Consider the following 140,320-nt stretch of genomic DNA (forward strand, 5'->3'; position numbering starts at 1 on the left):
GGTCGTCCTCGGCTACATGTGGATTTGAAGCCATCTTGGACTCTCTGAGACCCGTTTTTAATTAAACAAGCAAACAAATGTCCCCGCTTTGAGGGAACATTCTCCCTCATCCTAACCTGAGAACATTTGCGTGTGGAGGGGAGGCCCGTATGTGCAGCCAGAGGATAACTGGCCAGAATCGGTTCTCTCCTACCAGGTCGGGACCCCGAAGACGGAGCTCAGGTCTTCAGGCTTGGCACCTATACCCACTGAGCTGTTTTGTGGGCCCTGCCCTCTCTTGAGTCCCAGGATGGAAATGCACGCAAGCAGGCGGAATGTGGAAATGGCCTCCCGAGAACCTAGAACCGACGGTGGCTGCTTCTCAGTGCTGAGGTGGAATGGATACACCCGAGTTGCTGGGAGGAGCTGGAATGTAGCAAAGCACAACTTGGTTAATCCCCGGCCTCTGGCAAGAGCAGATGTGGTTTGTGAGGAGACTACATACCGAGACAGAGTCGCAGAATCCCAAACTTTCCAGAGGCCTCGAATTCCAGATCTTCCTGCCTCCACCTCCAATTCTGGGATTACAGGCATGCATCGCTACGTTAGATTTGTGCATTGTCGAGACTTGAACCCAGGACCTCCTGCATGCTTAGCCAATGAAACTATATCCCCAGTTCCCAAGAACAGATTAATCTGCCGATTCTATCAGGAAGATCAGGAAATGCACACGATAATGTATCGTGCTCTAGATCAGTGGTTCTCAACCATCCCAGTGCTGTGACCCTTTAATAGTAATTTGCTACTGTTATGAATCACAATGCAAATAAGTTTTCTGATAGTCTTACGTGACCCCTGTGAAAAGGCTGTTTGACCTCGCCCCCAATGGGTCGTGACCCACATGTTGAGGAACACTGCTCTAGTTAGTAACTCCAACGTTCCTTAAGTACAGCTAAATTTTCATTAGGTTAATATAGGCAGGTGGCCAGCTTCCAGATGGTGGCCGCTATCCTGGAGCTGTGCTTGAGCTCGTAGCTAAGAGGCACGAAGAACTGGCCTTGGCCAGCTTTCAGCATTTGGAGCCCTAGGCTGGCGCGTGTCCTGCTTTTCCCCAGCAGACACTCTTTTCGTCGCCTCACGAGGTAGCTCCTGGTCTAGCATTGTTCTATGCTGCCAATTTAACCTGCTGGATAGAGTGTGGTGTGAGCAGGGCTACACCAGTTCCAAAGGCGACCTGCAGCGCCCCCTGGCGGTGCCTGTTGCTGGCCCGCAACACCGCGAGCGCCTTCGGAGTTGCCGCTAGGGAGGTGCCTGTTAGGTGCCAGAGCTATAAAACCCTTCCTTGATATCTCGCATTTCTACAAGGTTTTTCACTGCGTTTCAGCCTCATGCGGAGGAGTAGGTGGCATCGAAGATGGGTCTGATAGGATTGTATAGAGAGCCAGGATGCTCTCCTTGGGACCTCGACTGTGGATCTGGAGTCATACGGTTCCGTCTGTCTCCTCTGTATTCCCCAACCTCTTCTCCATCACACTTCCTTTCTCTCCTGGACATTGAAGAAAGACTGACAGTGATCCCAGAAGCTCGAGACATCCAGAATAGAGGGAGTAGCATCTCTACCACAGGAACTGTGCTTAGGAGAGATCCCAGCCTCAGCCTTTACATACAAGGTAAAAATCTGGAGTGGAGTCGGGCAGTGGTGGCGCACGCCTTTAATGCCAGCACTTGGGAGGCAGAGGCAAGCGGATCCCCGTGAATTCGAGGCCAGCCTGGTCTACATAGCGAGTTCCAGACAGGCTCCAAAACTACAGAGAAACCCAGTCTCGGAGGGGAAAAATCTGGAGTGGTCAGTGACAATTTCTACCCTCGCCACACAGGACACAGACTCAAATATGATCACGGATGAGTTGCTGGCCTTCTCTGGTTGTCCCACATCAATCTGAACCTTCTGGGAAGATTCAGGTTCAAACCAGAGTGGGTAAACTGTTGAAGACTAGGAATGTGAAGGGCTCGAGGGTCAGTGTGGATGCATACTGGATTCTCAGCAATGGGCTGCTGACGGAAGCAAAGAGAGACAGCCAAAGGGCCCTTTCCCTATAGCGCCTGGGCCTGGACGGCGTTACCGCAGTCAGGCGATACCTGAGGAGTCTTGCTCGCCTCCCACACTTCCTACTGAGGCCGATGCAGAGTTGTACTCTACTGTTTTGAGCTTTGGCCCCAAGACTTGGCAGCCTGTGCTCACAGATTCCGTAGGAGAAATCCGGGAGATTACAGTCCTTCCAAATATCATAGAAACAACCTGTTTGCCAGCTGCAGATTACAAAGCCCTTTTATATATGCTTTCATTTTGTCTTTTGCTAGCTCAAGAATTTAGGCCTGGGCATCCCCTCTAGCTGGTGAAAGGTCTGAGAGGCTGCCACCAAGCCCTCCAAGACACACACTCAGGGGGCGGGAGTCAGGACTCAGGCATCACCTAGGTTGTAGCGATCATCTCTACAGGCTCAGATAATCATATGCACCATTATTTAAAAGAACCCAAAGGTCCTGAGTTCAATTCCCAGCAACCACATGGTGGCTCACAACCATCTGTAATGAGGTCTGGTGCCCCCTTCTGGCCTTCAAGCATACACACAGACAGAATATTTTTTTTTTTTTTTTGGTTTTTCGAGACAGAGTTTCGCTGTGGCTTTGGAGCCTGTCCTGGAACTAGCTATGTAGACCAGGCTGGTCTCGAACTCACAGAGATCCGCCTGCCTCTGCCTCCCAAGTGCTGGGATTAAAGGCGTGCGCCACCACCGCCCGGCTACAGACAGAATATTGTACACATAATAAATAAATAAATATTTAAGAACCCTAGAAGCTGGGCGGTGGTGTCTACAAAGAGAGTTCCAGGACAGCCAGGACTACACAGAGAAACCCTGTCTCAAAAAACAAAACAAAGAAAAGGACCTTAGAGACTGGACAACATAGAAGAGAAGGCATTTGGGATGAGCATGATTTAAGGTCCTGGGGGCAGAGGTTACGCTGGGTCAAACTCAGAGCTTCAAAGAGCAAGGTTCTTATAAAACAGGACTCTGAGCCGGGCGGTGGTGGCGCACGCCTTTAATCGGGAGGCAGAGGCAGGTGGATCTCTGTGAGTTCGAGACCAGCCTGGTCTACAAGAGCTAGTTCCAGGACAGGCTCCAAAAACCACAGAGAAACCCTGTCTCAAAAAAAAAAAAACAAAAAACAAAAAAAACCCCAGGACTCTGAGCAAGGTGTAGTGATGTACGCCTTTAATCACAGAGACTGATAGATCTCTCTGAGTTTAAGGCTAGGGAAGCAGAGTCGGAAGACTTGTGGTTCTATGGCTAGATCTAGTAAGAGAAAGCCGTCCGCAGCTGCCTAGCTAGGTATCGAATGTATCGGCTCTCTTCTGATGAGGCCTGGGAGAGAGAACAGGATCAAGCCACTGCTTTAGGCTGCCAATAAGTGCGGAGCGCTGTGATTGGTCCTTGTGTAGGTAAAAGAGAGAGCCCGGGTTGCTGCGTGGGGGCTTGGGGAACGTCATGGCGTCTCTCAACAGTAAAACTGCGGTCTGCGTGGTCTGTTTGGAGAAGCCGAAATACCGCTGCCCGGCTTGCCGCGTGCCCTAGTGAGTCGGGGCTTGTGGGGATTGGGGAGAGCGAGCACCGGGCCGGGAGGGAAGCCGGGCCGCGGGCGGGGGCTGCGGGCAAGGGGCGCGTGCTGCGGCTGTCCGGGCTGACGGGGCCTCCTGTCTTTCTTGTTACAGCTGCTCGGTCGCTTGTTTCCAGAAGCACAAAGGTAAGACCCTGGACCACTGTCGCAGCCCTTGGCCCTACTTTGCCTTCCCGTGCCCGGTAATCCAGCACACAGTAGCTCGAAGCAGGATTCCCACGAGTTCAAGGCCAGACTGAGATCTTGTCTCAAACCGAAGCACGTCAACTACTTTATTGGAAAAAGTCAGTCCTAGCTGTTTGTTCGACTTAGCATTCTAGTGTAGCCCCTGACAGAGGTGAATGAGCCAGCAGTGTTTCTGCCTTTAAAGTAATGGTTGTTTATTGTTTACAATAGAAAGAAGATTTTCAGCTGGGCGGTGGTGGCGCACGCCTTTAATCCCAGCGCCCGGGAGGCAGAGGCAGGTGGATCTCAGTGAGTTTGAGGCCAGGCTAGGCTCCAAAGCTACAGAGAAACCCTGTCTCAGGGGGAAAAAAAAGAAAGAAATTAATAAAAAGTTTTTCTGTGTGTGGTATTTTCAGACAGGTTCTTTTTTATATAGTCCAGTCTGCCCTCAAACTTCTCATATCCTGCTTTCTCCACCCCAAGTGCTGGGATTATATAAAGGAGTAGAGATCTATGCCATCAGGTCTGGCTAAGACAAGTTACTGACCCTTCGAGAGAAAAGCTGGAGATGGAGAAATGGCTCTGCCGTTAAGAGCCTCTTGTTGCTTTCCCGGAAGATCTGAATTTGGTTCCCAGCACCCACCTACTGTAGGCAGCCTGCAGGTCCATTACCAGGGGATCGACGCCCTTGTCTGACCTCCACAGGCACCTGAATACTATGGCGTACACACAAGTAAAAACAAAACCTTTAAAACAGCAGTGGTGGTGGTGGGGCATTTGGGAGTGATGGTGCCAACTTCAGCATTGGGGAGGTTGAGGCAGGAGGATCCCTACAAGTTTCAGGTCAGTTTGACATTATATTGAGACTGTTGAGAAAGTTTGAATCATCTGGTAGGTTATGTGTATAATGTGAACACTCTTTCTTTCTTCTTTTTTTTTTTTTTTTTTTTTTTTTGGTTTTCCGAGCTAGGGTTTGTTTCTCTGTGTAGCTTTGGAGCCTTCCTGAAACTGTAGCCAAGTCTGGTCTCCACCTCAGAGAATTACCTGCCTCTGCCTCCTGAATGCTGGGTTTAAAGGTGTGCAGCACCACTGCCCAACATGAGCACACTTTCTATACAGTAAAAGTATTTACTTGTGCATATACATCCACAAATACATTGGTCATGAGTGCAAATAGGTCCGTAAGTATGTACCTTTAAGGTTAGTCATTATGTGTCGTTTGTGACTTTAGAAAGTTTATAGCTTTTCAAACAAGATTTATTTATTATGTATACATTGTTCTGTCTGCAGGTATGCCTGCAGGCCAGACGAGGGCACCACATCTCATTACATAATGCATTTGAATTCAGTTTGCTGGGAATTGAACTCAGGGCCTCTGGAAGAGCAGTCAGTGCTCTTAACCTCTGAGCCATCTCTTTAGCCCTATTAATTACAGCTTTTTAGTTACTTTTTATTTGGGTTTGGTAATGAGGTCTTAGGTATGTCAGGCTGGCCTAGGACTTACTTAATTCTCTATTCTCCTGCTGTATATTGCTACAGTGTTGGCTTTACGGGTGTGTCAATCCCCCTGGTTCAGATTTTTTCCTTTCCTTTTTTTTTTAAATTTATTTAACTTTATTTTATGTGCATTGGTGTGAAGCTGTCCTGTCCCCTGGAACTGGAGCTATAGACAGCTGTGAGCTGCCGTGTGGGTGCTGAGAATTGAATGTAGGTCCTCTTGAACAGCAGCTAGTTCCCTTAACCACTGAGCCATCTCTCAGCCCCCTAAATTTTTCCATTTTTAATATCAGCATTCAGGAAGCAGAGATAGTTGGACCTCTGAGTTTGAGGACAGCTTGGTTCCAGGAGAGCCAGGACTACACAGAGAAATCTTATCTTAAAAACCAACAAAAGCCAGGTGGTGGTAGGCAGTGGTGGCACAGACCTTTAATCTCAGCACTCAGGAGGCAGAGATAGGTGGATCTCTGTGAGTTCGAGGCCAACCTAGTCTACAAGAGCTAGTTCCAGGACAGGCCTTTAAAGCTACAAAGAAACCCTGTCTTGAAAAACCAAAAAAAAAAAAAAAAAAAAAAAAAACCAAAACAAAACCCAAACAAACAAAAAACCAAACCCCCCTGACTCTCCCCCAGAAAAATTAACTGGAAATTTTGATCAACAGTAGCATTTGTCTAGCATGCATTAGGCTCTAAGTCTCATTGGCAGCATATGAGTGCTTTTTTTGCCCCAGTGGCCTCTTTTTTTGGGGGGGTTTTCAAGATAGGGTTTTTCTGTGTAGCCCTGGCTGTCCTGGAACTAACTCTGTAGACCAGGCTGGCCTCAAAGTCACAGAGATCCACCTGTCTCTGCCTTCTGAGTGCTGGGATTAAAGGCCACTACCACCCAGTGACCTCAATTTTTTTTTAATATTTATTTATTTATTATGTATACAATATTCTGTCTGTGTGTATGCCTGAAGGCCAGAAGAGGGCGCCAGACTTCTTGTGAGCCACCATGTGGTTGCTGGGAATTGAACTCAGGACCTGTGGAAGAGCAGGCAATGCTCTTAACTGTAGTAATATGGAGCGGCGGCGGGGCTGCGTCCCCAACACCCCAGCCGCCTGCCCGGCTAGTTTATGCCCCGAAATAATTACACAGACACTGTATTCATTTAAACACTGCTCTGGCCCATTCCTATCTAGCCTCTTCTAGGCTAATTCTCACATCCCGATCAACCCATCTCTAATAATCTGTGAGCACCGGTCTTACCGGGAAGATTCTAGCCTAAGTCCATCCTGAGTCGGAGCTGGGGCATGGCGTCTCTCTGAAGCCTCTGCTCCGGAGAGGAGAGCTGCAGAGTCTGACTTCACTTCCTCTTCCTCCCAGCGTTTTGTTCTGTTTACTCCTCCCACCTATCTCCTAACCAATGAGATGGGCCAGGGCAGTTCCTTTATTAGCCAATGACCTTCCTCCATCACTTAACCACTGAGCCATCTCTCCAGCTCCCCTCAATTTTTTCTAACAAGAATTTAACAATTTGTTTTTGAAGACAGGGTTTCTGTGTTCTCCTGGCTGTCCTGTAACCTCTCACCCCCATCCCACTAAGACAGGGTTTCTCCGTAGCTTTGGAGCCTTTTCTGGAACTTGCTCTGTAGACCAGGCTAGCCTTGAACTCACAGAGATCCACCTGCCTCTGCCTCCTGAGTGTGGGATTAAAGGTGGGTGCCACCACTGCCCAGCTGTCCTGTAACTTTTTTTTTTTAATTTTTTAAAAAGATTTTTATTTATTAATTACGTATACAGCATTTTTCCTACATATATGCTGCAGACCAGAAGAGGGCACCAGATCTCATTACAGATGGTTGTGAGCCACCATGTGGTTGCTGGGAATTGAACGCAGGACCTCTGGAAGAGCAGTCAGTGCTCTTAACCTCTGAGCTATCTCTCCAGCCCTCTTTTTTTTTTTCTTTTGGTTTATTTTGTTTGCAATAAAAAAGAAGTTCAAGGACTGGACTGGAGGGATGGTTGAACAGTTAAGTGTGCTTGGTGCTCTTCCAGACTACCTGCGTTTGGTTCCCAACCCCTGTAACTCCACTTCAGGGGCTCTGACTTCCTCTTCTGGTCTCCACAGTCGCTGTCACACGTCTCTCTCGCTCCTGTTTTCTCCCATCCCAGACCTCTCTGCCTGCCAAAGCTTCTGGGCTTCCTTGGTAGACTCAGACCAGACCTTCTCACCTTATTCATCTCTGTTGTGTGTTCTATGGCCAAACTCCCCCAGCGTGGAGAGTTGACTCCCATGTCTATGTTCCTAGTTGTGTATGGTACATTCATGTGGTATCTGAAACTGCTGGGAAAACGTGATGCTTGTAGAAGTCCCTGCCATTAGTCCTGGTGAAAGCCCTGTGAAATTGGCTTTGGGGCACACGGCCACCTGCGCTAACCCTTCTGCCACAGTCAGAATTACTCATGGTTTTCTTTGGCCTGTTGTTCCATTTGACCTCCCCGCCCCCTTGTCCCTACGCAGTACACATGCTTCCCCCTGGCTTGGTGGGGAGGTTGTGTTTGCGTAGCCTGAAATGTGCGTCTCTCTCAGAGCAGTGCAGTCCGGAAACCCGTCCTGTTGAGAACAGAAGAACGGCGGCTCCTGTGACAACAAGGTCGGAGGAAGACAAAGGTGAGGTGGGCGGTTTTGACCAGGTAACTTCTACAGGATTTCAAAGATGAGAAGTGGGCAGGATGCAGAAGGACTTGAGTAGCATCTCCAGTCTCAGGGGGGTCACAGGTTGTCACAGGTGGAGTTTCCAGCATCCTGGGGTGTGGTTCCGGGAAGGGGGAAGGGAGCAGGGGGCTGGGGGTTTGTGTTGCGCCCTGGTAGGTCCACGTGGGAGGCCTGCTCTGAACTGCTGGAGTCTCCCTAGAGTTCAGAGCAGTAATGGGCTGTCACTGCACTCATGTTTCATGCTGTCCATGTGTTCGTCTAGCCATAAAGCCTCCTGAGTGTCATGGCTCTGCAGGCAGCAACTCTTATGCCACAAAGAGGTCCTTAAGATTCACAGAAAGGAGAGGGGCTTTTTCTTCTTGGAGAACCTTCTCATGTGGCTCGGGCATATCTGCCCTTTTCTGAGATCACAGGGTTATGTTTGCTAGGATTGTACAGGGCCTCGTTCATTGGCCCAGCACAGGCTTGGAGTCATGACAGAGGCAGGTAGGGCGTTCAGAAGCACAAAACAGGGCTGGAGAGATGACTCAGGTTAAAAGCACTGGCTGCTCTTCCAGAGGTCCTGAGTTCAAATCCCAGCAGCCACTGGTGGCTCACAACCATCTATAATGAGAGCTGGTGCCCCCCTGTGGCGTGCCGGCAGAACGCTATATAACAATCAAATAATTTTTATAATAAATACATCTTAGAAAAAACTACCTGCAGAGCCAGACCTTTTGCCAGCAGACCACAGGAAGCGTGAACCATCATGCACTGGTTAGGCACAGTCACCAGTCCACCACCTTCTCTTTCCTGCATGAGGGGATGTTTAATTTTGAAGTACAAGAAGCAAGCTGTTGGGCTGGAGAGATGGCTCAGTGGTTAAGAGCATTGCCTGCTCTTCCAAAGGTCCTGAGTTCAATTCCCAGCAACCACATGGTGGCTCACAACCATCTGTAAAGAGGTCTGGCACCCTGTTATGGCCTTCAGGCATACAGACAGAATATTGTATACATAATAAATAAATAAATTAAAAAAAAAAGAAGCAAGCTGTTTATGGTTTTGACTGACTCCTGCTGTACCCTCACCATCGCACACATGCACATACATTGTAACCATGGCTGTCCTGGCTTTCTGCTCCCCTCAGACGATGACTCCTCTGTGGCTGATTTCCTCAACAGTGATGAGGAAGAAGACAGGGTGTCTCTGCAGAAGTTAAGGAATTTAGGTAAGTCTTTGCTGGGCTTGGTTTTTGTTAATTTATGTTGTTTATTGCTGTACAGGCAGTGAAACCTGGGAGAATGGAGCCTAAACGTGAGATAGACCACAGTCTCATGCAATAGCCAGCTTTATTCAGAGCACCAGACAGTTTATACCCTGAGGGTTAAGACTGTCACCTGAGCAAAGTGTCCAATCACAAGGACAAGTGCGGGAGGCAGCTTTTCCATAGAGGCATATAAAGAAATAACACTAGCTAGATACAATGAGTAATCCGAAGTCACTCCTCTGCGCCACGCATGGGAGGGACAGGAAAGCACATTCTAAGAACAGTTCCAGATTCTTGAAGAAGCTGAGGTCACGTGACTCTTGTTTTCTTGGTGCACGCAGAGTTCCCTTTGCAGGACTATTCCAGCACTGTTTCCTTTGTGTGGAATGTGGGTGGGTCTCTGAGTTATATTGGTGGGAGGCTGGGATAGCTCAGAATTTCCTGCATTTTCTTTTCTGTCTTCTTTTCTTAGATGAGACAGTTTTACTGTATGGTCCCGACTGGCCTAGAAGTCAGTTGGCTTCAGCCTTGTTGCCACCCTCCTCTCTGCCTCCTGATGCTGTATTTCCCTACTCAGAGTTGCTGTTATTGTTGTGTATGAAGTGGGTGTGGGCTTGAGTACAGTTCCAAGGACAACTTTTCAGGAGTCTCTTGTCTCCTTTGTGAGTTCTGGGGATCAAACTCAGGCCACTAGGCTTGCACGGCAGGTACTTCTGCCTGCTGAGCCACCTTACTTGCCCCTCTTTATCTTTAAATTGTGTATATCTCTGTGCACCTGAGTACAGTGGCTGGTGGAGGCCAGAAGAGGGCGGTGGATCCCCTGGAGCTGAAGTTATAGGTGGTTGTGAGCCACTTCACGTAGGTGTGGGAACTGAACACAGGTTCTTTACAAGTGCAGCAAGTGCATGAAACTGCTGAGTCATCTCTCCCCTCATTGCACCCCTCTACCCTTCCTCCAGGCACACACAGAAGTCAGAGGACAATTGTAAATGGAGGTTTCTCTCTTGCCCACCCGGTCCAAATAAACACTCTGAGGCTTAGTATTAATTACAAACTGTTTGGCCAATGGCTCAGGCTTATTACTAACTAGCTTTTACATCTTAAATTAACCCATTTCTATTAATCCATGTATTGCCACATGACCATGGCATTACCTCACATCTTGTTTCTCTGGGGGCTGCTAGCCTCTTTCAGAATCCGCCTTCCTTTCTCTTTAACTTTTCTTGGATTTCCCATCTGACTCTATTCTGTCTGGCTATTGGCCAGATCAACTTTAGTAACCAATAGTAATAAAGTATTCACAGCATACATAGGGCACCTCACATCAGACAACTTTTGTCTCAAGTATTGAACTCAGGTCATCAGGCCTGGCGGTAAGCATCTTTACCTGCTGAACCATTTTGCCAGCTCTTTTTAAGATGGGATTTGGGCTGGGCTGTGGTGGCACACGCCTTTAATCCCAGCACTTGGGAGGCAGAGGCAGGTGGATCTCTGTAAATTCTAGGCTAGCCTGGTCTATAGAAGACAGGCTCCAAAGCTACACAGAGAAACTCCACCTCGAAAAATCAAACAAACAAACACACCAGGATGGTATTTGGGGGAGGAGCTGGAGAGATGACTTAATTAACTACTTACTGTGTAAGATTTATGATTTGACTTTAATACCCAACATCTATTTAAAACAAGCAAGCTGGGTTCTATAACCCTAGCACTAGGGAGGTAGAGGCAGGAGGATCCCAGTGTTTTGTTGGCCAGCCTATCATGTGAATTGGTAAGGGCCGTGTTGGAAGTGACGGCATGGATCTTTGACCCTAGCACTTCCAGACAGGGCTGCACAGTGAGAGACCTGTCTTGGGGATAAAAATGGAGAACAATTTCAATTGAGGAAGATACCCAGTGGGGAACTTTGACCTCCATGTGTATAAAATGGGATTTATTTGAGACGATCTCATCTAGTTCTTGTTGGCTTGACATTTGCCTGTAGACCAAGCTGGCTTCAGACTCAGATCTACCTGCCTCTGCCTCTCTTGTTCCTAAGATTACTATGTAATGTGATGTGCGGGGTCTCTCCTGTCCAGCCCCAGGATTCTGTCAGCATAATGGTTTCAAATCTCCCATCTTGCACGTGCCAGGTGTAACATTGGAATCCTACAGATTTTGTAGGTTGGTATAATTGTGCTTTAAAAGTATAGTTGGTTTTCTTTGCGTACCTAAGCCTTTCTCAACCTTCAGGCTCAGGTTAGGCACTTTTCTAGCTTCCCTTAGTGCCTTGGACTTACTAGTAATTTACTACTATAGCCACATTGGTGGTAGAGATTTGTGCCTTTTACAGCAGCCTGTGGGGCAGAGACCTGTATTACCTGTCTTCAGTACCCAGCGTACAGTGCAGTCATAGACTGGACAATCACCAGGGAGAGGACGGTGTTCACCACATTTGAATTATGTGCATGTGTCTGTAGGTATATGCACATGAGTCCAGAGGAGTCAGTCTCCTGGAGCTGGAGCACAGGTATAGGTTACCTAACTTGGGTGCTAGGAATTGAACTTGGGTCCTCTTAAAGAGCAATATGTGTTCTTAACCACTGAGCCATCTCTAACTCGGTCACACATTTTTGTAGCACCACTTCTTTGGTGCTTGTAAGAATTCTGTTATTGGTCTTAATTGCATTTGTGTGTGTGTATATGCACACAGGCTCCAGGAGGCGTTGAGAATTGCCGTCATTCTCTACCTCATTCCTTTGAGACGGTGTCTCTCATTGAGCCTGGAGCACACACCTTGGCTAGGCTCAGTGATCCACCTGTCTCTGCCTTGCACGTGTTCGGGTTACAGGCGTGCATAGGACCATGCTTGCCTTTAAGTGGGTGTTGAGATAGTAACACTGGGCCTGTGCTTTGCAGAGCAAACACTCTCTCCAGCTCAGGTCTTTGTTCACATGTATATTGAAAGTTAATTTGTGGGTACAGTCATCTGATGTTCAAGGCAGCTTGGTTCCAGGACCTGTTTCTCAGCAACGGTCAAGTTTCTTTTATAAAATAGTACTGTAGTACTACCACTTGGGAGGCAGAGGTAGGTGGTGAGTTTGAGGCCAGCCTGGTCTACATAGTGAGTTCCAGGACAGGCAGAGCTACACAGAGGAACTCTGTCTCAAGAAAAAAAGGGGGGGGGAGGGTTCTGTAAAACGTGTAACTGATGCACTTGAAGTCATCTAACCTAACTTGAGGCAAACACTTAATGTGTAGTTATAAGGAAAAAAAAATTCACATTTGGTACAGGTGGTAAAAGGTTTGTTTTTTTGAGACAAGGTTTCTGTGTAGCCCTGTAGACCAGGCTGGCCTTGAACTCACAGAGATCTGTGCTGGGGAGTAAAGGTGTTTTTTTTTTGTTGTTTTTTTTTTATTTAACATTTATTTATGTTCATTGGTGTGAAGGTGTCAGATCTCATGGAACTGCATTTTCAGACAGTTGTGAGCTGCCATGTGGGTGCTGGGAATCGAACCCGGGTCCTCTGGAAGAGCAGTCAGTGCTCTTAACCGCTGAGCCATCTATCTCTCCAGCCCGTAAAGGTGTTTGTTGAATGTTTAGATGTGTGGTTGGTTGTACAACCTAATGACATGGGTTGGCAACATGGTGGCTAAGGAGATACAAGCCCTTCATAGTTGATTACACTGGAAACACTTAGCTTTTAGCCCCTGCCATGGGTTCCACTTGAACTTATAAGCTGGCATTGATTTTTAAGGTGAATCTGCAGCTTTAAGAAGCTTACTGCTCAACCCACACCTGAGACAGCTGATGGTTAACCTCGACCAGGGCGACAACAAAGCAAAACTGATGAAAGCCTGCATGCAGGAGCCCTTGTTTGTGGAGTTCGCAGACTGCTGTTTAAAAATCGTGGAGCCACCCCAGAAGAACAGGGATTCTTAAACCTGGGTGTGCTCTTCGCTCAAGCTGCCCACTGCTCCTCTTAGGAGGAGGTTGTTTCCAAGGCTGGAGGACATGTAGGTCTTCATCAGACAAGTGGGGATACTCAAGATGCAGGTCCTTTATGAAGAGGAAACTTGCAGCTGGATGGATGGCTCAGCTCTTCCAGAGGACCAGTCTTCAGCATGACTGCCAACAGTTGTAATTACAGTTCCGGGGCTCTGACACCCTCTCCTGGCCTCTGAAGGTACTGTAAGCATCATACACAGCTGTACCTGCAGGCAAAACTCAAACATACATTCTTTTTAAAATAGGGAAAAGGCTATTTATATTTACATGGTGGTTTTAAATTTATTTCTGGTACAGTTCAGAGTTACACCATAAATACCAGGTTTATCCAGGTTTAGTTTTTGAATTAAAAACTGATTGATAGTGTTACTGAATAAATTTAAGATGTGGTTCTGTGTACATTGCATTGCTCATTGTTCTTGGTGTCATTAAATAAATCAGTTTATTAAATAGCATTGTTCCTTAATGAACTATATGTAAATTTTCCCCAGCCAAAATTTTAGAGCCAATTTTAGGGTGATTTGGCCATTTTAAAGTGCTTGTATGTGGCCCAGTATCTATCCTGCTGTAGTGACATTCTGGACGGACAGTCACATCTGCTGAACCTGAGCCTGCAGGGGGACAGTAAGCTGGGATGTGGTCCTAATCTTGGCTTGGTAACTAGCACCCCCAGATCCTGCCAGTGCCGAGGCCATAGTCCTAGCTGGCTGGTGTTCTGACCACGAAGCCCTGGCTCACAGACAGAAGCTGTTGCTTGCACACGCAGTTGGAGTCGCTGTGGGAATAGCTTGGCAGTTGTGTGTTGATCAGATGTCTTTGGCAAGGCAGCTGGCAGGAAACGGCCTTCTGGAAACAAAGGCACTAAAGATCACGTAGGCAGGTGGGGTAGAAGAGTCACACTTGGACTGGCCTGTGTCTTTCTAGCAGAATCTGATTAAAGCCAGTAACACTGGAGGCTGGAGGTTCAGGGCAGATGTCAGCATACTGAAGTGGAGACTTCCTGCAGTGAAACTTTATCGAGCCCTGGGGAGAAAGAGAACCAATCTATGAGTGGCAGGGCCCAACAACACCTCAAAGAGAGAAATCCATTCAGGGTGACAGACTCCTAGTATTTCCTATTACTCTAAGGGTACTGGCTGTCATCCCACCTACTGACAGCTGGAAGATCAGAATACTTGTTTACCCCTTGTCAGTTTCAGGGAGACTTTGTACAGATTATATGGCATCTTGTTGACTTCATTTCTTTCCTCTGGTCCCTTGTACCAGGCGGGGTATTAACCCGGTTTTACAGAGGAGAAAATGGAGGTTCCGAGATGACATGCCATTACCAGGGTTATCCAGGGAAGGGGCTGAGCTGGGACCAGGCTGGGAGGCCTGCTTTCAGGTCAAACAGGTGGCACAACACACAGGACCCGGCCACACATTCACTATTTCCAGTTGAGAAGGTGACAGCCAAGTAACCAAGTGGTAGAATGTCATCTGAGGAGACAGACTATGGCCACACTCGTTTCTCAGAAGTGGAACTAATGTCCTAGAGTCAACTGTGCTAATCTTTAATTCCTTACAGCAACCCTGTAGGGAGTTTCCTGTGTCCATCTGGTAGAGGATACAGGGCTGAGGCACTTGCCTAACTGAGGATCTCACATTGCAGAGGAAGAGCCAAACACTCAGAGATAAAATGCTTATAAGCAGTTTTTGAAGGGCTCTGAACAATCTGGTTTTTGTTTGGAACAATGGCAGCAAGGAACACCTATAGATTTGGCTTATTCCATAGGGCTAGGGAGTTTTGTGCTATTCCCTCCCTTCTCCGCCCCCCCCCCCCCCCACGACAGGCAGCTTTGTTCACTGCCTTCCCCAGTGAACAACCTGGAGCTGTGGGAAGGACAGCCATGGCATCTCAGGAGAACATACCTGAGGCAGCGCTCTGATGGATGTAATGCCAGCCTGATCTTGTTGTGGTGTCTGGACGTTGTTGCTGGGGTTGCCCGTGGGAAGCCGGAGGCAGGCATGGGCCACCAATTTACTTTGAAAGCCGCGCACACCCACAGCTGAGTTGGCTAGCACCAGTCCCATGGGCCAGAGGTGGATTATTGCCTCTAGTAGTTTAGTGTGTGCTGGGGACAGCGAGGAGCTCAGGGAACTGGGAGCTTGAGGCATGGGTTTATCCTCCATACCATCCAGTTCTTTAGAAGCAAGATAGGCCATTCTGATCTTAAAGAGAAAACATTCCTTTATAATGTTAGGTTTGCCTAACCTTTCTAAAAGGACTTACTTTTGCGTTCATTTACTTGACACAGAAGTAGTATGCTATAGTGGACATGCTGAAGTCAGAGGACGGCTTATGAATTGGGGCTTGATCTTGGGTAGTCAAGATCTAGCCCTCTTTAAAAAGATAAAATAGTTAAGTGGTGGGGGTGCACCCTTTTAATCCCAGCAATTGGGAAGCAGAGACAGGTGGATCTCTGAGTTCAAGGCTAGCTTGATCTATAGAGTGAGTTCCAAGACAGCTAGGAGAGAAACCTTGCCCTGAAAAACCAAATAAATCAATAAAAATTAAAAAAAAAAAACCTCTTTGTGTGTATGCATGTATGCTCATGTGGGCATGAGCATGCCACGGTCACCTATGGAGGTCAGAGAGAGCTTTTGAGAGTTTGTTCCTAGCATGAGGGTCCCTGGGCTCAAACTCAGTTGGTCCACTTGCTGAGTCATCTTACTAGCTCTTTTCCAGCATTCTGACTGGAAAACAATCAGCTTGACAAGGTAAACTCAAGAGCTTTGGCTGTGATGCCCTGGACTAGACTGGCTTCATGGGGCAGAATGTCAAGAAACTGCAGTTTTATTGGCAGTTTGAGCCTAGGGTTGCTTATGCCACTCTGTACAGGAGCTATCTGTACCCTTTCTATACACGGGACACCAGGCTTAGAGGCTGGTGCCACACCCCAGCGGCAGAGACATCCCTCTGTCTTGGGCCTGTCTGAAGCCCACCCCTGGCCTTCAGCCACACTCACTCTCCACTTTCGCCAAGTGCGCTTGATGACCGTGGCAGCGCTGTGTAACCTTCTGATGTGTTTCCGCGTTAACCAGGACCGGATAGCTAAAGAAACAGCAGAGACATAAAAACCATCATTAGAGCTGTTAGCCATGTGGCCAATATGGGTTGATGTGAAAATATGAAGTCCGTTTTCCCAGTGATGTCAATATATAAGGCAAAATGGGGCTTAAGAGTCGCTCCTGGAAAGATGGCTCAGTGGTTAAGAGCCCCCTGCTCTTGCAGGGCACCAGATTGGTTACCACCACCCATATGGTGATTCGCAACCTCTTCTGACTCTAGTTCTGGCCTCCAAGGCACCTGAACGCATATGGTACACACACTCTTGTGTTATACTGCCCACAAGCTTACAGATAGCTGTGCACACACCAGTCTTACATTATACACTTACACACACACACAGTCTTACGTTATACTGCCCATTACAGATAGCTGCACATTGAAGGGCCACCTGGGAGCTGTAAGGACCCAGGCTGCCACTGACCTCAGACTCAGTCCTCATCAGTTCCCAAGGAACAGGAGGGGTCTGGGTGGCCTGTGCTTGTGTGGAAATGTAGCTCCATGTTATAGCACTTGCCTAGCATGAGTGAAGCCCTGGGTTTGATTCATGGCACTACAGAAGGACAAATGATTTTCACTTTTCAAAATCAGCCTGTCAGGACTGTGTTAGTCAGACCCATCATATGGAATCAGCCCCACCTACCTGCCTGAATGAGCACAGCAGCCCGCCTCTGTTTCTCCTGCTTTTGGAGACGATGTCGCCTCCAGCCACACTGGATGCAGCGGGCACACTGCTCCAGCATCTGGGCACGTCCACATTCCAGAAGCTCTAGCTGAGAGAAGAGGAGTCCATTGAGGTGTTTGGCCTCTCCTCCCTACCCTGAGAACGGCCTACACTTGCTGCTGGCACTCGTAATCTCATTCCCCAGTCAGTTTACCATGGAGTCAGTCATGAAAATCTTTGTCCTGCCACAGTACAGTGGGACTTGTGTGGTCTCAGCTGGGTCACTGGGAGGGGTCGCTGTCTGAATTAAAGCTGGCAGAGCATGGAGAATGTCCTGTAGTAGAGGCTGCAGTGTGGCCTCCTTGGCACATAGAGGCTGCTCTGGAGGTGGGAGAAAGGCTTCATCAGTGCCCGCTCATTCCCACGGGCTTCTGGAGTCTGAAGAGCTTGGCTCTCTAAGCCTCTTATTGTTGTTCTGAATCTAGTCATTTCTTCTTCCCCCTTTCATCCCTCACAGTCCTGGCTGTTTGGGACTGAAGTCACCACTGCCCCATGTCTCCTTGGACAGGCTGCAAGGTCTGTAAGCCTGGAGAGGAAATCCCAGACTGCTTGGCTACTCCCTTGGTCCCACCCCTTACCAGGTACAGTCAAGTGAAGAAAAGGAAGACCATACCCAACTGTGGGAAAGCCCTCCCAAGCGTGCCTCCTGTTTGGGAAGATTTACCTGAGGGCTCTGACTGTTAGCAGCCCAGAGCCTCTTTGGAGACAGAGGACATCAAAGCAGATGCAGGAGACGAGAGATGAGAGACATCCAGAAAATGGACCAGGGCCCAGAGAGGCTTGTTGGTAAGAGAGACAGGAGAGCGAACCGTGGAGAGAGGAGAAAGGGGAGGGCGAAGGAGAGTGACACATTCCCAAGAGAAAACTACTGGTGGGGCCCAGAAGGGCTGAGAGGTTGGGGAGCAGCTGTGGCTGGGCTGAGGTTTGTCCTAGTCCTTGTGTCTGTCCCTCTGCCTCTAACATTCCCACATTAGTTATGAACAGCTACACTGCGTCACAGGCTAGGCTTTCACCCTAGTGCTTTGTACACTTCTCCCCCTTGGATGTCTCCCGGACCCTGGAGCTCAAGCTGGCCACGCAGGGCTGGTCCAGATTCCTCAGATTTCCCTTTTGCCTACTCTTCTCACTGGCAAGGCTAAGTTCACCGTCCATTTCTGTCTACCTCTGTATCTGTACAGAGCCATGCCTACCAACACTGACCAGTATGCCCATAGCTGCACACAGCTCTGGCTTCTCCGTGGGTGGCTCACAGCCTCACCCTCAAGACCCCCCATAAGGTCCCTAGAGTGAAGAGCATGAGGTGGATGGAGCACTGGCTCTCTCCTTTGAAGCAGCCACCTCATCTACCCAGGAATAAAGTTCACCTGGCACTCTAGCCTTCCCTGCCACACCTACGGCTCTGTCTCTCGCCTGGGAGCTTTTGTTCAGATGTCACATGCAGTGGGCGTCGCCTAGCTAATCCGGTTATCGCCACCTCCTCTAAATGCTTTCCCCTCCACATCTCCCTGGCACCAGAGTAAGCTCTCTGCCTGCCTTTTCTTTCTTTCTTCCTTCCTTCCCCCTTTTTTTTTTTTTTTTTTTTTTGAGAGAGAGTTTCCTCTGTGTAACAGCCATAGTTGTCCTGGAACTCACTCTGTAGAGCAGGCTGGCCTTGAACTCACAGAGACCCACCTGCCTCTGCCTCCTGAGTACTGGGATTAAAGATGTGCACCACCACTGACCTTTCTACACCATTGTCAGCTGGGATTTGTTCCCCACATTGTGCAAACAACCATCAGTCTTTGGACCCTCATCTCTGAGAAGGTACAGCTCAGTCCTCAGTAACCTACGGTTGAACAAATGACAAAAAAAAATGGGCTCCACTCACCAGAGGGCCCTTTGGCAGAACACAAGCCCCAGAGACCAGAGGATGTGCGAAGTCGGAGCCGTCTCAGTAATTTATATCGTTCCACGAAGTTCTGGTGAGAGACCCTGGAAGCCAAAGAAGACAAAAAGAACAAGACTGTGAGCCAGGTGCCTAGCTGGGGCTCAAAGTCAGTGCTGCCTGACCATCCCAACTGAATGGAGGAGGGTGTATCCTAGAGATGCCAAGGGCCACTCAGTGGGAAGCCCGTAGACAACATTTCCATCCTCAAGACCCATATGGTGGGAGGGCAGAACTGACTTGCCAAGTCGTCCTCTGACTTCATGTGGTATGGCATATCTCCTTGTGGTAGTGGGGTGCTCAAACCCAGTGAGGATGGACAACATGTACCTGCACAGTTCTTAAGACTCTGAGGCTTGTCTCTGAACTTCTCAAATCAGACAAAGCCACAGGAGAATTCCTGATTCTCATTTCCCTTTTCCTTCACATTCCAACTCTGGCCTTCCCCAGACTAGCCCATTTTGGTAAACTGTCCTGATTCAACCATCTGCCCCAGAAGACAGCAGTTGTTTCTACAGTCTGGACACAGACTACTCCCTTTTTTAAGAAAGGGCCAGACCCTTTCTTAAAAAAAAAAAAAAAAAAAAGTTTTTTGTTTGTTTTTCCCCCGAGACAGGGTTTCTCTGTAGTTTTGGAGCCTGTCCTGGAACTAGCTCTTGTAGCTTAGGCTGGCCTTAGATGTGTGTTGATCTTCGTGTTTTAGTATCTCAAGTGCTGGAGTGTGCTACTGTGTCTGGCCCATACTTAATTTTCTTGTTTCCACAGAATGTAGGCCCTCCAAGGGCAGAGAAATACACAATGAGTGAGTGACTAGATGTACAGGTGCCATCCCTTTGCCACAGACCTGCCATTCTCATCCCTTCCTCCCTCTGTCTGGCCCAAGCTCTGAGCGCCACCAGGCCTTGGCCCTACAGCACCGTGGCTCACTTACCGGATGGGAAAGCCAGCAGCACTGATGTGGATGGTCTCCACAAGACCACAGGCCTCCAACTGGCTCAGCACCTGCAAGGGTGGGGAGACAGGGCAAGCACCTACAGGTCAGAAATACCATCTCTTTTGCATATCTCTGGTCCTGACCTTCAATGATAGGCACAATTAGCTGACAGAGATGTCAGTCTCCATGGGACCAAAAGAAACCAAGAGGTCCTGATGATCTCCCTGCTGGAAGGGAGGACCTGAAAGGCCCTGTCTGATGCTGGCTCCTGATGTAGCTAAGGTCTGCAGTGGTCCTGGCTGTCTCTCACCTCTCCCAGGCTGATACCACTTCACAATACAGAATTGCTTTATTCTCTTCCGGCATCAGAGCTGCTCAAGCACGGAAGGTTAGACTGCGAAGATTCTTACTTGATTTGAACCCATAACTTTACCACACAGCCAAGTTATCTTGGCGGTACGCCACATTTACCAGGTGACTGTTGGCCATTCTTCAGTGCCGTCCAGCACTCACACATCTCTGTACCCCTCAGAACCTGAAACCCTGAGGAGTGCTTTTGTGTAAACTAGAAATGAGATTAACAGTCCAGAGATAGCCGTACTTCATGGACTGCACAGACGCTCAACAAATCGTAAACAGCCATTGCCCCAAGCAGATTCAGTCTCTTGTCAGAGATAGGCTAGGTGAGCAGGGAGCAAGGTGTTCTACTAGAGTCCCCATGTGCCACGCTGGCTAGGCTTGGTGCAGTGTACAGACATACAACCACACACGACTGTCCTGCCAGAGCAGGGAGGCCCAGCCTGAGAGATTGTATGTGATCACATCTGGAGATGCTTTCCTTTGGTTTTCTAGGCCCTGCCAGATGGGGTTTGATACTAGGCAGCTGTAGCTGAGGGTTAGTTACCTCTTCCTGGAGGAAGGTCTGTGGCTGACTCTGGCTGTTGGGCTTGATACAGCGAATGTAGTGGGGTGTTGTGCTATGTAGGACCTGCAGGAGCTGTTCCAGCGAGGCCTGCAGACAGAGAAACCTGGGTGAGGCAGGATTGGGGCTGCGCAGGGTCATAAGCTGGATTCTGGTTAGTGGGAATGTTTTGTCCTTAGTGGCCCTCTCAGTCTTGACATCAACACCCATATATCCCCCGGGAACTACTGGAAATCCCTGCTCCCTCTGAAACAGAGTTTCTCTGTATAACCACCCTGGCTGTCTAGAACTTGTACTGTAGATCAGGCTGGTCTCAAACTCACAGAGATCCGCCTGCTTCTGCCTCCCGAGTACTGGGTTTAAAGGTGTGTGCTATCCCACGTGACTTGGAAGTTCTTAAAGAACGTGTGCAAGGCAGTTTAATCACTCATCACTTGTCACCTTTATCCAGGGATGCTCTGACCAGTGGCTCTCACTGATCCTCTGGTATAGAGCTTGTCCCTCTCCTTTCCTCCTCACTTCACTCCTACAGGAGAACAGCTTCACATCACCCCTGCTGTTATACTATGTGCCAGAGGGACGTGACTCCGACAGTCTACTATGTCACAGGTCAGCCTAATAACACACAATCTGTGCAGTACTGTCAGTAGTGTCTGACGCTGTGGCTGTAGCACACTCCTCAGACAGTAAACTCGAGTTTCCCAGGGTGCCCTCAAGGTGACGGCAAAGTAGGGGTTAACATATAAACAGGAACAAATAAAAAAAGTGGCAGGGTGGGTGAACAAGATGTGGAAGGGCAGTGGTCAAGAGGTCCCAGGAGTGGGAGCAACCCATGCAAGTTTCACACAAAGGAAGCAGAGAACACCAGGAGAAGTGGTATTCTGGCCTAGCCAAGCACAGGGTTTGAACAGGGCAGTCACAGCTCCATATAAAGTGTACTCTTCTCTGACTACCCCATGAGCAGAGGGTGAGAGCCCCTATTCCTGTCACATTCTTATATCCCATGCTGTCTCTTGCCTGTTTCCTATGGGCCCTTTACACTTGAAGAGACCTGTGTCATTTCTGCATGGCACATTACTGCTCCCTAGCAGACAGCCCCGATCCTGAGGGGTGCTCAACAGACAATTATGAGAGTGAACACAGCACTTCATGTCATCACCACCAGACCTACCTTGAACTTGGATACCACAGTCAATGCAGGAGCCCTGCTCTGGCCAGGCAGCTCCTCCTGGGTCTTCTCTTCAGGGTTAGTAGGAAATAGCATCATGAGCAGAGGGTCTTGGGATTGCTGCAGGAGCCCAGTCAGCTCAGGGGGAACAGGGTCCTATTTGGAAAGAACAAAGGTGGCAGGTAGGTGAGCTGCTTCCTAGTGCTAGTTGCTGCTCTAGCACCTCTACCCGAGCTCGGGACTTCATAGAAGGGCAGGCTGGAGTCCCACGTAGAGTGTGTCTGCTGGCCAAGAAGAGACATGGGCTGTTTCCAGGCAGGTCAGGATGGACTAGCCAGCATCTTGGTTAGGGCTCAAGAAGGTGAGCCTAGATTTTTTTTAGGAGACTCAGGAGGAAGAGGATGCCAGTTAGGAACTACTTTGTGCAGGGATTCAGCGCCCACCTTGTTCTTCTCCACCAGGCCTTCTGTGTGGTACCGCACGGGTCCTGCGAAATGCACAACCACAAAGCTGGGCTCCCGACTGAGCTTATTAGGGCCCAGGCAGGGCTTGCCTGCCAGAGCACTCTCGATGCGTGTCTGGAGTTGGGCTGCACTGCTCGGCCGATTAAGGCGGCATTCCTGTAGGGTGGGAGCGGGTGGTCATCATCGAGGTCTTACCACATCTTCACCTTCCTCAGTGTCTGGCCCCCACTGCAGTAGAGTTGTAACACAGGCACTATATCAACTCCAGCATGTGTGTGCGTGTGTGTGTGGGAGGAGCACAGGGATTAGCACACTTATTTGCAGATGCGGGAGAGAGACAGACAAAAGAGCACATAAAACAGTCACCAAGGCCCCAAAAAGTGCTGCTTGGCTCACTGGCTGAACCTCCCTACCTCATTTATGAGGGAACAGATGCTGATGGGGCTCCCCTCGAGGAGATCCAAACAGGTCTGGTTGTCCTGGTAGTTGACAAATGACCACTCCAGGCCCTCAAGTGCATATTCCTCCTGGGCAGGGGTGCAGTGGGAGAAAGTTCCACAACAGCATTAAGGAAGGAACAAAAATATATTAAAACACTCTCTTACATCGTTATTAGTTATCAATTAATAAGACAGGAACAAAGGTGTCTAGTCATGACTGGGCTGGGGGGCAGGAAGAGGCAGAGGATCCAGAAGGATGACCTGCCTTGCTCCACACCTCACCTGCTGGGCCTTGAGGTAGTGAGCCACAAAGTGCTGCTGTAGCTTCTCATTGGCATAGTTGATGCACAGCTGTTCCAGACTGTTGTCAGGGAATGACTCAAACCCATACACATCTAGCAGACCTTTGGAGACAGGAGAGAACCATGGGGCTACCACGGGGGGGAAAGAGGACAACTATAGGACCAAATGGCTGGACCCTTGCTGAGGTCTCATACTTAGAAGCTTTGGGATAAGGCTGAGTGATCGCTGTCTCCTGTTCCCACCACCCACCCAGGTAGGACCCAGGACCTCTTCCCCTGCCCCATACTAAGTCAGAGCAGGCAGAAAGCCAAAAATCTGAATGAAGGGCAGCCCAGGCGCCAGCATACTTTTGAGTCTGTATCATCTGGCCCCAATAGGCTCCTCCTTGAGGATATCAGGTCCCATTTTTTTGTGTGATAGCAGGAAATGATCTCTGAAACAACCGAGTTCAGAGGACCTCGATTTCACCAGCCTAGCTGATGCGTCTCTTTAAGCAAATTGTGTCAGCACCCCTAGGTTTTACTTCCTTCCCCTATTCGACTCACCTAACCCAAGAGTACAACACCGATCTCAACTGTGTCTCCCACTCTAGCTCTGACTACTCTTCTGGGGTTGGAGCTAAGTCTCTAGGATAAAAGGACCATTAGGGACAATGCATAAACTGGTCTGTCTGGAGAGCCATGGACATGTCATTTGTGGGCAATCAAATGTAGAAATATCACCAAAATCCTGGATGGATGGATGAGGACACTGGCTGAGAGGAGAAAGGAGCTGCTTAGAGGCACACAGGTGACCCAAAGACCCTCCCTCCACCCAGGGTTCAGCTGCTTTTCAGGAGGGCCCGTGGCAGGGTGAGCCTTGCTACCTATGAAGGCAGTCCAGGAGTTGGAGTCTGCACAGATGCTGCTGTTGATCACTGATACCAGCCAGTCGAACAGCCTGTTGATGGGAAAGAGTGGGACTGTGGTGAAACTGCTCTCCCAGGAAGGGTGCTACAAGCTAGAAGGCCCTGTGTTCTGAACCTACTGGGCCAAAGGCTAAATCCTCTTGTTTCTGGCTTATGCAGTCTTGACCTACTGCAGAGGCAGGCTCTAGACATATACATTTCCAGGTATACAAAAGCCTGAGCTGTCCTCATAGCATGACAGCACAGGATAGCACAGGCTCCTGGGTCTGCATTAGTCATGAAGCCCATCACAGCTGATGCTGTGACTAGAAGAGGCTACTGGCAGGTCCTAGTCGGGTTAGCAAGGAGCTGACTGCATTAAATTCCTCTGAAAAACGCTTAAGGAGCTGCCACATCCTACTCAGTCCCAAACAAGTGGCCCCAAGTCACAAGAATAATGGCATTCTCTACTCTGGAACTGTCACTAGCCCACAGAACATGAAATTTCTGGGAGCTGGAGAGATGGTTCAGTGGTTAACAGCACTGGCTGCTCTTCCAGAAGACCCAGGTTCAATTCCTAGCACCCACATGACAGTTCACAACTGTCTGTATCTCCAACTCCAGGGGATCTGACACCTTCACATAGACATAAACGCAGGCAAAAAAAAACCAATCCACATAAAATAAAAATAAATAAGCTCATTTAAAAAAAAAAGAAAATGAAATTTCGATACAAGCTGGCAACAAGCATTACACGGTTCAGGGACTTCTTTCCTACACATTGCCTTCTCCTACATCAGTAGGAAACAGAGCCTATATACAGACTCTGGAATGGAACCAGCAACCCCTGCTAAATATCTTTATTTAGTAAGTAGTAACACAAACTTTTAATCACAGCACTGATAGTGAGTTCCAGGTCAGCCAGAGCTACATGGTGAGACCCTGTCTCAAAATAACCCTCCAAAAACAAAAGTCCCCCAACTTTTGACCTAAACCCTGCTTTGAGGCAGCAGTACCTGTCTATAGTTGCCATGGGCTTAGGAAGACTTCAGATTCTTGGCTCTGAAAAGGGTTGTCCAAGATCTCACATGCGCACACATATAGTGGTCATGGATAATCTCGGTACTCTGACCCCGACAGCCTTTACAAGGCACTCTGAAGGTTCTCAGAACTCAAGATGAGGTAATCCTTGACCATATGGTCCAGAGGATGGAGATGCCTATGTCATGTCCCCAGAAAGGAAGGCCAGAACCCACTTTCCCTGCTGTACTGCTCCTGCCTGCTGCGTCTTTTGTTGGCCCTGACTCTGAGCTGAGCTCTGGCTCCGCTGCTGTCTCTCCTACTCCCCAGGTGAATAACCTTAGGAACCAGGGTGCAGGAGACAGAGGAGCCTATCTACCACTCAACAGTCTGAACCTGTGCTTTATGTTAAGGAGGAGATCACCTTTGGGGGGCTTGCTTTGCCGAATGGGAGCTGAGCAGGCTTTCCTCACCTAGGCTAAGGTCAAAGCAGGCTCTTGTACTTGAACGATGAGCTGAATCTAGGTCAGGAATGTGGCAACTTCACCATTCAAAACAAGCACAGAGGCCAAAGGCAGTGTTTAGGGCAAACCTGGGAACTATGCCCTGCCATCTCCTGGAGGCCCAGCAACTGGTCTGCTTTATTCAGAACCCTCTATCTTGGGCCTCCACCCATTGCCTGACAGTGTTTAGTCCAACCTCAGACAGTCTAAGAACCCATGGGAAGTAAAGGCCCAGGGTAAACTGCTCACCGTGCATAGATCAGTTTGGCCAGACAGTCTCTGCGGGTGTCACACTCAGCTCGGGAGCACGGCTTCCGGAACACTTGCTGCTGCTTGCCTGCCTTGATGGTTCGAATCTGCACAGTCTCCAGCAGCATGTTCTCTGAGAGCTGCAGCAGTGAGCCTGATGTCCTGACAGAGGCTGGGAGGAGAGTCCTCCTTAAGCAAACACCCTCCACTGGAACTGAGTGGATGGAGGAGGCCTAGGTTCTGAGAGGCTTGCCACAGGCCTCCTTACATGGCAGAGACAGGACCTGAAGCCACAGTATTACAACTGGACAAATAATTTCTAAAGCACCTGACCGATTTTCTCATTGTGAGACGGAGAAAACAGTGCTGGCTTCACCAAAGGCTGAGGAGTAATTATCCATGGCAGGCCCGTCAGCAGCTGGCTAATCAAGGCTGCCAGACTGAAAGTTCAGCTTTCAATTTCCCACCGCACCTCAGTAACGGTAGTCACTCTCCTGTCAGGTGCAGCCCACCATACCATCCCTGTCTCTCACCTTTGGAACCATCCATCAGTTGGCAGGGCTGGGCTTCATCATCTGAGTCAGCAAAATGGACATTGCCAAGGTGCAGCAGTCCAGCAAGGACCTGAAGGCAGAAGGGGTGGTCAGGAAGCAGGGGCGTGAAAAAGCTGATGTCGCAACAACAGAGGAGGAGGGGAGCTCCTGACCACTGTCCCACTGTCTACCTCTGTCAGACAAGATTTCATGTTAGAGCATCCCAAGACAATCTCTTCCACATCCTATGAGGTACATGTCACAAAGATGCCCGCAACAGAGATGGGAGAGGTTAATGTCGAGCCTAGGCCAAGATTAAGAGTCTAGGCAGTGAGACTTCAGACGCCTCCTAGAGCAGCCAGTAGGCCCTGCCTCCATCCATTCTCTGTCCCACTTCCTCTCTCTTCATGAACAGTCCATGTGGGGGTACTATTCCCTTAGTTATGGGCCAGTGTCATTTCTGCCTAATGGGGCTTGGTCATGGCTTCCTGGGACCCTTTCTCAGCATTACTGGGCTGTGATAGTAGGTGCTACCCTTCTGCCTTTGCTTTCAATGGTTTACAGAAGTAATTTCCAGAAGTTATGATGACAAGGAGAACACTTGGTAATAAGTTTGGAAACCCTTGGATCTCATAGAGAGAGCAGAGCCTTTCCTGCCACTGTTGTCTGGCCCCAGACAGATAATTTCCATAGGCTATTAGTCTTCTGGCTCCAAACTACCCTGGGAGAGGGCAGCTGTGCCCACTGGGCAGCATGGCTATGGTATATGGTACAGGGTCATAACATTTTCAGTGGAATGGATGAGCCTTGCCCTGGGAAAACCACCTTCCTGACCGTGGTGTCTTTCCAGCCAAATAAGAATGTCTTAACACCCTCAAACAGCACTCATGCCCAGACAGACTCCTACTGCTCTCCACTCCCTCTAGCCTAGCTCCATGTACTATCCTTCTGCACAAACTCCTACCTAGCAGTGTCCATACTGGGTCAGATAGCTCAGCTTCCAGAGGCCACTAATATCCCCATCTTCCTTCAGTGGCTTCCCTGTCTGTCCTCGGCCCACCCTATACACTGCATCTGGTAGCTGTAGGAGTTGAGGAAGTAAGGGAAGCAATTGGTCTTCAGCAAAGGTAGAAAGGCAGTGAGGAGGAGAAGGCTAGCTCACTGGGCTCCCAGAGGGAGAGGCAGAGGACAGTGGAGGAAGAGGCGGGCACTGGAATGAAAATGCCTGGAACTAACTTTATCACTTAGTTGTGTCTTGGGTAGGTTTCTTTTCTTTTTCTTTCCTTTTATTTGCTTGTTTTACAAGACAGGGCTTCTCTGTGTAGCTTTGGAGCCTGTCCTGGAACTCGCTCTGTAGACCAGGCTGGCCTCAAACTCACAGAGATCTGCCTGCCTCTGCCTCCCGAGTGCTGAGATTAAAGGCATGCACCACCACTGCCTGGCTCAGGTAGGTTTCTTTACCTCTGATTTTCTCAAGTATAAAATGGAAATAATCTCCACGCACAAAAGATTATTGATAAAATCAAGTGAGCTAAGAGGTGTGAACATAACTTCTAAGCTTTAAAGTGTTAGACAAACAAGGAAATCTCTCTATTCTTGTTACTGTAATAAAACCTGCCCTAAAGTCTTGTGCTCTGGGAGTGTGAGTCACTGTGCCATGTTCATTACTAAGTACTATATGGTGTGTCACTAACCCTATGGCCCAGCTCCTTAGATATGGTCCTGTGAAGCCTGAAGTCCTAGACACTTGTGGAGAGAGTCCCAAGTCCAGGGACAATCCATGATAAGGGCTACCATCACCTCTAAGTGTAAGTAGCATGGCTTTTCTTCTGACCTTAAAGATGTTGTTCTGGGTGGGGGTGTCGATGCCCAAATGGAGCATGGCCTCTCTGGTCAACTCGAAACAATCCTCTGAAAAGAATCCATGTCACAGCCCAGTGGTCAGCAGGGTCAGTGCGGGAGGGAAGACAGGCCCTGGGCAGAATAGGTGGGGCTTTGGGGGCAGTCTAGGGTACCAAGGATGCTCCTCCTACCTTCCAAACTATTTTCTGGATTGGGTAGCCAGGAGAAGGTAGCTCCCTCAGGGAGGTACCACTGGAGTCTTTCATCCTGGGTGGCTCCTTTACAAATCTGTGGAGTGAGAGGACATTCAGGCCTGGGGTTAAAATGAGGAGCAAGAAATGGCAGCAACATTGCCAGGCTAAGAGTGCCCCAAAGTAAGCGTGGGGCATAGGGTGGGATGTCTCATCCTGATGGACAAAAGCTGTCTTCCTGGAAAGCTGGCACTCTGATGCAGAATGCATGACTCTTGCTGGGGTACATCTCCTTACCTAAAGAAGCTCCTAGTCTGGGTGCAAGGAGCCCCACCAATGCCTTGGAGAAGCCCAGTCCAGGAAGGAATACAATCCCAGAACAGCCCTCAAACTGTTGTGGGAAACTGTTTCCATCCTAGAAAGGCCCTCAGTCTAAGGCAGGTGATATGGCTTTCATTTAGAAGACAGAGTCCCTGCCTAGAGGGCCTTCTGATTTGAAAGAGGCAGAAAAACATACCTCTAGGCCCAAACTTGCCTGGTGAGCAGCTCTGCTTGAGAGCAAGTGAGGGGCCAGGTGTGGAGCATGCTGGGGTGGAGGGATGAGCCACCCAGTCCTGCTTGTGGCAGAGTGTACTCCACCTGGCACAGACCTGGTAGAAGATGTGGAAGTTCCTCTCACTGGAGGCCTGACAAGCCACACGCGTTTTCTCCAGGAGGTAGGTCTGGACCGCAGCTCCCGTCATCTGCTGGGCTCTGGCACACAGAGGCAGAGCGCGTCATTATCCCTTCATCCCACTGCCACCTAGCAAATCCCTTCCAAGCTCTTCTTGGGTTGGGAACATCCCAAATGTCCTTGGGAAACCAGGTACAGTAGCCAGGAGAAGCATGAGTTCAAGTTAACTTGGGTTCTGTGAGACTTTGCCTCAAGCAACAAACTCAAAATGTCTTTGAATGTTCTGGGGTATTCTCTTGCATGGAGCTCAGGTAGGCATGGCAAACACCTCTGTATTATCACTTTGACCCATCTCAAGGTAGGAGCTAATGCCCTAGCACAGGGTTATATCAAAGAGGCATTTTGACAAGGAATTTCTGAGCAAGAGAAGCCAGCATGAGCACACAGGCCGTAAGAGCACTAAGGTCACAGAAGCTGTGGTTTTCTAGGTTAAAAAAGGACACCTCAAGAGTTCACTGTGCTCAAGAAACCCATACACACAACGTACAAACTACAAGTAGAGTTTTTCTCATGGGGATGACCTAGGCTGGTGGCTGCCCCAGGTGCTTCCACTCCCCGTCTCTGCTGTCCCATGAGCTGGATGGCAGTAGCTATTACCTGTTCAGCTGGAGCTGGATGAACTTCCCAAAGCGACTGCTGTTGTTATTCCTCAGTGTGCACGCGTTCCCTAGAGATCACATCTGTGTTTATACCCACTCCCCCAGGATTGCAGAATTCTCATGAGCTGCTGTGGCTGTTCCTATCTCTAGTCACCTAAAAGCCACTTGGTTAATTTCCATATCATGGCAGTCAGGATTGAGGAATGGGCACTAAGGTTTTGGTAAATGGGGTTCAAGATAAATATCAAGAAGTATTTCCCAACTAGGAACAGGAATGAGTAGGCCTAGACACAGTGGGGCTGTTTTTTATGTGTATGAGTGTTCTATCTGCATTCATGTGTATGTACCACGTGTATGCCTGGTGCCTGCAAAAGGTCAGAAGAGGTGGTTGAACTGGTTATAGGATGGTTGCGAGTCACCATGTGGGTACTGGGAACTGAACTCAGGTCCTGTGCAAGAGCAACAAATGGAACTTGCCCTGTAGACGAAGCTGGCCTTGAACTCACAGAGATCTACCTGCCTCTGTCTCCCGAGTGCTGTGATTAAAGTCGTGCACCACCACTGCCTGGCCTGGAACAAATGCTATTCACTACTGAGCCATCTTTCCAGTCCCAGTCAAGGACTTTCTGCTTTGACAGGAAGAGGTGAAAGCAAGTTGTCACTATTGGTTTAAGACACAAGTACGACATGTGGACTCGAGACCCAACATGGACACTATGGTTATGCCAGGGAGAGTGGTGCGCATCTTTAATCGGAGGTAGAGGCTGGCAGATATCCAGGACAGCCAGGGCTACATAGCACGACCCCTGTCTCAAAACCAAACCAAACCAAACAAAATAAATAAATCAAACCAAAACATTCCCCCGTCAAAATAAAGCTATGCCACCTTTGACAAATTTCCTTTTTGGAACATTAGAAAACTGAATGAAGAGATAAGATTGGAACCAGATGAGCCAAGACACTCTGTCTGACTGCTTTATATAAGCCAAATGGCAACACTTGTTGTAGATGCTAGGCTTTACCAATGAGTTATATCCCCATATGACAGCACCTCTAATATAAGGAAGCTGAGGAAATCTGGAAAGGGGTTGGGACTTAGGTAGTGAAGGACAGTCATTCTCCAGCCCAGAGAGAGCAGAGAGAGGTCCTTTTTTTTTCTTTCTTTCTTTTTTTGTGGTTTTTTGAGACAAAAAAACAGTCCTGATTGTCTTGAAACTCTGTAGACCAGGCTAGCCTTGAACTCACAGAGATCCACTTGCCTCTGCCTCCTGAGTACTGGGATTAAAAGTGTTCACCACCAGCGCCTGGCCAGAGAGAGGTCTTAAAGCACTACCTGTTTCCTAGAGGTGGCGAATCCCAGAGGAAATAGAACTGGAATACAGTGCAGAGGACACCAAGCTCACCAAAAGCTTCCATAACAGGGTTGGAGTTCAGGATCCGCTGCTCTATCCTCTCTGCGATCTTGTGATTCTCACAGGAAGTAGGGGAGGCGGCCACCACAGCATAGAACTTCATCAGGCAGCGGGATGTCCATGTCTGTAGCAAAAACAGCCACGTGGACAGTGTGCTCACCCTCACTCCCTCCCACTACAGAACCCGAGAGGTGCGCACTAGAGTGCTTTCCTTCATCATGTGTTGCTGCCTGCCCAAATTTGTGAAGAACGCTGTGTTTAGCTGTGGCCTTGGGCAAGGCATTTCCCATCTGTAAAGTGGGGGTGCACACCTCTGTGCCTCTCAGCTCAGAAGATGCACTAAGGAAAGAGGCTGGAGTACAAGAGAAACACCCACCCCACACCCCAAGCTCAGATTTGACAGGCTACTCCCCATCTCTGAGGCCTAACAGCTGTAATCCTACAGTAGACTTTCTGTATATTTTCTTACAAAGCCCTGGAGATGCAGGGTTTATATCTGTTTTTTATTTATCATATCTGGTTTATATATTTATTTATTGGTTTCTCTGAGTAGCTTTAGAGCCTGTCCAATAAATTACTCTATAGATCAGGTTGGCCTTGAACTCAGAGATCCGCTTGCTTCTGCCTCCCAAGTTCTGGCATCAAAGATGTGCACCACCATTGTCCAGTTCTCTCTCTCTCTTTCTCCCTCCCTCCCTTTCTTTCTTTCGTTTTTCAAGACAGGGTTTCTCTGTAGCTTTGGAGCCTATCCTGGAACTCACAGAGATCTGCCTGCCTCTGCCTCCCAAGTGCTGGGATTAAAGGTGTGCGCCACCACTGTCTTTATTTATTTTTGAGATAGCATCTCACTACCTAGTCCTTGCTAGCCTGGAACTTTCTTTGTAGACCAGGCTGGCCTTGAGCTTAGAGAAGTTTTCCTGTTTCTCATTTCCCAGTGGACTTATATTATCCTAGCCCGACAATGGTGGTGCACACCTTTAATCCCAACCTGGTCTACAGAACAAGTTCCAGGACAGTCAAAGCTACTACACAGAGAAACCTTGTCTTGAAAAAAAAGACATTACTGTCCAGCTAATCTGTCTCCACCCCCAACACAAGGTTTCTCTGTGTAGCCCTGGCTGTCAGGGAACTCACTCTGTGGTTCAGGCTGGCCTTGAACTTACAGTGCGTGGGGAGGAAAACCTTGAATTCTGCTCTCCCTGCTCCCACCTCCCCAGGGCTAGGATTATAGGTGTGGACCACAGTTCATTTACACCTCCTGCACGTTAGGTAATCACTATATAGCTCAGCTGTATTCCAAATACTCGCCCCACCCCTTCCTAACAAATCCATTAGGTTGGAGGCGCTCACTCATTTCTGTTTTCTGTAGACTTAGAGAATTTATAACATTGCTGCTGCTGCTGCTGCTTCTTCTTCTTCTTCTTGGTTTTTTTGAGACAGGGTTTCTCTGTGTAACACTCCTGGCTGTCTTGGAACTCACTTTGTAGACCAGGCCAGCCTCGATCTCACTGAGATCCATCTGCCTCTCCAAAGTGCTGGGATTAAAGGTGCAGGCCACCACTGCCAGGCTTTTGCTTTTAATGTCTGGTAGAATTTATAAGTGAAGCTGTCTAGGTCTGGTGCTTTCTTGGCAAGAATATTACCAAATTTAATCTTTTTTTTTAAAGATTAGTTTATCTAATTTTATGTGTATAAACATATGTATGTGCACCATGTGGGTATAGATTTTAACCACTTTTCAAAAGTAGTTTGCTGGGAATGCGGCTCAGTGGTAGAATATGTGCCTTGTATATATAGGATCTGAAGCTCAATCCCCACACCTCAAAAACAAAAAAGTCCTTGGAATTCACTCATTTTTTTTCTATTATTCTGTTTTCTATTTTATTATTTTTCACTATTGACTTGGGGTTTGATTAGTTATTTAACTTTGGTGGTGCTAAGAATTGAACTCAGGGCTTTGTGAATGCCAGGCAAGCAGTCTATCACTCAGACATACGCTCAGTCCAATATGCAAAGAAGTTGAGTTTCCAGTGTTGGGACTGAACCCAGGCAACTTAGTTTTCCTTTTTGTTTGAGGTGTATTGTGGATGGAAATATGTCACCCAATTAATATGGGGGCAAAAGAAATGGCCCTCCTCCTGACTATACCTGGAAGTAGGCTTCCCCCTCACTAAATAAACAAACAAACAAATTAATAAATTTTATATCCTGTCCACAGAGAAGTAGGTACTTTTTAAAGTTTATTTTATTTTAATATGTGTATGTCTATTGCCCATGGAAGCCAGAAGAGGGCTGAACTATGTAAGTGAGTTCAAAGCCATTCCGGTCAACTTACCAAGACCTTGCCTCAAAATTAAAAAATAAAATGAGAACTGGGGATGTAATAGAATTCATTGGTAGCAAGCCTGCACAGCACATTCAGGGCTCTGGGTTTAATTCCTCATACAGAAAAAATACAAACAAAACAAAAGGCCAACAAGATGCTCAACAGGTAAAGGCTCTCACTGCCAAACCTGATGATCTGAGTTCTACCTCTAGGATTCACATGGTGGAAGAGAGAACTGGTTCCCAAGGGTTGTCCTCTGACCTCTACATGTGTATTGTATAGTGCTGCTCCACCCACAACTAACTAATTAAATGTTAAAGAAAAAATAAAACCAAAAGGCAGGCCTAGTCAATGGCCATAACGGCTACTCGGTGAAATGTTATTGAGCTGTTTGCATCAACCTTTTTTTTTTTTGAGACAGGATTTCCTGTAGCTTTGGAGCCTGTCCTGGTACTGACTCTGCAGACCAGGCTGGCCTCGAACTCACAGAGATCCACCTGTCTCTGCCTCCTGAGTGCTGGGACTAAGGCACATGTGTTGATCTTAAGTCAGGTTCTCAGTCCCTAGTACTCTTGTGAATAATTCTTTGTCCAGGAGCTGAGTTTTCAGGTACTTTGCTGAGCTATGGCCTCTCTAACTGTCTTCCTTTGTTTAGAGACTAAGGTCAAAATGTGTACTGCATTTCTCACCATGCTCCTTCCCATAGCATCTATGCCTAGTCTGCCGCCTAGAGACCAGGGTGTGCTTAATGTTCAGTAACTCTTTGATAGGTGAATGTAGGCAAAGGGGCTTACAGTCCAAAGAATCCCTCAGACAGTTCTGTGGAAAGGGAGAGGTAGCTGGGGAGTGATGGAAATCTTTGTTTATGTAATACCTGTCTCATCTGCTGGGGTCTTGCTATCTGTAAGGCCTTCTGGCTATATCTGGAGCTTCTCATACACTACCTTTGCTATCACTGACAACTTCAATAGGGATTTAGCTATTTTCAAGATTTATTATTATTTTTTATTTCATGTGTATGGGTGTATGCCTGAGTGTATGTCTGCATCACATGGGTGTAGAGTTCATAGAGGTCAGAAGAGGGCTTCGGATCTTCTGTAACAGTTTCAGATGATTATTAACCATCGCATGGCTGCTGGAATTGAACTTGACCCTCTGTCAGTATAAGAAGTGCTTTTTTTTTTTTTTTTTTTGGTTTTTCGAGACAGGGTTTTTCTGTAGCTTTGGGGCCTCGAACTCATAGAAATCCGCCTACCTCTGCCTCTCGAGTGCTGAGATTAAAGGCGTGCACCATCACTGCCCGGCTGCAACAGTGCCCTTAAACAGCTGAGCTGTTTCTCCAGCTTCAACTCCAGTAGGCTTTGGTCTCTTCTAATCTTTTTCCCACAGTAAAACCAGCTACTTTTTTTTTTTTAAGCCAAAAGCAAGAGGGCTTATTTGGCTGATATGTTCTCATCACAGTCCATAATAAAAAGAAATCAGGGCAAGAACCTGAAAAACCAGCTACTTTTGGATGAGCGCTACCATGTGCCAAACATGCCACCAAATGCCTTATGTGTACTGGCTCCTATTTTGTATTATGTTTACTTCATTTATTTATAGATAAGAGTTTCACTATGTAGTCCAGGCTGGCTTGTGATCCTCCTACATCGCCTTTGCCTTCTAAATCCTGGGATTACAGATGTGTGTCATCATGTCAAACAACACAGGCTCCTTTACGTTCACAAACAAGTCCCATGCAGGTGCTGGCCCTCTATTACCTTCCATTTCAGAAGTGAAATGACTGATGCCTGTAATGTTAGTAGTCTTTCAGAGATAATCTACCTGATGTACCTCATGCTAGGTTCCCCAACATCTGACTGCTGTTTCTAGGGACCCCCCAGAAGCACCTCCAATGAGAAAATAAAGGTGCAAGGGGAGGAGTGTCTCCCCAGGGTGGCGGCAGAGCCAGCAGTGGAAGCTGCTTCTGACGTCTGGTGTGGTGCTGGTTGACCTGGTTCCGGCAGCCTGCCTGTGACAGCCACTGATGACACAGACAATGGTCCTCACCTTTGCGCTCACCTGGCCAGGTATAAGGGACAGGATAAGAAACTTCTACCTTTCCAGCTCCACTCTCTCCACTGACCACGATGGACTGGTTGATTGGCTCAATCAGGCTCTTGACATTCCTGTAGGTCTGCTCACCCACTGTGAAGATGTGGGGTTTCAATTTCTGAAATATCAAAGAGTGGATGGTCATGTGAGCCATGTTTTCAAGACTGGCTGATCCAATGACAAATTACACCAGGAAGCTACCAGGAGCAATGCTAGCATGTTTCCTCCAAAACACCCAAAACCCTGTGGTTGATTCATCCAACGGGCATCTCAGCACGGATGCAGCTACCTTCCAGCACTCTATGACCTTAATACTTTATGCTCTCATCTGATTTCATTTTTTTAAGTTAAAAAAATTATCTTATGTAGATGGGTGTTTTGCTTGCATGCATGTCTGTGCGAGGTGTGTAGTGCCCTTGGAGGCCAGAATAGGGCATCAGATTCCCTGGGACTGGAGTTAAAGATGGCTCTGGGCCAACACGTTGGTGCTAGGAATTGTTTCCTGGTTTTCTGGAAGAACAGAAAGTGCTCTTTACCACTGAACTATTTCTTTAGCCTCCTTCAAGGCTCTTATCTCCCCTGCCCCCACCAGGCTTTCCCACAGCCCAGGCTGGTTTAGAACTTGCTATGGATAGCTGAGGATAATGAACTTCTGTTCCTTCTATCCCAAGTTCCACTACACCTGGCTTATGCAGTTCTGGGGCTGGAACTCATATCTATGTGTATTACATGAGCACTTGACCGACTGAGCTGCCTCTACATTTTCTTTAATAGTCTGAATCTGCTGCTTCTTTTATGTACTTTGTAATTTGGAGGAAAATTTCTTCTTAAGTTACTGCTTATATTAGTTAAGGTTTCTATTGCTGTGACAAAACACAACGACAAAAAATAACTTGGGGAGGAAAGGGTTTACTTGCTTCCTTCTACATCACAGTTCATCACAGAGGGCAGTCAGAATAGGAACTTAAGGAGGGCAAGAACCCCAAGGCAGAAGCTGATGCAGAGGTCCTTGAGGAGTGCTACTTACTAGCTTGCTCACGCTGCTTTTTTATAGCAACGAGGATCACCCACAATGTTTTAGTCTCGCCCACATCAATCACTAGTTAAGAAAATTGAACTCAGGATCTCTGGAAAAACAGACAGCACTCTTAACCTCTGAGCCATCTCCCCAACCCATGGAGGGATTTTCTTTTTCTTCTTGTTTCGTTTTTGGTTTTTTGAAACAGGGTTTCTTTGTATAACAGTTCTGGCTGTCCTGGAACTCACTTTGTAGACCAGGCTGACCTTGAATTCACTGAGATCCACCTGTCTCTGCCTCCCAAGTACTGGGACTAAAGGTGTGTGCCACCACTGACCTGTTGAAGGCATTTTCTTAATGGAGTTTCCTACCTCTAAATCTTTCTCATAACAACAACAACAATACCTTTGTTTTATGTTTCTATTTTAGGTTTCAATCTCAGTTTAGTATTTATCATCCACATTGTACCTTAGTTAAGTGTTCAGTTTCTGAGAGTTCCTGCTGGGCAGGGACACGGCACCAGTAGGCAGGCGTCTTACCTGAGGCTGAGATGCAGCATGGTACTCTAGCATCAGCTCTGGTGCGTAGAGTTCAGGGATGGGCTTGAAGGGGTTCAGAGCTACCAGGGTGCAGCCAGCATTGGTATAGAATATGTCTTCTGTATACCGGGCCTGCAGGCACCTCAGGACTGAGGAAAAGATGCTGTAAGCAAAGTCTGACTCAAATGCAGACAGAACGCCAGACACACATCTGCGAAGCAGCCCTCCCTCTGTAATTAGCTAAGTGCCATTAGAACCCTGTAGCTCCCTGATGAATAGATATAAGATCTAATTAAGACGAGTCCCAAACCTAGAGCAAAGCCTGCCCTGGGGAGCCCAGGTGCAGTGCCAGGTTCCCTGGGGCAGGGGCCAGGTCAGGAGTATCAGTGCTTGGTGTGAGCTGGGGAACAGTGCTGCAGACCCTCGCTACATCCCTGTTCTTTGGAGCAGCAGTCTGGAGGAGGAAGGCCCATACCTGTTTCCAGTGTCACAGGATTCACCTTGGTGAGGTCATCCAGCTGATGGAGTGGGGCCTCCCTACCCAGGAACTCCTGGAGATCTCCCTTGAGGGATGCCCTACCTTGGGCATCAGAGTCTGAGCTGTGACCATTCACCTGGGAACAACACAAGAGCCATGAGACCTGGGTCCCAGACCAGTTGACAGCTAATAAGGGCGAAGCCCGCACAGGAGAAAGAACAGGTTTCTACAAGATCCAGGTGGCTCATGTTTCAGCTCTGCTACTTATTAGCGTGAAAGTCTCGGTCATTCACCTCTATGAGCCATGGTTTTTTATTTTGTTTTGTTTTGTTTTGTTTTTTGGGGGGGTGATGATAAACAACTCCCAGGTTAAGGGGAAAAAGAAACACAGAGCACTTAGTCAAGGCCTTGACAGTACATAGTAATAATCAATGCTGTGAGCTCCAGTTAAGGCAACTTTTAGGCTGCAGGCTACGGGCCTTACAGAGCTGCGGCTGTCTGTAAAGCACAGGAAGGAGAGGGAAGAGAAGAAAGGCGCCTGGTTGGAAGCTTAGAAGTCTTGGTATGGCTGTGTTTCTAATGAGATTAGTGAACCCTCAATGCTCACACCCCTCAGGAACAAGCTAAGGTAGCAGCATAGTAATGAGTTTCTCTTAAAGACTGAGTCTTAGGCTCATCATAATGTACACAGAAGGCTCTTGTTCTTGAGGGCAATTGCTACAGCCTATAGCTGAATCTATGGAAGAACAAGGATTGAGGGAAAAAGAAAGGAAAGAGAAGGGAAAGGGGGGAGGAGGAGGAGAAAGGAAAGGAAAGGACTACTTACAAAACCAGCTGCAATTCAGGAACAGTTTTTTTTTTTTAAATATGTTTTTATTTATTATGTATACAATATTCTGTCTGTGTGTATGCCTGCAGACCAGAAGAGGGCACCAGACCTCATTACAGATGGTTGTGAGCCACCATGTGGTTGCTGGGAATTGAACTCAGGACCTCTGGAAGACCAGGCAGTGCTCTTAACCTCTGAGCCATCTCTCCAGCCCCCTCAGGAACAGTTTTGATTTAACCGGGAGTTGAGTATAGTACCAAGAGCTTGGATTAGAAAGCTAGATTATGCTGGGTGGTGGTGGTGCACGACTTTAATCCCAACACTCAGGCAGAGGCAGGTGAATCTCTGTGAGTTCAAGACTAGCCTGGTCTACAGAGTTAGTTCCAGGACAACCAGGGCTATACAGAGAAACCCTGTCTTGAAAAGCAAACAAAACAACAACAAAGAAAGCTAGATTGTACTGAGCCTGGTAGAAGGACTCTTTCCTGAGGCAGGAGGATTGTTAGGTGCAAGGCCAGCCTCGCCAATTTAAGACTCTGCTCTCAAAATAAAAAGTAAAGGGTAGGAGATACGGTTTAGTGGGTGTTTACCTAGTGGGTGAGACCCCAGTTCAATAGAGTGGAAATGGAGTCTAGGCTACCCAGGTCTGGATCCTGACTCCACCATTATTCTTGTACAATCTTATTTAAGTTTTTAAATCTCTTTTTATTTCAATTTTCCTAATACTAAAATGGGAATAGTGATTGTGCCTACCTCTTAGGTATTCATACATACATACATACATTCATCAGGGTTTAGGAAGGCATGTAAAATATCCTCCCAAAAAAGTAGTTATTGCTGGGTATGGTGGTACTTATCTGTAATCCCAACACTCTGGAGGAGAAGTGGGGAACTTCCATGAATTCAAGCCTCGCCTGGGCTACTCAGAAAGACCTCAACAAACAAACAAACAAACAAACAAACAAACAAACAAGCTGGGCGTTGGTGGCGCACACCTTTAATCCCAGCAGCAGGGAGGCAGAGGCAGGCGGATCTCTGTGAGTTAGAGACCAGCCCGGTCTACAGAGCTAGATCCAGGACAGGCTCCAAAGCCACAGAGAAACCCTGTCTCCAAAAAACAAAAAACCAAGAGCTAGGGTGTGATAATGTGTGCCTTTAATCCCAGCACTCAGGAGGCAGAGGCAGGTGAGTCTGTATTTGGGGCCAGCCTGGTCTACAGAGCTAGTTTCAGGACAGCCAGAGCTACACAGAGAAACCCTGTCTTGAAAAAACAAAAAAGAGAAAAGAATAGAAAAAAAATTAAGGCAGAAAAGTCTAGACATTTTTTAAAATGGTGTGTTCAGATAGTAGTACTAGATAACCTTAATATCACTTTTGATTGCCTTTCTTTATTTTTCCAAATTCCTGATAATGTATGTGACCTTGAGTCAGCCATTTAACTTGTCTGAGTTTGATCTCCAGTGTGGGCACAGAACAGCACTGTATAGTACACACTAGTATATTTTTTTTTCACTGCACTGTGAAGATGAAACAAAATATTCAAGTATAGTGCCTACTATATAACAAGGACTAGAAGGAAGAAAGGAAGGAAGGAAGGAAATACAACAACCCAGAGCAGACAATTGTCCTGCCTGTTTTTCTGTAGCCTTCAAGTCCATTTCCTAGAAAATAGCAGGATGGTCTAGTTGCATCTGTCATGGCTTTCTTCAGTCCTACCTTGGTTATCCTGGCTAGAGCACAAACTCCCTGAGCCCTTATAGTGGGACAGAATTTAGGAAAATCAAATTCCAGCAAATTTTTGCTCTCTGTATCTGAGCTACTTATAAAGGATGCTATGTGTATGAGGAAGAGATCCACAGTGAAGAGTGGTCCCTACCTTGCAGGCCAAGGATACTAGCCTTTTCAGAGGTAGAATGCTGGACTCCCACGTAAACTGCCTTCCCTTGTATTTCTGCACAGGCAACGACTTTTGTCGGGACTGCTAATGTTCCTCCTCCACTTGGCTCTTTTGTTTGTTTGTTTTTTGTTTTGTTTTGAGACACGGTTTCTCTCTTGCTACAGCCCCAGCGGTCCTAGAACTCAGTGGGCAAACCAGGCTGGCCTTGAACTCAATCGATTTGCCCTCCCAACTGCTAGGACTAAAGGTGTGGGCCACCACGCCCAGCTAACTTGGCTAATTGTTTATTATTCTTAAAGGCTTAGCTTCAATGAACCTCCTTGGAAGCCCCAAATTTCCACTGTGATTCAATAAAACACCCTGGCAAGGACTTCTACCAGGATAAGTCCCACTTAAGGTCATCAAAGTGACCTGAATTCCTTTACCTAGCCTACCTTCTGCACTCCAAGGAAAAGAACACAAAGCCACAAAAAGAGAGACACTCATGTCAGGTGTGTCAGGAAGAGTGCTGGAATGACTATCTGAAGAAGGGGTCTTTCCTGTCCTTCCAGCCACGAACACTGCAATCTTTCATGCAAATAGGCACACAGGAAAGTGTCTCTGCTGCTTGATGGCAACAGTTGAGGGTTTACCTGCCGGAACATCGTGCTTTAGTGTGGGCAGCCAGAGTTGTGTCACAGACACAAGCAGTACTGTCTATCAACCTGGTCATGAGGTCATCATTCCAGCAGACTCAGGTGTGTCCGAATCTCAGCCAAGTCTTCTTGGAACCTGTAGCGTGAGACGGAAGACAAGGGCCACACAGGTGATGGCTTCTCTGGGGTGACTCACTCCTACTCCTCCCACCAAGCAGGAGGCGCCCAAATGAGAATCGGGCAGGCCTGGGCAGAGAGTGAGAGTCTGTGCTTTCCCTTGCTAATCAAGAAGTTAGGAAACTTTGATGAGAGCCTCCAGAGATGACCTGGGATGCCTTCTGGCGTTTCCCTTACAGAAAAAGGCCAGGGGCAGTTTTAAGGTAAGTAAGTGATGGGCTAGTGTTGCAAAATCTTCCGGTTTGGTACGTCGTGAAGAATGAAGACACTGGGGAGAAATAACCTTGGCTCTATCATCACCACTAGACAGAAATACCCTATGTAAACATGTAAACGTATTCATCAGCTGGTGGAGAATGTGCCTGGAGTCAACTCTATGCTCCTGGGGAAGCTCTTGTATGAGAAGGGAATCATAGTTCAGTCACTGGATGAGTATGTGACCCCAGGGCAACCCTATCACCCCAAATCCTCACCTTGAAAATAGGGAGTTAATCTACCTTACTTCGAAAGTTTGTGAAGGTCAATGAGGTCAAGGTTTGAAAGCACAGTACAAATCTGATTATCACTGAGTATGAATATTAGCATTACCTATAGAGTTGATAACCCATTTGGGGCCACTGATCAGGCATGGAAGGTCCACTGCCCAAAAGCTGTGATTGAGATTGGGAACACTCAGGAGGCTGAGGCAGGAAGATCTCAGTTTGAGGCCTGTCTGGGCTACACTGTAAGACCTTGTCTCAAACAATCGAGGTGAGAGCAGGAGAGAAGAACCCACCTGAAAGGAGGAGCAGCCTGAGGGCAGGATCTGAAAAATGGCAAGCCTCACGCAGACTTGGAGGTTCCCAGACCTCAATCCCTGCCTAGCAAAGAGGGTTGAGGATGAGGGACATCGAATATGGGTTGATGGATTAACCCTGCTACAGACGTTTTGAGGCTCTGACCACACCTAGCCTTTAAAGAATCAGGTCCAGGGACTTCCATTGGAAACAGGGAGAGGAAACTTCAAACAGAAAAGGGTATCAGGACTGGGCTAGACACCGTCACTCTGTACACTGTACTCCATCACCCGAGGGTCTCTGGAGACTCAGCTGGAAGGCCAACCAGGAGACCACAACAGCGTCGATAGAATCCAAAGCTCACAACCCTCCTAGAACACGGCGCAGGAACTCTCTAACTCTCGTTTTCACACAATTGCCAATGGTATACTACCATACCACAGAGTGTAAAATTATGGCCCGTGTTGTTAAGTACCTGTGAGAGCTTAGGAAAGGCTGCTTATTACGGTGCAGCGTCAGCTCCCGGCTGAAGCCAAGTCAGACCAGAGCAGTTTCCTCCAGTTCTCCCGGCTCTCTCTTCTCTCGCGGTTACCACCAAGAATTTCTGGGAAGGGCGTGAGCACAGTAGACAGAAGGGAGTAATGAATAGGTAAAAGACTAGTCCAAGTCCAAGCAAGTGGCAACCCGATCACAACCCCGTCCTCCTCCGCCCCTGCTTCAGTTAGTTTCTCTTCGGGCAGGAAGGACAGTCGGAAGACTATGAGGGAAATAGATGGGTTAGGATCTTGGGGGTCCTTCCCTCTTTGCTCCAGATTCCTGGCGGGAATCAGCACTTAAAGCATTGGCAACGCGCCAGCGGTGCCCAGGGCTGGGATGCCACTCGAAGCACCTGGCACTGTGAGAATACGTCCTTCCGGGAAGGTGGATGTGACCCTTGTCAAGGGCGCACTTTCCTTACGCCTCTCACTCTGTCCCTGGGTAAGACAAGGAAAGGGACAGAAGTCCAGTCTCGATTAGCCAGAAACAACCCCCTGTGGCCCCCTGCTGGCAAGCTGGAAAGTGACCGTGAAGGTCCTTGTCTAGGGCAAAAGCTGTGCTACCTCCTCCTGAGGTCCCAAGAGGGTAAAAAGAGAAATAATGTATTAGAAGGTGCGGTGCCTCCTTCACACGTTAGCTCTGAGAGGCACACCCTGGCCTCCCTAACCCCTCGGGCCGTGAGGGGCTTCGGATCTAGGCGGGGAGTGGCACTCACCGGTCCCACGGTCTGGGCGCCCAGCGTGTAGTCCCAACCGGGAAGGTGGGCAGGGTGAGGCGGTGGGAAGAGCCCGGGGAGGGAAGAAAGCAGAAAGAGCGGGAGCGCCAAGGAAAGAAAGCCCGCAACTCCGGCTCGCCCGCCCGCGGCCCGCAGCAGCCCCGGCTAAGTGGCCCGGAGCCCGGCGGCTCCTCCCCGGGGCGGGGCGTGCACACGCGGCGCCGGGCGCACGTGGTCCGTTTCGGACCGCAGGCTCTGGCCGGCGGGCTGCGGGTGAGGTGAGGTCTTTTCAGACCCTGGGGTAAGGTGTGGCGTTTCTGTGGCCTCCCTAGTTCGGTGTGGGTGAGCGTGGCTTCCGGAGGCCCGGGAGCCGGTCTAGGGCAGGTCGCCGTGGCCGAGTCTGACGCGGCCTTCTCGGACCGCCACACGGCTGGGTCTCGAGAGGATCGGAACGAATCCAGCCCAACACACCGAAGGGCGTGGGGAGCCGGCGGGGCGGGGACCGTCGCCATCCCGGGCGGGGGCGCGCGGAATCTGCGGGCCCGGAAGAACAGGCTGCGCCGCACGGAGCCGGAAGCGTTGCCCGCGAGGCGGAAGCGGAGGGAGCGGGCTGGTGCGGTGGTAGCCAGTTCTGTCAACGCCGAAGACCCTCGGTCCCGGACGGGGCGTGGCTGTGACGAGATCCGTCTGGGAAAGGCCAAAAGAGCAGGGCCACTTACGGTGAGATGCCGATGCCGGGCTCAAGTAGACTCGCGTGGACCACCTCAGGGGCAGTGCACACTGTGCTTTGTATCTGACCGACGGGTGTGTGCCCTCACAGTGTGCAACTTTTCAGTATGTGACAGAGGAGAGTTTAGGCTGCGGAAAAAGAAACCACGAGCTCTGGCATGTACATTGCATCCCATCCATTCTGTCCACCTGCCCCTTAATCTGAAAATATGGCCGTGTGTATACGAGGAAAAGAATGTGGCTCTCATGCGTTCACCTCTAGGTGCCAGGACCCTGACTCTAAAATACAATGAACAGTTTTTCTCTCTCTTCCTTCCTGAAGTTTAAAGTCCATAGCAATGCATATGCAGCTTTCTTGAAGGTTTTCATAACATATCAGTATATATCACGATGTGCATATAATTATAGCTAAAATTACTTTATATGTAAACATATATGTATGTATGTGGATATATATATATGGAGAGAGAATGTTATGCTTTGCAATTGGCTCAGAGATTCAGAGCACTGGCTGTTCTTTCCAGAGGTCCTGAGTTCAATTCCCAGCAACCACATAGTCACTCACAATTATCTACAATGAGATCTGGTGCCCTCTTCTGGCCTTCAGGGATACGTGCAGGCAGAACACTGTAAACAATCTCTTTTTAAAAAAAGAAATTTCTGACTTTGCTTTCTCTCTCTCTCTCTCTCTCTCTCTCCTCTCTCTCTCCTCTCTCCTCTCTCTTTCTCTCTTTCTCTCTCTCTCTCTTTCTTTCTTTCTTTCTTGACAGGGTTTCTCTGTATCTCCAAAGCCTGTCCTGGAACTAGCTCTTGTAGACCAGGCTAGGCTGGCTTCGAACTCACAGAGATCTGCCTCCCGAGTGCTGGGATTAAAGGCGTGCACCACTGCCACCCGGCCAGATTTACTTTCTTAAGGACCAGGTCTGGCTGAGTGTGTGTAGCACACACCTTTTAGCATTTGTGAGGGGGTGGGGCAGAGGTAGGTGGACCTCTTGAGTTCTAGGCTACACAGTGAGACCTTGTTTTAGGAAAAGACAGGGTTTCAGGTAGCCAAGTTGGCTGGGAACTCAGGATGTAAGCAAGAACCATCTTGTGTCTTTAAGTGATGCTTCACCACACCCAGTTTCCAAATGGACTTTCGTTTTTTTTTTAAGATTTGTTTATTATGTATACAACTTTCTGCCTCCACACGCCAGAGGATGGCGCCAGATCTCTTTACAGATGGTTTGGAGCCACCATGTGGTTGCTGGGAATTGAACTCAGGACCTCTGGAAGAGCAGACAGTGCTCTTAACCACTGAGCCATCTCTCCAGCCCTGGACTTTCGTTTTGAGTTTGCCTTATAGTGAAGATACAATTTTGTACCAGAGATTTTATACTCTTCTTTCTTTTTTGTTTTATTTTTCGAGACCGGGTTTCTCTGTAGCTTTGGAGCCTATCCTGAAACTAGCTCTTGTAGACCAGGCTGGCCCCAAACTCACAGAGATCCACCTGCCTCTGCCTCCTGAGTGCTGGGATTAAAGGTGGGCCATCATCACCTGGTGGGCGTAAACTTCTGTTCTGCCCACATGTATGTACGTGTGAGGGTGTCAGATCTCCTGGAAATAGAGTTACAGACAGTTGTGAGCTGCCATGTGTGTGCTGGGAATTGAACCTGGAACCTCTAGAATAGCAGCCAATTACCTGTTGAGCCATCTCTCCATCCCCTAAACTTATGTTCTGAAGCCAAGAAATATTTACTGACTTTACAGCAATATTGTTTCCCTCAAATCCATTCTTTTGTATCATTTTCACAGGAAGAAACAAAATGTCTCAAAAGCAGATGAAGGAAGCTTTTGTCAGTAACCTCAACGGGACCAGCGTGCTGGAAGTAACCCAGGGCTTGTGCTTCCCTGCATTCTGTATCCTGTGTCGGGGCCTTTTGATCATTTTCTCACAGCATGTGTGTTCTTTCTCACACAGCTGGAGCACACGCTTCTTCATGGACTTTGTTGTCCTTGTAGTCCCCTTGGTGATCACTTTGACTCTGCTGTCTCCATTTATCCTACTTGAGAATCTCACTGCAATTGCCTGTGGGGCATGGCTGTTGTATCAGATATACCAGAGGAGGACTTGCCACGCCAAAGTGCCTGCTCAGAAAGTCTTTGCAAACTTCTTGCAAATCAGCCTAGAATCAGAGTACAGTCCAGCCGTCACTTATTACCGGGTCATTAATAGTGTGTTTACTGCTATTGCCATTTTGGCTGTGGATTTCCCACTGTTCCCTAGAAGATTTGCCAAAACTGAGCTTTATGGGACAGGGGCAATGGATTATGGAGTAGGTGGCTTTATTTTTGGGGCTGCAATGGTTTGTCCAGAGGTTAGAGGGAAACATGTAGAAGGGTCCAGATTTAATTATCTTAGAAAATCTCTGTATTCTGTCTGGCCCTTAGTTGTCTTAGGAATGGGACGGTTAGTCATTATAAAATCCATAGGCTATCAGGAACATTTAACTGAGTATGGTGTTCACTGGAATTTTTTCTTTACTATCGTAGTTGTGAAATTAGTAACATCACTTCTTTTGATTATTTTTCCTTTAAATAAGTCCTGGATTGTGGCTGTTAGCATTACTGTGTTATACCAGCTAGCTCTTGACTTTACTCCACTCAAGAGGATAATTTTGTATGGCACTGATGGTAGTGGCACGAGAGTTGGTTTACTAAATGCCAACCGGGAAGGCATAATTTCCTCTCTGGGGTATGTGACAATATATATGGCTGGCGTGCAAACAGGGTTGTGTGTGCTTAAGAATAGAACACACATCAGAGACTGGATAAAAGTGACTTGTTGTATTCTCTTAGTGGCTGTTAGCTTTTTCATTTCTCTTTATATAGTTCAAGTGAATGTAGAAGCCGTATCTCGTAGAATGGCCAATTTAGCCTTTTGTGTGTGGGTGGTTGCTTCTAGCCTGATGCTTCTTAGCTGTCTGTTACTGAGTGATATAATTTTGAGTTTTGCCAAATTTCTAATTAAAGGGGCTCACGTACCATGTTCTTGGAAACTTATACAGTTGCCTGCTACAAATAAAAAACATTCCAAACCTCTAATCCTAGAAGCTGGGAAAAAAGAGCCCAGTCTTTGTTTAATCACAGCTCTGAACAGAAACCAGCTGTTTTTTTTCTTACTGTCAAATGTAACAACTGGTCTCATTAACCTGACAGTGGATACACTGCACAGTGGTGCCTCCTGGACTTTAGTTGTGCTTGGTATTTATATGTTTACCAACTGCTTAGTTATCTATCTACTTGATTTACAAGGTAAAAGCACAAAGTTTTGGTGATGAATTTGTAGGCTATATATTTGAACAGCATTATTTTAGTGGAGGAGAATAAATGTGAAGGAAATGTGCTCTCAGCAATCCAGTCTTTTTTTTTTTTTTTTTTGAAGCAGATCCCATCTCTTTAAAAATTGCCCATGGGGAAGACCACACGGGCACTGGGGGATAGGACACTAGCTGGAAGCATGGCCTGGCCTGCAAGGGTGATGGGGGGCGTGGATCTGGCCTCACTGTGGCCACTGGTGAAGATGGAGATGAGCTGGTCAGCCTCAGCAAAGACTGGGAGCAGTGGGAAAGACGTGCGGTGGATGTGAAGCACCGTCCCTGAGGCAGGCTCACAGAAGACCAACTCTCCTGCTTGGAGGTCCGGCAGCACGCCCAGTTGTGCTGGGTACCGAAACAACACCAGAGGCTCATGCTGCCCATTGTGTGAGAAATGGAACTCTTGATCATAACGGGAGAAGACCCAGGAGAAGGCATTGTGGTCCAGGCAGCAGTTCCTACCAGAACCCTTTCGAGGCTGCTGGGCTGAGGCTACACCCACTTTATATGCACAACTGTGCTGAACATTCAGTATCCAGACATGGAGACCGGCCGGAAGGTGGTAGCAGCCAAGGCATTAGGCCAGAGGTCAAAGAGCTCTGGGTCATCTGAGCAGGCATTGGACCTCTTGGCACTGAAGGTCAGGGTCCTTCGATCTTCAGACAAATGCAACAAGGGGTTGACAGTCCTTTCATTGACATGCACCTCCTCCATGCCTGAGAGAGACCCGATGTTGCCCAGAGCTGAGTCAGTAGTGGGCTCTAAGCACTCTTCTCGTTAAAGCTTAATTTGTCCGACTCCTGGGGATCCAAAATGCCCTCTGCTTCCTCAGCTCTCTCAACAATCTCGTGTACCTTCTGAATACGCTGGAGGTCATCCAGATGGGTGAGCATGCCCACCAGGCTGGTACGGAGGGTGTCCAGCTTTTTCAGTGCCTCAGTCCAATGTGCCCGCGGAGTCAGGATACTCTGGTGAGCCCGCTCCTCTTCCCTGAGCACTTGCTCCAGCAATCACTGTTCCTCAGGCTCACACAGGTTCCTCACCAGGCTCAACCTCTGGATAACCAGCTCCCTCGCTGCACTAACCATGCTCACTGTTTCTGGTTCTTCCCTTGCAGGACCTCCACCACATTCTTGGTGATGCCAGCGCTCTGTAACTGCGGCCTCTAACATTGGTCCACAATCTTGTTTCGCAGCTCCTCGGCGGTTGCGGTGCCCATCACAGCAGCTGCCCAACCTGACGCAGGCGGCGCATACCGCATACCAGCCATCTCTTGAAGAGGCAGAACCCGCTCAGAGGCTCTCTGTGCTCGGAACAGAACTGGTCCAGCTCTGATTCCAGCCGGATCCCAGCCGGGGTTCCTGCCCCAGCCCTTGCCGGGACTCTGGCTCCGAGGTGGAGGCGTCCACGGACCTGGCTGAGAGCTAGACACTGTGCGCTCCACTTGTCTCGCAGGTGCTGGGGACGTGGTTTCTTTTTTCAGTAATCCAGTCTTAATCATATTTTATTATAAAGTTTCAATCCTCTATGAGAGAAATTAAAGTTTATTTTTTTTCTTTTGAGGAAGATTCTTGCTACTGTACCTGGATGTGTAATACATTCGGACATTATGTAAAACAAACCAACAGAAGTGGTGAAAGGCTTTAATCACAGAGCATGGGAGGCTGAGACAGGCAGATCTCTGGATCTCTGTGAGTTCCAGGCCAGCCTGATATGCATGTTGAGTTTCAGGACAGCAAGGGCTATGTCGAGAGACCCTCAAGAAAAAAAAAAGTGAAACAAAGTCTTGTGACTTACTGGAACTTATGTCAGTATTTTAAAGACCTTGTTCACAGGATTTCATTTTGTCTGGAGCTCACTGTGGTACTTGTACCTCAGCCTCAGCACTGGGATTTCAGGCATGAGCCACCACACCCAACCTGTCGGTAGTTTTGACACTGGAAAATGGAGGGTGGAATTTTTTACTTTCTATATATCATTCCATTGTATTTGTGATTGTTTGTATGAATATATAATTGTAAAATTATTTTTGTGTTACATGTTTACATTAAGATATTTATGAATTGTCATTTAAAAATTTTGTATGTGTGTATATTTTGCCTACATGTATGTACATCACAGGTGTGCATAGCTCACAGAGGCCAGAAAAGGGGGTTAGATACCTTGGGACTGGAGTTACAAATAGTTGTGAGCTGCCATATATGAGTGCTAGGAATTGAACCTGGGACCTCTGGAAGAGAAGCAAGTGCTCTGAATCACTAAGCCATTTTTTATTCCACTTCCTTTATTTCATTTAATTGGGAATCTCACTATGTGTGCTGATCTGGAACTCAATCTGTAGACCAGGCTGTCCTCAAATTCATAGAGATCCGCCATCCTTTGCTTCCTGAGAGTTCGAATCAAAAGTATGTACCACCATGACTAGAAAGTACAGATTTTCAATATATCTTTTTTAAGTTTTCTTTTTATTAAATTTATTCCTTTCTAACTTATGTGTGTTTTGCCTGTATGCACGTATCTTTTGCCTGTATGTGTACCACAAGCATGTTTAGTGCCTGAATGGATTAGAAGAACATTTGCTCTCCTGGCACTGAGTCATGGATGTTTATAAATGACTATGTGGGTATTGGGAATCGAACCTGGGTCCTCTGCAGGACTAACAAGTACTCTTCACCATTCGAGCCATTCCTCCTGCTCCTTCAATATATATATATATATATATAGCAAGTTTTTTCAGGTACCTGATACATTTTACTTTTTTCCCCTCAAAGACAAAGTTTTGATACAGGATCTTAACTATGTAGTTCACACTAGCTTTGAACTCTCCCTGTAGCTCAGACTGTGTGTTGTCGTGGTTTCTGTCCTGCCCAGTTCCTGCAGTAGTTAAGTCCCAAAGAAATCACACAGAGTTGTACATTAGTTATAAACTGATTAGCTCATTAGCTCAGCTTCTTATTCATCTTACAACTTATATTAGCCCATTATTCTTATCTATGTTAGCCACATGGCTCTGTACCTTTTTCAGCGAGGCAGTCACATCTTGCTTTTCCTGTGGCAGGGCAGGACTGCAGAGGAATGGGTTTTCCTCTTCCCAGAATTCTCCTGTTCTCATTGACCCGCCTCTACTTCCTGTCTGGCTACTGGCCAATCAGTGTTTATTTAAATATAATTGACGGAATACAGACCATTTTCCCACACCAACTGCGTGGCATTTATGATCATGATCATCCATCCTCAGTTTCTCAAGTGCTATTCAAGTGTTAAGACTGAGTCGTTGTAGCCTACCCTGTGTTAGGAATGCAGTAATAAAGCACAACTAAGGTATGCATCCTGTAATCAGAGCAGTCAGGCTGTGGCACGAGCTAGAGTTCAAAGCTAGCCTGGAGTTACAAATGGTTGTAAACTGCCATATATGGAGCAGGTCATAGAGATCTGCCATCAAAAGATAAAACAAATTTCTAATATCTTGAAGCTTTCAGTCTAGTTAAGGAAAGCACATTAAACGAATATAAATATTGAGTCATAGGAAAAAGAAACACCTATGGACTGTTACAAGTGTCAAACCAAGACCAATCTAGGAAGGAATCAAGTTTTTTTCCATAGATGGATATTTTTGAGGCAATGCCAATGAATGATACACATATTTGGATAAAAGGGTAGACAGCAGGGAATATTCTATGCATAATGTATCTGTCAGCAAGCTGTAAGTTGGGAGGTAACCTATGCAACTCAGAAAAAGGGAGTGTGGGGGGCTGGAGAGATGGCTCAGTGGTTAAGAGCACTGACTGATCTTCCAGAGGCCCTGGGTTCAAGTCCTAGCACTCACATGGCAGCTTACAACTGTCTATAATGCCAAGATTGGACATACATGTAGCAAAACATATATATATATACACATATACATATGTATGTAGTCTGGGATGTAAACTGGAGAAACAGGAAGGTACCAGAGAAGGCAGCCACAACTATGGGAAAGAGAATCAAAATCTGTGAGTGCCGGGCGGTGGTGGCGCATGCCTTTAATCCCAGCACCTGGGAGGCAGAGGCAGGCGGATCTCTGTGAGTTCGAGACCAGCCTGGTCTACAAGAGCTAGTTCCGGGACAGGCTCCAAAACGACAGAGAAACCCTGTCTCGAAAAAAAAAAAATCTGTGAGAAATGAAATCTTCAAACATAAAATCTAATAAAAATATGGTTACATTAAGGCTTAGTAGTCTGCTGAGAACTGGAATGGTTTGAAATTTTCAAGCAGATCATTCAGTTGTTAAGTCTAAAGGTTTAAAAATCACAGGATCTTTGGTTTCCAGTTCTGATGTCCAATGTGTATATTATTTCTTTTGGTTTCTTGAGATAGTCTATGTAGCCTTGGCTGGTCTGGAACTGTGTAGGCCAGTCTGGACTCAAACTAATGGAGATCCATCTGCTCTGAAGTGCTGGAATTAATGGTGGGTGCCACCATACTTGGCCAATGTATATATATATATATATATATTTTTTTTTTTTAAATATTTATTTATTTATTTATTATGTATACAATATTCTGTCCATGTATATGTCTGCAGGCCAGAAGAGGGCACCAGACCTCATTACAGATGGTTGTGAGCCACCATGTGGTTGCTGGGAATTGAACTCAGGACCTTTGGAAGAGCAGGCAATGCTCTTAACCACTGAACCATCTCTCCAGCCCCCAATGTATATATTTTAAGGCAGGTATAATACTGGCCAGCTGTGGTAACATAAACCTGTAATCCTAGGACTTGGAAGATCGAGATCAGAGGATCAGGAGTTAGTTAAAGGCCAGTCTCAGCTCCATAGCTGGTTTCAAAGACATCAGAAATGACTGCTGGCCGGTGTGTTTAATTTGGTATTTAATGTAAATACACTAATTGTTAAATGTGTTTTGTTTACTTCAACTTTTTGATGGCTAATTTTGTGTTAAGATGACTTTGTATTTGGTGACTACAATTACATTAGATTATATTTCAATGAAAAAGTATGACTTTTGAAATTTAACCAATAAGAGTAAAGTATGTAAATTAACATGACTAGGAAAGTGGATTGATTTTTCTGCTGTGTCACAGTACCAATAACCACAGTTTTATCTGTTGGGGCAGCCAGAAGGCAGAGTAGCTCAACTGCTACATTTGTTTAGAGAAAGTAGTTATCCTATGACTTTTCTTTTGTCTTTTTGAGATGGTTTTTCTCTGTAGCTTTTTGTCCTGGAACTTTCTCTCTACACTACAGAGCTAAACCTGCCTCTGCCTCCCATGTGCTGGGATTAAAGGTGTGTGCCACTACTACCTGGCATATTCTATGACGTAATGAACATGTGTCATGTGGATGTGGTCGGTTGCTTTTTTTTTTTAAAGACAGGGTGTCACTGTATAGGACCAGCTTAGAACTCACTGAGATCTGATCTACCTGCCTCTGCCTCTGGAATGCTGGGATGTGCCTCCACAATTGGCACTTTTCTTATTTATTTTGTCCTACTTATTTTTATGGTATTTATGTACTTATTTTTGTGGTACTAGAGACCGAACCTTGGGCGTTGAGCCTGCTAGGCAAGTGTTCTACCATTATATTCTCAGCCCTCCATACTTTTCTAGTCTCACTAAGTTAATATTTTTGACAACTAATTACAGGTATTAACTAAAAAGGACAAAGTCTACATTGTTTTTCCCATCTTCTAATTCCCAAGGTCCTAAAGGAAGGCTAATGAATTCATAAAATCAGAATTAGTTGGCAAGACTCCCTCTGATTTATTGTTTTTCAGCGGAGAAAGATCATCCAACAATGATTTACTGAGCTCTAATGTGTCAGGTACAGGTGCCGGGAATACAAACAGACAAAGTCTCCGCCTTTGAGGAACTTACATTTATTTTTTAAAATTATCTAATATATTTGTTTACTTTATTATTATTTTGAGATAGGGCCTGTGCAATCCAAGCTGGCTTCAAATTTATGGTAAACTCCCTGCCTTGGCCTCTCAGGTGCTGGAATTGCAGGTATGTACTACCACACTGGGCTTGTGTTTTTATTTTTAATTGCTAAAACAGAACTTCCTACTGTCAGATCATGAAAAGAAAAATACAACTTAGATTCTCAGACATACTAATTTAAATAACAGTCTGCCACTGATTCTACTGCCGTATCAAATAATATAGCCTATAATTACAGCGAAAACAGAAGGTATTCTAGCTACACAACTGCTATTTTCTTCATAGCTTGTTCTTTGCTAGTACCTGGTCTGTATTTAGTAGTGAAAATTAAAGCTAGCGGCTATAAATGTATTGGCTCAATATTGGTTACCAAGCATAACCTAAAATTCAAATGATCTAAGACAGGCACATGGATTATAATAGTTGTAGATATAAACACAAGATTCTCTGAAAATATTCATATTTTTACTGTGTACTTGAACCTGTGAGGTGCATGCAACTGCAAAGCCATATGCTTACTGGAGTTAAGCTATGGCTCACACTTCTGCTTTTAGTATGGCCCAAAGACATATTTACTAGATAATCACACCTTTGGGAACACAATGGTTCTTCCAGTTTATTATGTCACCTACCCTAACAGTGACCACATAATGTCATAAGTCAACATGGCTAAGGATGCACTATGGGTTTTTTTTTTTTTTGTTGTGACTTTCAAAGACTTCATGTGATGATCAAAATACCTTTTAAAGGTCAGTAACAATAGCGTTAGCCTATTTACCAGGAAATATTAGATCTTTCCTCTAGATCAGGCAATTATACGAGCAGCGATTGGATTTATCGTTAAAACAATCAAGACGAAACAATTCCCATCGTTCAGGCTTTACAACGGACCTCCTCAGAGTAGGACCTGAGAACGCGGCAGCGGGCCTAGAGTGCAGAGGAATTGTCTTTACAACAAACAGCTTTGGTTCTCGGAAGATGGTCAGACGGAAGGGCCTTTGGCCGCTACCAGTACTTTGCCCAAGGGAGTCCCTAAGTTAATATTAACTCAAGAGTTCCTCTGGTCAGAACGTACACATAGACTACCGTTCAACTTTGTCTCTATTTGTAACAGCAAATTCTGCACGTATCCATCTTCTCGGAGATCTTCCCGTAAGGCAGCCGGCTCCGGGTCAATCAGGGTAGCAGAGCCTGTTCCTCCAATCTTCCAGGGGTGAAAGTCCGACTGTGTCAAATCCTGGAAACCATGGCCAGATGTCTTTCCACTGCCTGTTCTCATTGACCTCGACAGCCTCAGCTCCTCACCACTGACCTAAGTCCCATCTGGGCCCGGACCCATGCTGTCCACTCAGACTGGGCGCTTTTCACCCTTCCGCCCTCGGGAGAACAGATCCTAGTTCGGCACGGACAGACACCAGGCTACCCTGCTCGGCCTGCCTACTGGCTCGATTTCGTGCTCATTTTGATAAATCCGGGGCACCGCGCCGATCAGCCCGAGCGATGGCACAGGGAGTTCCCCCCACCACGACACGCAGATTTCGAAAGTCGGGACCCGAGAGAGGCGGCTGCGGTCTCGCGAGAAGAGGCAGGCCCCGCCCGGAGTTCGCGGCCCCTCCCGGCCCCACCCTCCCCACGTCCCCCGCCCTCCCTCCCACACTCCCCGTGGCGCGAGCGGCTGACTGAGCCTGGAGAGGAAACGGCATTCGCAGCCGCGCTCCCGCCCAGGCCGGCCCTGACGCGGGCCTCGTCAGCCGGTAACGGGGAGCAGAGGTGGGGGTCAGGGAGGCGTCCACGAAGTCAGTGAAGGTCAGAACCAAGAGCCCTCCTCCGACCCGGGTGAGGAACCGGTCTGAGCTTGCCCCCTCCCCCGAACTCTGCAGAGCCGAGGCGGGGTCGACCCCTCCCAGGGGCGGGGTGGCGCCGGGCAACTGCAGCCCAGGGTCCCCCGCCTGGGCGGGGCGCTCCGAGCGGGGGAAGGGGTCAGCGGCTGGGTGCGGGCATGGGCTGTGGAGCTGAGGCGGGAATGAGCTCCTGGAACCCCGACTTCCGAGCTGGGCGGGGACGTCCCGGGGCCAGCAGGTCCTTTCCGCCTCTCCTTTGGACCCTGACTGGAGGCCAGCAGGCGGGCGGAGGGGTGGGTGGGGGAGGGCAGGCGGCGCGAGGGGGCGGGTCCCGGTGCTGCGGGCCACTGATTGGCCGAGCGCGTGTGGAATCGGGTGATGGGAAACGCAGCGCGGCTCTCCCGTCCTCTCTTGCTCCGTTCCCCCCCCTTTTCCCCCGTGGCGAATGTGCTGCGAGGTGGCGGGTGCTTACGCTCGCGGGGTTTGGCTGTTGCAGGCAGGAGCTGGGAGGAGGCGGCAGCGGCAGGAGCAGCGGCGGCGGCAGCGGCAGCTGGGAGGAGGTGGTGACGGTGGCAACGGCAGCGTCGGGGACGATGGCGCGACTGGTGGCAGTGTGCAGGGACGGGGAGGAGGAGTTCCCCTTCGAGAGGAGGCAGATTCCCCTCTACATAGACGACACCCTCACGGTGAGCGGGCCGGGCCGGGCTGGGCCCGCTGCTGCCCTGGCAGCTGTTTCCCCTCCTCCCCCTCCCCCAGGCCGAGCGCTGCGCACTGGAGAAAGAGTGTGTTGCAACTCCTAGGCGAGGCCGCCTTCTCTCCGACAGGCCCCACAAACTCGCCTTTGCAGGGAGCCCCTCGGTCCCCTTGGCGGGCCCCGAGCCCAGCGCCCCGGACGCACTTTGACGTCCTCGCCCCAGGTCTTCCTCCCTTTCAGAACCCTGGACCTTTACTCCTTCCTTGGAGACGCTGCTTTGCCGAAGCACGCGACCGGGAGAAGGGTTGAAGGAGCTGGGCGTTTAGGGCCTACCCCCTACAGAAACCACGTACCCTCCGGGAGGCCTAATTATCTGGAAATGTCGCAGCTGCACTGCTACCGGTGTATTTTCTATTTTAACACTGTAGCTATCACGACAGGGCAGAGGGACATTCTCTTGCACACTGAAGATTCCACTAAAATGATTTGATTTCCTTATACGTATCGGATTGCCTCGTATATTATAGTTGTGGAAATGATTGTGTTAAGCCGTGACTCTTCAAAATAGGCCTTTCTTGGCTTTTATTTAGATCACAAGTAACCTTTTTTTAAAAAGACCAAATTATTGAATGTGTAAACGTAGTATGGGTGTAGAGACAAACGTGGGCGGCTCGTTGTTTGAAGACTTGGTGTTAGTATACCATTGCCGATCCTCTCCACCCTGTGTTACAGTACTATTTCCTCTAAAAGGAAATGGCAGAAATTTTGAGTTGATTCTGAGCAGGAAATGAGTGCAGTTGGTTGCCACGGTTTAAGAAATGAAATGAACCCTTTCTGAACAAGTTTTGAAATCTGCATTTTGTTGCTGACACTCTTGGATTATACACTCACCGGTTGATCTGATGTGTATGTCTCTCCATTTTCTAACCTTTGGCTTTTTTGCCTTTCAAGGGCAGATCCCTATCTTCCTGAAAAAATTTTTTTGCAGGTCTCTAGAAGGTTTTAACATTTTATATAAAATGCAAGTCATTGTAGAGATGTCAGTGTGTGCCTTTCTTTTTGCCAGTCTCAGTTAAGAGCTGCAGCATTTTTAAAGGATTAGCAGAGCTATTGACTGCTTCACTTCTACGGAACTTTGCAAGGGAAAGCATGTTTTTTTTTTTTCCTTTTTACTTCTAATGAGACTTGGTAGAATGATTTGACTTGACATAAAGTAGAATTTATGTTGTATGTACTGTTTGTGGTTTCTTATTTTCTTGCATTATAACTATAATGGGTTTGTATTTAAAATAGTTAAAAAAAAACCAAACTAGAACACTGACCAATGAAATGATTTCTTTCTCAGTGAGACAACATTTGATCGTAGCTCGTCTGTTATCACCTTCTGCCCCCTTCAGCGTATAACCTTCTAAAACACTGTTTGATATCAACCTTTTGTGTGCACGTGCATTTTTTCTTAATCCCGAGGTTCGAATATTACTTTTGAATAATGGTATGAAAAACGGAACACCAATGTAAATTTGTGTATTACAAATTTTAAGGCAACTCACTTTCACATAACCACCTTTAATGTGAATGCAGTAATTAATCGACACATTATAAATTTATAAAGCACTTAAAACGGACAGTATGTGCTGCATTCTTAGTGAACACCTTCTGTTATTTAAAGTATTTCATAGATAAACTATTGTGTTTTAGTGTCACACTGCTTTTGCCTTGTACTGGGTGTCTTGAATTTTGCTTATTGTATTATAGACTTGTTACAAAGACATAATTGAAGCTTAAATATCTCAAAATAATAGGTATACATTTTCCTTGCTTAGGAATGGATTTTTGTCATTAAGAAATGAATTTTGTTAGTTTGTGTTGGAAACTTGTGCACCATCATTGAATGCTGTTAATAAATTAATGTTAGTGAAAATTGACTTAAAGCTATGCCATATTTAGGGACTCAGACTTCTTTCCAAGATCATTCTCAATCCTAGTTAAAGGGATAATGCAGAACAAAACACCTGTTGGGAGGGAAGTGGGAAGAGGAAGCAGAGGTACGTGTTCTGTGTTGGTTCATTGATATTGGATGGCAGTATGTGCCCTGAAGGTTAACTTGGTTTGATCTTTGTTCCTAGGAACCCAAAGGGGGAACCTTGTGATCTTTGAGTAAATGGTTTTAGGAATCTTGTTTGCAGATAGAGGTTAGTCTAGTTACAATGCTTGAAATTTACATCATTTTTAGCAGAAATAGTAAAAATTTTATTCTTAGTTAAAACTGGTGATTTTAACTGGGCGGTGGTGGCGCATGCTTTAATCCCAGCACCAGGGAGGCAGAGGCAGACAGATCTCTATGAGTTCGAGGCCAGCCTGGTCTACAAAGCAAGTCCCAGGACATCCAGGGCTGTTCATACAGAGAAACCCTGTCTTGAAAAACCAAAAAATAAATAATAAAACTGGTGGTTTTTAACTTAGGTTAATAAAGTAAAATTAAGGTATTTGTATGTGAACAAGCCTTTTTTTTCTTTTTTGGCTGTCCTGGAACTTGCTCTGTGGACAAGGAGAACTCAGATACTCGCCTGCCTCTGCTTCCTGAGTATTAGGTCTAAAGGTGTGAGCCACCACAGCCCATTTTAGAAGCTTCTTTTGTTACATGCTGTATTCAACATTTAAAGGGTTCCTGTGGTACTTCAGTGGTTTTGAACTATACAGGTGTAGAAGAGATTAGTCCTAAGTAACTAAGTAAACTTATCAATTGATACACTATTTAGGAAAGTATCAGGTTGTGTAGCTATAGTATTTTAGAAGTATAAAATAGTTGACAGAAAGAATGCAGGTTTTATTTTAGACAGTATCTTTGTAGAATTAGTTTCTTTCAACGAGAATAAAAATATTTTTATTTTATGTGTATGTGTGTGTGCCTGAGTGTATGTATATGCACCATGTGTGGGCAGGAGCCTGAGGGGGTCAGCAGAGGCATTAGATCCCCCAGGAACTACAGTCCTCTGCAAGAGCAGTGTACACTCTTAACTGTTGAGCTATCTCTCCTTCTTCCTCGTCAGCAAGATTTGAAAAAGGGGTAAATAGAATTAAAAGATGCAGTTCTTATCAAATCTTAACAGATAACCACAAAACAAATTACTCTGTCTCAGAGAGAAGCAGCATTAGAGTTCATTCTAGTTATCACTGCACACAGGCAAAGTTGAGCTACACTGTCCGGAACATTTTATACTCTCCTTTTTAAAAAATCTATGTATACGTTTGTTTATTGTTTGTAGATGTGTATGCCATAGTACATTTGTGGGAGTCAGAGGACAGTTTTCTTCCACTGTGGAGGTTTGGGGATGGAAGGCAGGTTGTCAGGCTTGACAGCAAGCACTTTTACCTACTAAGCCATTTTGATGGCCCACTCATATCTCAGCCTCTCAACTGGTATGACTGAAGATGTGTACCACTGCTTTTGTTGTGTTTTTAATGGTTGTATAAGTTGTATGATACTCCATAATGTCCTTCTATGAAGTCTGGCTGGTAATTTTTGCTATGAATAATGCTGTAGGAATATGGACAATGCATTGAGCCATTAATTTTCCTCCCCTTGGGCTTTTGGAAATATATTTCCTGAAGGATTAGAATGTTTTACAAGTTTCTTGATTCATACTGTCAAATTACTACAACATTTCTAGAAGCCAACCCTTTTAATTCAAATTGATCCAAACAAACTGTAAACTGGGGTGACAGAATGGCTTAGTGGATAAAGGTGGTTGCTGCCACATGATGTGAGTTCCATTCTTGGGACATACGTGGTAGGAGGGAACAGCTGACTTCTGCAAGTTGTCCTGACTTCCAAACGAGCATCTCTGGCATGCATATATGCCCCCCCATACAAAGTAATAAATGGACTAGAAATTGGTAGCAGTTTTCAACTGAGCCTAAAAGGAAGAAAATGTTAACACTGGGGAATTAATAGTTTATCATTTGCTACAAGTATTAAGTGTTTTCTTTCAGCTCACTAATATTTAACTTTCCTGGGGGTGATGCATGTTAAAAATAGTTTTATGAGTAGTGACACGAGAGCAAAACAAAAATAACATTAATTTTGATAAATACAAACTTAATTTCATTGGTTAGAGCTCGTGAGAATAGTCTGAAACCATTTTTTTTTTTGTGGTCAGGTAAAACTGGGACAGATGCTTAAGAGTGAAAGTCACTAATGGATGCAATAAACTTTACAAAGCAGTAATTGCTGCGCAATGACTTGTTCTATTTTTGGATGGCTCTGGATAGGTATCCTCATCATGCAGCTGAACACTTAATGATTCCTCTGTGAAACCGCACCTCAAGTACTTTACAGGGCTGTCTTCCTTAGGTAACCTAGAATCTAAGATTAAGTCAAGGAAGTGGTTTGAAAGAATGGAGAAAATAGTGCTAGTGGCCTCTTTGCCTTCTACTTTTCTTACTGTTCTCTTAAGAAATTGTCATATACTAGTTGACCAAAAAAACAATACAAATAAAAGCTGTTACCCTAAATGTTTGAAAGGTGAGGTTGAGGTAGTTATTTATTTAGGACAGAATCTTTGGCTCAAATGGATGTTCAAGAGAATAGAAAGTATCCAGTTCAGGAAGGGCTCTGTGATGGATTTGATTTTTGACATTTATGCTGCTTGGTAAGAGACTTGACACCTGTATATTCGTTATTTTTTTCTTTTCCTTGGTATGTGTAGCATACGTGTGTGTGTGTTTTACTGGTGTTTGAACCCAGTGTCTCCCATATGCTGTGCAAATGCTCTCTCTACTCCTGGAGCAAACACCCCCATCCCTTTAACGAAGTTTTTATTTTTATGTATGTTGTTGTTTTGCCTACATGTATATCTATGAACCATGTGTATGTCTGGTGCTTTTGTCAGTCAGAAGAGGAGGTCTGATCACTTAAAACTGGAGTTACAGATAATTAATTGTGAGCCCACTGTGTGAATGTTGGGAATCAAAACTGCTCTTCTGGAAAGAGCAGCTCCTAACTCCTGAGCCATCTCTCAATTGCCAACACCATCTTCCCCTTTAAATTTTGAGTTGTGGTTTCAATAAGATGGCCAGGCTGTCCCAAACCTTTTTTAAAAACTGTGTTTATTTATACATGTGTTTATGTGTATAAGCATGTGTATCTCACCCCATGCCCATGTAAGTGGAGGTCAGAGGACAACTTGGAGTTGTTTGTCTCCTAACGTGGGTCCTAGGGATTGAACTTGGGTCATCAGTCTTTGCAGCAATGCTTTATTTAACATGCTGAGCCATCTTGATCTTGATGGCCCTGGCTGAACTATTGATCCTTTTTCTTTAGCCTCATAAGCCACTGAATGATTGTAATTTTTAAAAGGTTGGTTGATAGGTCTTAATGTTTGGCTCTCTGCCTTCCACCTAGTTTTATTTTTTGTTGTATTCTGGAGCCTAAACCCAGGACTGCTCATATTAAACAAGTGCTACACTCCAGATCATAAGTCTTGCTTGACAGCTAAATTTCTTATATTTAAACCCTGTGAGGTGATTCTAAAAGAATGTAGGTTAATTGAACTGTTTTCAGTGCTGGAGCCAATCCTAGGGCCTTGTTCATGGTAGGCAAGGAGCCACATTCCTTGCCTGTTAACTATTTTCAGTTTAGTTTTCAGGACCATAATTTCTTAGTGATGATGGTCATGAAGTAGGGGATAAGGTAGGTTTTTCTGTGTAGCCCAGGCTGGCCTCAAACCCATGATTTTCCTGCCTTAGTCTCTGTGTGCTGGGATTATAAGTGTGCCATCATGTCTAGCTTGGACCAGGGTTTTTAATACCAGGATTATTACTTTAAAACTGGAGTAAATTTGATTACATTAAGTATAGTGGACAACATACATTGTTAGATATTTTGCTTGTTAATTAAAGTGATTCTCACCGGGCGATGGTGGCGCACGCTTTAATCCCAGCACTCGGGAGGCAGAGGCAGGCGGATCTCTGTGAGTTCAAGACCAGCCTGGTCTACAAGAGCTAGTTCCAGGACAGGCTCCAAAGCCACAGAGAAACCGTGTCTCGAAAAACCAACCCCCCCCCCCCCCAAAAAAAAAATTAAAGTGATTCTCAAGAGATTATTTAGGGCTTCAGCATTAGCTCAGTGATTTCAGTTTTACTTAGTAGTGTTAGTAAAGGTGATATCATAGTGCTTAGAACACACCTAATAAGTATTGAAGCTGCAGGGTCATTACCACCATGAATTGGGGCTAGTAAAGAGATGGCTGAAAAGATAAAGGAGAAACAAGGTATTGCAATGGATAAACTTAAAAATTGGGTAATTGAGTCTTGAAACAGTGAGGTTTGGACATTTTCTATATGCTTATGGAAGAAGAAACTTTGTAAACTAAAAACTATTGAGATGGTGCAGTCTTGCAAGGTGATAAAATTACTGTAGAATTAGAAGCAGGAAACAGTGACTTTCCCTTGTTAATAAGTCATATATATATACTGCTTGCAAAGGAACCCTCACAGTGTCTCATGACTGTAATCTCGGCATGTGGGAGGTGGAGGTAGAAGGATCAGGAGTTTAAGACCAGCTTTGGTAGCATCAGACCCTATCTTAACTGAAACAAATACAGAAGAAATATGTTTGGAAAAGATATGAACATGTAAGAAAAAATGTCATATGTTATCCGCACAGCAACTTTTTTTCTTGTAAGATAAAGCTATATGCATGCTAAGTTGTCTATGCAGTTTTGAATATGTGAAACTGAAATCCTCTGGATGTTTAATTTGCTCTAATACCCATTTCTTTTGCTTCATACAACAGTATTCTTTTATCAAATTCAGAAAAAAAATAAAACAACTGCGTGTATTTTCTCTGTTGAAGCCTTCATTATTGTTAGAGCGACCATGTTTTTAATCATTCTTAATATGAAGAGAAGAAAATAATAGTCATCTCTGTTAAAGAAGCAGATCCTCATGGTGCTAGTTGGAGGAGAGGGTTTTTTTCTTTTTCTTTTTCTTTTTGACAGTGACTCAAGTAGCCTATCTCCACTGAGCCAAAGATGACCTTGAACTTCTAACCTTCCTGCTTTTCCTTAAGTTCTGGAATTATATGCCACACATGAAGATGTGTGCAGTGCTAGGGTTTGAGTCCAGGGCTCTGTACGTGTTAGGCAAGCACATATCTAATGTATACCCCCATCCTTCCAGATCTTTTTAAGGCAACATTCACCAAAGTTTGCTGTTGTTTTTGCCTTAAACGATGCTCTTTATCTTGACTTGATTTTTTTGGGTATATAGGAATCTGAGGCCCTTGTTATCTGGAGTTTGTCCTTGTGTAGTGTTTGATATCTTTTACATTGTTTCAGTTAAGATAGGTATAAAATATATAGTATATGAATGTTTTGCTCACATGTATCTGTGTACCACTTGTGTGCCCGGTCCCCTCAGATGTTAGGGTGTTGGATCCCCCGAGATTGGAGTTATAGACAGTTGTGAGCCATCATAATGGGTGCTGGAATGGAATTCAGGTCCTTTGTAAGAACAAATTTGCATTATTATCTGCCTAGCTGTGTTTCTAGTCCTGTACATGTTTTTGAAGATGTACATTGTCACATTTCTGATACATCTTACAGTTAAACTCTTTCCTTGGTCATATATAATTTTATGTACATACTTAGACGTGTGTATGTGTGTTGTGTGTGAGTATGTGTACATGATGAATATTATACCATCAGAATAAGAGGCACTGGATCCCCTGGGAACTGGAGTTGTAGGCATTTGAGTTGCTTGATGTTAGTGCTGGGAATGTAAAGGTCCCCTGGAAGGGCAGTTTGTGCTCCTACCAACTAAGTCATCTCTCCAGTCCTCCCTCCGCTTAATGGATTTTAAAATCTGTAATGTCATTGATCAGTGAAATCACTAATCCCTGTCATCACACAGTAAGCTTCCTAAAATTCTTCAGGGCATCCATTTTCATCATAGGTAGAACAGACCTTTACTAAATGCTCGATACTATGTTCTATGTTACATAGATTTTGTTTTTGAGGGAATTAAACTCAGAGCCTTCAGTAGGTTCTGTAGTACTAGCTAGGCTAGTACTCTACTACTAAGTTAATATCTCAACTCAAAATATGTTTTAGTTTGGTATTTCCCCCCAAAATTTTTACGTTTATTTGTGAGGGTAGAGGATGGGGCAGATATGCCACAGTGAACATGTAGAGGTTAAAAGACAATTTGTAGAGGTTTATTCTCTTCCTTTCAACCTTTGGGTTCCAAGGCTCAAACTCAGATGATCAGGCTTGTGGCAAGCACCTTTACCCATGTGAGCCAGGTCACTGACCCTCATATGTATTTTAACAAACATGAGTCTTTAGAGTCCATAGTTACAGGACACTAACTATATTGGTTTACCTACTAAATATTCACGATTGCCACTTTAGAAAATACAACTTAATTCTTTTTTTTTTGTTTTTTTTTTTTTTTGTTTTTCGAGACAGGGTTTCTCTGTGGTTTTGGAGCCTGTCCTGGAACTAGCTCTTGTAGACCAGGCTGGTCTTGAACTCACAGAGATCCGCCTGCCTCTGCCTCCCAAGTGCTTGGATTAAAGGCGTGCGCCACCACAGCCCTGCTACAACTTAATTCTTACAACTGCCTTGTTAAGTAGGTATTAAAGTTATTACTTAATCTTATTTTACAATTAAGGAAATAGACAGGTTAAATAACTTGAGAGTCTTAGCATAGATACTAAGTGACAGAGCCTGGATTCCAACTGTGTGTTTGAGTTCAGTGTCTTTGTTTCCTATTGGCCATATTGTGTCTGACTTTAGGCCAGCAAGGTAGCTCAGTGGGTAAAGGTACTGTCTACCAAGACTGGAAAATTGAGTTTGATCCCCAAGGTCCATTTGGTAGAATTAAAGTTGATTCCTGCAAAGTATCTTACCGAATGCATGTGTGTGCATTCATACACATATACTAAATTTATTTTTTTTAATATTTATTTATTTATTTATTATGTATACAATATTCTGTCTGTGTGAATGCCTGAAGGCCAGAAGAGGGCACCAGACCCCATTACAGATGGTTGTGAACCACCATGTGGTTGCTGGGAATTGAACTCAGGACCTTTGGAAGAGCAGGCAATGCTCTTAACCTCTGAGCCATCTCTCCAGCCCACATACACTAAATTTAAAAATAGAAAAGCTTGTACACTGATTAAGACTCTCTTTTGTAGGAGATGGTCTGACTTTATAGATGTTTTTACCTAATCGTTTTTATAAAGTATGCTGTTGAATCTGTCTAAAGGATCATATGAGCCGTTTCTGTTCTGTTTGCCTTTTAAGATGGTGATGGAATTTCCTGACAATGTTTTAAATCTCGATGGACATCAGAATAATGGTGCACAATTAAAGCAGTTTATTCAGGTAAAGTTTTAAAATCATTGTTTTTTAAATCGTGTATAGTGTATGTTTTAAACCATTTAATATTTAACTGTAACTTCTAATTTCTTTTTCTGTTGTTTGTGTTTTTGAGACCAGCTCTCACTGTTTAGTGGAACTCAGAATAGAATAGGCTGACCTTGAACTCAAAGAGATTTCTTGCTTCTTCCCTGCATGTGCTGAGAGTAAAGGCTTTTCCCACCACACAGTAGCTTCTGATTTGTTTTACCTAGGCTTCTCATTAGGTATTAGTAGTACACTGAAGTTGATTTCATTTTTTACTGTTGTAGTAAATGTAGTTACCTAGATTTACAGATCATGTGAAAGAATTGGGTTTTGTTCACATTTTATAGGTTCAAAAAGTTTAACAGGTTATCTTTCCTAGTTTTTACAAGATAGGATTTGCAACATTTTATCAACTTGTTGGGCCAGGGCTGTGACTTGGTGCTAAAATGTTTATCCATTTGGTCCCTAGTAACACACACACACACACATTTTTTTTTATTTTTTATTTTTTGGTTTTTCGAGACAGGGTTTCTCTGTGGCTTTGGAGCCTGTCCTGGAACTAGCTCTGTAGACCAGGCTGGTCTCGAACTCACATATTTCTTTTTTAAAAGTTAATCCTATAATGTAAATTTTCTAATTTTTTTATTTGTTTATTTAGGAAAATGATACTTCTCAAATACTCAAAAATATATTACTCAGCCAAGCAGTGGTGGTACGTGCCATTAATCCTAGCACTTGGGAGGCAGAGGCAGGCAGATCTTTGTGAGTTTGAGGCCAGCTTGATCTACAAATTGAGTTCCAGTACAGCCAGAGCTGTGTTACACAGATAAACATGGAAAACAAAACAAACAACAGCAAAAAAAAATTATATATATATATACTTAAGAACCCCCCTTTTTTATTTATTTTATTTTGATTTTTTAATTTATTATTTATTTATTTATTTATTTTTGTTTCTCGAGACTGGGTTTCTCTTTAGTTTGAGGCCTGTCTTGAAACTTGCTCTGTAGACTAGGCTGTCCTTGAACTCACAGAAATCCACCTGCCTCTACTTCCTGATTGCTGGGATTAAGGGGGTACACTTAGCGTGAAAAATTAATAGTAAAAATGAAGAAATATTTGAATATTCTTTTCTTACCTATTTTTCTGGGAGTGTTAATTATAACATAATTGTTAACTCCCTTAAGTAGAAATTACCAATGTTTTCCCATTTCTTTATTGTTGTGGTTCCTATTCATTTTTCTTCCTTGTCACACTCAGCAGATGATATTCATGTACACTAGCATTGTAGGCTCCTACATTGGTAAGATAGGCCTTTTTTTATCCAAGTATAGAAGCCAAACAGTAATGAAAAAGTAATTTTATGTTTTAAGAAGTATTCATCTTTCTTTTTACTTTCAGCGACATAGTATGCTTAAGCAACAAGATCTAAGTATTGCCATGGTGGTAACATCCCGGGAAGTCTTGAGTGCACTTTCTCAGCTTGTTCCATGTGTTGGTTGTCGGCGCAGTGTGGAACGCCTGTTTTCTCAGCTTGTAGATTCTGGAAATCCTGCCCTTGAACCTCTGACAGTAGGGCCCAAGGGAGTACTATCTCTGACTCGAAGCTGCATGACTGATGCAAAGAAACTTTATACATTATTTTATGTACATGGGTAAGTATGGTTAATTAAGAAACAACTTATTAATAAAATAGTTAATTTTAAACAACTTGATAAGAGTGGGTCCTTTCCCCTAAATTTCTCTAGGGTAAAGATTGAACTTAACAGTTTTATTGAGTAGCTTCTAATTTCTGCTGTAGTGTGGAGAGAGGTATATAGTAAGCAAATAAATGGTTGAGTGTACGTCACAAAGAAAACACTAAGATGGGCCGAAGTAAGAAAACGAGTGGATCAAACTGTGAAGCGTGTGGTCTGGGAACGCCCTTCTGATAATAGATCTGTCTGGATGAAGGTACAAAAGGAAGAACAAGCATAAAGGGCCAGAGGTTAGCGTTTACTTGACTTGTCTGAAGAACAGCAAGGAGACCATGTTGGCTGGAGCCTGATGATAACAGTAATAAAAGGTCAGATCAGAAGAGTAATAAAGGTTCAGTCATGGCAGTGCCTTATAGTCATGCTGAGGTGGTTACTCTGAGTAGACGGGAAGCTTTGCAGAGTTCTGACCAGATGAGCAGACAATCTGACTTGAAATTTGGCCTCCAGTGACCTTTGTGTTCAGAATAAAGTGAAAAGGGGGTGCAAAGTATAAACATGTGGAGAAATAGGTTGTTTAATGATAAATGGGGAAAGTGACTTGGGTTACTGGTGATAAAGACACTAAGAAATGATAGGATCCTGAAATATTTTGGGGATTTTGTATAGATTAATAAGGGGAGGGATAGCTTCTGTATCTTAGGTTTGTGGTATAATGTATAAGCAGACCAAGATACTTCTTGTCAAGACTAATGGCTTACCAGGACCCACACAGTTCAAGGAAAGAACCAACTCCCAAAAGTTGCCCCCTGAGCTTAACTTGTGATTGAACTCACCCTGTTGCATACTTTCATACATACATACATATATAAATGTAATTAAAATAGTTCAGGTCTTTAAATTTTATTATTTATTTTTATTTTTGATTTTTCACAACAGGATTTCTCCGTGTAGCTTTGGAGCCTGTCCTGGAACTCACTCTGTAGTACAGGCTGGCCTCAAACTCACAGAGATCCGTCTGCCTCTACCTCCTAAGTGCTGGGAGTAAAGGCATGTGACACCACTGCCGGCTAACAGGTTTTTTTTTTTTGTTTGTTTGTTTTTAAAGTATAACAGATGATTTCCTTTTACTGAGATGGCAAGACTAGGCAGAAGTTTTTCAGTGTTCTTTTGTATATGCTAAGTTAGAGATTTTAATTGTTTATCAACAGTATTTTCTTGTGTCGTTTACTAAGTATCAGTAAGAAAAGGTATTAAAAGACCAAACTCGGAGGCTCTTCAGTTTGGAGGTGATGGTAGAGACTTCTGATTTATTTTTATTCATTTTTGAAGTTCAGTGGATTGATCCCAGGACCTCATGCTTATTAGGCAAGTACTCTACTTCTGAGCTATAGCTCTGACAGGGCTTTGGATTTTAACTGCTTGGGGAAAATAAAAAAAAAAAAAAGAAACTTCAGAGGAATAACATAATTTGATATTATGATTTAACAGGATTACTCTTGCTACGGAGTGAATTCTAATGTAAAAGGCAATGGTGGCCCTATGGAACCATTTGGGAAATTGTAATTGATTAACTAGAGATTGGTGGGTTCAACAAGGGAGATAAGTGATAGGATTGTAGATATGTATGAAAATTAATAAAAGTTAATTGACAGGCTTTGCTAATTGGTTGGATGTATATGGTATGTAGTAGTATTGCACATTACATATATTTATTCTGTATATATACATTACTATATGTTTTTTTTTTAATATTTTTTATTGTTTATTGGTGTGAAGGTGTCAGATCCCCTGCAACTGGATCTTCAGACAGTTGTGAGCTGCCATGTGGGTGCTGGGAATTGAACCCGGGTCCTCTGTAAGAGCAGTCAGTACTCTTAACCACTGAGCCATCTCTCCAGCCCCCATTACTATATGTTTTACATTTATTTGTGTGCGCTCCCATGCAATAGCTTGTGTGAAGGTCAGTGGACAACTTTAGGGAGTCAGTTCTCCTACCATGTGAGTCCCAAATCATCAGGCTTGGCAGCCAGTTCCCATTACCCACGAGCCATCTTGCCAGCCCAACATTGTATAGTCATACAAAATTTTTGTGGTTGACCTCACAAAGATAGCATGTATTTGTATAACATTTGAGTAAAGGAAGCTGGGTGAAAGTCATGTAAGCAGTCTCTAAAATGTCAGGGTGTCAGATACATGGTAGGTACCAGGATAAGAGTGAGAGTCTAGGGAAAGAAGGCAGTGCTTGAAGTAGGTTTCTTTCAGCTGAACTGGCTAGAAATGGGGAGGGAAAGGTTAGTGTAGACAGCTTTGCATAAGAGTTTATTGAAGACATCTTCAGGATAGGTAATGTCTCTGTAATACTGTTAAATATACTTCTCACAAAAAGGCATCTAATAGAGATTTTCAAAATTTGAAAGAGAAATAACAAACCTTTAATGGTTTATTTTTCACTAGGTCCAAACTAAATGATATGATAGATGCTATTCCAAAAAGTAAGAAGAACAAGCGATGTCAGTTGCACTCTTTAGATACACACAAGCCTAAACCTTTGGGGTAAGTAGAAGTAAATACCAAAATGCTTCATTGATGTTTAAGTATATAAATGTTGGTCATATTCAGCAAAAATGATAATATATTGCTAGTTGTGTTAACTGGATTACATTCTGACATACGTCAAAATAAATATGTTCTTGGTTTCTATTGGCTTTTCTGCATTGAAACTGTAAGGTTACTGACTTTTAAGTTTTTTCTTTAAGTGTGTTTTACAAGGAATTTTTTGAGAAATTTATGTCACTGATTTTAAAGTTTTCAAAGTAGTAATATTTTTTGATCTGTACTATCATGTTTAAATTATTTTTGTCTTATTTCTAGGTTTTCCTAATTTATTAAGGATTTTAAAAAGCCTTAATAAGTTATGGTAGTGTGTGTTTGTATAATTAATTTTCAGTTTTCTTGGTTGAGTGTATAATACTGGTTTGCCCCTATTTCCTGGCATAGTGCCTCAGTTGTTTGCTGGTTTGCCTTTAATAACTACTTGGGGAAATATAATTTAAAGGGAATTTTAAAGAAAATTTTGTTTGGAGGAGAATAAGGTGAAATAAAAGTGTTCTAAGTTTACTTAAATATATCAATGTCGTTGGAACCATTTTATAGACATTTTCCTTAACATAAAGACCTAGATACCCAGGTCTTCCTATGCCCAGGAAAAATAATGTTTTAAAAATTTTTATCAAGCCGGGCAGTGGTGGCGCACGCCTTTAATCCCAGCACTCGGGAGGCAGAGGCAGGTGGATCTTTGTGAGTTCGAGGCCAGCCTGGTCTACAAGAGCTAGTTCCAGGACAGGAACCAAAAGCTGTGGAGAAATCCTGTCTCGAAAAATCAAAAAAAAAAAAAATTATCAGCCCGGTGCTGGTAGTGCATGCCTTTAATCCCAGCACTCAGGTGGCAGAGACAGGTGGATCTCTGTGAGTTTGAGGCCAGCCTGGTCTACAGAGCAAGTTCCAGAGCTACAGTTCTCCTGTCTCGAAAAACAAAAAAAAAAAAAAACAAAAAAATTATCAGGGCCCAGTGTGTGGCACAACACTTGGAAACGGATGCAGGTGAATCCCTTTGAGTTTGAAGCTAGGCTGGTCTACATAACAAGTTCTAGCCGAGCGGTGGTGGCGCATGCCTTTAATCCCAGCACTGGGGAGGCAGAGGCAGGCGGAGCTCTGTGAGTTCGAGGCCAGCCTGGTCTACAAGAGCTAGTTCCAGGACAGGAACCAAAAAGCTACAGAGAAACCCTGTCTCGAAAAATCAAAAAAAAAAAAAACAAAACCAAAAACCAAGTTCTAGGCTAGTCAAGGCTACGTAGTGAAACCCTGACTCTCAAAAATAAACAAGACAAAAAAAAAAAATCAAGACAGCTGTTAAATATAGAGAAGTAGAAAGACCGTGAAGTAGAGACTTAATATTTGAGACAGCATCTCAGTATGTTGCCTTAAGCTAGTCAGGATCAAGTGATCCCCAACCTCAGCCTTCTGAGCACAAATGGAGACTGTAGACACTCCTCCCATCCTGTGTGCTGTGCTCAGATTTAGTGCTTACCAAACTTTGAAACATTTGTGTCACTCATCTATCTGCCTTTTTCTTTGCTGAAGTATTTTAAGGAGAGTTCAAGGCACCTGCTGTTCTCTGTTCGCATACATCTTTAAAACAGATGAACATTTTCATGCCCACAATGGGCATTAACTATATTAACAGCAGAGTTAACTATAATTATCTAATACTCAGTTGATACTCAAGATTTCCTTATTGTGCCTAACAGTATCTTTTTGCATTGGTTTGTTGAGGTAGAATCTAAACAAGAGCCATATATTCCAGAGAATCTAAATACACAGGGTATTATGAAACCAACAAAGGTCTTTATAGTCTAGAGTAGCTCCTAAGTAAGTTATTTTGCATTCTTGTGGGATTTTGTTGTTACTTGAAAATGGTCTCGTGCAGCCCTGGCTGGCCTTGAACATTCTGTATAGTTTGTACGGTAGAAGTTTATCTTGCACTCCTGATCTTGTCAGTACCTCCCTAGTACTGAGATAGTGGGCATGGACTGGCTTCTACATCTGTCTTAAGTATGTGTTTTTATCAGTATCGTTCCATAGAGGACTCCTCTCTAAAAGCTGCTCATTTCAGTCTCAATTGTCCCATTAGAAAATGAGCTAAACAGTATGGTATAGTTAAAAAAAAAAAAAAAAAAAGGCCTGCCTTCTGGCTTTGTTTTCTTCTCTTCTTCCTCGTCCTTCTCTTCGGTTTTGTTGTTTGTCTTTTTTTTTTTTTTTTTTTTTTTTTTTTTTTGTGGTTCTGAGGGTTGAACCCAGGGCTTCACACATGAGTACTAATCAGGTATTCTACCACTAAGTTACACTTTAGCCTCTTTATGCATGTACTTTATTGAGGACTAATAAAAAGCAATAGATAGCCCAGCATCTTATATACCTGTTCTCTGTGCTATTTTATGTGAAGATCAGTTCTTCCTGTTTTGTTCCAACTTCTACTCTGCTTTGCCAGATATCTCCTTCTATTTAATGGATAAGTAGCTACATCTTCCAATCTTGTAGCTTTCAAGTGAAAAAATAAATCTCTGTAACCTTCATGTTCCCTTTCAGGTACAACTTCTCTACATGGAAAGTCAATTTTTTGAAGATTGTTTATTGAATGTGAAGTGAATATGGAGCTAGTTGATCTTAAGGAGTGTGACTTTGCTAAGATAGCTTTGGTTATTCTTCAGTGTATGTAGATAGTCTGATTATAGTCTGTTTAGTCAGGATGCCTTGAAAGGCTTCCACAGTTGTTTGCTTTTGGAAGTCCTCATTTTATGTTCTTTCCTCAGGTTTTTGTTAAATTTTCACACTTTTTTTTCCAAGGAATGCATACTTGCTGGGTTTCAGCTTAATAAAGGGCAGTGATTCAGTCATCTTTACTGAGTGTTCTTTTAGCTGTGCAAGTAAATCCTAGTTATTTTCTGTCTGGAAGTTTGGTATCTGAAAGAAAGATCCAGGCCAAACTTATAGGCGAGTAGTTAGTGATTAAGGGTAAGGTAATATGAGAAAACGGTATGTAAAATTATTTAGCAAGAGCAGAGAGAGTGCTGGGAGATTCTGGTTAATGATGCAACAGAAGCTGCTGATCAGAAAATTGAGTATGGCCAATTGGGTAGAAGGAAGCTGGTCTGGTTAGTTGTATTGAATGTTCCTGAGTCACTGAGGACCCCGTCGTAAACACTGGTTTAACAGCTCTGATGAAGAGCACAGCTGGTGGTTGAGTGGAAGCAGAGTCTAGATTGGAGTGGACCAAAGATGAATACAAGATTGTAGTGGGTTAGATCAAATGGAAAGTACAGGAGGAGGAGGAGGAAGTGACTTTGACAGAGTACTCTTCAGGAAGCAGGTCTTGAATCACCTAAGGTATAAGGCCTAGATCTGATCTCAGTGGGAGGTCACTTAAACCTGACTGTCAAAGAGGAATAGAAAATTGAGAGAGGGGATTTAACATGCAAGATAGATCAGGAGCTGACATTTTGCTGTCAGAGTAGGTAGACCTGAACCTTGGTTTGGCCCTTCCCCCTTATTGGGGTTAAAGTGCTAGATTGTATAATGACATGATGTTAAGCCAGGAGTTGAGAAATACTTATTTAGCTATGAAAAGACTCAGGTTATTCCATCTTAAGCAAGTGTGACATTTAATTTCTAGGATTGTAATGAGACCTGCAGAAGATCAGGCAGGATCCAGTTTAGGATTAGCAAAAAAATCTAGAAGACTATTCTTGACTGGAATCTAGACATTTCTGTAGGAATGCACAACTGCCACACAGCAAAATGCACGACCAATACCACACTGAAACTAGTTGGGGAGGAGGGACTGGGAAAATTCTCAGTAAGTTTAAAGAAATTATGTGTGTAGTACTTCCTATTAGCATAGGCGGTATAGTGTGTGCCTCTTAGCCTGCTATTTTTATTAAGTATAAACTTAACATATTTTTGTTAGATTAATATATGACTTTCATGGCTACTTGGAAATATGAAGGTAAATAAGTTTTGTTGCCATTGGCTAACTGTAAAAGTGCCTTAAACAATAATCATTTAATGATCACATTAAATAGAGAATTTTCAATTGTTTAAAGATCGATACATGTTTAGTAGGTGAAAAGACTGTATAACTTTTTAAGTACCATTTGGCTTTAGAACATTTCAAGTGTATTTGCTTGTAAAATACTCAACATATAAACCAGTTTCTAATTTTATAATTGTAAATAATGTGAAATAATATTGAGTAACTTGATAGTCAAGTATTTGAAATAAACATATGAAACACATTAAATAACAATGTATTAAGATTAAATATGTAATCTGTTATTCAAATTTGCAGTTATCTTACTAATTTCTTAATATGTTAAAGAATTTATGATTTTAACATAGACCTTAGAAATGATTTCTTCAGGTTATCTCAGTGTCACTAAGCTTTGTACCATACTGTACTGCAGTGAAGGGAGCAGTAGCAGTGTCAGTTCAGAGAAGTTAAGTACAGATAAGAGAAGTAGTGAAGACCACAGGAAGGACAGCAAGTGTAGGATCATTTTCCATTATGGACCTTTCCAGGGAACAGCCAGGTAAAACAAAGCACTCCTTTATTCTGCCTTTTTAAATCTTTTACCTCATATATGCCTCCTTGTCACTAATACTTAACTCTTCTTACAGAGGATGTTGGATGGATGTATGGGAACTAATGTCCCAGGAATGCAGGGATGAAGTAGTTTTAATTGACTCCAGTTGTCTCTTAGAAACACTAGAAACATATCTGCGAAAGCACAGGTAAGTGGAAAGTTCATTATTATATAGTGGGGAGGGTATCTTAGGTGTCAGTCATTCAGAGTAGCCTATCACTGGCTTCCTTTGTATAAAAGTATTCCAGTATTCTTCCTGTTATTATCTGGCAATAGGGGTCAGGGTAGTTAATTTCTCAGTGAGGTGCTTTTGAGTGTTAGCCTTCTTATCTCTTCTTTTTAAAGATTTGTTATTATCATTATGCATTTTTTTTGAGACAGGGTAGCCCTGGAGTGCTGGGACTACATGGCCCACCACACCCAGTATTTATTATTTTTAAGTGTGCGTGAAGCTTGTAGAGACCAGAGTTCCTGGGACTCTTAGAACTGGAGTTATAGGCAGTTGTGGGCTGCTTGACATAGTTGCTGGGAATCAAAATTCCGTCTTACAAGAGTAGTGCTTGTTCTTAACCATGGATACCATCTCTCCTGTTTCTCTTGTCTTCTTTTTTTTTTTTTTTGTAATTTTTATTGGTTATTCTAGATTGGTGTCTTTCATGAAATATGGGTGGATTGAATATATTAAAGGTATAGTTAATCACTTTGGTAAGAATATATTATTAATCATATTTGATGTGTTTTCAAAATTAAATTAGCAACGTTTTTTGGCCTAGAGTTGTAGCATGTATGAGCTCTGGGTTAGATCCTCAACCCAGCGTAAACTCATCATGGTTGAACAAGATTCTAATCCCAGCACTTGGGAGGTAGAGACTAGATGGTCATGAGTTCAAGGCAGCCTGGGATACAAGCCACCTGGCTTTCACCTAAAAAGCTTTTCATTTCCTAATTTGAAATATTTCCTCTGTTTGTCAGAGCCTTTAAATAGAGTTACAATGTATTTGTTTCATGTAACCTCAAATTTTTCTTTTTAGAGTAGTGTTACAAAGGAATTTTAAAAGTGCTATTAGCATTTGGAATCCTTTAGGAAAGAAAAGAAACTGGTAAAGGAATCCTCTAGTGATTGCATTATTATTGGGGCCAGTTCTGTTATTACAAATTTGCTACATTTGACTTGGGAATAGTGACTGCCTTCACTTTAAAAAACAAGAATTATAAAAACAGGTGTTAACAAAATTAGTGTTTAAATGGCAACAAACTAATGAACTGCATACTCAGTTCCTTTTTTTTTTTACTTACAAACTTTCTCATTTTTGTCTTTTTGGTTGGTTATCAAAAAGTAGACAGTGTACTTGATTATTTGGATTTGGGAGAGGAGACAAAATACAAAATGTTTGTCCTATGTCTATTAAGTATGAATCGGTTTACCCAAAAGGTATCTTTGGGATCGTAAAGCAAACTAATGTTCTGAAGTTTCTTGTGTTTTAGTTTTGTTTTATTTTATTTATTTTTTTAAATTGATTTTTATTGAGCTCTACATTTTTCTCTGCTCCCCTCCCTGCCTCTCCCCTTCCACCTTCAACCCTCCCCCAAACATCTTGTCTTTCTACTTTCTACTTCCCATGTAGATTAGGTCTATGTAAGTCTCTCTTAGTGTCCACATTGTTGTCTAAGTTTTCTGGGATTGTGGTTTGTAGGCTGGCTTTCTTTGCTTTATGTTTAAAAACCACCTATGGGTGAGTACATGTGATAATTGTCTTTCTGTGTCTGGGTTACCTCACTCAAAATGATGTTTTCTAGTTCCATCCATTTTTCTGCAAAATTCAAGCTGTCGTTATTTTTTTCTGCTGTGTAGTACTTCATTGTGTAAATGTACCACATTTTCCTTATCTATTCCTTCGGTCGAGGGGCATTTAGGTTGTTTCCAGGTTCTGGCTATAACAAATAAAGCTGTTACGAACATAGTTGAGCACATGTCCTTGTGGCACGATTGAGCATCCTTTGGATATATACCCAAAAGTGGCATTACTGGGTTTTGAGGAAGGTTGTTTCCTAATTTTCTGAGAAATCGCCACACTGACATCCAAAGGAGTTATACTAGCTTGCATTCCCACCAGCAATGCGAAAGTGTTCCCTTTTTCCCACATCCTCTCCAGCATAAGTTGTCATCAGTGTTTTTGATCTTGGCCATTCTTACAGGTGTAAGGTGGAATCTCAGAGTTGTTTTGATTTGCATTTCTCTGATGACTAAGGAAGGATGTTGAACATTTCCTTAAGTGTCTTTCAGCCATTTTAGATTCCTCTTTTGAGAGTTCTCTGTTAGGTCTCAAAACCTAAAAAAAAAAAAAAAACCTCTGTCTGATGTGGGGTTATTGAAGATCTTTTCCCATTCTGTAGGCTGTCGTTTTGTCTTGTTGACCGTGTCCTTTGCTTTACAGAAGCTTTTCAGTTTCAGGAGGTCCCATTTATTATTTCTCTCAGTGTCTATGCTGCTGGGGTTATATTTAGGAAATGGTTCCCTGTGCCAATGCGTTCAAGTGTATTTCTCACTTTCTCTTCTATAAGGTTCAGTGTGGCTGGCTTTATGTTCAGGTCTTTGATCTATTTGGATTTGAGTTTTGTGCATGGTGCTAGATAGGGGTCTATTTTCATTCTTTTACATGTTGATATCCAGTTATGCCAGCACCACTTGTTAAATATGCTTTTTTTTTCCATTTGATATTTTTTGCTTCTTTGTCAAATATTAGGTGTTCGAAGATGTGTGGATTGATCTCTGGGTCTTCTATTCGATTCCATTGGTCCTCCTGTCTGTTCTTATGCCAATACCAGGCTGTTTTCAATACTGTAGCTTTGTAGTAGAGTTTGTAGTCAGGGATTGTAATGCGTCCAGAAGTTCTTTTTATTTCATTTATTTATTTATTGGTTTTTGTTTTGTTTTGTTTTTTTGTTTTTTGAGACAGGGTTTCTCTGTGGTTTTGGAGCCTGTCCTGGAACTAGCTCTTGTAGACCAGGCTGGTCTCGAACTCAAAGAGATCTGCCTGCCTCTGCCTCCCAAGTGCTGGGATTAAAGGCGTCCGCCACCACCGCCCGGCTTATTTATTTATTATACAATATTCTGTCTGTGTGTCTGCCTGCAGGCCAGAAGAGGGCATCAAATCTCATTTCAGATGGTTGTGAGCCACCATGTGGTTGTTGGGAATTGAACTCAGGACCTTTGGAAGAGCAGGCAATGCTCTTAACCACTGAGCCATCTCTCCAGCCCCCCCAGAAGTTCTTTTATTGTACAGGATTATTTTGACTATCCTGGGTGTTTTGCTTTTCCATATGAAGTTGAATACTGTTCTTTCGAGGTCTGTGAAGAATTTTTCTGGGATTTTAATGGATATTGCGTTGAATCTGTGGTTTTATTTTAATAAGGAGATACCGAGTATTTTATAAATATCTTAAGAAAATTTGATTAGAAAAATTTTATATGTAAAAAAGATAAATTGAGTTTGTATAGTATTTGTTCTATCCATTAAAACTTTGTAACAATTTTTTTGTTTTGTGTGTATATACTAATACTTGTGCATGGATGCACAGTTCCACAGCTCCTGTGATGGTCGGAGGACAACTTGGACTCACTTTTTTCTTTACATCTTTACATGGGTTTGGGAGTTTGAAGTCAAGGTACTAGGACTTCAGGGCAAGCACTTTTACAACGGAGTCACCTCAGGTTTTTTATTTTATATATATTTGTGTGAATTTGAATGTATGTTTGTAAACCACATGTGTGTAGGTGCTTATTGAAGCCAGAAGGGGGCATTGAATTCCTTGGTATTGGAGTTACAAACAGCTATTAGTCACCTGATATGGGTGCTGAGGACCAAACCTGTGTCCTCTGCACTAGCAAAAAGTTTTCTTAACTCCCAAGCCATCTTTCCAGGCTCCCTCTGCCTCAGTTTTTAAGACAAAAATAATTACAGGATATATACAGGGTTCACTATGGGATTAGGTTAAATTGTGAGGACTGACGACATAATAAAGTTCACTTCGGATGCTTTGACAGTGTAATACGTGTCATTGTTTGCAGATCCTTATCACTGCTCAGCTCTCAGCTCTTACAGCTTCCTTTCAGGGTTTTTTTTGTTTTGTTTTGTTTTTCAAAACGGGGTTTTTCTGTGGCTTTGGAGCCTGTCCTGGAACTAGCTCGTGTAGACCAGGCTGGTCTCGAACTCACAGAGATCCGCCTGCCTCTGCCTCCTGAGTGCTGGGATTAAAGGCCAGCGCCACCACCGCCTGGCCCTTTCAGTTTTTGAGGTGTAATCTGTTTCATTTGGTTTCTAAATGGCCTTATTATATACTACTCCCTCCTTCTTTCCTGTCTCTCTCTTCTGTTTCTGTCTGTTTGTCATCAGGCCTGATAACCCAGAACCTTCACAGAGGAAGGAGAGAGATTTGACTCCAGGAAATTTTATTCTGACCTCTACACATAGGCTGTGACGCTTGCCCAGCCATTTTGCAAACCCTCTCCTTCTTTCGTTCCATCCTTCTGACCTTCCATGCTTCCATCCTTTCGTCCTTCTGTCCTTCCTTGGAATAAAGTCTTGCTGTGTTGCTCAGGCTGGCATCAAACAGTGTTCCTCCTGTTTCAGTTTCTCAAGTAATGAGGGTCACATACCACCATATACCCAGATGCCCTCCTTTTAAAAGTCTGAATAATGTCCAAATATAGAACACATTTCCTTTATTCATCCATTGATGAACGTCTAGATCATTTACAATCTTGGCTGTTGTGAATATTGCTATTGTGAATGTGGTCTGCCAAATATACGTAGTTTATTCCTAGAAGTGTGACTTCTTAATCATAGAGTAGTTTTTTAAAATTTTGTTTGTACTGGTATGATATAAGCATGCTACATGTAGGCAGAGGTCAGAGGATAGCTTCCAGAAGTTAGTTCCCTTCTACTATGTGGGTCATAAAAGTTAAACTCAGATCTCCAGGCTTGGCAGTAGTCAGCACATTTACTCACCAAGAAGCCATCTCACCTGCCTCTGCAGTTTTTATTTTGAGGAACCTCCATCCAGGCTTCCATAGTGTTCTGTCTTTTTAATTTTTTTTTTAACTTTTTTTTTCTTTCAATAGGCTCTCACTAAACTGACTGGCCTGAAACTCGTTCTGTAGACTGGGCTGTCCTTGAACTTAGAGTATCCACCTGCCTCTGCCGCCTGAGTATTTAGGATTAAAGGCTTGCACCATTGATCGCAGTGTGTTTTTTTTATGTTCCTACCCACAGCATGCAGCAGTAATTTCTTTACGTTCCTACTACCACTGGTTTTTCATCTGGGTTTTTGTTTCATTTGTGGTTTATTGATAATAATTATCTTAGTAGGAGTGAGGGCACTAATTATGGTTTTGACTCTGCATTGGTGATGCTGAGGATTTTCTTACATGCTTACTGGCCATGTGTGTATCATCTCTGAGAATATGTAACCCAGGGACCATGTGAGCTTCCACAGACCTGCTCATTTTTTAAATTGGGTTTCTTTTTGGACCTGGCATGGTAGTTCATGTCTGTAATCCCAGCACTTGGGTTATAGAAGCAGCTAGATCTCTGTTCTGCATGTTTGATCCCATCTTGCTCTCTAAATAGTGAGTCCCATACTAGCCAGGGCTACATAGTGATATCCTGTTTCAAATGTTGGGGAGTATGTAGGTGATTTTTTTGTTTGTTTTATTTTTGAGATTGAATCTCACTGTGTACCTCTGGCTGTTCGGAACTCAGAGATCTGCCTGCCTCTGCCTTCTAAGCACTGGGCCTAAAGGTGTGCGCCACTATGTCTAGCTAAGAGGTGGGATTCTTTTGAGATTTTTTTTTTCTTATATATAAGCATAGTGTAGCTTGTTTGGGTTGGCTTAGAACTTGAGTTGTAGACCAGGCTGGCCTTGAATTTGGAATAATCCTTCTGTTTCTGACTTTAATGCTAGGGCTTAGGCATGCACGACTATGTCTGGTTTAAGAAACATACCTGCCTATATATGTAGCTATTTTATATCTCTCTATATAAATGTGTTTGTGTGTGCATGTGTGTATTATTGATCCAGCATCTATGTTAGGCTTGGCTTCCTCTGTGTTGGGATTACAGGTGTAAATCACTATATTTAACTTACAGGAATTTTTTATATTCTGGATATTAATCCCTATTCAGATGTTTTCCCTGATTCTGTGGTTGCTTGTCCACTGTTTACTCTTTTTGTTTCTTTGGTTTTTAGAGACAGGGTTTCTCTCTGTAGCTCTGGCTGTCCTAGAACTCATTCTGTAGGCCAGGCTGACCTCAAATTCAGATAACTCTTTGCTTCTGCCTCCGCAGTGCTGGGTTTAAAAGTGTGTGCTATCACCTCCTGGCTTCCTCATTTTTTTTTTTTTTTAGTATTTGTTTATTTTAGTAGATTGTTCTTATTATGTGTATGCAGGAGCCTCATGGAAGTTAGAAGAGGCGTCAGATCCCTTGGAATTAGAGCCAGACAGCTGTGAGCTACTGTGGGTGCTGGAACTGAACTCCAGTTCTGGGAGTAGCAAGTACTCTTAATTGCTGAGCCATTTCTCCAGCTTTGCTTTGCTACTTGAAGCTTTTTTTTATGATTTATTTTTTTATTTTATGTGTATTGGTGCTTTGCTTCCATGTATGTCTGTGTGAGGGTGTTGAATCCCCTAGAACTGGAGTTACAGACAGTTGTGAGCAGCTGAGCCATCTCTCTAGTCCAGCTTAGAAGTTTTTAAGTTTAATGAAGTATATTTTGCTTTTGTTGTGTTTTGATATCATATCCAAGAAATTGTTGTCTAGTCTAATGCTGTGATATTTTCCACCTGTATTCCAAGAGATTTATGTCTTTAGGTTTTAATATCGGTGTCTTCAATCTATTTTGAGTTAATTTTTAAATTTCCCCATGATCATTTTCAAAGTATTAGTGAAGTAGAGTGATTTAATGTGAGTCTTGTCAGTCTTACTGCCTGCTAACCTCGAAGGCTTAAATATCCTCTAATTTAACATGTATTTATTTCCTTAAAGAAAGATAATTAGTTATCTTTTATGGGGACAGAAAGACCTGAAGGCAGTAAAAATAATACATGATAGTTGCAAGAATAAATAAAATAGTAAGAAGCTTAAGGCAGAAATAATAGGCAGGTTGGTGTGTGCCTGCAGGTTGGTGTGTGCCTGTAGCCATTGCTACTTCCACTTTCTGGGGAGGCAGAGGCAAGAAGATTTTTACAAGCCCAAGGTTTCAGGAATGGCCTAAGGAGTGTAATGAGCCTCCTCCACCCTAGTGTGTGTGCATGTGTGTACAAATGCACTTGTTCATGAGAACACCTTTATAGATGAGAGGTTGATACCAAGTTTCTTCCTCTGAAGCAGGTCTCTCACTGAACCTAAACTTGGAGCTTGCCATTTTGCTAGACTGACTAGCAAGTAAGCCTCAGATCTCTCTCTCTTGCCCTCCAGCTCTAGGCTACACGTGCATGCTGTCAAACTCATCTTTTTATGTGGGTCCTCATGCATACATAACAAGCTCTTTACTCACTGATTCATTTCCTAGTTCCCCCTTGTTCTCTTTTTAAGATATATTTTTGTTTTAGTTGTGTGTATGTCTGTGATTATGTGCACATGAGTGCAGGTGCCTACAGAGGCCAGAAGAAAACATTGGATCTCCTAGAGCTGGAGTTACAGGCATTTGTAAACTACCCAATGTACATGCTGGTTCTGAATTCGGGTCCTTAGATCATGAAGCACTTAACCCTAGAGCCATCTTTTTTGTTGTTAAAATGTTTCTTCTCTCTTCTATGCTATACTTGAAATAAAAATACTAGCCGGGCGATGGTGGCGCACGCCTTTAATCCCAGCACTCGGGAGGCAGAGGTAGGCGGATCTCTGTGAGTTCGAGACCAGCCTGGGCTACAGAGCTAGTTCCAGGACAGGCTCCAAAGCCACAGAGAAACCCTGTCTCGAAAAACCAAAAAAAAAAAAAAAAAAAAAAATACTAATAAGAATTCAGGCAGCTTAAACCAGGGGAGAGTACACTGAAATGAAATGACAGTGAAAGTCAGCTATACTAGCTGGTTCCATATTTAATAGCAGGAACTAGGAAGAAGTTGGAACTAAGAAAATGGTGTTGCCTTGGAACACTGAGTTTAAGGAGCTGCCTACTAGGAGTCTCACAGCGTCTCACATGGTTTTACATTATGGGTATAGTCTTCAGGCAAGAATAGAGTCTTGATCAGAGATCTTGGTCATGAATCATCTTCATAAACTGAACCATGGATGTGTACACATGGGTGCAGGTGATTACAGAATTTATTTGAGAAATGAATTTAAGTCAGACTCAGAATTTCTTGTATATCACAGCGAGACTCTGCTGAGAGTCTATCCTGGTTCTTTCTTGTTTTACGATTCAAAACTAGAGAAACCAGATTTTGTGGATCATGGTGATTGTGAAGGCAGGAGGATCACATGTATGTCATGAAGCATGCATATATCTGCCTTACTCGTGGCCCATGTCCTTCTTCAGTTTAAAATCATTTCCAGTTGACAATGCTGCATTCCATGGAATCCTTAAATTTGCATTTAACATGTATGTTTTTATTTTTTTTTTATTACTTTTGAAACTTTATAGTTATGGCTGGTTTTGAATTCACAAAAGATCCACCTGCTTCTGGAGTCTTACCTCACTGTTAATTTCAGAGTTTCTTTGTTTTTGTTTTTTTAACAGGTTTTGCACTGATTGCAAAAATAAAGTTCTCCGAGCATACAATATCCTCATTGGTGAACTTGACTGCAGCAAAGAGAAGGGCTACTGTGCTGCACTGTATGAAGGCTTGCGGTGCTGTCCACATGAGCGACACATACATGTTTGCTGTGAAACAGATTTCATTGCACATCTCTTGGGTCGTGCTGAGCCAGAGTTCGCAGGAGGGTATGAGTATGTAGTTTGCTAGAATGGGCTATCTAGCGCTTTGCTTCATTTTATTACTCAAAGTTTGTTTCTATCACCTCTGCCTCACTACATAAGATATATGTACAGATTAAGGTGTCCTGTAAAGATTGATTTCTTAATTGAATGAAACTATGGGCAAAGTATTTTGGTGTTTGGTTTATTCCTCTGCTCCTCATTTCTGGAAAAGAGGTAGGCTTTTATTATAGATTATCATTTTTGCTTGAAAATGATTGAAAAGAATGCTTCTTCATGCATCCTGCTTTATCATGTTTAGATTTTATTCTCAATGATGGTTTTGCATAGAAATTAGGTTTTTGCAACAAGGAGTTAAGAAGTGCTTTTTTGAATGTAATTCATGGACTGTGTATATTATTATTCCATTATTAAATGGTAGAACAGCCTAAATTAATATCTCTGGCTTTGTAATGAGAATAAAACTGGAATTAAATTATTCATAGTTATACATCAAACCCATTTTCCCTTTGGGTTTTATGTCAACTCTCTTTTGAGTACTGGTTTTCATCTGGAAGTTGTTAAATTCAGAAGCTCACTATAGTACTGTGAATACTTCTGCTAGACTGGCACTATAGAGGCCTTGTCTTGATTGAATCACTTTGGAATTGCCTCCCCCCGATTCATTGTCAAACCAACTTACCAAAAAATGGTTAAATTTTACTATAACTGGAAGTTGAAAGGAGTCTACCATGTCTACTGTGAGATACACACTTCCATGACTTCTCTAGGCTCCAAAACCATGTCCTTAGAGCCAGTTCCTGAATTACCTTACTTTACCAATATTAGAATTCAGTTATTGAATGTACATTTCTCAATGGTTAAAAGTGTGTGTGTGGTGTGTGTGTGTGTGTGTGTGTGTGAGAGAGAGAGAGAGAGAGAGAGAGAGAGAGTGGGGGGGGGACACGGACAGACAGGGGGGAGAGAGAGAGAGAGAGAGAGAGAGAGAGAGAGAGAGAGAGTGGGGGGGGGACACGGACAGACAGGGGGGGGGAGAGAGAGAGAGAGAGAGAGAGAGAGAGAGAGAGAGAGAGAGAGAGAGAGAGAGAGAGAGAGAGAGAGAGAGAGGCAGGCTGGCTGGCTGTGTTTAAAGTCTGGATTTTCAAGTTTTACTGTTTCGGTTAAGGAATTAGAAATTAATGTTGAATTGTACTGAATAGGCGAAGAGAAAGGCATGCTAAGACAATAGATATAGCTCAAGAAGAAGTTCTGACCTGCTTGGGAATTCATCTTTATGAACGACTGCATCGGATCTGGCAAAAACTCCGGGCTGAAGAACAAACATGGCAGATGCTCTTCTATCTTGGTGTTGATGCTTTACGTAAGAGCTTTGAGGTGAGAACAGTGAATTCTGACTGGGATTTATTAGTCATGGCCTAATCTTTTTTCTTTTCTTTTTTTTCCCTTGGTTTTTCAAGACAGGGTTTCTCTGTAACTCTGACTGTCTAGCAGTCCTAGAACTAGCTCTGTAGACAAGGCTGGCCTCAAACTCATAGAGATCCACCTGTCTTTGCCTCCTGATTGCTGGGATTAAAGGTGTGTGCCACCACCTGGCTTTTTATTTATTATTATTATTTTTTTTTATATTTTTATTTTTATTTTATTTTTTTTAAGAGGGTCTTTCTGTGTGGTCTTGCTCTGGCCTCAGACCTGCAGTGATGTTCCTTTCTGGTTGTAGAAGGCTAGAATTCTAGGCATGATCTGCCATCCCTGATTAAAAGGTTGGACTGGGCCACAGTGCCTCAGAAAGCTGATGTTCACTGATATACGACTTTGTCTGAGGGAAGGGGAATTTAGACGTTAGTGGGGTTTTCTTTCCTTTTTAGTCCTGTTTTTCCTTTTTTGCAGTATTGGTTTTCATTGGAAAACCGAAGTTAAAAAGATGTTGCTAAGGAGCAGGGAGCTGGCTCAGCAGCTAAAGACAATTGCTGCCAAGACTGACAACAACCTAAGTTTGCTATCTGGGGCTCATATGGTAGAAGGAGAGAATCGCTTCTTACAAATTGAGAATTATGAATTCAAGGCTGGTCTCGGTTACATAGTGAGACTCTGCTTACGGGAAAAAAAAAACGAAGAAAAATGCTGCTGCTCTGAAGTAGAGCTAATGGAAAGGCAGCCAGGGAACAGAGTTAGAAAATTTTCACAAGTCTTAGTTTGTCTCATGACAAATAAGCAAATATAATATACATGACATGATAGTAAAGATACTTTTAGAGCAGCGGTTCTCAACCTTCCTCATGCTGCGACCTTTTAATACAGTTCCTCATGTTGTGGCAACTCCGACCATAAAATTATTTTTGTTGCTACTTCAGAACTGTAATTTTGCTACTGTTATGATGTAAATATCTATGTTTTCTGATGGTCTTAAGTGATCCCCCCAGGTTGAGAGCCCCTATTTAGGGGCTCATGCCGTGACTCAGTACTAGAATGCTTGCCTAGTGTTCAGGAGGACCTGAGTTCACTTCACACACACACACAAAAGGAGCTGCTTTTAAAGAACATTGGAAGCTTGTATTTGTAATGCTGCTATTATGTATAGTGCCTTTGATTTGGTTATCTTTCAGTTATATTCATAGAACATGTGTATTTGGTTAATGACTGTTTTGTATATTAGGTATATAAATTGATGGTTGTAAGCCTTTGAGTTGCTTGTCCTTTTGAAAATAGGATGAAACCATTTACTCATCCATAAAAATCATAAGTATTCTGAAGAGTCTGAGTAAATTTATATTGACTTTTGGTTTTTAATGTTTTTAATGTTTGTATCATCGAGATCAGATAATCTAGTTTGGTTATATAGTCTTTTAATATAGAATAAATGGAAAAGCTGAGTTTGGTGGTGCACACCTTCAGTCTCAGCATTGTGTGTTCAAGAATTGCCTGGTCTACATAGCAAGTTCCTTGATTTTAAGGATTACATAAACTTTTTCAAATAATGATGATAATAGTAAATAAATATATAATAAATGGGGTATTGGAGAGGTGGATCAGTAGTTAAAGAGCACTTGCTGCTCTTCTAAAGGATCTGGTTCAATTCCTAGTATCCACATGGAGTTACCTTCTGTAACTCCAGTGTCCCAGGGAATCTGATACTCTTCTGGAGATCATGGTACCAGGTGGTACACAGACATACATGCAGACAAAAAAAAAAAAAAAGTAGACTAATGAATGGGGCTAGAGAGATGGTTATGCAGTTAAAAGAGCTTACTATTTCAGAGGACCCAGGTTCAGTTTTAATACTCATGTGGTGACTCATAACCACCTGTAACTCTAGTTCCAGGGAATCCATTCTCTAATGAAAGCCACAATTTAAAAAAAAAAAGGCTAGGGATAGATCATAGTGTTTCTGGGTTCAGTCCTCCATAATAAGGAGATGGGGTATGTGTATATAATGTGGATAAGTAAAACTAGAATATTGCTGACTTGAATAGCAGTGCGGTTTTTTCTTATAATGTACAACTGTTCATTAACTTCTTGAGTCAATTTTTAAGACATTATCATTTAAAATATTAAAACACATGGACATCTCAGTTTGATCTTCAGCACTACAAAAAAATTAAAATTGAAATTTGTTTTTGCTGCCCATGGTGGCTCATGTATAGTTCCTGCACTTGAAGACTGTTGCAGAAGTGCCCTATGTTCAAGGCCAGTTTGAGCTACAGAGTGAGACTGCCTCAGAAAACAAGCAAAACTTGAAGATTTGTATGGAGACTGTCTGAATTTACTGCATATAAAATACTAGTTGTGTGTGTGTGATATTTAAAAGTGAGAATTCCCTTGAAAAGATGAAGGAAGTTATGACTGATGTTCACACTCACCTTTGTTTTATAGATGACTGTGGAGAAAGTACAGGGTATTAGCCGCCTGGAACAACTTTGTGAGGAATTTTCAGAGGAAGAACGAGTTAGAGAACTCAAGCAAGAAAAGAAACGCCAGAGACGGAAGAACAGACGAAAAAATAAGTGTGTGTGTGATATTCCTACTTCCTTACACACAACAGATGAAAAGGCAGTAAGCCAGGAGAAGGTGTGTGTGCTGCTTTGGGTAGAAGAAAGACTTTGTAGATTTGGGTATTTTACTCTGCTTTTCTAGATAAGTTCCTGTAATTTGTGTATTGACTTTTCCCCATAATCATGTGGGAGCCACAATATTTAATGCATGCATTTGTTTTATAAAGGCAGTGTGTTGGATAGTTATCTCTCTACAGCAAAGTCAAAATAATGGAATATTAGCTTTGTGAATGACCTAGACCAGTTCTCAACTTCAGAATCTCCTATCTCTTAAAGTACACAAACTTATTGTGGGTTCTACTTAATCAGTGTTTACTGTAATAAATATTAAATTGGAGGAATCATAGATAATTTAAATCGTAAGCCTACTTTATAGTAATTAAATAAGATTTAAAAAATACCATGTGCACATAATGAGACTTCATCTCAGAAAAAAAGTAAGTTTTCAACATTCTGGCTATTGTTTCAAAATGTAAGGGTTTTTTCTCCCCTTTTAATTATGGATGACAAATCCTGTCTTTTTTTTAAGTGATAAATTGACTTTATTCATTTTTAAGGAATTAACCTGCTAAATACACAAATTTGAATAAGCTTGTCTCAATCATTCTTTGAAGTGAAATTACTGTTTTTAATTCAGCTTGCAGCTCAAATAGGATAGATTTTCTTGAGAGAGTTCTTGTAGCTTGGGTATGTGTCAGAAGATTTTTGCTTACTGTTTAACAAGGAAAGGATACAGTGACTTCTGTATATTTCCCTTGTGCTGCTCATGACTTACTAAGGCACTATCGCTGTTAGATTAGCAGTAAAAGGAACGTAGCAACATCGTAGTAACTCCTTTGGGGTAAGAAGACAAAGAGCATTGATAACCTAATTTGCTTGATACTGGTAACTTTTTTTTAAGGTATTATTTATTTATTTGCTTTGGTTCCCCCGCCCCCTTTTTGATAACTCTTGTTTTCTGATGGTTTACAGTAAAGTAGCTTAGTACATTTTCTTTCTCATTTTTCTTTCTGGGACAGGGTTTTTCTGTGTAGCCCTAGTTGTTCCAGAACTCGGCTCTGTTTACCAGATGGTGTGTGTCACCACTACCTGGCCCTCCTTTTTTGTTTTTGTTAATTTTTTTTTTTTTTATTTTGAGATAGGATGTCACTCTGTTGCCTAGGCTAATCTGGAATTCACTATGCAGCTCAGATTGGCTTTAAACTTGCAGCAGTAGCCTGGCATGGTAGTGTATACCTTTAATCCCAGCACTTAGGAGGCAGAGACAGATGGAACTCTGTGAGTTCCAGGCCAGCCTCATTTATATAGTGAGTTCTAGACCAGCTAGGGTTATATAAGGAAACCATTTCTCAAAAACTTGGGACAGTCCTCCTGTCTCAAATGCTGGGATTACAGAAATGAGCTTCTGGCTAGTTGCAGTGATGTTTTTTTTCCCCATATGGATACTCTTCATTTTTTAATCTTAGAACTGCTTTTTAATTAATTAGAAATTAAAATTTAGCCCTTATGGAAGTAAATCTTTGTATTGTCTCTTAATGTCCATCCTCAAAGGAAACAGACTTCATTGAAAATAGCTGCAAAGCCTGTGGCAGCACTGAAGATGGTAATAGTTGTGTAGAAGTAACTGTTACCAACGAAAATACATCGTGTACCTGTCCTAGCAGTGGCAATCTCTTGGGGTCCCCTAAAATAAAGAAAGGTGAGTAAATAAATCTTTTTAAAAATAACTCTTGCTGGACCCTGTATGGGTCTGAGCTAGGTCCTCTGCATATACGTTATGGTTGCGTAGCTTGGTGTTCTTGTGGGACTCCTAAGAGTGGGAGTGGAGGGTGCCTCTGACTCTTTGCCTTTGCTTGAACAGTACTGTAGACTAGCCTACTGGTTGCCTCGTCCAACCTTGATAGGAAGGTGTGTATCTAGTTTTATTGTAATTTGTTATGCTGTGTTGTCTTGCTATCCCTGAGGGGCCCACATCATCATCATCATTACTATTTACTTTTTTTTGAAGGGAAACAGGAGGAGTGGATCTGGGGCGGGGGACTGGGAGGAGAGGAGGTAGGGGAAACTGCTCGGTTTTATAAAGAACAAAAGTTAAAAAAGATAATTCAAAAGGAAAACACTCCTTTTGTTGGACATAGTGGTACATAATTTTAATCCCAGAACCAGGAGGTCAAAACTATTTTTTTAATGATTTTTTATTTTTATGTGTGTTGGTGTTTTGCCTCCATATAAGTCTGTGTGAGGGTGTCAGAGCCCCTAGAACTGGAGTTATAGATAGTTGTGAACTGCCATGTTAATTCTGGGAATAGAACCCAGTAGTTTTTTTGGAATTAGAATTTGATTTTGTTTTTTGAGACAGGATTTCTTAGTGGTCCTGACTGTCCTGGAACTCGCTGTGTAGATCAGGCTGACCTCAAATTCAGAGATATGCCTGTCTCTGCCTCCCAAGTGCTGGGATTAAAGATGCATACTGCCACCACGTTGCTGGAATTAGAATTATAAAGTTGCTTTATCACCTCAAAAACTACCGTACAGGGGCTGGAGAGATGGCTCAGCGGTTAAGAGCACTGGCTGTTCTTCCAGAGGTCCTGAGTTCAATTCCCAGCAACCACATGATGGCTCACAACCATCTGTAATGAGATCTGGTGCCCTCTTCTGGCCTGCAGATGCACATGCAGTCAGAACACTGTATACATAATAAATGAATAAATAAATATTTAAAAAAACCCAAAACTACCGTACAATTTAGTCTGATATTTAATATTTCTTACAAAAAACAAAATATGGAAATATTTTCATTACTTATTTTCTGTAGGCAATAAGTTTGATATTTTTCTCTGGACTCTGAATTTTTATTTTTCCTTGCTCTATTTTCAGGCGTATCTCCACACTGTAATGGTAGTGATTGTGGATATTCATCTAGCATGGAAGGAAGTGAAACAGGTTCTCGAGAAGGTTCAGATGTTGCCTGCACTGAGGGAATTTGTAACCATGATGAACATGGTATGCTCGGGTTTAAGATTTCTAATTAATATCTACTACATGGCTGATAGAATATCATAAATAGGAAGGGTTATTAATTTTTGCAGGTGAAGATTCCTGTGTTCATCACTGTGAAGACAAAGAAGATGATGGTGATAGTTGTGTTGAATGTTGGGCAAATTCTGAAGAAAATAATACAAAAGGAAAAAATAAAAAGAAGAAAAAGAAAAGCAAGATGTTGAAATGCGATGAACATGTAAGTGTGGTGATTTGTAATTAGTAATTTTTATAGTTGAAAACAACCTATTTTCCTTGAATTAGTGGTGGTGTAGGCAGGCCTTTAATCCTAGCACTCGGGAGGCAGAGGCAGGCAGATCTCTTGAGTTTGAGATCAGCCTGGTCCACAGAGTGAGTTCCAGGACAGCCAGAGAAACCCTGTCTTTTAAAAAAACATGTTTTATATAAATTCATTGATTGTTCATCTTGTGGATGTGGATATGGGGGAGGAAGTGTTTATTTGTCCAGAAGATCATGTGAGTCACAAGTCACAGATCTGGTTAATACTTTTTTTTTACTTCATAATTTATAAAAAATTTCCTTTAGATATATTTATTTTACATGTATGAATGTTTTACCTTCATGTATGTCTGAGTACCTCGTGCTGCAGAGGATAGAAGAGAATGCAGGGGGTTCCTTGGGAATTGGAGTTTGGATGAGTGGGTGTCACCATGTGGGTGCTGGGAATCGAACCTGGATCCTCTGTTAGGTACTCTAAACTCCTGAGCCATCTCTCTAGAATCTATCATTTTAATTAGCTATATAATCTTGAAAACTAATAAATTTAGTTTTTCTGTTTGCAAAAATGAGGATAATAGACTTGTTTTAGGTTCTGTGAAGATGAAGTAAGATCATACATACAACAGTTAGCATATCATCTGGAATGGGGTAAGGGTCTTATAAATCAGCTGCAGCTGTTATTTAGTATTACTTCTTAAGGCTTGAAACTTGACTGCAGATCTTTTGTTTTACTGTTCGCTGTCTTGTCTGGAAGCATAGGCTAACCTGCAGCTCACTAGCCACCTGGAAATTTTTGGTTTTCCTTGAATAATAACTGCTACTGTTTTTGCCCCCTTTTTCCTTGGGAAATTTTTTGCCCTGGTTTCAGATCCAAAAACTTGGAAGCTGTATTACAGATCCAGGTAATCGAGAGACCTCAGGAAACACCATGCACACAGTGTTTCACCGTGACAAGACCAAAGATGCACATCCTGAGAATTGTTGCAGCGCTGAGAAGGGTGGGCAACCATTGCCTTGGTTTGACCATAGGAAAAACGTACCACAGTTCACAGAACCTACAGAAATGTCATTTGTTCCTGACTCTGGAAAAGGTGCCAAGAGCTTAGTTGAACTTCTTGTAAGTAGTTCATGATACCTTAATATGAATTGGGGGAGATATTAGAAGCTTTTAGGTAGGGAACAGAGAGAGGTTAAGAAACGAAAGGTGTTGATTCCATCGTTCTTTGGGGACTTAATTTCTCTTCTTCCACTTATGGCTTTTGTAATGTTCTGGAGCACATGTCTTGTTGTTTGTCTTAAAGTAGACCAGTTGGGAGAGTAACAAGTGGCAGTATAGTACTCACCCTTCTATACCCGAAAAGAATAATTAGTATAATCTCAGCACACCAGAGGAAGAGGCAGAAAAGTCAGGAGTTTGACTCATGCTCAGCCACAGAGAGAAGACATCCTGGGATAAGACTGTTTTAAGTCCTCCATATCACACACACACACACAAACACATGCATGCACGCACACACGTGCGTGCAAAAAAAACCCCTAAAATAATAAAGAACCTGAACTAAAGCTTTTATTTCAAGTTAATTCCTTCAGGTGGCATATAGGAAAGTATGATTGGTCTTGGGAGAGTTGTAAAATTGATATCACCTCCTGAAACTTCAGTTGAACTCTACCAGATGTCAGTCAGTGTCCCAGTGTGTAATGTGTGCTGATGCATGAAAAGAAAGACAGTTGCTATCCCTTCCATTATTAAGTCCTGGTGGAACTGTCATTTGGAATATTAAGGATTCTATTGTTGCTTGTTTTATTTTTGTATATGTTGTAAAGTTTAGTGGTGATTCTATATAACATACTTTTTAAGTAAAAAAAAAAAGTTATCTTAATTTGTAGAGATAAAAATCTTTTACTTAGGCCTGGCAGTGGTGGCACATGCCTTTCATCCCAGTACTTGGGAGGCAGAGGCAGGTGGATTTCTGTGAGTTTGAGGCCAGCCCAGTTTACAAAGCAAGTTCTAGGACAGGTTCCAAAGCTACAGAGAAACCCTGTCTCAAAAAACCAAAAAAAGAAAAAAGAAAATCTTTTACTTAATGTATAGAGATAAAAGTTTCAGCATAGGATCAGCTAGAGATAAGTCTGGTTATTTAAATATTGGTTAAATTATTTGCATCCATCTCTTTCTATCTAGTTGTTTTTAAAGGCAGAAGGTATGGTGATAGTCAAGTAGGCTCATAGGTATATAAGGGGTAATTGTAGATACAGTGTTTCAAACCAAGCTGAATTTCAAAGATGGGATGCCATGATGCTTATTTTGTAAGCATGCCAATCAGAGATCATGTGACTGGGTTGGGACTAATTTGTAGTTGCCCCACCAAGTACAGCATTTTGCATTTTTTGTCATGGTCTTAACTGCTGCTTTAATTTGCAGGATGAGTCTGAATGTACTTCAGATGAGGAAATCTTTATCTCACAAGATGAAATACAGTCATTTATGGCTAATAACCAGTCTTTCTACAGCAATAGAGAACAATACCGACAGCATCTGAAGGAGAAATTTAATAAATACTGCCGCTTAAATGACCACAAGAGGCCCATTTGTAGTGGCTGGTTGACAACGGCTGGAGCAAATTAAATAAATAAAATAGCTCTGTCTTTCAATGAAACACACAAGATGACTACTGCGCCTTCTCTTTTAAAAAAAACTCTTAATTTAGTGACTTCTGGCAAAATTTTATCTTAAATCAATGTGATTCCTTGTTTTGGGAGACGGTGGAGGTAACCTCATTCATTTGTTCTTTCTTCAGGCTTGTGTCTTTAGTTGCGTGGCTGCGCAGGCCTGCTTATGATTTAAGCCATCTCTTCATTAAACGTTTCTCTTCCTGTGAGACTTACTAAAGCAACTTAGTGGCAAAAGTAATGTTGTACTTACACCTCTGTACAGAATGACAGTGAGCTGGATATATGGTTTACAGTAGTCATCCACTTGCAAAGTGTCTGGACGCAATGTTAAAGGCAATGTGCAAAATTTAAAATAAAGAGTATTTATTAATACGCATAGTAGAATGTGGTGTACATGTTTCTACTCAGTGTGGTGGTGCTTTAGTATTTGCCACTTGTGAACTTTGTACTTGGCCTGTATTGATGGAGAAGATCATGAAGAGCAAATGAAGATAGAGATGCAGACTGTTCAAGACAGAATTCTTCCTCTGGTGAAACTTGACAACTGAGTAAAGCAGTTTCTCGTCTTGTTCTTAAAGAATAAATGGCTTAAATACTGGCTAGCATCTTCCTTTCTCATGAAACTTGAATTGCTACACTAAAGTTCCCAAAGAGGTAACAGAAACACTTTAAATTCAGAGGCTCATATTGCCCTAAAAGAATGAAAACAAAATGTTGGTAACTATTCATCCTCTAAGACTGACCAGGGAAGGATTCATGAGAGCTGACCACATTGGTTTTTGTACTCGGCCTTACTGGTTTTCCACCCATGAACTCGGTATGGCTTTAAAGTTCATTGCTGTCACAAGCTGACTACTGATAGGGAAAGATTTTCAGGAGTAGCATTTTGCAGCCATGATAGGTCAAATTGGTGATGGGGAGATGACAGTAAGATGCTTCTAAGAACCTAAGTTCCAGCAGGGAGGTGGTGGCACATGCTTTTAATCCTAGCACTGGGGAGGCAGATGGAGGCAGATCCCTTGAGTTTGAGGCCAGCCTTGTCTAAAGAGTGAGTTTCAGGACAGCCACGGATATACAGAGAAACTGTATCAACACCCCCCCCCAAATAAAACCACTTTTATCCCCAGAACACTAAAAAGAGGAGAGACTGTAAATGATGAAACTGGGTAAATGGGCAAAGAGAAAAGGACTAAATTTGTTATATACTGTATGAGACTGTCAAAGAATAAGAAGTAAATTGGATTTAACAAAAGGAAAAAAAAAACAGTGCTGGGCATTAGAGACCTATCCCTGAATATCTCTTACTGGCTTGCTGGCCAACTGGACTCGTGCTCCAGGCCAATGAGAGACCCTGTCTCATAGGAGGTGGGGTCAGTAAGGTGATGGCAGTGGGAAGAAGGTGCTTGCCACCAGGTCTCAGAACCTGAGTCTGATTCCTGGGACCCTCACAAGTTGTCCTCTCTGACCACATGTGGTATGCATGTCCCCCACCAATAAGTGTAAATCTACTGGTTTTTGTTTTGAGACTTGCCATGTAGAGCAGATAGGTCTCAAACTCATAGAGATCTGTCTGCATCTGTCTGTCTGTCTCTCAAATTCTGGGAGGAGTGTGTGCCACCACACCTGTCATAAATGTACTTAGAAAAGTGGACAGTGGGGGCTGAAGAGATGGCTCATAGGGTAAGAGCACTGGCTGCTCTTCCAGAGGTCCTGAGTTCAATTCCCACCAACCACATGGTGGCTCACAACCATCTATAATGGGATCTCGTGCCTCTGCTGCCAGAACACTGCATACTCAATACATAAAATCTTTTTTTAAAAAAAAGTGTACAGTGTTACTGAGGAATTATACCAATTTCCTCTGCCCTCTACACACACGTCTGGCACTTGCATATAAATGCAGTTGGCACACAACAAACAAAAGGTTGAATAGCACCACAAATGCATAATTAGGGTTTTGTGCTTATGTGTTGATAATACTTGGTGGCCCCCAGACAAAAGTAGTAGGACATCACATCCGAGTAGTGGGGCCGGAGTGAATCTTGGGGGCTTCCTACCATTGAATTAGATTTCAAGGGCAAAACAGTCATGCTCGGTGTAGTTTTCATTGTAGGCATCTTTTGTTTGGGCCTCATTATGCAGCTCAGGCTGGCCTTGAACTAGAGATGATTCTCTTAACCTTAGCTGCCTCCATGGTATATCCTGGGTCGTTGATGGCATTTCTTTGGTCAACCTTCTGAGTTGTCTTTAAAATTGGTTGTATGTAGCTGAGCAACATACCCAAACAACTCTGGGAAGATACTCTTAGCTAAGCTATTTTTTTTTTTTACTAGACATTCATTGCCAACTGAGTTACACCCCTGGTTACATGAAATTCCCAAAAGCAACAGTTTTGCCCTTGTGACCATATAAAGAATAGTAGCCAAATGGGTGCTTGTCCAGTGAAATTGTATTTTTTTTTAAAGTGCATTGGTGTTTTCACTTGCATGTATGGTTGTGTGAAGATGTTAGATCCCCTGGAGCTAGAGTTACAGTTGTGAGCTGCCATATGGATGCTGGGAATTGAATCAGTGCTTTTCTGAGCTATCTCTCCATCCCTAAGTGAATTTAAAAAAAAATCAAATCGGGGTGTTACTAGCCCAGAATGTGATTTATAATCATGCCTCAGCCTCCTGGTGCTGGTATTACAGGAGTGCAAAGGCATGGTTGGTGTCTATCTGGACTATAGGTCCAACTCCTGCAACCATAAAGAATGACTATATGAAGAAGGTAGATGGACAGGTTTTTGTTTTTTGAAGACAGTTTCTCTGCGTGTAGGCCTGGCTGTACTGGAACTTACTCTGTAGATCAGGCTGGCCTTGAACTCGGATTTCTATCTACCTCTGCCTCCTGGTGCAGGGATTAAAGGCGCCACCACCACTGGGGGCGGCAACATCAGGCAGTTTTACTGAATAGCTAGAGAATAAAGTGAACCCTACTCTGAACAAAACTGACAACCCGATAATGGAGAATGAAGTAAAGACAGTTGGGCACATTCCTGGCCTAGGACTGGGCTGCAGGTCACACCATCACACCGCTATGTGCCAGTACAGTCATTGTTTTGCTTTTTGTTAAAAGGTCTCATGTTCCAGCTGGCCTGGAGCTCCCTGTAAAAGACGGCCTTGAATTGATTCACCTGCCTTCCATAGCGCTGGCTTATGCTACCAGGCCTTGTGGTAGGGTCGATGCCCCCTACAACAAGTGTGAAGCCCTGTGTTGAGTCGCCTGCACGAAGAAAAAACAAAATCTTATAGGGTATATTGTACATGTCGTTTAAAGTTTGTAAATTTGCTTGCTACATGGTGTTCAAATTGTTAGTTTTTGCCAGTGATCACTGAAGTACATCGTTTAACATTGCCTCCAAGTAGGACTGGGGAGGGTGCTGTCAAGGGCAGATGGAGAACATGGGGCCTGTTAGGAGCAGAACCCAACATACTTAGGTATTTTAACCAAATTAGTTCTTGGTTAGTAAGGCCAAAAGACAGGACCACCGGGTACTGTGCCTAAAAGCCCTTCCTCAGGTCACCTGGTCTTAATGGCGGAAACACAAGCTTTTCTGAACTGAATCCTTGCTATCAAGTCACTCGGGTTTGGAAGGGCACTGGAGTAACCTTTAGGTCCCTCACCCTGGCCTCAGGCCTCTGGAAGTGGAGCTGACTGAGCAAAGGAAGCCTTGCATGCATGCATCCTCTTTCTCCTTCCACCACAAAAGGAGGCGCTCACCAAGAAAGCAAGACCGGAGACTGTCAAGAACCCCTCTCGCGCCGGTGGGCCCCCACCTGAAACGCTGCGGTTTCCGTAGGCCACGGGAGGGGCGGACTCGCGCTGGGGCGTGGCCGGAAGGGGCGGCCCCGCGGCCGCTCAAGAGACACGGCGGCCAGGCCGCGGCGGTCCTCGGGCGCGTGTGGCCGGGTGCCGAGGTCCCGAGGGCGGAGCCCCGGCCGGAGGCCGGCTGCATGGGGGTGGGACTAGACGCTGCTCCGACGTTTGCAGGTTGCCCGCGCCCGCCCCAGCAGTGACCAGGGAGCGGCCGAGCTCAGTGATCTCAGTGCCTGGCTCACCGAACGGGGTGGGCGGACGGCTCGGGACCATGGCCAGAGCCGGCATGGAGCGGTGGCGCGACCGGCTGGCACTGGTGACGGGAGCCTCGGGGGGCATAGGCGCGGCCGTGGCCCGGGCATTAGTCCAGCAGGGACTGAAGGTGGTGGGTTGTGCCCGCACCGTTGGCAACATCGAGGTAAGGCCCCGCTGAACAGCGGGGAAGCTCTGAGGGACGTCGTTTCCACGGGGTAGGGCTCCGAGTGGGGGAGGGGAGTGGCCGGAGCCAGGTTGTGACCCCGCTCTCACCAGCCTGCTACCCCAGGGCCATTTGCAACGGCCTTGAGGGCAGGAGTGATGAATATTTAGTTGCGAGAGGACGTACTTTCTCCCTTAGACCTATTTTGTTTTCTTATTTTTTTTCTTTTCTTCTTTCTTCTTTCTTTTTCTTTTCTTTTCTTTTTTTTAATAAAAAGCCATTCGCTCCTGGTAGCCTGTGCAGCACGGTACCAAGTCCCTGACCCTTGGCATTCTCTCCCTTACCCTGCCATCGTCCGCCCCTACACTGGCAGGTGGAAAGGGGAAGCCAGAGGTCAGGGCCCAACTAGTCAGCCGGGGAGAAGGAAAGAAAGCTGGCTAGCTTTAGTGGTTACGTTAGTTTCCTCTTGTCCCCAGACCTCACACAGTCACACCAGGTAAAGTGCTAGCCAACCAATGAGCAAGAAGCTAAAGGTCTTGAGTGTTTGACCCGCGGGTAAGGGTGGGAGCTAGCTTGTTCGTTCAATTCATATCTGAGGCTCCACTCTTATGCCGTGAGCCTAAGTGGTGACTGCATATTTACTTAGAGATTCTTCTTTTTCTGAGCCTTTTTCCCGAGGTGGGACTGAATAGGTGAAATAGGGCACTGGATATGTAAATCTTGATGGATCCAGAACTCCCTAGTTTTTCTCTTAACATGCTTTTGGGGGTTCTCAGACTTATGAGCAGTATCAACTTTGAAAAGATGAGGAGGAGATGGCCATGTGGGAAAAGACAAGAGAAATTCCCATTATTTGCCCTGGCAGGACCACCACCAGCTCTGTGGGCTAGTCCTTCACTGCAGGGCTCTGTCCTCACTGTGGCTCAAAGTCCGCTCGTAGAAAAGGGACAAGGAGGCCTTGGGTGGAGGCAAAGGGAGAAGGTGTGCAGGAAGAACTGTCCACTCCCCAGTTACTGACTAAAGGTACACTTTATAGCCTCCCAGATAATCCCAAGGTCACCTGGCTCCTCCGTTGCCCCACTTTGCCCCTCCCTTTCCCTGGAGAAGCATAGGACCCAGCCCCCCTCCACCGCACCCGCTTTGAAGCCTAAGGGATTAAGGCCAGGGGATTGGACAACTGGATCCCCTGGTTTGTTGGTTTGTTTGTTTTGTTTTTAGTTTTTTTTTTAATTTTTATTTTATGTGCTTTGGTATTTTGCCTTCAGATGTGTCTGTGTGAGGGTGTTGAACCCCTTGGAACTGGAATTACAGACAGTTGTGAGCTGCCATGTGGGTGCTGGGAATTGAACCCTAGTCCTGTGGAAGAGCTGCCAGTGCTTTTAACTACTGAGCCATCTCTCTAGCCTCCTGTTTTTAGTTTTGATTCCCTAATTCTGAAGCCACTTTTGTCTTCTTTTCCACTTGTCTACCCTAAGCTAGCCAGAAAAGGGAGGCCGTGAATCCCAGGGGAATCTCCAGGCAGATTATTCAGCCTTAGGATGATTCCATGTCATTAAGGGAGAAGTTCTTTGCTGTGTGGGTCTGTCCTTATTTCGGGTCATTTTGGAGAGTAGGTGGAGATGGCAGAGGTGACACACGGAGGGGCGATGACGGGGAGAAGAATATCAAACACACTCAGAGAGCTTTTCTCCCGGGGACTTTGAGTCTGGAGGGGGGATTTCCTGAGTTTCTTGCTCACTATCTCTTTTGTTGATTGATTGTTTTGATGATATTAAAACTAAGAGTTTGGGTTCTGGCATTCTACTGGGAGAAATCCTATTCCCTGAGTAGTTATGCATAGCAAAATCAGGTGGAAGGGGGCTTCTGAGTCCCAGAGGGATACAACTTTTGAATTCACAGAAAGTTAAAGCAGGAAGACCCTGACCTAGAACTTGGGAAGAAGAGGCAGGTGGAGCTCTGTGAGTTGGAGGCCGGCCTGATCTACAGAGCAAGTTCCAGGACAGCCAGGGCTACACAGAGAAACCCTGTCTCAAAACAAAAAACAAAAACAAAAACAAAACAACTAAAAACAAACAAAAAGGCAGAAAATAATTTATTTGGGCACCTGATCAAGCCTTTTATTCCTAGCTTCACTTGCAAGGAGGAAGGGGCTCCCGGCCAGGGCAGATGGCCAAATTGGCTTTCCTCTAGGGCAGCCTGCACCCCCCCCCCCCACTTACACAGTCACCTTCACAAGGCTCAAGTGCCAGCCACTCACTGGCCTCCCACAGCCTGCTTTCTTCCAGCTCCTAAATGTCAGCTCCTGCCGCACGCAGTGGCTCTGCTTTTTCCAGGCTCTGCAGTGTGCTGAGGAACTTGGATATGCACAGGGAGTGTCTAGTGGCAGGTGACCAACTAAGGTGGGGAAAATTGGGGATGAGGGGGTACCTGGGGTTAGACATTCTGACCACATGTAAGGAGAAAGAGGGACTTGATTGAGTTCCACTGAAAGGTGTATACACGACTCACCTTTAAGTTCTGTGTGCCTTTTGTGAAAGGGAGGTGGCAGTTCAGAGCTGAGCCCTTCTGGAGGGACTGGCTGGCTCTAAAGAGAGGTAGAGAATTGGGTCTCTGGGGTAACCAGCTCAGGGCCTCATGGTCCTAATGGAAGAATGATATGGTACTGGGGAGAGAGAAGATAAATCTCCCTTTGTTCCCCGGATCCCTGTCCCCTTCTCTCTCCTTAGCACTGAAGACTTGAGTGTATATGTGAGATTCCTCCTTGATCTGTCTACTGTTCCTCTCCTTCTCTGAGGGAGTGTCTACAACCTATTAGACTTTGACCAAACAGACCAAGCTTTGGGGATGGGCAGACCTAACCTCTCTCATGCAGCCAAAAGGCTGCTGCCACTACAGAGTTCCAATCTGTGCCCTGGGAGGGAAGGCTGACCCTGGGGGAGGAGGTGTGGGAGTGAGCGGCTCACCCCAGTTAGACCCCTGTTGGGTTTCATAGGAGCTGGCTGCCGAATGTAAGAGTGCAGGCTACCCCGGGACTTTGATCCCCTACAGATGTGACCTGTCAAATGAGGAGGACATCCTCTCCATGTTCTCGGCTGTGCGCTCTCAGCACCATGGTGTGGATATCTGCATCAACAATGCGGGCATGGCCCGGCCCGACACCCTGCTCTCGGGCAGCACCAGCGGATGGAAGGACATGTTCAATGTAAGGCTTGTAGAATTGGGGTGGGAGGCTGGGGGGCAGGGGTCAGAGGAGAGTGGGCACCAGGGGCCTAGAAGGCAGAGGGCTCCCGGAGACAGGACTCCAGTAAAAGGGAGCTTCAGTTTCCCACGGAGACATTTTGATTTTCCACTCGCTACTAGTATCACAAGGATAGTAACTGGATAAACACCCTCTCAGCCCCAGATAGTTCTTACACTCTACACTGGTTGTGATGGGATTTGAAGAGATTGCAGGGCAGAGAACTGTAGTTTGAGGAATGTGCCTGCCTGTGCTGGGCACGTGGTCGTAGGGGAAGACAACAGAGATGAGAGGTCATGTTTGCACCTGGCCCCGCACGGCTCAGGCAAATTCACGACAACCTCTGAGCGTCAGTCCCGTCACATCTACTTGGGATAAATGCACATAAATCATCACTATTATCAGCTCTACTGTCCCCAAGTATGATCTACAGAGTGTAGGAGAACACATGGCCTGGTCAAGGGGTGGTCCTTGCTCAAATCCAGGTTAGTTGCTCCCTGCAGTCTGGGCAAATCCTTGATTTCCTTTGAGAAATTGGGAGCCTGTAATACACTTTAGAGAATGTACGGGCCAGGGGCTGGTAAGATGGCTCAGTTGGCAAAGGTGCTTACCATTGAGACCCATATGGTGAGAGAAGAGAGGCAACTCCTGTAAGTTGCCCTTTGACCTCCACATTGGCACTGTGGCATGCACACACACACACACACAAAATAAGTAAATAAATACATGTAATAAGAGCATGTGCGGGCCAGGCACAGCCCCGAGGACATGTGTTTCCATCTTCTGGGCATTGTGGGGTGGCGTTAGGGTATGAAAGCATTTGAGAGGCTGAGAGCACTGTCTTAGCGCTCTCTATGTCTGGTATCAGTAGGCTAGTACTAATAGGTCCTTGGAAGGGAAACAATGAACAAAGAAAATGAAGCTGTGACCTCAGTCTTCTGGATCAGAATCATAGCCCTCGTGTGCAGAGGCACATGTCTCAGCCTGGACCTCAGCTTGCCCATCTGTGAGATGAGGGACTCCTAAGTCCCCAAGGCCCCTTTGTCTTGAATATTACCTAAATCCCTTAGCCCCATCCTAGTAGGCCAGACCCAGGAGGCTTCCACCACGCTCCTAGGGACTCATTTGTCTTCCTTATGCCTCACAATCCCACCCTGTTAAAAGGACCAGAAACAGGCTGAGCCCTTTCCGCATCCTAATACCCCAATGTTGCTGCTACCACAAGCACGCAGGCAGGTTCTCACTGAGGGCATGCTGTCCCGAGGCCTGGGGGACACTTGATAAAGCAAACCAGCTAATCTGCCAGCTGTCCCTCCTCTGGAGAAGAGAGAAGAGGAGGCAGGAGGGCCCCTGAGGACAGCTTTATCACTACTGGCCCCTCTGGCAAGGCTAATGGGTGGAGCAGACAGCAGACAGGCCCTTTGTGGCTGATAGCCTTAGATCTCTGCTCTGTGAAGGGTGGGGGAGGTCACCTCTGCCAGGAGTGGCAAGTGACCCCACCCACTGGATTCCCCACACCTGGACTTGTTGCTGGGGTATAGGTTAAAGGCCTGTGAGCCTCCCCCACATATCATTGGTGGGAATTACCAGGGAGCAGGATGGCCGAGGAGGGTAGGGAGAGGAGGCTTCTGTGTGTAAGGAAAGGTTTAGGCCATTTCAGGAAGGGTTTCAGTTTGTTTAGGAGGGAGCAGGTCTGGACATTGCCCCTGAGAAGGATGGCTGGTTTCCTGAGGCCGAGGTCTGACTGTGGCAGAGATGGCTGGCAGAGTGTCCTGGGCATGGGTGGGAGGGTTATTTCTACAGGAACTCAGCCAGGAAAAGAGCTGTTTCTACTGTCTTCAGGGGGTGGTAGCTGTGAGGGGTGGGACCCCCCACAGAGAACGCATGCTACTCCCGCCCCCTGGTGCCCTGCAACTCCGTCACCTATTCGGTTGGGCCCAAGCCGGAGACATTCCATTGCCCTCCCTGGCCCGCAGGTGAACGTCCTGGCCCTCAGCATCTGCACTCGGGAAGCTTATCAGTCCATGAAGGAGCGGAATGTGGACGACGGGCATATCATTAACATCAACAGGTGAGGCCCGGAGGCCTAAGCTCAGCACAGGTCTGTTCAGCAGTGACCCACCTGTCTCAGCTCCTTAACCTCCAAATGGCAGTTTCTTTGGTAGTAAGACAGGCGTTTAATATCTAAGTGGCATGATGCTGACCAAGGGAAGAGCAGACAGCTCAGCCCCTGCCCTCCATGGCCAATTCAGATCCAGGGATAAACCCGCCTTGTGGGCCGAAGACACTGCACGGGCTCTAGCATAGGAGAGCCCATTGTCTATTGAGGGGCATGGGGACAACCCCAGAGACCTCCCAGCACAGCCCTGCCAGTGAGCACACAGACAACATGGTGAGGCTCCTGTTAACCTGTCTGGCTGCAGAAGGGAGTACACAGCCAGCCGGACAGCTTCAAGGCAAAGCCGGTTTCAGGAGCTGCATAGACAAGAGACTAGATTTCCCAGACAGTGGTGGCGCATGTCTTTAATGCCAGAACTCCCAGAGGCAGAGGCAGGCGGATCTCTGTGAGTTTGAGGCCAGCCTGGTCTACAGAGAGAGTTCCAGGACAGCTAGGACTGTTACACAGAAAAACCCTGTCTTGAAAAACCAAAAACTGAACTGTAGGGGTAACCATCAGAAGTCCCCCCAGCAAGGCTTCCCTGTTGGCCTCTGGGTAACGAGGCTGACCAGGGTGCTAGGAATACTGCCTGTGTCTATGGAACTTTACTCTCTCCTCTCTCCCTTCCCTTCTTCCACCCAGCATGTGTGGCCACCGAGTCCCACCCCAGTCTGTCATCCATTTCTATAGTGCGACCAAGTATGCCGTCACTGCATTGACAGAGGGACTAAGGCAAGAGCTTCTGGAGGCCCAGACCCATATCCGGGCCACGGTGAGGCTGTGGTCTAGCCCTGGTGGGAATGGCACGGGCCCAGCCCTCCTGCCTGCACATGCCCAGAAAGGCCTGCTGAGAGCCTTGGGTTCAACTGAGTGCACAAGTCCTGGGTGCTTCTGCTCCTTACAAGGACAGTCTCCTCCCTTCATTCACCTAGAACCCAGGGTCAGATTTACACTGTTAGTGGGAGGGGCTGACTTGAAGGGAGCCTGGAGTGAGACTAAGGGAAATCAGATACCACCGTGACTGGAGGCCAGCACTCTGGCCCCTTCCTTAGAAGGCCACATGACTTTGGGTAAATCACTGAATCTCCCAAAGCCTCAATTTTCACATCTGTGAAATGGAATAATACTTATCTGGTTATGAGGTTAAGCAACACCACTTTGTAAAGCGTTAACCAAATATATAGGAACAGCTCCATGTGTATACAGGGTATTCTGAGAGGTGTCAGTTGGAGCTCTCAGTGGTGACTTTGGACTTTGGAAGGAGGAGGACAATTGACATGAGGCAGCTGTCCTTGTGAATCTATCCTTTCCCTTCTACCTCATGACCTGCTGAAGCTCAGGCTGAGCAGGACCTCTCTGTTGGCCCAGTGTATCTCTCCAGGCTTGGTGGAAACACGGTTTGCCTTCAAACTCCATGACAAGGACCCCGAGAGAGCAGCAGCCACCTATGAAGACATAAAGGTGGGGCCTTCTTCTGGACCCAGTAGAGCCCCCCAGTCCTTAAGTACCCTCAGGCTGTCCTCTCTGCCTAGCCTATCACTCCTTGAGGGTTAGGGTGAGGTGGGGAGGAACTTGGGTCACTTCTGCCCTTGTCTCAACCCTTTCCCCCGGTGCTCGCTCTCAGTGTCTCAAACCGGAGGATGTGGCTGAGGCTGTCATCTACGTCCTCAGCACCCCCCCACATGTTCAGGTGAGTCTGCCCTTAGCTCTTTACCACTGGGAGCAGCCCAAGAGTGCCCAGGGAGTCCTTTAGGGGGTGACTGCCTCAAATCGTCTGCCTTCCACAGGTTGGAGACATCCAGATGAGGCCCACAGAGCAGGTGACCTAGTGTTCTGTGGGGAGCTCCTGACTTCCCCACCCTTCACGGCTTGCCTCCTGCCTCTGGATTTTAGGTGTTGATTTCTGGACCCTGGATCTTACTTTCTGTATCCACTCCACTAGGGATAGGAAATTTGTCAAATTATTCTGTTTATACTTGTGAACAAATGGGCTGGGGAGAGAAGGCACGGTCGTGACCATTTTATCTGTTGACCTGTCCTGAGTCCCCTGTTGGGCTCCTTAACCTTCTCTTCTCAGCCTCTTCCTTTTGACCTGGGCAAGGGAATGTGGCCAAAAGGGGCACTGTCTATCTTCTTGCACCCTACCCTCTGTCCCTTAGGGTTGGGGTGGCAGAGACAGGCCTCACTCCCTTCCTCACTCCCCCACCTCTCCAGCTCAACTTTAGCTCTTATCCTGGGGTCATCACTGCACTCTGACCATGGCCACAGAATACTAGGCCTGTCTCCCAGCTTACTGTAACAATTAAAGAGAAAGATCACAACCTACTCTGGCTTCAGAAGTGTCTTTCATCCCCCCCCCCCCTTTTTGGTGATCAGTGTGGTTGTGTCTGAGAATTTCTTCCAGGTAAGTGGGAAGGTAGGTAAATTTGGAGTAACCATTCTGGAGTGGGAGCAGGGGATGGTTGGTGCTGGGGTCAGCCAAGGGTACATGTGTCTCCAAAAAAAAAAAAAAAAACCCCAAAACCAAAAAACTTAAGTTAGTAAGTAAACAAATACTTTATTTATAAAGGGCTGGGAAGTGGTTCAGCAGTTAAGAACATTGGCTGCTCCTCTGGAGGACTCAAGTTTGATTCCCAGAACCCACATGGTGACTCCACTGTCAGGAAATATACATTTTCTTCTGGTCTCCTGGGGCACCAGGCATGCTTGTGATGCACAGCCATGCTCACAGACAATACACCTCCACACATAAACAATGAAAGAATTTTGAAAAATAAAATAAATTGGCCCCGGGTGTACCAACACCTGAGAAGCAGAATCAGGGTGATCGCTGCGAATTTGTGGTCAACCTGGTCTACATAACGAGTTTTAGGTCACACATGGGGACTAGTGAGACATTGCCTTAAAAAAAAAGTTTAGGCCGAGGGATGGAGAAATGGCTCAGCAGTTTCTGAGCACTGGCTGTTCTTCCAGAGGACCTGTGTTCAATTCCTAGCACCCACATGGCAGCTCACAACTGTCTGTAATTCTAGTTCTAGGGGATCCGACAACCTCACACAGAGTATACACAGGCAAAACACGAGTGTACAATAAATAAATAAATCTTAAAAAAAAAAAAAAGTCTAGGCTGGGCGGTGGTGGTGCACGCCTTTAATCCCAGGCAGAGGCAGGCAGATCTCTGTGAGTTCGAGGCCAACCTGGTCTACAAGAGCTAGTTCCAGGACAGGCTCCAAAAGCTACAGATAAACCCTGTCTCGAAAAACAAAACAAAAAAAGGTTTAAAAAGGAAAAAAGCAAAGACAGGTTGGGGTCTGAGCAGTGAGCAAAGGAGTCCCAGCTTTACCAAGGGCCACCAGCATCAGCTGCTTGTCCACAGAGACACGATAGACTTGGGGCTTAACCACAGAGGTCCGGAGATGGGAAATATCGCTGGGGTTTTGCTGACTGGTGCTAAGGGTCTGGGTAGCTTCTGGCAATTCCCAGAAACGACGATGTACCTGAATGTGGGGAGGAAGGCCCCCAGACTGACTGATTGAACAGGATGGCCCACCCATCGTCTTAAATTGGTTTTTGCAGGTGCGGAAGTGAATATGGCTAGCCTAGCCTCCCGACACCTCCCCTCTCAGAGCAGCCGCAGCTAGGGTCAGCTCAGCAATGGCACAGCCTCGGCTCGCCCGCGGCGGTGGAGGAAGTGCGAACCATTGCTGTAGGGGGTGCTGTGGAGACTTAGTTGAGGTCAAACTCGCGTGTGCGTCATCGGACAGGGGGCCGGGCCTCTGGAACCCGGAAGCTGGGGACCCACGTGGGAGTCCGGGAGGCGACTGACTTGGCTTGGTTGGCAGATTGTGGGACTCGGGGACAGTTTGTCCTACGCGAGGGGACGAAGTGTGGGAGGCCAGCGGGTCCTCTGCAACGGTCTGTTAGTGGAGTCCCGGGCGCAACTGGAGCTATGCGACTGCTCTGGACCGTCGGGTGCTTCGGTCGCCGGATCGTCCGTCATTTCTCCCCGGTGGCGCGGCCTGGCGGGGAGGAGCTGAGCCGCCTGCTTCTCGATGACCTGGCGCCGACCCAGAGGCTGGAACGTCTGTTCGGCCTGTCCCCGTGCCTCCTGGCCCTGCGGGCCGCCCGCCGGAGCGTGGCCCGGCTTCTGCTCCAGGCGGGTAAAGCTGGGCTGCAAGGGGAGCGGGCCGAGCTGCTCCGGGTGGCCGAGGCCCGGGGCATCCCTGTCCTGAGGCCCAGGCGGCAGAAACTGGACGCCTTGTGCGGCCACCAGGTGCACCAGGGCGTTTGCATGGAGGTGAGCCCGCTGCGACCCCGGCCTTGCGATGAGGCCACAGAGGCGAGCCCGGTAGACGACCCTCAGCAACTATGGCTCGTCCTTGAGGGGCTCCAGGATCCCCGGAATCTTGGGGCTGTGCTGCGCTCCGCTCACTTCCTCGGAGTAGACAGAGTCATCACCAGCCGGAGAAACAGGCAGGAAGTCCCTTAGTGGAGGCGGAGTCAAGTTCCTAAGCACCTCGGGGTGGGGGTCCCTCGTCCAGGCTCCTGGTTGACGGAGCCTAAACCCTTGGGAGCTAGAGGGTGTGTTGGGCGCGGGCTTTGAGATTACCAGGTTTAACGGGGATCTTGGGGGAACCTTTGCAGCTGCCCGCTTACTCCAGTAGTCAGCAAGGCCAGCGCTGGGGCTGTGGAGGTGATGGACGTGTTCGCCACTACTGACCTGGCCGGGTTTTTGAAGGTAACGTGGGACGAGAGGGAAAGGAGAAGCGATGAGTCTAGCTCGGGCGCTTAAAGTCACTTCTAGCTAGCAGTGGATGGGAGGTGGGGTGGGAGAAGGGAACGTGGTGGCATTGATTCCAATGGTCTTTAAAGTCACCAATGGAGCATCGTCTGAAGTTAGGAATTTCCTCGCCTCATTTCTTTTACTACACGCCTTGGCCACCTGCAACAGCAAGTCAATGTCTGACACCTTTGGGTCTTAAGCAATGCTCTGGGGAGCTGGTGGGCAGGAGATGTGGATACATGGAATAGAAGCTCAACTTGAAAGCAATTTTGAACATGGCTTTGCTAGGGGCGAGCTTTAGCGTTCTTCAGCTGTGTTTCCCTGACTAGACACCAGGAGGCAGCATTGCCTCGCATTTGGCAGACCCTCTGACTTCTGTCTGATCCCCTTCCCACCATCCTCACCCCACGTAAGACAATAACCTTGAAAAGAGGCGGAAGATGGGCTGGAGAGATGGCTCAGCGGTTAAGAGCATTGCCTGCTCTTCCAAAGGTCCTGAGTTCAATTCCCAGCAACCACATGGTGGCTCACAACCATCTGTAATGAGATCTGGCGCCCTCTTCTGGCCTTCAAGCATACACACAAAAAGAATATTGCATAATAAATAAATAAATATTTAAAAAAAAAAGAAAAGAGGAGGAAGAAAGCCGCCTAATAAACTTTTTTCAAGCCACCTGTCTAATTTCAGATTTTCTAGTAACCATGCTGAAAAGTAAAAGGAGCCAGGTGTCTGTAATTTAAGCTCTTAGAAGGTGGAGAAAGGAAGACGATTCCTTTCAAGGCCAGCCTGGGCTATGTGAGACCCAACCTCAAAAAACCAAACAATAACAACACCAAACAACCAGAAAAGTAAAAAGAAACATACTTTCATTCAATGTGCCCAAAATATCATTAAAACATACACTTTAGGGCTGGAGAGATGTCTCAGAGGTTAAGAGCACTGGCTGCTCTTCCAGAGGTCCTGAGTTCAATTCCCATCAACCACATGTGGCTCACAACCATCTACAGTGAGATCTGGTGCACTGTACACATAATATTTAAACAAATAAATAAATCTATCTTTTAAAAAAATACACTTTAAATACTAAAAAAAAAAAAATTGAGATAGGGTCTTGTGTTGCCCAGGTTGGCCTCAGATTCACAGAAATCCTCCTGCCTCAGCCTCTTTATAAGTGTTTAGATTAAATCACATTTAAAAATGTTTATTTATGCCTGGAGTTGGTAGTGCATGCCTTTAATCCTAGCACTTGGGAGGCAGAGGCAGGCGGATCTCAGTGAGTTCGAGGCCAGCCTGTTCTACAAAGCGAGTTCCAGGACAGCCAGGACTGTTACACAGAGAAACCCTATCTTTAAAAACCCAAACCAAGCCGGGCGGTGGTGGCGCACGCCTTTAATCCCAGCACTCGGGAGGCAGAGGCAGGTGGATCTCTGTGAGTTCGAGACCAGCCTGGTCTACAAGAGCTAGTTCCAGGATAGGCTCCAAAACCACAGAGAAACCCTGTCTCGAAAAACCAAAAAAAAATAAAATAAAAACCCAAACCAAGGGGCTGGAGAGATGGCTCAGAGGTTAAGAGCACTGGCTGCTCTTCCAGAGGCCCTGAGTTCAATTCCCACCAACCACATGGTGGCTCACAACCATCTGTAATGAAATCTGGTGCCCTCTTCTGGCCTGCAGGCACACATGCAGACAGAATACTGTAAACAAAATAAATAAATCTTAAAAAAAAAAAAAACAAATAACTCCCCCTCCCCATGTTTATAGATAATACATCTCAATTTGGACTAGCCACGTGTACTGGGACTGGAGAGATAATGTTAACAGTGAAAGAGCACTGACTCCCCCAGAGGTCCCAGGTTTGATTCCCAGCACCCACATGGTGGCTCACAACCATCTGTGACTCCAGTACCAGGGCTTCTGATGCCCTCCCTCTTCTGGCCTCCACCAGTATCCGGCATGCGTGGTGCACACATATACATGCAGCTAAACCCTGATACACATAAGAAAGCGTCAGAATCTTTAGGTCAGGTGTGCCAGCGGCTTTCACATAAACAGCACGTCTAGAAGCATTTTCTAGAAGCATTTTCTCAGTCATCTCAGAGGCAGCCCCCCTTTCGGGGTCTCTGGCCAAGGAGTCACTCTTTGTTCCTTTTTTCCCCCAGACTAGGTTTCTCTGTGTAACCCTGGCTGTCCTGGAACTTACTTGTAGACCAGGCTGGTCTTGAACTCAGAGACACACTTGCCTCTACCTTCCGAGTGCTGGGATTAAAGGAGTGTGACACCATCGCTGGGCTGAGACTCCCACTTTACTTGACTGCCTCCCAAATGGATGCTCTAACCTGGATCTCACCCCCCACCCCAACTCTAGACTTAGTGCCTCTGCTACAGCTCTTCCCCTCCACTCCCACAGTGAGCATTTCAGATGCCCCATTTCTAGGGCTCACCTGTTCGCCTAGGGCCTACCCTGCTCAGTTGTTCAGCTTAGAGATCACTTTTGACTTCTTGTCCTCACAGCTACATCCCACACGTCCCCAAATCCTTTTGCCTTTTGCATGGAGTTATTGCTACACCATCCCCATGTCTCACTGTTTCTTCTTCTGCCCTGGTCCGAGTTCACATCTCCCTGTGCTGGGGTCTCAGCGTGGCATGCACAGTGATTCTGCCGACACTCACATCAGACGAGGTCACTTTGCTCAAAATGTTTCAGAGCTCCAGATCCGGTGGCACATACTTGTAGCCCCAGGACTTGAGAGACTAAGACTGGAAGATCATAGGTTCAAGGCCAGCGTGGGGTTCATAGTGAACTCATGTCTTAAAAACCAAAACAAGGGCTGGAGAGATGGCTCAGAGGTTAAGAGCATTGCCTGCTCTTCCAAAGGTCCTGAGTTCAATTCCCAGCAACCACATGGTGGCTCACAACCATCTGTAAAGAGGTCTGGTGCCCTCTTCTGGCCTACAGACATGTACACAGACAGAATATTGTATTCATAATAAATAAATAAATATAAAAAAAAACCAAAACAAAATAACACTTTTCAAAGTTTCTATATCAGTATTAAAGCCCTATGCTTCCAGTGGCCCTTGAGACCTTACTCTGTGTGGCTATTGGTTTGCCTCTTTGGCTACCTTCCCCCAGGCCAGCTTACCATTCCTCAGATACAACAGGTGAGCAGGACCTTTGTGTCTCCAAACTTGCAGGTCTCCCTGCCTAGAACCTTCCCCCACGGATACTCATCCATTAGTTATCTTCAGATTTGCACTTCGCTGCCACCTCAAGGAGGACTCCACAGCCACTCTGCCACACGGCTGGGATTTCAGTCTGCCCTGTTCTCGGCCTCATCCTCAGTGCCCGGAGCAAATGCTGGTCACCTAGAGGATCTGACTCACCCTAAGTCGAAGGCACTTTCAGTGTGTATGTGTGTGTGCAATCCTGGGCTCCTCAGCCATGGCTCTGATGACAATTCGGTGAGCCAGGATGTGGTGTTTTCTTCCTCTTTTCAGGCCAAGGCCCGGCAGGGCTGGCTCGTGGTGGGCACAGTGGGCTGCCCAGGTCCTGAGATCTCCCAGTCCTTCAAGGTCCCCATCACTAGCTGCCTAGAGTTCATCTGGGACCGGCCTACTCTCCTTGTGCTGGGTAGGTAGGCTATACCTGCTTTTCCGTTTTCAGTTGTCTATTCTAAGCATGTGGACTTCAGGTTGGGGCTCCCTAACACTGTCGCATGTCCTGCAGGCAATGAGGGCTCTGGTCTGTCCCAGGATGTTCTTGCCTCCTGCCAGCTGCTCCTCACTATTCTGCCCAGGCGTCAGCTGCCTCCCGGTCTTGAGTCCTTGAATGTGTCTGTGGCCACAGGTGAGTCTACATCTCCCTCACCCCCAACTCCATGGCGGTAGCTTCTGTCTCCTCTCATTTTCGGACTGATTTGCCCTGAACAGGCTGTTCCCTCTATGCCACACTTGTTTGTGAAAACAGGAGTGTGCCCTGCATGTGTCCTGAGTCCCTCCCTCTCCCCGTTGCCTTTAGGAATTCTTCTACACTCCATTTGCAGCCAGAAGAAGGGTTTCCCTGCACAGACCGAGAAAGGACAACTTCTCCAAGACACTTGAGAACCCTTAGCTACGCCTGGAGGACTCAGAGAGGCCCAGTACCCAGGACTGCCACTGTGGTTGGAAAAACAGGCTCAAAATGGGCTCATCTCCACTGAGATACACATGTGTAGGAATCGGACCGAGTCGCACGCCGATTCTCACGCAGGCTTGAATGTACCGGGCTCTCTGCCTGCGAGAGGCTGTTTATTGGCTATGGTCAGTGGAGACCAAGGGGTTGGGGTGTCATTTCCAGTTGGAAATGGTAGTTTGCTAATGTCCAGGATGTGTTAAGACAGATGGTGTCTGTCCTGGATCTTTCCTAGGACAGTCAAAGGGATGTCTTGGCATGAGGAAGAATGGGGCAGTCCAGTGCAGGGCGTATGACGTATGAGAGTGAGGATGTAGAGGGAAGTTGAGTGGACGCGCATACCTACTCTTCCAGGTGATGAGAATTAAGTGAAATGAGGGGTTCCATCCAGTGAGTGCCTTACAGCTGAGCTGAGCTGTCCTGCCCTGTCTCTCCATTAGGTGGCAGTCTTGCTCTTTGCACCATAGTTTTGCAGCTGCAAAGCACCATTAGAGACAGGGAAGATACAAACACACACACAGAGAGAAAGAGAGAGAGAGAGAGAGAGAGAGAGAGAGAGAGAGAGAGAGAGAGAGAGAGACAGAGACAGAGACAGAGAGAGAGAGAGAGACAGAGACAGAGAGAGAGAGACAGAGAGAGAGAGAGAGAGAGAGAGAGAGAGAGAGAGAGAGAGCAGTCCAACCTGGTGGAATCCATGACCCAGAGCCCTTGCTTTTGAATCTGAGAGGTTATGAAGTCAGCGTCACTATTATGCAATTCCAAATAGGCTTGGTCCCCTCCTCCAGGGTCCCACAAGTGGATAAAAAGTGTGATATTGCAGAATAGTGGTCTCACTCTGGGCTGCACGTTGGAACACCTGATAAGCATTAACGGAACAAGCCCAATACAGCAGCCACCGTGTGATGCTGAGAAGGGTGGGTAAACCCTGGGCAGTAGGATTTTCTTTCCTTCTTTCTTTCCTTTTTGAGATGGGGTCTCATGTACCTAGAGTGTCCTAAAACTTGCCCTTTAGCTGAAGATTACCTTGAACTTTTGATCCTCCTGTCCCTACCTCCCAAATGCAAGAATTCAAGACACCCCCCACTGTGCCCACATATGGAGCTGCAGGTAGATCAGGGCTTTGTGCAAGCTATACAAACACTCTACTTACTGAGCTCCTTCTGAGCCCTAGGCTGGATGATCCTTTGCTGTAGGAACTGCCCCGAGCACGATGAGACGTACCCACTAGACTCCAGGAGGTCTGTATCCCATCTCCAGTTATGAAACAAAACTGTCCTCACATGGCCAGTATCTTGACTGACAGCCCTGAGTGTGGGATGGAGGACCATCTCTGGAGGACCATCTCTGAATTGTAATCCCTGCGGCTGTGAGACTTGGGAAAAGTCACCTCCATGCTCTCTCTATAAAGAACAACAGGAGCTTGGTGCCCATTTCCTCTGTGATCTCCCTGGAGTAGGGTCCGAATGGCAGTGAGCACTTAGTACAAGGTTTGAATTTGTTTGCAGAAGGCCTGGAGATCTTACTTTTCTTGCTGCTGTTGAAAATACCGAATAAAAGCACCTAAAGGAAGGGTTTCTTTTGGCTCAAGTTTGAGGAGACACTTTCATTTTCTCATAGTGGGGGTGGGGGGGTGAGGTATAGCAGCAGGAGGGGGTGAGGCAGGAGCTGGGGCCCTGGATGCCCATGCTTGCTCACTCTCTCCCCTTCCCCTGTTCATTTAGTCCAGGGCTCCTGCCGCGGGGTGGTGCTGCCCACATTCAGAGAGAGCCGTCCCTCCTCCATTAGTCCTGTCTAACTGAGAACACCCTCAAAGACATGCCCAGGGGCGGCCCTCACAGGTGATCCCAAAGACAGGCCAATGGTCAGTGAAGATGAACCGTCACAGGTCCCACGGTCACCGTAAAGTTTTTCTCCTAAGGAAAGATGGAGAACCTTTCATCAACACCATTCCCCTCAGCTCCCCATCTTGAGCTGTGTGTCCCCAGCTGCCACATAAGCTCTGATGACCACTGAGCTCAGGCTCACCAAAGAGCAGGGATTTGGTTTTTGTCTTTTTATTGTTTTGTCAATTTTATGAATTCAAATATAGGTTTTTAGCATTGCCTGTGCCTTGGAGTCATGGGGTAGGGAAGGGGTTGTCTGTTAATGCCCAGAAGCACCAGATTAATTAAATAACAGTCTCCAGGAAGGAGCCAGGTGTTCCTCTTGCCTTTCTTTGCGTCTTCTTTTCCTTTGAATGTGTGTGTGTGTGTGTGTGTGTGTGTGTATGTGTGTGTGTATGTGTGTGTGTGTGTATGTGTGTGTGTGTGTATGTGTGTGTGTGTGTATGTGTGTGTGTGTATGTGTGTGTGTGTGTATGTGTGTGTGTGCGTGTATGTGTGTGTGTATGTGTGTGTGTATGTGTGTGTGTATGTGTGTGTGTGTGTGTGTGCGTGTACACGACAGCACGCATGTGAGATCAGAGGATAATTTGCTGGGTGGTATCAGGCCCAAGGACAAGCGCCTTTACCCACTGAGCCACCTGGCCTGCCTGGGCAGTTACAGAGAGAAACCCTGTATCAAACAAAGAAACAAAACCCGGGTGTTTTTGTGTCTGTGCATGTGTGCTGTATACACTGGATCAGTATTTCTTAAAAGTCCCAACTGGTGTCAGGGTTCAGGAATCCTTGGCTGGCTAGGCATGGCGGTGCATACTTGTAATCCCAGCACTCAGGAGGCTGAGGCAGCAGAGTGTTAATGCATTTGAGACTAGCCTGTTTTGTATAGCAGGTACCAGACCAGCCAGGGCTATGTAGCAACACCCTGTTTTAATTTTTTTTTTTAAATAGCATTTATCTCCTTCTCCTAGGTGGTGCTCAGTGGCTCTCAGAATGATCTAGTGTTTGACTTACCATTATAGGCTTACCTTCAGCACAGCTCTAATGAAATTAAGCTGTCCTGCACCTCTGGTAATAGGTCTGTTTACACTAAGAAGGTTGGGAAAGCACCAAGACCCCCAGGTTCTGTGTGCCCAGGCGACTTCAAGGGATTCCTGCTGTGAGAACTAATGTCCTTAAGAGATTGTCTAAAACTGCTGGGTGGATTTTTTTTTTTTTTTTTCTGGTGAGCTTGACTCTAGCTGGGGTGATCTGGGGAGAGAAACCCCAGCAGAGAAAATGCCTCCATCAGATTGGCCTGGAGGCAAGTCAGTGGGCATTTGCCTGATGAATAATTGAAGTGGGAGGGCCTAACCCATTTGTGGGTGGTGTGTGCCAATCCTGGGCAGGTAGGTAGTCCTAGGGTGTAAATGAAAGCAAACCAGGCTGGAGTCATAGTTCATCAGCTAAGCACACTGGCAGCTCTTCCAGGTCCAGTTCCCAGCACTCACGTGGCAGCTCACAGCCATCTGTAACTCCAGTCTTAGGGAAGCTGGCACCAGGCACCCACATGGTTAAAACATTCCGGGCCCCAGTTTTCATCTCTATAAGACGCAGATGCGAGAGCATACAAGGAAAGGCCACCACTCACATCTAGAGGTCACTTGCTGTTTCTTGCAGCACCCGAAGACCAGCCTGGAGGTTGGGGCACCAGGATGTGCTTCTCTTTCATACTGGCCTCAGTTTCCCCAGAGGTTCTAGACTTCTATCAGCCACAATACAGTGATTTTCCGTGGGATACTGGAAGGAGTTGGGGGAAGGCTAGACTTGAAAGGACATTTACAGAATTCCCTTTTGGCCAGTCCCCTCCCTTTCCCCCTCCATCCTGGCTAAGATGTGAAGCTCTCAGGAGGGCTGGGAACTAACTTGGAATTTTCCCACACTCTACACATCCCAACTTTCCTCTCCCCTAGCCAGGCCAGCCTGGAATACACACACACACACACACACACACACACACACACACGCGCGCGCGCGCGCGCGTATGTATAAAATCAAGAGGCTACATTGCCAAACCTTCCCCACGCCTGGGGCCCTAAACTAGATCCCTCTTCTTGCTCCTGCAGGGCCAGGCACCAGGGATCCCCACAGTTTGTAAATGTAATCAACCTTGAGGTCTCTCACTTCCACAGGTGCAATTAGCATGCCCATCTGCTAATCTCTGATTAATGATGTTTACAAACAGGGACTCTGCTCGGAGCACCTCAGCCCCTCCTTCCCCCAGCTGGGAGGTGGGGGGGTCTTCTCAGCACACACCCCCTCTTCTGCAGCCCTCCCTAGCCTCTCCCTCCTTCTCCAGGCAGTGGGCAGAGCTGTACCCTAACGCCCACGCTCACGCTCACTGCACACCTGGGAAGGAGAGAGCGAACAGACAGGAAGCCTTAATGGGGCTGGAATCCTACCCACCTTTCATTCCTCCCCCTCTGGAACTTCAAGGACACAGGGTGGCCGAGCCACCTTTATCTCCCACCCCAGCCCTGCCTCCCGGTGTGGCGTCCTTGGTGGGTACACGCCAGGTGCGCTGTACCAAAAGGGCAGAGAACTTTTAATTCGAATTTTTTTATTTTATTTTATTGAGGCAAGGTCTCTTGCAGCCTATATAGTCTCGTGACTCACTATATAGTCAAGGCTGGCCTTAATCTCCTGGATCCTTCAGCCTCCATCTCTGAAGTGCTTAGATCATGGGTTTATTTGTTTCTGGAGATCCTACTCAGAGGCTAATGTATCTTAAGCAAACGCTGTACCAGCCCAGCTCTATCTTCAGCACTGGCCTCAAACTCATGGTCTCTCTGCCACAGCCTCCTGAGTGCTGGTGTTATAGACATACACCACCATGCACCATCCTGTGATCACAGATTCCAGACAGTCCCATGTTGTTGGTCCTGATGCTGGCTTTGCTTTAGCTAAGTTGCTTCTTCTGTAAAATAGAGGCAAGATGGTGCCCATTCTATAGGTTTCAACTAGAGGGGAGGATTCATAATCAGATATATGAAAGAGACTTAGCACAGTGCACAGGAAATAGTGGGTGCCCATGTGTGTGTGAGATTTGTACTGCAATAAAAATATCGATGATGATGATGATGAAAGGGGGCTTCTGAAGTCAGAAGATACCCGAGGACCCCTCCTTCTCTCCTCACTCCCTCTCTGGGGAGAAGGGCAGGTCCCAGCTCATTACTGGTGGGGGCTGGGGTGGAGGTGTCAGATTAGAATCACTCCTGGGTCTGTTCGCAGCTTCCCTGTTTCATTAACACCTCCCTGGTGGTCTTGGGCTCATCCTGCTGGGGGAAGCACTCCAGAAAGTTCTGACCACCTCCCACCCAGCCTGAGCTCGGTGGTCCTCATTTAAAGGCTGTGTTACAAATGTGCACAGAGAGGGGTCTTACACCAGGGAGCTATCATTGTTCCCCCTTCCTGAGTGTCCTAGAGGCCTGCCTAGTCGGGAGGCACCACACTTGGGGTACCCTATTCTTTACCTGCCCCTCTCGGTCTCTCATCCTCAGGTTGGTGTCAATCCCTCCCTAACCCCCACCCACCTCCGCCCAGGACTATATCCTGGTTCCTTCCTTCAGGATCTTCAGGGTGAATGTGGCTTGAACCTTCCGTCCACTTCCCACTTGCCTTTTCTGACATGGACTCGCCTCTGAAAATTGTTTATCATTTGGTTTCTCTGTAAAATGAGGAAACCGTACCTCGTGGGGGCTGCATGGAGCTCTATAAATTGTGAACCCAGTAATTAATTGCTAACGGTGGCCATTTGCTGTGGGCAAAACTGCTCTGAGCATTACCGTTCTGCAGGCAGAACCTTGTTTTTGGATTAGGGTGGGGAGAAAGGGAGGAAGGCCAGAGAGAGTAGACTCCAGATCTCCCTCAGGTGCTTTTCCCAGCTTCTTCCAAGACTGGAAAGGGCGGAACCACCATTGAGTGGAGAGTAGACTTCTTCTAACAAAGTTCCCTTCAATTGAAGCCCCAGAGGGATTTTCATGGCTACTGGGTCTCCCCATCACACTTCTGTTTTGGAGGACGCCCTCACTGGCTGCAGGGGAGGAGAGCTACTGGCTCTGCTTTCTCTTTTACTGGCTCCTTGTTCCTTAGACTCTCTGCTTTTCACTGGGGTCTGTGGGTATCAGAAAGGAGACTCCTTGAAAATCAGTTGATTATGTGGTTTATTAGCAACCCCAGACACTTCCTACAAATCAGGTGCTTCCCTTAGGGGAAACAAACAGTAGTCTCTAGTCTCGGTCCCTTTGCGAGTGTTCTAAGTCATTCTGTCCCTCTGCAGGCAGGCAGGGGTTCCTGTGCTTATTGTTATATTATCATTGTGTGTGAGTGTGTGTGAGTGCCACAGCATGTGTGTGTGTGTGTGTGAGTGCCACAGCATGTATGTGTGTGTGTGTGAGTGTGTGTGTGTGCCACAGCATGTATAAGGAGGCCAGGGAGAATTTTATGGAGTCATTTCTCTCCCACTTTTACATGGGTTCCAGGTCTGTCAGACTTTTGCCTCCTTTACCCACAAGGTCTCAAGTAGCTTAGGCAAGCCTCCGGCTCACCATGTAGCTGAGGTTGACCTTAAACTCCTGATGCTGCTGCCTCCATCTTGCTTGGTTGCAGAGGTGCATGCACCACCATGCCTGGCTTACACAGTGCTGGGGGCTCTGTGTAAGCTTGACAAGAGAGCTACACCCCAGTCCAGTCATTTCGTGTCTCAGACACCCTGCTGTTTAAATAACTAAGAGATCCTGAGGCTGGAGGCTAACTGCCTCCCTGCCTTCTCTCCAGAAGAAGCCCCCCCCCATCTTTCCCGCTGGCCTGGGCCTTCCACTCAGACTGTGTCAGAGGTAGCAAGTCTGTAATCCCCAGCTGCAGCTGCTTTGATTCTGTGGGGGAAATGGGTTGATGGAGGGCCAAGAGAAAGCTCCATAGACCCCTGGTTTCTGCTGAGACCATCTGCACCAGGGCCTGGCATAGACAGCCCTTACCAGAGACAAGATGCCAGTAGGATTGGACTTGTGCAAGGGGCTGGATTTTGTTTCATCTGAGCCCTGAGTCCCTCTGATATCTGTGGCTCTCTCGCCTTGGTGGGTTGGGATCAGGAGCAATAGCCTATGGTAACGGCGACGATGACATTATGGGGGATGCACCTAAGGCTCTCCAGTACTCACAAGATGGCTCAGTTAACCGCAGTGAATTCTTAGGGCACCTGGGAAGAAGGGCTGTTCCTCCCTTTGGCTAGTAAATGGGAAACTGCACTTGCCCATAGTCATTCTATACAATCGGAAGGGCCTGGGAGGGACAAAAGGATGGGTGAGAACAGGACGGAGGCAGGGAAAGACCCCTCTAACCTGTGGCTGAGAGCAATGACATCCTACCTCAGTGCACCCCGCCCCCAGCTTCCCACTGGGCTGTGCATGGGCTTGCACCAGGCCGTAAGACCTGCAGTGGGTGCTGCAGGGAGTCTCAGTCCCCTGGAGAACCCAGAGTTGTGTTCAAACCCTGTGTTCCTTCTCCTTGTGCAGTAGAGGTTTTTCTCCCGGGTCAAATTGCTCTCCTTTCCCTCTCTGTCTTTTCTTCTCCTTCTCCTTCTTCTTCTTTTGTCTTTCTCAGAATCTCCTACGTAGCTGCCACTTGGCCCTCTATTCATGGGCTGGCATCTCCCCCTGCCTTTGGTTTTTGGTGATCTCTGTTCTGTCTCTCTGCCCTGGCTAGTTCCTAAGGCTCTCTGGGCCCATGTCTGCACTCCCTGTCTGTCCCTTTTCTTTTATTTTCTCCCTTGACTCTCATTACCCCAGGGGCTGATCAATGGCAGCCGCTGGTTATTGATCTGGGTGGGCATTCAAGTGTGGCTGCCCCAGGACAGTATTGATGGAGAGGGCTGGTACTGAGGCTGGGAACTGGGGGTTCAGGGAAGGAAGTGGGGCTCCCTCTCCTCTACTGGGACTTGACAGTGGAACTTTTTTTATTGTTGTTGTTGTTATTATTATTTTTTTTTGAGATCTTGTTTCTCTGTATAGCAGTCCTGGCTGTCCTGGAACTCTCTGTGTAGACCAGGCTGTCCTTGAACTCACAGAGATCACTTGCCTCTGCCTCTGGGATTAAAGGTGTGTGCCACTATGCCTGGCTGATAATGGAAATTAATTCTTTCTTTCTTTCTTTTCTTTTAAAGATTTATTTATTTATTATGTATACTGTACTCTGCCTGCATGTCCGCTTGTAGGCCAGAAGACAGTGCCAGATTTCATTTCAGATAGTTGTGAGCCACCATGTGGTTGCTGGGAATTAAAGTGAGGGCCTCTGGAAGAGCAGCCCTTAACCTCTGAGCCATCTCTCCAGTCTCTATAGTGGAATGTCTTAAAAGTGTAGCTCTACCAGGTGAAGGGGGAGGACAGCAGAGTATTTCTGAGGACAGAAGGTCAAGGCTTAGCTTACACTAACAAGTATTGAGCACCTACTGTATGCTAGAGGGGACTACAGTAGTAGAGTCAGCAAAATGTAGTTATGTAATATGTTGTATAAAACTACAGTAAGTGGAAAAGAGTTGTGTGATTTTTTTCTTAAAGATTTATTTATTTATTTATCTATTTATTTAATGTATGAGTGGTCTATCTGCAAGCATGTCTTTATGCCAGAAGAGGGCAGGAGATCACACTAGAGATGGTTGTGAGCCACCATGTGGATGCTGGGAATTGAACTCAGGACCTCTGGAGCAGCTAGTGCTCTTAACCACTGAGCCATCTCTCCAGCTTCTAGAGTTGTGTAATTTTAAGCAGGGAGGCTGAGGCAGGGGGATTAAGCATCACGGGCTAATCTGGACTACCTAGCAATTTCCAGGCCAGTCAAGTTACATAAGCAAGAGTCTGTCACAATCACCTCCCCATCCTGCCCAGGAAAACAAAAGCAAAAACAAAAACAAAATTGGTACTCCAGGGGGTAGGCCATCTTGGTGTCATCCCGGGGACTTGAATGTCCAGTCCAGTCTATGATTAATCTCTAGCCCTTGCTGGTATGGAAGGGGAGTTTGAAGCAAATGGCTCAGCCAATATTCAGGCCACAGCCACCCTACAAAGGTCAAAGTTACTTGTGACTTCTTTTGCATTAATACTGACCTTGACATTGGGCATTACCCAGGCAGACCCATGCCAGACCCCTCAGTGCCAAGACCTCTTAGGTCCCATTCTCTGTGTTCCTATCAGACACGTCTAGACCAGCCACGCTACAAACACCTGCCTGGGGCTTTGTTCTGCAGGGCAGGGGAGAGAGGGTATTTCAACCCTCCCCATGTCAGCCCCGATAAAGTCTATAGTGTGTCCCATCTTCAAGATGATACATAGAGGCAGGGATGGGTAGAAGGCAGGGTAGCCCCACCCAGCTTGTGGCCCTGAGAGAGAACCACAGGTTGGGTTCATCTCAAGTGGAACCTCTTCTCCCGGCCAGATAACTCAGGCCACAAGCATCAGCGTTTATGGCAGACTCAGCCACGCTCCAACTCTGCACACAGTTGCAGATGCTCAAAGACAGACACAGACAGGCGTGACACAGGCAGACAGGTACAAACCTCTGCCTAAGCCCTGAAGGAAGACAGGGACCTCCAGATGGCATGCTCGCTCCCCATAATCCATGACATATCCAGGGTCTTATGACCCTAAAGGACCGTGGTTGGTGACCTTCAGCCCTGCATCACCTACCCACCCTGGCATCCCTTCTCTCCCTTAGAAGCTGTGCTGGTAGTTGAAGGACTGAAATGGGATCTCTGAGTAGACTCACAGAAAATTGGGAAGAAGATCAATGACCTTTCATGAGATTGGAGTTTTGTTTTTGTTTTTTGTTTTTTTTTCCAGGATGGGTTGGGCCATCTCTGAGCACAATAGCAGAGCTGGGAGGGCCTAGGGATTAGGAGTCTACCACACATGGACAGAGAGGCAGAGGGCCGACAGACAGGCGAGGTGTAGGCTGACATCCAGGGTCTTACTGCCCTAAAGGACTAGGCAGGTCCAGATAGAGACCTGAGTTGCCTTGAGTGTCCACAGTGATCCAAACTGGTTCAGAATGCAGGAGTCTGGACTCCCAGTCCTCAGAAGATTACGAGGGGCTGTAGGGAGCAGTCACAGAGTATGAGGATGTGCAGCCACTGGGGTCACTGGCTTCCAGGTGAAAATCACCCCCCCGAAGGTGATTTTCGGGGGGTTAATTCTGATCACCACAGTTTGCTGAGTACCTGATAGGCCCAGGAACCTGTTACCACCGTTCTGTAGAAAGCCTTGAAAGGGTCAACCTGCTTCAAGCTCCAGCGATTGAGCCTCTAGATCGTTAGAGGTCCTTCAAGTAATAGAAATAGACAGCCCCTTGTTCAAGTGAGGAAAATGAGAATTGGGGACATCACATAGCTGGTGGGTGGGGGAGGCAGCACCTCAACTACAGCCCGCCGGGTCCTGACACCCAAACTTCCTCCATTCTCCTGCAAGCGTCCTCACCCTCTCCTCTTCCAGCCTAGGTCACCTAGAGCCAATTCGGGTTCAGGCTTCACAGTGACGAGAACCCAGGGGGACCTTCTGCATAACTAGACTCAAAGAGCAGATACCCTCCAGTTCAGAGAACCTGGCTGGCCATGATCCACTGGCTGACCGATTCAAGCTTTCCTTCTTACAGAATGGTAGAAGGTGCCCGGTGCAATGTCTTACTCAAGTGGTTAGTTGAGTCTTTGTATTCCTCCAGTGACAAGGAGCTCACTACCCGTTTCACCCCCAGCATCCCGGAAGACGGAGCAGCTGCCTGCTTCTCTCTAGGCATTTGTAAGGCTCCACAGTGGCAACTTGATGGGGCCCTGCAGAGGTGTGCTCCCAGTGAAGCCTGCCCCACCTCCTGCCCCAGCCTCACACAGGAAGGTCATGTGAGTTCATGGATGTGCCTGTATGTTCTCCCTACAGCCTCAGCCCAGGAGCTGGAAGCGGCTCTCTGGGTACCAGAGACAGGCCAGATTTATGGTACTGAGAGAAATATTTAGGCCTGAGACAGTTTGGTTGTGTTAATTATGGAAATCTAAAGATAATCTATATTTAATGCTGAATTTTGTCAAATTTGCTAAAGAATTAGGGGAGCGTGTGCAAATAGTGACACTTCAATGAAGAACAAGGTGCAATTAAACTCTGAAATTTACAGTGGAATAATTGGAGAGCATGACAAATATAGTTATCAGCCGCAACTAATTAGGGGTCTGCTCGAGGTTTCTGGGCTTGATTAATCTTGCCTGGATGTTAATAAGTTATATGGGGCAGATGATACTGGTTTGCAGTCTCCTTCTTTCCATGCTTGATCTAGACCACTTGGTATGAGAATGTGATCCAAACAGTTCATTCCTCGGGCTAGCCTGGCCTAAGGGGGAAATGCTGAGACCCACCTCCTCAGGATATCCTTGAGCTATCCCCTACTGAACGCCTCAGTTGATTGATAAGCTCTTGTTCTTTTCTCTGCTTTGCCTCTTCCTTTTCTTCTTCCTCTTTCTCTTTTTTTTATCTCTTTTTTTTGAGACAGGGTCTCACCTAGTTCAAACCTCCTACATAGCCGAGGCTGACCTCAAACTCTCAATCCGCCTGCTGCGGCCTCCCGCGTGCTAGGATTACAGGCGTGCCCCAGCATGCCTGGTTTGGTTGGCGAATCTTCCTCAGATTTGTTGAAAGGGAAGGAGGTAAGCCTTAGGGGAGTCCACATAGGTCACGTCTGCTCCCTTGTACCGGTGCTGCTCAGTGTGACGCCCACGTGCTCTTCCGTCTCTTGTGCGCAGGAAGGGGCTCTGGAAGGGTCCCAACCTGATCCATTAAAGATTCCTGCACAGCCGCTTTGGTTCAGTGCCTCTTTCCCTAACCCCTTCTAGGGCAAGGCCGTCTGCAGCCTGGTCTGTGAGTCCTTGGTTAGTCTTTACGCTGGGTTGAGCTTCCTGCCCAGTTAGAGTGTGACTGCCCACCGAGGAGCTGCTGCTGAGCCCAGCTACAACGCCAGAATCACGTCCTCGTAGCCCTGCTTCCTTCTGTTAGAATTTTCCCAGGCCTTTAAGCCCCCTGAGCCCTGCTGCTTTTGTCCCCCTTCGAGGGCCTCCCCACCTTTCAGGGGTCTCTATGTGACTAATTCCCACGAATCCTCTTTTCCCCCACCCGCCAGTTCCTCAGGTGTTCTCTCGGCTGCCAGGGTCGCCTGGGCATCCTCTGAGGAAAAGGGATGTGTCTGTCAGGTTGGCGCATGGGTCCGCTTTGAGCCTTCCTCCTGCTCCTTCCTGACGTAGTGACTTCATCTGGCACAGCCCAAGGACAGCCTGGCAGCTGTAGCTGAGACTGATGGGCGAGGTCAGGGACCTTCAACTTTCAGCCTCCCAAGAGGAGGAGGGTAGCTGCTTGGCAGCCTTGGTTTCTTTTTCTGCTTTGGGGCCAGGGGCTATTATTTTTTAAATGTTTTTGGTTTTTTTGAGATAGGGTTTCTCTGTGTAACAGCCCTGACTGTCCTGGAACTTGCTCTGTAGACCAGGCTGGCCTCGAACTCACAGAGATCTGCCTGCCTCTGCCTCCTGAGTGCTGGAATTAAAGATGTGGGTCACCACCATCACCTGGCAATATGTGTGTGTGTTTTTTTTTAATTACATTTATTTATTTATTTATTTATTTATTTATTTATTTATTTATTTATTATTATGGGGACAGCTCATTCACCAAGTTGTGGAAGTTAGAGGACAATTGAGGGAGTTCTCTCCTTCCACCACACATGGGTCCTGGAGTTTGAACTGAGATCGTTAGGCCTGAACACCAAGTGCCTTCACCTACTGAGACATCTCATCAGCTCTGGAGCTAAATTATTTATTTATTTACTTTTTGTTTTTGTTTTTTCAAGGCAGGGTTTCTTTTTGTAGTTTTGGAGTCTGTCCTGACACTTGCTGTGTAGACCAGGCTGGCCTCGAACTCACAGAGATCTGCCTGCCTCTGCCTCCCAAGTGCTGGGTTTAAAGGCTTGTGTCACCACCGCCTGGCTGGAGCTAAATTTTTAAAAAAATTTTATTTAGGAATAGGACAGAGGGCTCAGAGGTTAACCTGGCTGTTCTTCCAGAGGTCCTGAGTTCAATTCCCAGCAACCACATGGTGGGCTCACAACCGTCTGTAATGTTGGTTATAACAACCTCTTCTGGCCTACAGGTACACATGCAGGCAGAATACTATATACATAATAAATAATTAAATCTTTAAAAGAAATTTTACCTACTTTGACTTTATATGTGAGCATTTTGCCTGTATGTATGCACACTATGTGCATGCAGTGGCAGAGGAAGATAGCAGAAGAGGGAGCTGAATCCCTGGAACTGCAGTTACAGAGAGTTGTGAGCCACCACGTGGATGCTGGGAGTCAAATCACGATATTCTGGAAGACCAGCAAGCATTCTTAGCCACTGAGCCGTCTCCCCAGCCATCTGGGGATATTTCTTTTTTCTTTTCCTCGAGACAGAGTTTCTCTTTGTAACAGTCCTGTCTATCCTGGGACTAGCTCTGTAGACCAGGCTGGCCTCGAACTCACAGAGATCCGCCTGCCTCTGCTTCCTGAGGGCTCAGATTAAAGGCGTGCGCCACCATCGCCCGGCCAGGTTATAGACTTTTATTAAAGATATTTCCACATCTAAAATACCTTTTGCTCCCACTCCTATCCCCACACTCACATCTGGAAGTTTTAGTTATACTTGACACCTCCCAACGCCTTCCTGGATTGGTTGCCTGCAGATATGAACTTTCCAGGGGTTTTGTAGCAATCTCTTGTGATGCTAGACTTTGCCACGAGAGGGCAGTAGACTCCGTGGACACGCAAAGTTTGAACCCAAACAAGCTGCAGGCAACCTTAGCCTGCGTTGCTGGTCTGTCCCTCTGACCTCCAGCCTGAGACCCACACTACTGCATTTCGAGACTAGAGGATTTGGGGACAAGGCGTGTTTCCGCAGAGTAGATCTCCTTTGAGATCTGAGTGGAAACGACAGAAGGAGCTTTTCATGGTGGTATCACGTTGAGAGGTTCCCAGAGCAGGGTTGATTTGGCCCACACTCCAGATGGGGAAATATCTTAGTCGCAACTGCATCTCACAGAGGCTGGTGTGTCAGGTGTGCAGAGGGGACTTAAAGAGAGGCTCCGTGCAAATTGCTGAAGGTGACGTGGCCTGAAGGCAGAGAATTGGAATTTGAACTCAGATCTCTGACTTTCATGTCTTTCCTCCCCCTCCCCGCCCCCATAACAGCCTTTCCAGTTGTTCAAGATCCTGCTCTAACCTTTCCTTGTGATTGTCACCCTGAAAGTAACTGAATGATGCTTCGGGCCTCAGACCTCGGTTTCCAAACCTGTGCCCAGGTCTCCGGTCCCTCTGAGCCAGTTTTCTGTAAACAGGTCAGGCGACGGTGCTTAGCCCCTCCCTTCTTCCAAGGGCTGTGCCTGATGGAATGGGATGGTGGCTGCTGAGACCCCTCCCCTAGAACCCCTGTGATTTGGGGCTAGACCATTTCTCTGGGGCTCTTGTTGGACATCTTGTGGCCTGGGTGGGGGGTTCTAAATACCCAGTATCTCCTCAAGCCCTCTCTTGGGGAGGAAGAATGGTCTGGGGTCTCCTTCCTCAGGAGCTTCAAGCCTTCACAGCCATAATCGGGCTCCGTTGCCATGGTAACACGGACCAGCCGCCTGCAGGGCCGGTCCTGTGCCAGCCGCATTGACCTCACTTAGGATGATTACTTTTCGGCAAATAAAATAATTGTGTTAATAAAGAGGCTGTTCGCCCCTCACCCCCTACCCTGCTTGGCCTGCTTCCCATACCCGTCTGGGGCAAAAGCAGCTTCTTCTGCTCTCTTATTACCTGCGGGGTGGGGGGCATCCTGAATCCTCTAGTGGGATGTGGACCGGGATCCCGTCCTGGTTTTGCTTTACAGTAGCACTAAGCATCACCCTGTCGTGCCTTTGCCTCCTAGCCAACATCTGTGAAGAAGTTGCCTGGGTGAGACGCTAACCACTCATCCTGTCTGCCTTGGATGTGTTGTTGAACACCAGTCAGGCCTCAAAAGCTCTTATTATAAAAAATCCTTTACAAACACCTTTGCAAACGGCCTCTCTCTATTCCGTGTGCCAACTGTGTGAGTTGGGGCTTCAAAACTATTTCACACGAGAGAAGACTAAATAAGGCTCTGACAGCAGAAATGCGGGGGCTTTAATTTTTTTACATGTTTATTATTTGTGGCGTGTGTGTGTGTGTGTGTGTGTGTGTGTATGTGTGCGCGCGCATTCACGTGTATGACCTTTACACGTCCCGACATGCTGCTACTCTTCTACCATGTGGGTCCCAGACATGGAACTCATGTCCACCAGGCTTAATGGCAAACTTTGTCACTTGCTCAGTTATCCCACCAGCTCCCTTTTTGCTTCCGCTGTCTCTGTTCCAGGAATGGAACTTGGGCCCCCAGGCTTGGTGACAAGAGCATTTTCACCCACTCCAGAACAAAGCTTTTCAACTGAAATTGTTGCTCACTGGATCTTGGGGCTCCGTGACTGAAGGAGCCCTCTTCACATGATGCCAGAAGTCTACATTTTGGGGTCCTCTGTAAAGATGTGTCCCAGGCTAGAAACCCTTCCTTTTCCACCTTCACCTCTGGGTAGCATCCCACTTCCTAGAGCTGACCTGCAGGCAGGATTCTGAGCTGGAGTTGCCTGCCGCGTGCACTAGGTGGTGCTCCGATACTAGCCAATGTTCAGATCATGCCGTGGTCAGTGGGCAGGGTGGGCACAGCTTGGGAAGAAGGCAGGTCTCACTGGGTCTAACACCCAAGACTAGAGCTGTGCCAAGGGTTCCTGGACACAGATCCAAGATGGGGACTGAGGACTGAACACACTCATTTGACTTCTGGTCACTCATGGGGCTCAGTGTTTAGTTCTAAAATAGCAGTAGTGAATACATAGAAGCCAGGGGAGGGGAGGGGAGAGGGAAGGAGAAGGCAGGGGGCGGGAGAGGGCTACGTTGAAGTCTGGCTAAGCAGTTCATCTGGGTGAGGGCGTGGGGAAGCTATCCTCTCACTGATTGCTGTGGGCACTGATTGCTGTGGGCCCAGGGTATATCTTACTTGTCCTTTGAGCCTTGAGCTTGTGAGAGTTGTGTGTACTTGAGGGCTGTGGGGCAGGGGCCAGCATGACTCCTGGGGCCAGACCCAGACTCTGGCCCCAGAAAGCTGGGCGGTTTTCTCCTAGTTAGCACTCCTAACCACGTGACCTTGGGTGAATCATTGAGATTTTGGGCTTTGGGGATCATAGCACCAGGCTTCAGAGTTCGGAGGGGACTTAAATAGGATTACGTACACAAAGCCACCCTCAGGGGACTGTGGCCCTGTACTGGAAGTGGGACCTGCATCTTTTCCTGCCTTCAGGTCCCTGGAAACACTGTTGTTAACTGAGTAACTCAGAGTAGGGGATGGGGTGGGGGATGGAAGCTTCTGGGGCTGACAACAATCTCCAAAGCCTTATCACACGGTGGGGTCCAATCTTCTAGAACACCCTGCCTTAGACACTATCATTTCCCTGTTTAGAAGTCATGACGGTTAATTTTTGTCAACTTGTCACAAACTATAGTCACTTGGGAAGAGGAAACCTCCAATAAAAATTGCCTCCCTCAGACTGACCTGTGTGGAAGCCTGTAGAGTTGGATTTATTTATTTATTTGCGGGGTGGGGAATTGATTGAAGTGGGAGGGCCCAGCACATCACTGTGTGTGGTGTCACCCCTGGGCAGATGGCCCTGGGTTCTATAAGAAAGCAAAGTGAGCAAGTCTTGGTGAGCAATCCAGTAAGCGGCATCCATCCATGGCCTCTGCTTCAGTTCCTGCCTCCAGGTTCCTGTCCTGAGTTCTTGCCTGGGTCTGTCAGCCAAATAAACCCTTCCTCTCCAAGCTGCTTTTGGTCAGAATATTTCATCACAGCAGCAAGTGAGAACGTAGGAGGAGGGCCTGCAGCCGTGTCTGACCACACAGGGTCTGCCTTACATCCTTGGAGGTCTCTGTGACTGCCGGGGCTCTGTGGACCCAGAGAGAAAGAGAACCCTAGAAACATCTTGGGAGAAGAGGCAGAGGATAGACTTGCTAAGCCCCTTTCCTGAAGTCTACCTCATGTCTGGTACAGGTGAGGAAACTGAGGTAGGGGAGACCATGGGACTTGTAGTTTGGACCTTAAATGTCCTACAGAGGCCCATATGTTAGGGGCTTGGTCCCCAGGATGGTACTATCAAGAAGTAGTGGAGCCCTGGGGGGGGGGCATGCCTGGGGAGGTCGTGGGGCTTTGGATGCATGCCCTTAAAAGGAGACTGACCCTTCATATCCCCTCTTTGACTTTTCTGGCCTTGAGGTGAACAGTTTTACTCTGCCATATGCTCCCTGCCATTGCCACCTCCGCCAGTGGCCTAAAAGCCATGGCTTGATACACCAGAGCCTCTAAATCCCCGAGCCAAAACCAACCTTTCCTTTTAATGTGTTGACTCCCAGGGCCACTGACACAGGGACAAACCATAAACCCTAAAGGCAGGGACTAGGGAATGAATGAAGGGAGGAATTGACCTCCCAGCCTCTTGAGGGTTCAGGGGCTGTTACTCTGAAACTCCCAGGGGAGATGCTGGCATAGGTTGGCTGGAGAGGTGCCAGCAGTTAGGACAGAGACTGGCAGGATGGGTCTAGAGGGTGGCAGGAGGGCTGGGTGAGGCAGATTCATTCAGTTAGTAAAGTGCCCACACATTCAGCATATGTGGGGCTGGGAATGAGGGGGCCAGGTAGACAAGGTCTCCCAGCAGCTGAGGGAACCTCCTGGAGTCAGACTGTATGAGGAAGTGACTCGCCGAGCCTCTACCATCTTTAAGCTCCCAGTTCATCTGTAAAATGGGGACAATACTGTCTCTGGGGTAGGACCATCATGAATGGTAGATTCCCAGAAGGCACTGGGCTCAGGGCCAGACACTCAGTCAACAGAGACCGCTGGGGGCTTGGTCAGCATTATTGTGACCACTGACTCTGGAGGGTGTGACCTGGTGCAGATCCTTCACCTTTCATGAACCTAGTGTTTCTCATCTTGACAGATGGGTTCATAACCTCTGTCCTGCTGAGACCTTTGTAAACTACGCAGAGGGAAAGGGCCAACTTAGACTGGGGTGTGTGGCCATCGAAGCTCCGTACATGTGCTCCCTCTTTTTATTAAATTACATTTTATTTGCACTCATTCACGACATGGGGTGCATATAGAGGTCAGAGAACAACTTACAGGAACTGGTTCTCTGTTTCCACCACTTGGATCCCTGGGATCAAACTCAGGTCATCGGGCTTGGTGGCAAATGCCTTTACCCACTGAGCCCCCTCACGGGCTTGTGTTCCCTGTTTCCTGCAAGTCACCTGGGCTCTGGCGAGCTGGTCGGTGCACATGTGGCACCCTGGCCTTGGGAACGAGGTGCGGGCAGAGGCACGTAGATGAATGCTGGGCTCAGCTGAGAATATCACTGCTCCCCGAGGGCACTATGGAAGTCAAGAAATAAATCTCCAGCTGAAGATGGAATCCACTCTCCCTCCAGCTATTCAACTTAGTGCTGGGTCTGGGCAGGGCAGTCAATAGGCATGGGGAGTTCCCTCCCTTTTGGGACACATTCTTCCCCACCTAGCTGATCCACTCCTTGAAATCATCTGAAACAACCTAGGAAATAGTTGTGCTGCTGGGCACTGTCCCACAGGGCAGAAATGTCATGTGACCTTCAGGTGCACAACCTGATATTAGCACAGAGACAAGAAAGCAGTTCTGGGGTGGAGGGTGGGCTGGCAGATGAGCAGCTCTGTCCCTGCATAGTTTTACCCCCACCAAATGGTAGGGAGGGCAAGAGTTTGAGAAACTGTCTTCATAATGGCACCATTTTAGCTGGGCTTGGTGATGTCGGGGCAGGAGGATCTCAAGTTTGAGGCCAGACTGGACTACATAGTGAAATTCTGACACATACACTCACACCCCCCACACACACAGAGTGTGAGAGAGAGAGAGAGAGAGAGAGAGAGAGAGAGAGAGAGAGAGCGCGAGCGCTGTTTGCTGCCTGTATCTCTCATAGTTATATTAGATCTCTAGATGCGTTTCTTTCCCACGAGAGCAGAAGAGAACAGGGTTTCCCATCCAGGAGGGCTGAGAGCTGAAGGAGAGAAGGCTTTCTAGCCAGGTTTCCAGGCTGTTCCCTGGAGCAGAGGTTACGAAGCTAAATTTATATTCTCCCTCTCTCTCTCTCCTGCCCCCCCCCCAACATCTCACAGGGTCTCATGTTGTTCTCAAACTCACTGTAGTGGAGGGTGATCTTGAACTCTGATCGTCCTGCCTTCTTCTCCTATGGGCTAGTAAGTGTGCACCTCTGTGCTATTTATGGAGTACTATGGATCAAATCAAAATTTTGCTCATGCTAAGCGAACACTCTATCAACATCTCTGTAAAACTCAACATCTGCTTTACGCTCCACGTATGCGAGCTGGGAACCAGGCTTGGAGATTTAAAAACGCATGCACACACAGACAGATGGGGACACGGGTCATTCTTGATACAAGAATGCCAGCTTTATTGTGCTCAGGTGCAGCTTATATAGGGCTCTGGCCACACCCCAGCTCTTGGGATCTTTCGGTTGCAGACCCACCAGAAACCACTCTCCTGCCATCAAGGTCTCGTGCTCAGAGCAGCTGCAGGAACAGGTAAACGAATTGTTTTGCTCAGTTCACTCCAGCAGGCAAAGGGTGTGAGGCAGGCAAAGAAAGTCAAGGGGCCAGGGGTTTGCAGCCCCCCCAACATATCTCTAGCCCTTTCTTTTGTTTTTTGTTTTTTTGAGACAGAGTTTCTTTGTGTAAGGGCCCTGGCTGTCCTGGAACTCGATCTGTAGACCAGGCTGGCCTCGAACTCACAGAGATCTGCCTGCCTCTGCTTCCTGAGTTCTGGGATTAAAGGCGTGTACTGCCACCATCCGGCTCCAGTTCCTCTTTTATATTTTGGTAAGAAAAAAACTTTAATATAAAAACTCAAGTATATATCTTGGGATAATGAAGAAAAAAAACTCACATATAAATAGTTAAAAAGAAAAAAGCTGGGTGTGATAGCACATGCCAGGGCTACATTGTCTCAAAAAAGAAAAAAAAATCTATTCATGCCAAAGGACAGCCATGATTCACTGAATTCCCAGAATTCCTGCTCTGGTCCCTATGTGGACTTCCCCTGAGCCCAGTTCCTGGGTTGAATCCCCCTTAACAATTTCTTGTAGTTCCATACTCATCTCTGACATTTGATATGATCACCCGTTCCCACAGATTTCTTGGCTTACACAACATGCCTTTCTTTGCCTGGGTGGACCATTCTGGGTTACCATGGGCGTGTGGGCAGGCTGGCTCCACCTGGAGGACTGAGGGAAGAATCAATCTCTCTCCTGTGTGTGAGTGTTTTACCTGCATGTGTGTCTATGCACCACACGCATGCCTGGTGCCTGCAGAGGCCATCGGATGTACGGCTGGAATTACATACAGATGGTTCTGAGCCACCATGTGCATGCTGGGGGCTGAACCCAGGTTGTCTGCGAGAGCAGCAAATGCTCCTAACCACTGAGACTTCTCTCCAGCTCTGTGATCCCGAACTTCGGATCTTCCTGCCTTTACGTTCCTGGTGCTGGTATTGCAAGTGTTCCTGCACTTGCTCCTTTATGTTTGAGACGAACATAGTCCTGGCTGTCCTAGAACTTAATATCACAGATCAGGCTACCCTTGAGTGTGTAGGAGATTCTCTGCCTCTGCTCTCAAATGCTGGAGTACAGGCACGTGGTTCTGACTCCTGTCTGGTTCCTTGCTCTTTCCGTCTGTGATCTTGAGCCTCCGGCCTCCTTCCTGTTTGTGAAGCCAATCACAGCAGTCCTTCACCCATCACAGGTGCTGCCCTGATTCTTTCCCTTCCCTCTTCATCTCCAAGCGAACTTCCCGACTGCACCGGACACACCCACCTGGCTGGGCTCATCCCCTATTTTACATTCAGTTGGGGAGCAGCCTTCGGTCTGTAGCTTTTATCCCATTTACCGTGTAACAGTGCAATCGCAGACTGGACACCGGACATGGAATATGGAGGGTTATCTGCTGCCAGTGTCTTTTTCTCTTCAGCAACACAGTCTGTCTCCCCTCTCTCAAAAACACACATTTTGTGACACTGTCTCTCCAACCCCCTTTCCTCTTTTCCTCTCTCTTTCTCTTTTCAAATGCTTCTGAGATGGGGGCTCTTACTATATAGACCAGCTAGTCTCGAACTCATAGAGATCCTCTGCTTAAGCTTCCTGAGTGCTGGGATGAGAGAGTACATCCCATGCCTGCCCTTCTCTCTCTTTTTAAAATGGGAATGTCTGTAGTGTGTTTAAGTCATACGGACTCATTCCTAAAGAGCTCCAAAGAAACTGTTTCTACACACTCACACTTTGGTCAGTTCTAACAATGGGGTTGTCAGTTCTAACAAATGGGGCAGTCGAGGCTGGTTTATATCTGGTTAGATTAGAACCCCGTCTTCCCTAGAACTGTACCCCTCAGCTGTGCCTCCTTCCTTTGTCTGGCTTGAAGCTGATTCGGACTCCTGCAGACATCCTCAGGTGGCAGAACCCACTCTCTTGTCATTTTAATGGCCACATGGCATTCCGTCCTGTTGACGGACCAGCCTTTGCTTGGTCCCTCCTTTGTTGTCGGGCACATGAAACATGTCTCATTTCTTGCTATAATACATGCAAGGACCCTGAGTGTTTTCTTCAAACATCTTTTATCCTTTCACCCTAGACTGTCCCATGAGCAGGCGCAGGGATGAGAATGAGGCCCTGCCTCTCAGGTGGGCTGGGCAATGGTCAGTACCGGTTTTCTTGACCCAAAGCACAGATGGATGATGGCTACCCCCTCTGGTGACAGATCTGGACTCCCCGGAAGCCAGAAATGGTCGCATCACCCCTTTGACTGGCATGCTGATGCTCTATAAATGTGGTTCTGTGATCCTGCTGGCCCGACGCACCGTTCCCTTCCGCCTTTCCCAGAGCTTTAACCGCCACTACATGGAGGGAAGAAGTGAACCACAGTACACACCTGCACCAAACATCAGCAGCCAGGGAATTCCGCACAGCCAGTCAGTGTTATCTTTCGCTGGTGGAACATGGAACTGTTGGGACACCCTATGTCCTAAAATAACGTGCTTCGAGACTAAGGGTGGATGAATGGTGTAGCCACAGAGTTCGGGTTTTGTAGCTGTCCCTGCAAAGCTCACCTGCCGAGCACAGTGGGTGGTTAGAGAAAAGGAATCCTTGTAGGAAGAAGCCTTTTGTTTCCGTCCCAGCGAGGGGAGGTTTGTGATTCAGGAGGTGGGTGGAGCTGGGAACTTAAAAGTCCCTTCAGAGCTGTGAGGCCCCTCTGAGTGAGCAGGGTGGGACAGCCATGGCCAGTGGCCACGGTGGATGTGTAGGGAAGGGCAGATTTTCCAGATCCTGGAGAGGTAAAGGCACCAAACAGGAAAGAACGCGCCTATAGTGGCATTGGATTCCCATGGAGTGCGGAGCATCTGAGCCAAACTGCTGCCTGCTTTTGCAAAGCATGGATATTAATAAGGGTGATTAGTAATCATGACGTGTGAATAATAAGGGGATGGTTAATTGTCCTGGTTATGATGAACAGCCGTCACTGCGCTAGGGTGGGGGAGTTGAAGCCAAACACATACACGCGTGTGCGCATGCACACACACACACACACACACACACTCAACCACACACATGAGCGAACTCATATGCACCCCCGAGCACACATACACATTTACAAGTGAATAGTTCTTGGCTGTTGTTTCTGAGATTACAAAAAGAGCACATCATGATAATCTTTTTTTCCCCTCTCTCTCTTTTCAAGACAACGTCTTTCTATGTAGCTGTGGCTAACCTGCAACGCGCCGTCTAGGCCAGATTGACCTCAAATTTGTGGTAATCCTCCAGCATCTGCCTTCTGAGTGCCGAGGTTACAGGCATGTCCGGCTTGGAGTACCGGTATTTTAAAAATTAAAACCTAATGAAACAGAATTTCTTCCCTCCTCTTTTTAACAAGGCAGATTTTTTTTAAAAAGTCAATATAAAATATATATTTAAAAAAATTTAAAAAATAAAATAAAAAATATATAAAATCAGCAAGCATAGCTATAGGGAGAGGCGGTGGAAGCGTGTTCCCTCCACCTCTACCCCTCTCTTTCTCTCCCTTCCCCCTCTTATTATCTTCATTCCCACAGAATTTCATTTTATATTTACATCATGATTTTATGGAACTATGTAAAAATCCAAGAAACACAAATAAAAAAATATCATGTTTGTCTTCCTGAGACTGGCTTAATTCATGATACGATCATCTCCAGCTGAACCCATTTTCTTGCAAAAGACATAACTTCATTCTTCTCTATGCTTGAAAAATTCCATTGGTGTGTGTGTGTGTGCGTGCGTGAGTGCATGTATGTGTGTGTGTGTGTGTCCAGCACCAAGAAGCTTTAGACTGTCTTGGGCCAGGTCATCTCCCCTTATCTGGCTCTCCTAGTGTTTCTGGGGTGAGAGCATTAGGGTCATTGGCTCTTGCATATCTGCATACATTCATACATACCTACACACACATAAATACGTGTGTGTGTGTGTGTGTGTGTTTGAGATTGAACCTAGGGCCTCTCTTTTATGTCAGGCATGTATTCTACTACTGAGTTATATTTCCCACCTAGACCTTTTCATTTTATTAGCTTTTGATTTTTTTTTTTTTGAGTCATTCTTAGTTTATAGCCCAGGCTATTCTTGAACTTAAATTCCTCCGACTTCAGCTTCCTTAGGGCTGGGATTATAAACATTTACCTCCATGCCTAGCTCATTTTATTAGTATTTCATTTTTAGGTTTCACTCATCCATTTATTCACCCACCCACTAACCAAGAATTATCCACCATCACAGCAGGGCACGATGGTGCACACAGTCAGGAGGATTAGTGCTCCGGGCTGGGGGCTGGAGAGAGGGCTCAGCAGTCAGGAGCATATACTGCTCTTGCACAGGGCCCGAGTTCAGTTCCTAACACCCACATGGTAGCTCACAACCACCTGCCACTCCAGATCCTGGGGTATCTGGTATTTCTGGGCTCCTCAGACACCTTCACTCATGCACACACAAACACACAGAGACATACAATTTAAAAAACAATAGACCTTTATTTATTTTTTTTTGAATTCAAGATTATTCTCAACTACACCGTGAATTTTATGCCAGCTTGGACAACAAGCCACCTCATCTCAAACTAAAACAAAACCAAACCATCCCAACCAAACAGGAAGTCTCCATTGTCTGCTTCAGGATTGGCAGTCCCATCCACCAGCTCAATGACAGCTGGGAGTTCTACCCTCTGTCCTCAGTCATACATGGGGCAATGGTGTCTACCACTCGTCCATGACATGAGGGACAAAAATGAGAGGAACTGTGGAGTGCTGGGGTTCCTGGCACCCAGTAAGCGCTCAGGAACCATTAGCTGCCATTACCATAGTCACTTGAGTCGTGAGCCAGGCACTCTGGATAAAGAGACAGCTAAGACCCGGGTCCTGCTCTGGGCATCCCATCAGACCCAGTCAGCCCTCAGGGCTGGCCACTGGGCTGGGAGAGAGGAGAATGAGATGCCCCCTCCTCCAGAGCAACATTTTGGTAGGCATGCTCCCTACCAAATGCTCCCTACCGAATGCTCCCTACCAATGCCTGCTCCCAGTGAAGTCTCCCCTAAGACTAGGTCCAGTGCACTGTTTTCTTCTAGTCCTTAAAACGCCAGACCAACCCCTTCTCCAGGCCCTCCCTCCAGCACCGCAGCATACAGGCTGCCTGGAGAGGTGACACAAAAATTAAAATTAAAGCTAAATTAAAAAGAAGCTTCCCATTTCCTCTCCTCATCACACTTTCCACCTTAATTTTATCGCATCTTCCTTCTCGTTTTATTGACTTTCAGAAGCACTGCCGCAAGATTTAGTGCGGAGCAGGAGGGAGGCAATAAACGCGTTTCTCTTGCTTCCAATTAATTCTGCCAGGGTGGGGACAGACAGAGACGTGGGATGCTCTGGGGTGAAGGGGCATCCCAAGACTCCAAGACCACAGCGGTATGAACAGAGGCAGGGTGATGGTGTTTTTTTTTGCCTGGACCAGTCTCTTGGTGAAAGAAGAAAGAGAAGCAGCTTCAACGGCCCTTCAGCTCAGAGAGCTGGAGCTAGGACAACTGTCTAGATGGTCTAGAATTATAACTAACTCTCTGGGGCTGCCAAGATGGCTCAGTGGGTAAAGGCGCTTGCCGCCAAGCCTGACAACCTGAGTTCAATACCCAGAACCCACATAGTGGAAGGAGAGAACCAACGTCTACAAATTGTCCTCTGGCTTCCCCGCACATTAAGGATCGTATGAACACTCACCACCCACATAAATAAATGTAATAAACATTAAAAAAAAACCCTAACTACAGAACTCTCCCCTCCCCCAACTCTACTCCATTTCCTGGATCTGAGGTTTTCCACCCATCCACTAGATCTTTATTTAATTTTATTGTGTTTCATGCTCTGCTGGTGGGAGGCTTTTCCCTCCTCCCCACCCTCCCTCCTCTCCTCCTCTGTTTGCTTTTTGCCGCTCCCCCCATCTCTAATATCATTTTCACCCACCCACGGCGACACTGCATGTTGATAATTTTCTTCTGACCCTAATGGCTATGGTTCCCCCTCAGTATTTAAGTGGAGCAAGACAGAGGTTAGTGGTAAATAAACAGCGTTTCCTATTTATGCTGCCAATTTCAGTCGATGGTGGAGAGGCTGCTGGGAAATTAACTACGCTGCTCTCTGAAGCTGAGGAACTTCTGAGAGAGCGAGTGGTTCCTGCCCTCCGTGGCCTAGGCTGTCCACGGGGATCTCCCTGGAGGAATGGTGTATGCCCCTCTTCCCTTCGTAGCTTTAGCCTTCCAACTTGTAGATCAGTGGTTCTCAACCTTCCTAATGCTGTAACCCTTTAATACAGTTTCTCATGTTGTGGTGACCCCTCAACCATAAAGTTATTTTTTGTTGCTACTTTATAACTGTAATTTTGCTACTGTTACGAATCATAACGTAAATATCTGATATGCAGGATATCTGATATGTGACCCCTCCTGTGGAAGGGTCGTTCGACCCCTAAAGGTTCTCGACCCACAGGTTGTGAATAGTTACCGCAGCAGCAACAAGGGACTTGTTAGGAAGTTCAGATTCTCCAGCCACCTCCTAAATCAGAAGATCTGGGGACAAGACACACCAATCTGTTTTGTGTTTTGAGCCCCGGCCAGCCTACATCTCACGATTGTCCTGCCTCAGAAATAGAAGGGATGGGATTACATGTATGTACTATAAGCCTGGCAAACTGTTTGTTCTCAAAAGATGATTTTATGGGCTGGGACTATAACTCAGTTGGTAGATTGCGTGGCTAGCATGTATGAAACCCTCAGTTTTAACCCAGCACTGCGAAAGGCTGGTGTGGCAGGACACACCTGTAATCCCAGAATTCAGAGGGCTAGGCTGGAGGACCAAAGTAATTCTTGGTTACACAGCAAGTTGGAGGCCAGCCTGGGCTACAGGAGACCTTGTCTTAACAAACATAAACAAACAAAGATTTTGAGATAGAGTTCACGCACAGACACAGTTCACCTGATGAGAACATTAGCGATCGTAGTGAGGAATACAACCATCGCTATGACTTAGTTACAGCACATTTCTCTGGTCTCAGTAAGTTCCCTCATGTCTCTGTGCAGCTCATCCCTCTCCATCCCCTAGCCATAACTAATCAACTGTGTCTGCATAGATTTGCTTTTTCTGGAAGGCCTTTGGATCGAGTCCTTTATTTAGCACGCTGTTTGTTTAGTTTTGCTAACTGCTTTATCGAGATAGAATTTACACGCCATGCAACTCATCCATGTAAAACGCACGAGTCAGTGGCTTTTAGTACATTCACAGGTGTGCGACCACCATCAGCATCAATTTTAGAACGTTTCGTTGCCTCTTCCTAAAGCCTTCATCCACGTCATCTGTAAATCCCCCATCCCTCTAGCACTAGGAACCTCTCTTTTCTTCTTTCCTTCCTTCCTTCCTTCCTTCCTTCCTTCCTTCCTTTCTTTCTTTCTTTCTTTCTTTCTTTTTCTTTCTTTTTTGGTTTTCCGAGACAGGGTTTTGCTGTAGTTTAAGAGCCTGACCTGGGGGCTGGAGAGATGGCTCAGTGGTTAAGAGCATTGCCTGCTCTTCCAAAGGTCCTGAGTTCAATTCCCGGCAACCACATGGTGGCTCACAACCATCTGTAAAGAGGTCTGGCGCCCTCTTCTGGCCTTCAGTCATACAGACAGAATATTGTATACAAAATAAATATTTTTTTTTAAAAAAAGAGCCTGGCCTGGAACTAGCTGTTGTAGACCAGGTTGGCCTCGAACTCACCGAGATCCGCCTGCCTCTCCTCCTGAGTGCTGGGATTAAAGGCGTGCTCCACCACCGCCTGGCATCACGCACTTTCAGTCTCTAAAGATTTGCCTATTCCGGGCCTCACATAAACCTTTAGTCATATCGTATGTGTCCTTTTGAGACTGCCTTCCGCACTCAACTGTTTCCAAGGTTCATTCAAGTGGCTCGATGTGCAGATGTGTAAGTTGCTGGGTCCTTTGTATTGCTGAGTAGTGTTCCATTGTAGGAATCTGTCATGAGTTAATTTATATTAAATAAGTATTTATAACATTTATTTAGTGTGTGTGAATGCACACATATGGAGGTCAGAGAACAACTTTTGGGAATCAGTTCTCTCCCTGTCTTGTGTGTGTCTGGGGGAACTGAACTCAGATCACACTATGCTTAGCAGAAACACCTTTCTCTGCTGAGCCGTGTGGCTGACCGAACATTCTGTTTGTACAGTCACCATGGATGGACAGTTCACACTTTGTGGCTATCTTAACATGAACACACAAAATCTCTACTTTGATCTCATGGTGCGAACTTGAAATCCCTGGCTTCCGATCTTTACCTCAGCTTCCTTCTGCATTGCTCCTGCGCTCTCCTATCTCCCCACATAAAATCCTCCCCACCAGGTCTTTTCTTTCCTTTCTCCCCAAGAACGAAGGGCATACTGCATGCTGGGTCAAATCATGGCGACACAGACTCCTCACACTGTCTCCAGGAAGAGCCAAGTCTCTTATACCCAACTGACATCTAGAGATCAACTGGGCTCAATGGGGATCTAGCCCTCTAACAGCACCCCCCCACACCCCAAAGCCCACAAGTCTGAAGTTAAGGGGCTTTGGTCTCACACCTGGTTCTAAGCCAGGACGCTCTTGCTCTTAGCCTCTAGATGCCTGTTTGCTGAGCTGGTAAAATGCTGAACTAAAAAGCAGCCCTTCTGGAGAGCCGACCACCCCCAACCCCTCTTAGCGTGGCTCCCTGAATTCTGCTACCTCCAGCTCTGCTTCTGCCCTCTCCTGTGGCAAAGCTGGCCTTCCTAACCTGGAGCTCACTGCCACCCACTGCTCTGCCCTTGGCACCCATAATTCAGCCTCCTGCCAGTAACCCAGAGTACGCTTGGCTTTCTGCCCAAGCTCCTGGAGGGAGCCAGGCCCAGGGCGTGCCTCTGGCCTTAGTCCATGGGCAGATAGCTCAGAAAACCGTCTTTTGAGTCACCA

General features: G+C 45.9%; 6 protein-coding genes and 1 pseudogene across 22 annotated transcripts; 5 read left to right on the forward strand and 2 right to left on the reverse strand.

Annotated features, from left to right (window-relative positions):
- Window positions 1-3,452: 3,452 nt before the first annotated feature.
- Znhit3 (zinc finger HIT-type containing 3) lies at window positions 3,453-13,659 on the forward strand. The gene is made up of 5 exons (XM_075991274.1): window positions 3,453-3,613; window positions 3,752-3,783; window positions 7,892-7,972; window positions 9,144-9,224; window positions 13,001-13,659. Exons 1-5 carry the CDS (start codon window positions 3,528-3,530, stop codon window positions 13,183-13,185), a joined length of 465 nt encoding a protein of 154 aa, XP_075847389.1. The 5' UTR covers window positions 3,453-3,527; the 3' UTR covers window positions 13,186-13,659.
- Window positions 13,660-13,844: 185 nt separating this feature from the next.
- Window positions 13,845-43,417, reverse strand: Myo19 (myosin XIX). 4 transcript variants are annotated; one of them, XM_075991253.1, is made up of 26 exons: window positions 43,229-43,403; window positions 42,452-42,580; window positions 41,021-41,159; window positions 37,660-37,798; window positions 37,185-37,333; window positions 35,632-35,745; window positions 31,199-31,331; window positions 29,794-29,863; window positions 29,114-29,216; window positions 28,464-28,560; window positions 28,265-28,341; window positions 26,431-26,521; window positions 25,898-26,069; window positions 24,105-24,178; window positions 23,219-23,340; window positions 22,910-23,023; window positions 22,476-22,652; window positions 22,036-22,188; window positions 20,847-20,954; window positions 19,940-20,010; window positions 18,952-19,055; window positions 17,239-17,405; window positions 17,004-17,133; window positions 16,260-16,345; window positions 15,163-15,462; window positions 13,845-14,274 (listed from the first exon to the last, which is right to left on the reverse strand). In XM_075991253.1, exons 3-26 carry the CDS (start codon window positions 41,030-41,032, stop codon window positions 14,146-14,148), a joined length of 2,892 nt encoding a protein of 963 aa, XP_075847368.1. In that variant the 5' UTR covers window positions 41,033-41,159; window positions 42,452-42,580; window positions 43,229-43,403; the 3' UTR covers window positions 13,845-14,145. The 4 variants fall into 4 exon arrangements, with proteins under 4 accessions (XP_075847368.1, XP_075847371.1, XP_075847369.1 ...); XM_075991256.1 differs by lacking the exon at window positions 28,265-28,341 and having other exon boundaries at window positions 43,229-43,406; XM_075991254.1 differs by lacking the exons at window positions 37,185-37,333; window positions 37,660-37,798; window positions 42,452-42,580; window positions 43,229-43,403 and having other exon boundaries at window positions 41,021-41,157.
- Window positions 43,418-43,454: 37 nt separating this feature from the next.
- On the forward strand, window positions 43,455-47,378 carry Pigw (phosphatidylinositol glycan anchor biosynthesis class W). Of its 2 annotated transcripts, none has more exons than XM_075991272.1 (2): window positions 43,455-43,529; window positions 45,753-47,378. In XM_075991272.1, the coding sequence occupies exon 2, from the start codon at window positions 45,764-45,766 to the stop codon at window positions 47,273-47,275; it is 1,512 nt and encodes a 503-aa protein (XP_075847387.1). In that variant the 5' UTR covers window positions 43,455-43,529; window positions 45,753-45,763; the 3' UTR covers window positions 47,276-47,378. The 2 variants fall into 2 exon arrangements, with proteins under 2 accessions (XP_075847387.1, XP_075847386.1); XM_075991271.1 differs by lacking the exon at window positions 43,455-43,529 and adding an exon at window positions 43,834-43,948.
- Window positions 47,379-47,396: 18 nt separating this feature from the next.
- On the reverse strand, window positions 47,397-48,815 carry LOC142831577 (B box and SPRY domain-containing protein pseudogene; annotated as a pseudogene).
- Window positions 48,816-54,886: 6,071 nt separating this feature from the next.
- On the forward strand, window positions 54,887-93,417 carry Ggnbp2 (gametogenetin binding protein 2). Of its 12 annotated transcripts, none has more exons than XM_075991261.1 (15): window positions 54,894-55,088; window positions 55,590-55,779; window positions 65,102-65,182; window positions 66,605-66,858; window positions 69,355-69,453; window positions 73,920-74,045; window positions 74,134-74,247; window positions 82,843-83,052; window positions 84,240-84,414; window positions 86,911-87,105; window positions 88,641-88,788; window positions 89,967-90,092; window positions 90,179-90,327; window positions 91,237-91,485; window positions 92,791-93,417. In XM_075991261.1, the coding sequence occupies exons 2-15, from the start codon at window positions 55,687-55,689 to the stop codon at window positions 92,992-92,994; spliced, it is 2,223 nt and encodes a 740-aa protein (XP_075847376.1). In that variant the 5' UTR covers window positions 54,894-55,088; window positions 55,590-55,686; the 3' UTR covers window positions 92,995-93,417. The 12 variants fall into 12 exon arrangements, with proteins under 12 accessions (XP_075847380.1, XP_075847376.1, XP_075847382.1 ...); XM_075991262.1 differs by having other exon boundaries at window positions 54,935-55,058; XM_075991264.1 differs by having other exon boundaries at window positions 54,990-55,006.
- A 3,532-nt stretch (window positions 93,418-96,949) lies between these two features.
- On the forward strand, window positions 96,950-105,038 carry Dhrs11 (dehydrogenase/reductase 11). Its single transcript, XM_075991244.1, has 7 exons — window positions 96,950-97,317; window positions 100,310-100,519; window positions 102,532-102,626; window positions 103,356-103,485; window positions 104,082-104,174; window positions 104,338-104,403; window positions 104,501-105,038. The coding sequence occupies exons 1-7, from the start codon at window positions 97,171-97,173 to the stop codon at window positions 104,540-104,542; spliced, it is 783 nt and encodes a 260-aa protein (XP_075847359.1). The 5' UTR covers window positions 96,950-97,170; the 3' UTR covers window positions 104,543-105,038.
- A 1,459-nt stretch (window positions 105,039-106,497) lies between these two features.
- Mrm1 (mitochondrial rRNA methyltransferase 1) lies at window positions 106,498-113,859 on the forward strand. Of its 2 annotated transcripts, none has more exons than XM_075991245.1 (5): window positions 106,498-107,186; window positions 107,358-107,451; window positions 110,996-111,128; window positions 111,225-111,344; window positions 111,516-113,859. In XM_075991245.1, exons 1-5 carry the CDS (start codon window positions 106,663-106,665, stop codon window positions 111,596-111,598), a joined length of 954 nt encoding a protein of 317 aa, XP_075847360.1. In that variant the 5' UTR covers window positions 106,498-106,662; the 3' UTR covers window positions 111,599-113,859. The 2 variants fall into 2 exon arrangements, with proteins under 2 accessions (XP_075847360.1, XP_075847361.1); XM_075991246.1 differs by lacking the exon at window positions 111,516-113,859 and adding an exon at window positions 110,693-110,910 and having other exon boundaries at window positions 111,225-111,339.
- The last annotated feature ends 26,461 nt before the right edge of the window (window positions 113,860-140,320 follow it).

Source organism: Microtus pennsylvanicus, chromosome 11 (assembly GCF_037038515.1).
Source record: "Microtus pennsylvanicus isolate mMicPen1 chromosome 11, mMicPen1.hap1, whole genome shotgun sequence".
NCBI lineage: Eukaryota > Metazoa > Chordata > Mammalia > Rodentia > Cricetidae > Microtus > Microtus pennsylvanicus.

Coding starts and splice junctions, on each gene's coding strand:
- Znhit3 (XM_075991274.1), top strand. CDS start 3,528: ATGGCGTCTCTCAACAGTAAAACTGCGGTCTGCGTGGTCTGTTTGGAG. Junction 3,614..3,751: donor CCGGCTTGCCGCGTGCCCTA/GTGAGTCGGGGC, acceptor TTCTTGTTACAG/CTGCTCGGTCGCTTGTTTCC. Junction 7,973..9,143: donor AAGGTCGGAGGAAGACAAAG/GTGAGGTGGGCG, acceptor TGCTCCCCTCAG/ACGATGACTCCTCTGTGGCT.
- Myo19 (XM_075991253.1), bottom strand. Junction 20,955..22,035: donor CTGTGGTATCCAAGTTCAAG/GTAGGTCTGGTG, acceptor CTCTGTCTGCAG/GCCTCGCTGGAACAGCTCCT. Junction 17,406..18,951: donor TTCTGCCAAAGGGCCCTCTG/GTGAGTGGAGCC, acceptor TCCCACCTCCAG/AGCAGCCTCTATGTGCCAAG.
- Pigw (XM_075991272.1), top strand. CDS start 45,764: ATGTCTCAAAAGCAGATGAAGGAAGCTTTTGTCAGTAACCTCAACGGG.
- Ggnbp2 (XM_075991260.1), top strand. CDS start 55,252: ATGGGCTGTGGAGCTGAGGCGGGAATGAGCTCCTGGAACCCCGACTTC. Junction 69,454..74,133: donor CACAAGCCTAAACCTTTGGG/GTAAGTAGAAGT, acceptor CTCTTCTTACAG/AGGATGTTGGATGGATGTAT. Junction 84,415..86,910: donor CTTTACGTAAGAGCTTTGAG/GTGAGAACAGTG, acceptor TTTGTTTTATAG/ATGACTGTGGAGAAAGTACA.
- Dhrs11 (XM_075991244.1), top strand. CDS start 97,171: ATGGCCAGAGCCGGCATGGAGCGGTGGCGCGACCGGCTGGCACTGGTG. Junction 102,627..103,355: donor CATATCATTAACATCAACAG/GTGAGGCCCGGA, acceptor TCTTCCACCCAG/CATGTGTGGCCACCGAGTCC. Junction 104,175..104,337: donor CCACCTATGAAGACATAAAG/GTGGGGCCTTCT, acceptor GCTCGCTCTCAG/TGTCTCAAACCGGAGGATGT.
- Mrm1 (XM_075991245.1), top strand. CDS start 106,663: ATGCGACTGCTCTGGACCGTCGGGTGCTTCGGTCGCCGGATCGTCCGT. Junction 107,187..107,357: donor ATCACCAGCCGGAGAAACAG/GCAGGAAGTCCC, acceptor GAACCTTTGCAG/CTGCCCGCTTACTCCAGTAG. Junction 111,345..111,515: donor GAATGTGTCTGTGGCCACAG/GTGAGTCTACAT, acceptor CGTTGCCTTTAG/GAATTCTTCTACACTCCATT.